Here is a 138293-nt window from a genome sequence, read left to right as displayed (position 1 = left end):
TGTGTAAGAGAGAGAGAGAGAGAGAGAGCACCTTTAGGTGGACCCCAAATACCAAAAAAGAAGGAAAAAAAATAAATAAAACATGAAAACCAACACAAAACGCAAGCATAGCAGGGTTACATTATTTATTTTTTAATTTTTTGCTTTTTTGGGTCACACCCAATGGCAATGCTCAAGGGTTCCTCCTGGCTCTGCACTCAGGAATTCCTCCTGGCGGTGCTCGGGGGACGGTATGGGATGCTGGGGATCGAACCCGGGTTGGCCGCGTGCAAGATAAACACCCTCCCAGTTGTACTATCACTCGGGCCCAGTAGGGCATTTTTATTATCCTACGGAGCAAAGAAAGACCTGAACACCCACAAAAGCCCCACCCACCCACCCCAAACCTCCAATTAGCCGCTTCTGAAGCAAATTACTATGGGGACTCTTACCCGGAGGCCGCAGAACCGTTGGATAATGATAATTATAACGATAATGCAGAGTTCCTCAGAGGGGAAGGGGTGGCTGGCGGTCAGCGCCCCCCCCCACATTCCCCCTCCCCCCTGCACCCCGCCACTCCGTCCGAAGATCAGATGCTGAGATAGCAGCGCCCCCACGCAACCCCGGGTCAGCCCTCCCTCCGCCTGTCCACCCGGCCCGGTCCAGCACCGCATCCCTCCCCGAGCTGGAGGCGAGAGGAGGGGTGGGACAGGGGCGTCCGCCGAGCGCGCGTGGGGTCGAGCGCAGGGGTGGGGTCGCGCCACGCGGCTCGGCCAATGGCAGCGCGCGCTGGGCGGCCCGGCTGTCCGCGCCCCGACGGCTGAAAAACCAGGCGCGCCCGAGGGAGGCGGCGAAGGCGGACGGACGCGCGCGGCGGATCCGCTGTCCGAGCCCGGCGCGCGCCACCCCGCGGGACTCCGAGCGCGTGCACACGCCTGGCTGCGCCTGGCCGGCCCCTCGCCAGCCGGCGTCTCCGAGGCCCCCCTCCCCCCCGGCCCCCCGATGGCTCCCGGATCCCCGGTCCAGGGGCCCGGCCCGCGCTACTTCACCTGGGACGAGGTGGCACAGCGCTCCGGGCGCGAGAAGGAGCGATGGCTGGTGATCGATCGCAAAGTGTACGACATCAGCGAGTTCGTCCGCCGCCACCCGGGGGGCTCCCGGGTCATCAGCCACTACGCGGGCCAGGACGCTTCGGTGAGCGCGCGCTGCCCGATCGGGGACCGGGGGGCCACGGGACCGCGGCCCGCCCGGCACCTCGGGCACCGAGGTTGGGGGGGTGACCCGAGCAGACCTGTTGCCTGATGTGCCCGGGCCAGGAGAGACGCGGGGCGTGCCAACGGAGCCCCGGGAACCGGGGGTGGGGTGCAGGCCTGCAGCGTGCACGCTCGAACAAAGGGCCGCGGCGCCCGGCCCAGCTCGGCGGTCTCTGGCGGGGACAGGCCCCGGAGCTGACCGGGAAGGAAGGGGACAGTCCCGGGCTGGCCCGCGCGCTGCTGGCGGGGAAGGGCGCGCAGCGGGTTCCGTATTGGCCGCGGTAGAAGTCTCCCTCGGGGACCAACTAGGCCGAGGCGGGACGCCACCTGCGCGCGCCGCTCCGGGGACTCCCTGCCCCGGGTGATGGCACGGGTTATGGGTTATGGGCTTTGGGGCACATGGGGGGGTGGAAGGCGGCGAGCTGCAAGTGAGGGTCTCCGGCCTCGGCCCAGCTACTTCTAGGGTCTTGGCACCCAGAGGTCAGAGCGTCCGCGCGCAGCCCCTCTGGACCCTCTCCAGTCCCATTAGGGGCCCGCGGTGTAACCATCCGGTGTCCCCACCCTCGGCTCTCCCAAAGTGTGCCTGGGGCCACCAGGCTTCCGGCCCGTCGCCACCGAGTTTAGACGCCCCCAGGCGGGCAATCGCGCACCCGCTTCATCCGCCGGGGGCCCGGGGCGGGGGTGGGGCCGCGGCCCGAGGCTGCACGCGCCTCGGGAGTCCCCCGGCAGAGTGGGACCGCGGCGAGGCGTGGCCCGGCGCCTGCGCACACGGAGCCGCCGCAGCCCCCCGGGCTTCCCGCTGCGCGCCCTTGGGGGCCGGGATGGCCGGGGCGGGGGCCGGCGATTGGTCTGGGACGCGTGGTGCCACCGGCTGCCGGCTCCGCCCCGGCGGCTCCCGCCGTTGTGCCGGGCCTGGGGCCCGACCTAGGAACGGAAGAAGGATGGGCCCCACCTCCCCTAATCCAGAGGCGCCACCCCGGGGCTGGGGGGGGGGGCGGGGAAGGACGAGTTTCCCGGGAAACCTGGAAGTTCCCGGATCCGCGCCAGGCGTGCAAACTTGCCCTGTTCACACACTGGACTCTTGTCGCCCTGCCTGCGGTTTATGGGGAAAGAGGGGTTTGCTTAAAGGACCCACAGCGGGCACGGTGCTTGCTTTGCACGCGAAAGGGCCGGGGTCCGAGTGATATATAGTACATTAGTGATATATAGTACGTGCCTTGCACGTGACTGACCTGGGTTGGATCTCGAGCACTGCTAGGTGTAATTTCTGAGTGCAGAGAGCCCTGAGCATCTCCGGGTGTGGTCCTACCCCCCACTCCCCAATATTAAAGGGCCACGGAGAAATTCCCAGAAGACTCTGTATCCCACCCAGTCCTCTGGCCGCTTCTCTGCTCCACCTTAAGTCCTGTGGTGCAGAACTGATCCATCGTTCTGTTCCGCCTCACGGGCGCCTCATAGCAGAACACAGATGCTGGCTGAACTGGGGCTTGGGCATCTCCGGAAGTGCCGGGACACCCCAGAAAGGCAGCCGGCTAGAGCACGGGGTGTCTGTGAAGCCAGCACACTCATCTGCCCCTCGGGAGCCCGCTAGCACCCCTCTGCCAGCCTGCCTGACGCCCACCTTGTCCTCCTCACCCCACAGGAACCTTTTGCAGCCTTCCACATCAACCAAGGCCTGGTGCGGAAGTACATGAATGCCCTCCTGATCGGGGAGCTGGCCCCGGATCAACCCACCTTTGAGCCCAGCAAGAATGTAAGACCCGGGGCTGGAGCACAATAGCACAGCGGGGAGAGCGTTTGCCTTGCACGCGGCCGACCCGGGTTCGATTCCCAGCATCCCATATGGTCCCATGAGCACCGCCAGGAGTAACTCCTGAGTGCAGACCCAGGAGTAACCCCTGTGCATCACCGGGTGTGACCCAAAAAGCAAAAAAAAAAAAAAATTCAGGGGGCTGGAGCAATAGCTCAGCTGGTAGGGCGTTTGCCTTGCACGCGGCCGACCCGGGTTCGATTCCCAGCATCCCAGAGGGTCCCCCAAGCACTGCCAGGAGTAACTCCTGAGCGCAAAGCCAGCAGTAACCCCTGTGCATCGCCGGGTGTGACCCAAAAAGGAAAAAAAAAGAATGTAAGACCCCCATGGAGTGGGAGGGAGGCCCAGACGGACCCCCAGGAGCCTCCCGTCTGGAGATCCTAAGGGAGCTGAGCTTAGAGCCCCTCGACTTCCACCACCCAGCACCGAGCCGTCCGCGCGCCTGCTCGGTGGACAGGCAGTCCCCACGTCGAGGCTCGGAGAGGTGACCTGCCCGCACAGAGACTGAGATGCACCCGCTGCAGCCGCCCTTGCTGGGGGCGGGGGTGGGAGGGACCTCACCTTTCCCGGTGGCCTCCCCCCAGCCATGCTGGCGAGGGGGGGGGGTAGTTGGGTGCAACTGGACAGAATGACAGGCCTGCCCTCCCCCGTCTGTTCCCTGCCCCTCCCAGAAAGCCCTGGTGGAGGAGTTTCGGGAGCTGCGGGCCAACGTGGAGCGGATGGGGCTCCTGAAGGCGGACCCCGTCTTCTTCCTGCTGCATCTGCTGCACATCCTGCTGCTGGACGTGGCGGCCTGGCTCACGCTGTGGCTCTTCGGCACGTCCCTCGTGCCCTTCGTGCTCTGCGCAGTGCTCCTGAGCGCGGTGCAGGTGAGGGAACCGGCCCCCGAGCGAACCCGGGGCCTGAATCACACGGAGTCTGCGCTTCCTCACGGCCGCTCCTGCTAGGGTGCCCCTGCTTCCTGCGCGGGGGGCTCAGGTGGGTTCACGTGTCAGCCCGGAACCCAGCAGACGGCGGCCGCCACCGGGCCCAAACAGTGACACGGGGGACGCCCCTGCCTTGCCCTCAGGAGCCCTACTGCCCAGCCTTGGCCTCCCGCCTGTGCTCTGGGATGTGGAGGAGTGGGGAGGGAGGGGAGGGAACAGCCATCTGCCCCAGCTCCCCCCACGTACACACTCGCACCCGCGCGCCCCACCCCCACCCGCCCCCGTGGGTGCCGGCGAGAAGCGGCAGCGCTGCCTTCTGCCCCCAGGCCCAGGCCGGCTGGCTGCAGCATGATTTCGGCCACTTGTCCGTCTTCCCCACGCCTGCATGGAACCACTTGGTGCAACACTTCATCATGGGCCACCTGAAGGTCCGTGGGATTGAGGACGGGCGCGGGGCGGGGGATTGTTTTTTTTTTTTTTGTGGGGGGGGGTCTGGGACACCACATTCGACTCTCAACGCCCACGTCCCTGCCGTGTCCTAGGGGGCGCCGGCCAGCTGGTGGAATCACTTGCATTTCCAGCACCACGCCAAGCCCAACTGCTTCCGCAAAGACCCGGATGTCAACATGCACCCTTTGTTCTTCGCCTTGGGGAAGGTCCTATCTGTGGAGGTGAGAGGCCAGCGGAACCCCGTCAGCTGCGGTGTGTGTGTGAGGGGGAGGGGGGGACCACTCACGGATGCTGGCGGCGTGGGTAGGACATGCGGGTGGGCACGTTGGAAGTGCAGAAGGCGGACTTCGAGGCTCACCATCGTGTCGCACAGACTAACACCCCCCCACCACCCGCAACTGGTGCCTGCAAAGGAATGGCAGGAGACCCCCTGCACGGGTCATCTTTGCTTTTGGGGTCACATCCAGCGATGCACAGGGGTCACTCCTGGCTCTGCACTCAGGAATGACTCCTGATGGTGCTGGGGGACCATATGGGTTGCTGGGGATTGAACCCTGGTCGACCACGTGCAAGGCAAACACCCTACCCTCTGTGCTATTGCTCCAGCCCCTGCATGGGCTATCCTTGGGGGTGCTTATGGACACGACAACCCTGTGTCAGTCACACCCCCCTCTCTAGAGCTTGAAGCCCCGCCTCGCAGTGTCGGTCTTCTCTATCAGGGCGGGCATGTTCGCTCTTAGATGCTCAGGGCCCAGAATATTCCAACACTTCCTGTTTGGCCCGACCACACGTGACCTCCTAGTTGCTGGGTGTGAGGCAGCCGTGTATTTCAAAGGAATGCTGGAGGGGGCTGGAACGATAGTAAAGCGGGTAGGGCATTTGCCTTGCACGCGGCCGACTCGGGTTCAATTCCCAGCATCCCATATGGTCTCTTGAACCCCGCCAGGAGTGATTCTTAAGTGTAAAGCCAGGAGTAACCCCTGTGCATTGCCAGGTGTGACCCCCCCCAAAAAAAAAGGAAAAGAAAAGAGAAAAATAAAGAATGCTGGAACCCTTTGTCCAAGAGGCCCCAGGGGACAGAATTCTGCCCGTTCCCCTCACCTGGGGTGCCCTGCCAGCAGTTCCCTGATGGCCCCAAGTCTCCTCTCCTTCCTGCCTATGAGGACGACTCTGCCAAGCCTTCAGTACCCTCCTGGGTGGCCCCAACCCCCACTCCCTAAGCATGACCTGTGTGGGTGGCACATGCAAGGCCAGGGACCTGCCCCTGTCCCCACCAGCCACTTTCGAGCAGTTACTTATTGGGCAGAGGGTTGAGGAGGCCACTGGAACTCAGCGTCTAGGGTCAAAAACTGGGACCTGAGTGATAGTACAGAGAGCAGGGCTCTCACCCTGCACGAGGCCGACCCAGGTTCGATCCCCAGTATCCCATAGTGTCATTCCGTGACAGACCCTCCTGCCCCACTGGCCTCTGTCTGAGAGGCAGAGCAAGAGCTGTGGCCACTCTGGCCGGTTTCGGCCCTTTGGGGAGGCTGGGTATCTGCAGCCAGCCGGCCTGGGTCATGAAATGCCGGGCAGGGGGTTTGGGGAGGAGCCGACTTTGATTCAGGTTGGCGGGGCCCCACCTGGCCGCCCGCGCATGCGCCTCAGCATCTCCCCAATATCCCGGAGGGCATGGGGTTCCGGGACACCATGGTTTGTGAGGCTCCGGACACCAGGTACGGGGCAGCTCACGACCCTGGCTGTCAGTCGAGGGAGGCAGTGTGGTGGGGGGGCCCTTCCCCACCACTGCATACGGGTTGGGGTGCGGGAAGCTTTGACCGGACGTTGCCCCAGACCAGACTCTCCTCTCCCAGGACTTCTCCCCCAACTTCCACTCGGCAAGGCTCCTGCTACTGTCCCCTGACACACCCCAAAATCCAGTTTCCTGGCTTTGCCAGCGCTTAGCAGGGCCCCGGTGTCCCCTCAGAAGCCCCCTCAGAATCCCTGGCAGGGTACCCAGCAGGTGGTCCCGCACCTACTGGAAGCCCCGCCCCCTTCCCCTCCGGCCCCTGCCCTCCCCTCCTGATGCTAGGGCTGCCCCTTTCAGAGCGGATTTTGGGTTTCATTTTGGTGGGTGGGGGTCCCACACCTGGCATTGCTCAGGGTGTATGTTCCTGGCTCTGCGTTCAGGATCACTGCTGGCGGGGTAATCAGAAGGGGTCTTGAGGATCGAACCCCTGTTGTCCATGTGTAGGGCAAGCACCCTACCCGCTGTACCCCTATCTCACAGGCCTCCCTGGAGCACACCCCAGGTCCCTCTGCGTGTCCTCCCAGAACTCACACGAGGCTGATTTCATGTCCACCTCTTGGCTCGGGGACACTACCTCTGACCCCACCCCCAACGCCCACCCCTGCACCCCTCCCCCTTCTATCCATGAGACAAGCTTCATTCATCCACGACTTTCTCGAAAACCCCTTCCGCCGCAGTCTCTCCGAGGGTCCGAGTTCTGTGCTGCCAACCACGGGCTGCATCCTCAGCACCCACATGTCTCCTGGCCTGGTATCGGGGCTTCATGGAGACGTGTCGGGCTGGATGGAGAGAGGGCTCAGGAGGCCGGACTCTTTCTTTTTTTCTTTCTTTTTTTTTTTTTTTTTGCGTTTTAGGTCACATCCGGCGATGCTCAGGGGTTACTCCTGGCTCATGCACTCAGGAATCACTCCTGGCGGTGCTCCAGGGACCATATGGGATGCTGGGAATCGAGCCCGGGTCGGCCGCATGCAAGGCAAATGCCCTACCCGCTGTGCTATTGCTCCAGCCCTTCTTTCTTTTTTCTTAAATTTTTATTAGTGAAACACCATGAGGTACAGTTGTAGACTTACACATTTTTGTGCTTGGGTTTCAGTTATACAATGATCGAGTACCCATCCCTCCACCAGTGGCCATTCTCCACCCCCAATGATCCCAGTATCACTCCCACCCCCCTATCCCCCACATCCCATCCCGCCTCTGTGGCAGGGCATTCCCTTTTGTTCTCTCTCTCCTTTTGGGTGCTGTGGTTTGCAAAAGAGGCATTGAGTGGCAATCATGTTCGGTCTATAATCTACTTTCTGCATGCATCTAACATCCTGGGAGGATCCTCCCAACACCCTTTACTTGGTGCTCCCTTCTCTATCTGAGCTGCCTTTTCCCCTAACATATGCGGCGGGCCTCCAAGCCATGGAGTGGACCTCCTGGTACTTATCTCGGCTATTCTTGGGTGTTAATCTCCTATTTTGTTACTTTATGTTCCCCAGATGAATGCTCAGATGACATCTTTCTATGTCTGTCCCTCTCTTTCTGACTCATTTCACTTGGCATGATACTTTTCCATGCAGTAAGGAGGCCGGACTCTTACTCCACCTGTGGCTGACCCCCTTGGACCCTCAGACTCTGAGCGCAGAGCCAGGAGTGGCCACTGGACAGTCACTGGGGCTGGCCCCCAAGTCCCAACTATAATACTTGTCGCCTAGACCAGCGCCCAGAGCGGGAAAGGGGATCGGGGCTTCAATTAGCAGAAGCGCCAGGCGCGGGAGGGGCTCACTGGAGAGGCTACCCCGGGCCGGCCCCGGTGGCCAGATCTAACTGGGACCAAGACAGAAAAGGCCACCAAAGGGCAGCAGGGTCTTCAGTGCCCCCCTCCCTCCCCGGCCTCCCCCTGAGTATCCTCCAAATCAGGCTTTCAAGCGGTTCTCTAAGGCTTCTGTCAAAACCTTGGATGGAGCCCGAAGGATTTAAGGGGGCAGGACCAGGAGCCAGGCGTCACGGGCGGGGGTGCGAGCCTGTGTAGGGGTGCGGGTGATGTCTCTGGAGAGGACTAAAGCACCAGCAGGGGAGAAGGCGGAGGAGTGGGTAAGGGGGGGTGCGAGGGAGTCAGGCTGGCCTTCCGGTGGCCCCAGGAAGCTGATCACGTGCCCCACCCCCACCCCCAGGGGGCTGGGCCCCGGGTGCTGGTGTTGGTGCTGACCCTGACTCTGTGCGCTTGTCTTCACAGCTTGGGAAACAGAAGAAGAAATACATGCCGTACAACCACCAGCACAAATACTTCTTCCTGAGTGAGTCGGGGAGGCAGGGGGCGGGGAAGGCGGGGGACAGGGCTCACCCAACTCCTGAGCACTTTGGGCCAAGGCCACTGCGGGTGGGGGCAGGAAGCTGTCCCCCCACACCACATCGCCACCCCTATCCCACTGTGTCCCTCTCCCCCACTCCCCGTTTCTCCTGAGAGCCAGTGCTCAGCTGGGCTCCGTCTGATTAGACCTCAGACCTCACTCCCAGCCTCTTCAAAGCAAGATCTGGGTCAAGGTCACCCCGTGGGACTCGGCGTGAGGGACAGGGGAGGCCCAGCCCTGGGGCTGGGAGTGGGGAGGAGCAGCAGGCCCCCACATCTGAGAGCTCCCGAGAATGCGGCATGGTGACACAGCTGGGGGGGTGGGCTTTGATGCAGGCGGGGCAAAGGCATCCGCCCTGTGCAGCAGAGAGGGGTCTAAAGCAAAGGAAACGGGGTCTGCTTCCATGCCCTCGTTTAACCCCTCTGCTCCCGTAGCCTGTCCCCGGGAGAGCTGGAGTGACATTGGCCCCGTCGAAGGAGTGAGCGTCTGGGGCCCTTAGGGGTCAACGGAGCCACACACACACACACACACACACACACACACACACACACACACATCTTAGACATACAGTGTCTTCCCTGCGCATGAACACACAAACACCCCCCACATACACGCACACATCTTAGACATACAGTGTGTTCCCTGCGCATGAACACACAAACACCCCCCACACACACACCACACACACACACACACACTCCCATACATTCACAAGCACATTGCCTTACTCAGCATCTTAAACACACACACGCGCGCACACACACACACACCTTACACATACAGTGTCTTCCCTGCATGTGTACACACAGACACACCACACAAACACACACACGTGCCCGTGTGCGCACACACACACCATACTCCCATACACACACAAGCACATTGTCTTACTGAGCATCTTAAACACACACATACACACATCTTTGACTTAGTGTCTTCCCTGCGTGTGAACGCACAAACCATACCACAGAAGCACGCACGTGCCCATGCATGCGTGCACACATACACAGATACATTGCTTTACTCAGTGTCCCCCCCACACACACACTCATCTTAGACACAGTGTCTTTCCCACGTGTGCACATGTGCACACTCTCTCTCTCTCTCTCTTTCTGTTTTACGGTCATACACACACAGCATCTCACAGTATCTTACAGTGTTTTATTCTCAGTGTCGGGGCAGGTGACAGCCAGGACAGGCAGAGGCGGGGGACAGCCCGGCTGGGTCAGGGAAAGCCGTGTGGTCTCCACCCCCTGGGAGGTCTTACCCCTGCTGGACGCTCTCCCCCGGCGCCCGGCAGCCTTCGGCGCCCCTCACGTCTCCCGTCTCCATCCACAGTTGGGCCCCCTGCCTTGTTGCCCTTCTACTTCCAGTGGTACGTCTTCTACTTCGCCGTGCAGCGGAAGAAGTGGGTGGTGAGTGCCCCTGGCCCGGTGCTCACGGCAGGCACTGTCCCCCAGACTGGGGTGCGGGGGGATGGTGCCGAGGCTGCCGCTGCCACATCAGAGCAGTCACAGAGCCAGGTCCAGACCCTCCTTCCGCCCGTCTCTGTAAAGCCGTTTGTGTCCTGCGGCTCAGGGCGGCGTGGCCCACAATCAGGAAACATCAGGAAACTTTTTTTTTGCTATTTTTTTTTTTTCCTTTTTGGGTCACACCCAGCGATATACAGGAGTTACTCCTGGCTCATGCACTCGGGAATCACTCTTGGCGGTGCTCGAGGGACCATGTGGGATGCCGGGGATTGAACCTGGATCAGCTGCGTGCAAGGCAAACAACCTACCCGCTGTACTCTTGCTCCAGCCCCTCGGGAAACTTCTCATCCCGGGATGCGGTTGGGACCGGAGAGGAACTCAGAGTGGAAGTTTCGGGGCCTCTGGAGGGGGCTGACTGCGTGTCATCAGGGAGAGGCACCAGAAAAGCTTTGTAAAGGCCATTTCCTAGCTGGCCTCTGGACAGAACCCTGGGGACTGGGCAGGGGAGGCTGCAGTGCCCGCATGTGACCTGGGCTCTAGCCAGCCTGAGCCTTGGCCTGGAACCCTCATCTGGCTGCATGATAAAGGGCTGGCTGAGGACTGGAGGGGTTGGGAGGAGCTGGGCACAGGGGGGGCCTCAGCCACTGCCGTGAAGAGAGGTAGGGGCGGGGGGGGGGAGTGAGGACTGGGGTGCATTGAGCATGGGAGGGGGAGTGTGACCCTCGAAACTGTGGGACTCTGGGCCAGAGCGATAGCACAGTTGGTAGGGCATTTGCCTTGCACGCGGCCGACCCGGGTTCGATTCCCAGCATCCCATATGGTCCCCTGAGCACCGCCAGGCATAGTTCCTGAGTGCAGAGCCAGGTGTGACCCAAAAGGGGAAAAAAAAAAAGAAACTGGGACTCGGCAGGGAGGAGCCGCTGGCAGTGACGTGGGTACCTGACCTAGGTCTGGGGAGGTTTATGCAGGGCGTGTGTGTTGGGGGGGGGGGTGGCTATGCCCCTGCACAAAAGGAGCATCGTGGGGGAGGGAGGGAGGGGCTCCCTGACCCCCCACATTCCCCACAGGACTTGGCCTGGATGCTCACCTTCTATGTCCGAGTTTTCCTCACCTATGTGCCACTGCTGGGCTTCTCCCGCTTCCTGGGCCTCTTCTTCCTGGTCAGGTAGGAGTCGATGGCAGCATGGGGTGGGGGTGGGGGGGTAGGGATGTGGGCAGAGACCTGCGGGGATGGGGAGCTCAGTGCCGGCTTGGCAGGTGGGCGTGAGATCAGGCCCATTCCTCGGGAGGCCCTTAAGAACTCTGGACACAGCCAGTAGGCCATTTGCCTTCACACGGCGGACCACCCGGGTTTTCGATCCCCGGCATCCCATAGGGTCTTCCGAGGAGCACCTCCAGGAGTAATTCCTGAGTGTAGAGCCAGGAGTAACCCCTGAGCATCACCGGGGGGTGTGCCCCAAAAAGCAAAAAAAAAAAAAAAGAACTGGGGGCTGGAGCAATAGCACAGCGGGTAGGGCGTTTGCCTTGCACACGGCCGACCCGGGTTCGATTCCCAGCATCCCGCTATATGGTCGCCTGAGCACCACCAGGGGTAATTCCTGAGTGCAGAGCCAGGAGTAACCCCTGTGCATTGCCAGGTGTCACCCAAAAAAAGCTAAAAGGAAAAAAAATAACTCCCACCTGACCTGGCGTTCTCTTCCCCCAGGGTCCTGGAGAGCAACTGGTTCGTGTGGGTGACACAGATGAACCACATCCCAATGCACATTGACCACGACCAGAACAAGGACTGGGTGTCCCTGCAGGTGAGGCCCCGCGGTGGGGGTGGGAGGGGCAGCTCCCACACCCTGTTCTCCCCCACCTCACCTGGTCGCCCTCCCCCCCCCTCCCGCACCCCCGTGCCCCCAGGTCCAGGCCACATGCAATGTCCACAAATCCGCCTTCAACGACTGGTTCAGCGGACACCTCAACTTCCAGATTGAGCACCAGTGAGTCGGGAGATTGGGGGTCCTGTGGCGGGGGGGGGGAGGGTCCTGCTGGGGGGGGGGGGGATGGTCACTGACTGTCCCCTGTTCCCCGGAAGCCTGTTCCCCACCATGCCCCGACACAATTACTACAAGGTGGCGCCGCTGATCCAGTCCCTGTGCGCCAAGCATGGCGTCAAGTACACCTCGAAGCCCCTGCTCGTGGCCTTTGGCGACATCGTCCAGTGAGTTCCCGAGCCTGGAGGGGGCGCAGGGGACACGCACGGGGTGGGGGGTGGGGGAGCCTGTCCGTGCTGTCAACGGTGAAGGGTGACCGGCTTAGCCGACCGGCCACAGGGGTGTGTGGATGGGTGGGGCCTCACTGCTCCACTGGGGGCTGGGGGCTGTGCTTGGGTTTGTGGGCTCAGCCCCACCCCCCACCCCAGCAACTGTTCCTGTCTCACCCTGCAGCTCTCTGAGGGAGTCCGGGCAGCTGTGGCTAGATGCCTATCTCCACCAGTGACACAGTGGCCCCACCTGGACGAGCGCGGGACGCGGCCTAGGGGTGTTTCAAAGACCACCAGCACCGTTCCCGGGGGGTACACGGGGGTGTGTGTGGGAGGCACAGATCCCCCCCCCCCCAACCGGACACCCGGCAGCCCCGCGCAGGGGGTGGGCCGGGAAGGGAGTTTCTAGGGTTTTCTTTCTAGTTTTCTTTCTTTCTTTCTAGAGGAGTTGGGCATCAGGAACAGGATGGGCTGAGGACTGGGAACAACCACTGAGCCCAAAAACCAGGAGATTCCTCTGTAAAATTTCCCCCCGCCCCCCAACACACACACAAACACACACACACACCCAGGTCTGCAAGTGCACCTGTCCTGTGGGCCCTTGTGGAGTAAGATCAGAAAGGAGGTGCCCGTGCTGGTATCCTGGTGCCTTGGGCTCCTGGGGAAGCATCCAGGCCAAGGTTTGTGCCGGGGCATCTGGAATATTCACCCCCGAAGGATCCTTGCGCTGAAACTCTGGCCTCTGGCCAAGAGCAAGCATGAGGCCAGAGGCTCTGCCAGAGCAGCTGGTACTCGCCATCCACTGGGGGTGAGGTGGGAAATCTTCAGGGCCCAAAGAGATAGTTCAGTGGGTAGGGTGTTTTGCTTGCATGCAGTTGACCTGGGTTTGATCCCTGGCACCACTTATGGTCGCTCAAACTCTGCCAGGAGTAAGCCCTGAGCACAGCCAAGTGTGGCCCCAATACAAAAAAAAAAATATATAACTCTTCAGGAGCTAGAGCTGGAGATATGGTACAAGGCACTGGCCTGCTGTCTACCTGAGTCCATCTGCCCCAGTTCTCTGCGCACTGTCCAGTGACACCGGAGTGTGCAGACAGGCAAGCCTCCAGCACAACCGAAGAACGGGACTAAACCGGAGTGTTTGGTGTGCTCCCGAGAAGGGAGTCCTCTCCTAGTCTGCTCCCCAGAAAGAAAGGGCCCCTCACTTCCTGCCTGCCATTCCGCCTTAAAAACAACAGACCAAGGGGCTGGAGAGATAGCACAGCGGGGAGGACGTTGGCCTTGCATGCGGCTGACCCAGGTTCGATTCCCAGCATCCCATATGGTCCCCCCCTACCCCCCCTGAGCATCACCGGGAGTAATTCCTGAGTGCAGAGCTAGGGGTAACCACTGAGCATTGCCGGGTGTGACCCAAAAAGAAAAAAAAAACAACAACCCAAGAGGCTGAGCTGGGAAATGCTGAATTAGGCGGGAGACTCAAGGCCGTGAGGCAGTTTCGAGAACTTGAATCATGTGACAGGACCATTTAGAGCAGTAGTGGAGGGTTAAACATACCCAGAGGTGTTGGGGGTTTGGGGGGTTTCGTAGTTTTGCTTTTGAGCCATGCCTGGTGGGGGCAGGGAGTGAACCCGGATCGGCCACATGCGAGCACCCGGTTCTCAGCCGGAAGCAGGAAGGAGAAAAGGCCAAGGCTGGGCTCCCCACAGCCTGGCGGGCACGGGAGATGCTGAGAGCAAGACGGGGGGGGGGGGGGGGGGGGGGGAGGTCACGTGGTGTGAGTAGCCAGGGTGTGTCTGAAGGTCCTATGGGCGTTGGTGTGTCTTAACGGCAACACCCAGAGGAAACGCTGTTGGGACTACAGGCTGGTCAAGACAAAAAGGGGCGCGTGGGAGGTAGAGGGAGATGAAAGATGGAAAATCGGTGGTTGAAGGAATGAAGCTCTTTGCCTCGTGCCCTGGAGAGCCTGGTTTGTAGCAGCTCGGGCAGGAGTGCTCCCTCTGGGGTGATCCCCTCCCCATCCGGTCAGCCTCCAGCATCCGTAACGGTCCCGTGCTGTGAGCCCAGGCTGGCCAATCGGAGCAAAGCCAGAGAGGCCGACAGGGCTAGGTGCCACCTTTGCGAATTTGCCTCCAAGTGGTTCAACCAGTCGCCTTATCAAGCGGGTCCTGCCCTGACCACAGAGGCATATACCTGTGGCAAGACAGCGCCACTGTTCCTGGCGGTGACACAGGGTCTCTGTTCCAACCGCGCCCGCCACAGAACCCGGCAGGACTCAACGCTTGTACCCGCTTCCTGAATGTTATGCTCTGTGTCTTGGTTAGTTCTGATCTGCCTACATCCCGGAGGTTCGTTTTCTTTGCCCTCGGTCCATGTCACTGCAACTCTGCCAGGTGCCGATTTTGTTGCAACTCAATGAAGCAAAATAGAAAAGCTGCTTTGGACCAAATCCAGGCTGTTCCATTTGTGGCGCGCGGGTGTGTGTTCCCAGAAGTCTGCCTCTCTGGGGAGTGCCTTTTCTGGGGGTGGTTGAGGGGCGGATGCTCGGGACCAAACATCATCAAACATGCAGTGCCGGGGATCGAACCTAAGTCAGGGGCTGGAGGGATAGCACAGCGGGGAGGGCGTTTGCCCTGCCTGCGGCTGACCCGGATTCAATCCCCAGCATCCCATATAGTCTCCCAAGCACTGCTAGGAGTAATTCCTGAGTGCAGAGCCAGGAGTCACCCCTGTGCATTGCCGGGTGTGACCCAAAAAGCAACAAAAAACAACCTAAGTTGGCCACATGTGAGACAAGTGCTGCCTTGTACTGCCTCCCCAGGTCTGAAGTAGCTGTTTGGGGATTTTTTTTTTGTTCTCATCTGGCAGTGCTCAGAGCTTACTCCTGACTCTGCTTTCAAGAGCCACTCCTCCGGATGGGCTTGGGGTTTGAGGGGTTGAACCCGGGTCAGTCACATTCCAGGCAAGAGCCTTACCCACTGTATTATTACTCTGGCCCCATGTCCTAGCTTCTTGAATTGGACCATATGAGGACCATCTAACAATGCAACCATAAAGAGTATAGCAGGAATTTTGCTTGTTTGTTTTGCTTTTTGGGTCACACCCGGCGATGCTCAGGGGTTACTCCTGGCTCATGCATTCAGGAATCACTCCTGGCGGGGCTCGTGGGATGATATAGGATATCAGGGTCAGTCGCATGCAAGGCAAACGCCCTAACTGCTCTGAACCATTAAAAAAAAAAAAAAACCTCATTTGTAATCTCCAAATTGGGTAGCCTTCATAGAATTTGGCTAATCTGCCTCAGAGTTGCAGAGCAAAGCAATCCATCAACTTCCATTCTACTAAAACCTTTTCTTCTAAGCAACCATGTTAGAACGTGCTCAATAGAAACTTGCAGAGGGGCTGGGGGCTGAAGAGATAGAACAGTGGATAGGACGTTTAGCTTGCATGAGACCAACGTGGGTCCAATTCCTGGCAGCCCATATAATCCCTATCGCCATCATGCACGGTTCCTAAACTGAGCCAGGAGTAACCCCTGAGCTCTGCGGGTGCAGCCCAAAACAAGCAAAAATTTGCAGGATAATACAGGGGTGAAGGCACTGAACTTGCACGTGAAGACCCAGGTTTGATCCTTGAGCACAGTCTGGTGTGTTTCCAAAACCCAAAATCAAACTTGTGAATCTGTTTTCCTGGCACTGTACCATGATCACGGTCACGGTCATGGTTCTCCCGTTGTTCATCAAGTTGCTCGAGCGGGCCCAGTAACGTCTCCATCATGAAACTTGTTGTTACTGTGTTTGACATATCGAATACGTTACGGGGCGCTTGCCAGGCTTTGCCGTGCAGGCGAGATACCCTCGGTAGCTTGCCGGGCTCTCCGAGAGGGGCGGAGGAATTGAACTCGGGTCGGCCATGTTGGCCGCTTGTAAGGCAAACGCCCTACCACTGTGCTATCGCTCCAGCCCGGGGTAGTACCATGTTCAATAAGCTTTTAAAGGCTGAGAAACTGAAAATGAAATGGCAGCCTATCACTGGCTCAGTAGCACAGTTACAGACGACTCTGGAAGGGGGAGTGCTGTGAGCACAGTGCACCCTTGCATTAGAAAGTGAAGTCCAAGTCAGTTTCCGAGCTTGGTTCAATCTGAAAAGATGAGTCTTGTTTGTTAGTCATCACTTGCAGAAGCAGTGACCAACCCTAAGCGCCTGACTCTGAGGATAAAATTTTCTGGCTTCAGGGGCTGGACAATAGCACAGTGGGTGGGGCATTTGCCTTGCACATGTGGCCGACCCGGGTTCGATTCCCAGCATCCCATAGGGTCCCCTGAGCACCGCCAGGAGTGTAATTCCTGAGTGCAGAGCCAAGAGTAACCCCTGAGCATCGCCGAGTGTGACCCAAAAAGCTTTAAAAAAAAAAAAGAAATTTTTTTTTGGCTGCACCAGTAAAAAAAGCCCACTAGTTATGGCGACATCCTGGAGGAAAGCCCCCCACTCCCACCTTCTTGCTTCCAAAGCTCTTAATCCGAGATTTCATGTACAGCTTCCTTTGAAAATCAAGTTACTGCAGGGGCCAGAGTGGTCGTACGTCAAGTAGAGCCCTTGCCTTGTACACAGTGGGCGGGGCTGATCTCCAACACCACAAACGGTTCCTCCAGCACAGCCAGGCAGGACACCTAAGCACAGAGCCAGAAATCAATCCTGAGCACCACCGGGTACGACCCAAAAGCCAAGAAAGTGGACAGTTCCAGGGTTTGGACATGTATCTTGCACGTACCTCACTGCGGTTCAATCCTCAGCACCACAAGTGCTGCTGAGTGATCCCCGACCAGAGGCAGAAATAAGCCTGGGGTGTGGACCACACCTGCCCACACAACTAAAAAAAAAACCATTGAACATGGGGACTGGGAGAAGGCCCCAAGAAACTGGGCTGTTGTCCTTGTTTTGCCCACAGGCATCTCTCATTCAACCACTGGAAAGGGCTTCTGACACCGCCTGGCTGTGTGCCAACCCTCTGCAAATAAAAACCAAGTCCTCAATCTTCCCACCTGCATTGTGTCAAAACGCCACGAACAATTGGGCTGGCAAGAAAGTGCAGCGGAGCTGAGATTAGTATCAGGAATTTTACTCTGTGGCTTGGAGGCCAGCCACACATGCTAGGGGAAAAGGGAGCTCAGATAGCGATCAATCACAATCACGATCACAACCATCCTGTTATTCGTCGATTGCCTCGAGCAGACCCCAGTAACGTCTCCTTCGTCTTAGCCCTGAGATTTTTTTAAAAAGTGCCATATTCAAGGCTCTTTCAGAGTTAGGAGAATGAGACCCTTCATTGTTACTGGTGTTTGGCATATTGGGTACGCCACGAGAATTTGCCAGACTCTGCCATGTGGGCAGGTTACATTCGGTAGCCTGCCAGTTTGTCCAAAGTAGGAATGAGATGAAAGATGTCGCATGGCCGCGAATGTGACCACGCACTTCCCAGAGTTGGGTTTTATAGTCTCTGAGTCTTGGCCGCTGATGGGATTACACGGCGCGAGGGGGCCAGTTGGTGGGTGTGACCCCCGCCTACTGGAATTTGGAGGATCTGGGTGGAGGATGCTCAGCCCCGATGCAAGTAGGCTTGGAGATCTCAGCCCCAGAACCCGCGTGCCTTTGTTCCTCTGCCGGCACCTTCATGTGTGCAGAGAGTGGTCTCAGCATGGTGGTGGCTGGTTCTGGAGGTCTTCAGCTGCCGGAGCCCTGGTCGGGGCAGGGAGGAAAACTCAACCCGCTCCCCTCCAAGGGGCCCCAGCGAGGACAGCCAGGCGCAGGGGCAGGAGACTCTGCCAGATAGAGAAGGGAGCACCAAATAAAGGGTGTTGGGAGGATCCTCCCAGGATGGGAGAAGCATGCTGAAAGTAGACTATAGACCAAACATGATTGCCATTCATTGCCTCTTTTGCAAACCACAGCACCCAAAAGGAGAGCGAGAACAAAGGGGAATGCCCTGCCACAGAGGCAGGGTGGAATGGGGGGGGATGGGAGTGGGAGGGATACTGGGATCTGTGGTGGTGGGAAATGGGCACTGGTGGAGGGATGGGTATTGGATCGTTGTATAATTGAAACCCAAGCACAAAAATTTGTAAGTCTACAACTGTACCTCATGGTGTCTAATAAAAATTAAAAAAAAAAAAAAAGCGCAGTGGATGACATGTTTGTCTTGCATGCGGCTGACTCTGGTTTGATCCCTGGCACTGCATATGGTCCTCTGAGCCCGCCAGGAGTGATTCCTGAGTGTGCGCCAAGAGGAAGCCCTGAGCATCACTGGGTGTGGCCCAAGGGGGGAAAAAATATTGGGCTAGTGGGGTTGGAGTGATAGCTCAGCGGGTAGGGCATTTGCCTTGCATATGGCCGACCCGGGTTCAATTCCCAGCATCCCATATGGTCCCCCGAGCACAGCCAGGAGTAATTCCTGAGCCCATGAGCCAGGAGTAACCCCTGGCCATCACTGGGTGTGACCCCCCAAAAAAATATTGGGCTAGAGCCATAGTAGAGTTGGTAAGGTGCCTGCCAGTCACGCAGCCTATGTGGGTTCGATCCCCCACACACCATCTGCTCCTCGGAGCCTCACCAGGAGTGACCCCTGGGCAGAGAGGCAGGCATAAGCCCTGAGCACTGCTGAGTGTGGCTGAAAAGCAAAACAATTTGACACTCGGGGCTGGAGCCATAGCACAGCAGGTAGGGCTTTTGCCTTCCATGCAGCAGACCCGGGTTCGATTCCCAGCATCCCATATGGTCCCCCAAGCACTTGATCACTTGACTTCTCATTAATCATCGATTTGCTTGAGAGAGCGCCGGTAACATCTCCCTTGGTCCCTGTTGCGTGATAGTGTAGCCCAATGGCGTCTGTTCATTCTAGGAACACAAAGAGCCTCAAACCCATCGTTCAGGGTCTTGATGAAGAAGTCTGACCATCTCATAGGTGGGCGGACAAATGATCTTTTGACGTCTGGTGGATTCCAGTCGGTAAAAGCTCTAGTCCAGTGGTCGTCGCCAAATCTCATTACGTGTCCAGCCCATCTGATTTTCAACGCCTTGGCAAACGAGACAGCATCCCTGATTCTTGACCTTCGATGGAGGTCGGAATTCCGGATTCTTTCTCTCTTTTGAGTGAAATGTGATATTCCAAGCATAGCTCTTTCGATTCCTCTTTGGGAGACCCGAATAGCGTTCTCACTCTGTTTTTGTAGGGCCCAGGTCTCTGAGGTATGTTAATGCAGGAAGAACAGTGGAATCAGAGATGTGCCCAGAGCCGGAGGTTCTTGGTCCTCTTAGCTATTTCTTTGACACTCTTGAAGGCGTTCCAAGCCGCTCTCTTCCTCCTGCGCAACTCAGGTGCCAGGTCATTCATCATGTTGGCTTCTCAACCTAGGTACACAAGCACTGCCAGGAGTAATTCCTGAGTGCAGAGCCAGGAGTAACCCGAGTGCAGAGCCAGGAGTAACCCCTTAGCATCACCGAGTGTGACCCAAAAAGCACTGTAGCACTGTCCTCCCATTATTCATCGATTTGCTCGAGTAGGCCCAGTAACGTCTCCATGGTGAGACTTGTTAACGTGTTTGGCGTATCGAATACGTCACGGGGAGCTTGCCAGGCTTTGCTGTGTGGGCGAGATACTCTCAGTAGCTTGCCAGGTTCTCCGAGAGGGGCGGAGGAATCAAACCCGGCTCGGCCGGGCTGGCTTCATGCAAGGCAAATGCCCTACCGCTCTGCTACTGCTCCAGCCCCCCTAAAAGTAAATAAATAAAAATCTGACACTCAGCTTGAGTGTCTTGTTCTTGTCATTTGTAACCAAACGACAGTGACAGAAATGCTACGAAACTACAAACTCCAACGGTAAACACTGATTTTTCTCAGGAATTTAAGACTTTCAAGCACAAAAAAATTCCATCTATATGAGAAAACGGCTCGAAGAACATCATGTCCTAGAACAAGCGCAGTGCCCAGGGGCCACTTCCCGCCGTTCTGAAGATCAAGTCTGGGACACCAACCCCTGCTCCCACAGCCCCTGTTCCTGAGAGGCAGCTTTCGCCGTTTACAGGATGGATGCTATTGTCTCGTGTCGACCTGTAGGGACCAGGCTACACAGGCTTGAGGGCCAGAAACAAATCCCGTTTACTAAAGATTTCTTTCCCAGTGCTAACAGCCTCAGCAGCCACTATGGCCATTCTACGGTGCACGGCGCCCCCTGGTGGCCACTCCCAAGGCCACCATCCTGCATGTGAAGTTTCCAGTCTCCAGAGAGAACAAAACACCACGTTCTGGTTACTTTTAGAACTTTATTGACTCTTCTCATTATCTCAAAACCAAGAAAAGCACGTGAACAAAACGTGTCCTCCCGATGTCTCCACTCGGCTGACCCAACTCCCAGAGAACACTTTCGTCACCTAACACCTTTCCAAAAATACACTTTTCGTTTTGTTTGGGGACGGCATGGGATGTTGGGGATCGAACCCAGGTCACATGTAAGCCCTACCCTCTGGACTATGGCTCCAGCCCTGATTTAAAAAAGAAAAAAAAACACTCTAAAGACTCAAATTCCAGTTTCTGCCCACTGCAGAGTGAGTCAACGAGCACCAGCAATGGTCGCTAGGCGTCCTGCCTTTTTCAGCAGCTCCCAACGGCTTCTCCTTGGCGAGAGCAGAGAGCAGCGTGCCCACCACCCTGGCCCTCCTGGGCAGCCAGGCAATCGATTCTGCAGTCTTCGAGCTCCTCTGCCCATCTCCTTCTCCCTACTAGAAAGCCTGGGGCTACCACGCTCATGTAACAATGTCCATGAAATGGTTGGGGAGGCCATTGTGGTCTGAAATTCAATCCTGAGCTAAAACAACAACAACAACAACAACAACGAAGGAGGAGGAGGAGGAGGAGGAAGAGAAGGAGGAGGAAGAGGAGGAGGAGGAAGAGGAAGAGGAAGAAGAGGAGGAGGAGGAGGAAGAGGAAGAGGAGGAAGAGAAAGAAGAGGAAGAGGAAGAAGAGGAGCAGGAAGAGAAGGAAGAGGAAGAAGAGGGAGAGGAAGAGGAAGAGGAGGAGGAAGAGGAGGAAGAGGAAGAAGAGGAAGAGGAGGAAGAAGAAAGAAAGAAAGAAAGAAAGAAAGAAAGAAAGAAAGAAAGAAAGAAAAAGACGACAAAGTACTTCTGTGGCCTTATGGTCACAAAACTAAATAAAAAGCAGGAAAGAGGTCAGAGTGATAGCATGCAACCAGCCCGGGTTCGATCCTCGGCATCCCATGTGGTCCCCCAAGCACTGCCAGGAGTAATTCCTGAATGCAGAGCCGGGAGTGAAATCCCTGAGCACCACCGGGTGTGACCCAAAGAGCCCCCCCACCCCCACCCCCAAAAAAAGTGGGACAAGCACCTGGGAGGCGCGTCTGACGCCCAGCCCGGCCGCTAGCTCTCGAGGGTACCAGAGGGAAAACCCCGTTTTATTTGCCCCGTTTGCCCTTGCCGGCCGCCCCCCCGGTCTTGGCCTTCTTCTTGGCGGCGCCCTTGGGCTCCGGCTCCTTGCGCTTGGCAGAGGACAGCGAGCCGGTCACCTTGAAGAAGTCGTCCAGGCGGCCCTGGGTGCTGCCCTGGCGGCACTTGCTCAGCCGCCGGACGCCGCTGCGGATGCGCTCCTCCGAGAACTGCTTCTCCCCGCACATGAAGCGCACCAGCTCCTCCTCGTTGGGCTCGCCCCACCTGAGCTCCACCGACGCGGGGTCGAGCACCTCGGGCTCCAGGAAGAGCTGCTGGGCCTCCTTGTGGAGCCAGTTCTCGGGCACGGGGTACTTGGCGGGGTCCAGCCGCCGCACGATCTCCTCGATGCTCTTGTGCTTCTGGATGAGGTCCACGGCCCGCTTGGGCCCGATGCCCCGGATGCTCTCGCAGTAGTCGCTGCCCAGCAGGATGCACAGGTCGACGAACTGCTCCTGGGTCAGGCCCAGCTCCTGCAGGATGCGGCCCAGGTGGAACTCCTGGATGGGCAGCTTCTTGGCCTCGCTGGCCGTCAGGTGGCGCATGAGCACGGGGCTGCCGAAGGTCAGGCAGTCCATGTCCTCCGTGGCGGCGGCGTAGACCTTGCCGGCCTTCACCAGGGCGGCGCAGCTGGCCTCGGCCTCGCTGGGGGCGTCCAGGTAGGGCACGCCCATGAGGCCCAGCAGGTGCTTACACTCGTCGCTGTGCTGCTTGGTGACCTTCACCAGGCGCTTGGTGAACTTCTCCACCTCGTCCTCGGCGCCGGCCGCCTGCGCCTCCTGCAGCTGCCTCTCGGCCTCGGCCCGCCGCTCGCTGCGCTTGGCCAGCTCGCCCGACTTGAGCTGCGGCGGCTTGCCGTCGAACACGTACACGGGCTTGATGCCGTTCTCCATCATGCGGATGGTGCGGTAGAACATGCCCACCAGGTGGCTGGTGGTCTCGCCCTCCTCGTTCTGCAGCACGTCCCCGCCCTGGCGCACGGCGATCAGGAACTGGTAGATGCTCATGGAGGCGTCGATGGCCACCTTGCGGCCAAAGTAGCTCTTGATGTCGTTCTCCCGGATGGCGCCAGGCGCCACGTCCGCGATCAGCTTGGCCAGGCCCTGGATTCCCATCGCGGCGGAGGAGCTACTAAAGAGACAGACAGACAGACAAAGGCACGTAAGATCAGGGAGGATCTGGAGGAGGCCAAAGGAGCACGGGTTCGAGTGGGCGCTCTCCCTGACTTCACGCTTCTGCTCCACACGTTTGCCGCCGCAGGACAGACACAAAGTTGTGCTCGGGGCTGACTCCTGGCTCTGGGCTTGGGGACCACTCCTGGTGGGCTCGCGGGGACCACATGGGAGGCCAGGGATCGAACCCCTGCCCGCTGTACTACTGAGCTCCAGACTGCAGCGCTTTTTTTTCTGGGAGGTGGTCACACCTGCGATGCACAGGGCTTACTCCTGGCTCATGCACTCAGGGAATTACTCCTGGCGGTGCTCAGGGGACCATATGGGATGCTGGGAATCGAACCTGGGTCGGTCGCGTGCAAGGCAAACCCGCTGTGCTATCTCTCCACCCCCTGCAGCGATTTTCTTTCCTTTTACCCTGGCACCCACCCCCCCCCCACCGCACCCTCTGCCCCCCACTCACCACCTCCAGCACCCTGCCGGGCCTTTTGCCTGTTTGACTTCTGTCTGTTTCTCTAGGTGCCAGATCCTCCAGATGAGGCTCGGGGGCTTTCGCTCTCCTTCCCATCCCGGAAGTGACGCTGCTGCTGCTTACCTGAAGGGATTCCAGCCACCAGCGGGGAGGTGTTAAGTGGCGAGGGGCGGCTTCAACTTTTCCCACTTGTTGCCCGAGTTCTCCTGGGACTCCAGGTATCCGAGACAGGTCTACGGGGCGGGAGCAAAAAGAGTGGACAGGTGAAAATGTGTGCAGGAGGTCATGTCCACTCCCCGCACGCACGGCATGGCCCCCAGAGCCCCGCCCAGAGCGACCCTCTCACACAGAGCCAGGAACAGCTCCCAGGCACCGCCAGGTGTGCCCGCCCCGAACCCAATAAATGAGGAATGAATCAGGCATGCAAGTAAAACCTTTACTCATCATCACCAAAGTGAAAAAAGAATTCCTTTTTGCTTTTTGGAGCCGCATCCAGCCACGCAGGGGGGTACTCCTGGCTCCGTGCTCAGCCAATACTCACTGCCAGGGGCTGGGCTGATTGGTCCACTGAGCTCGCTCTGGCCTGAAATGCTTTTATTCCCCCCCACCCCCGCCCTGCTTTTTGGATCACACCCGGCAATGCTCAGGGGCTACTCCTGGCTCTGCACTCAGGAATCACTCCTGGCGGTGCTTGGGGGACCATATGGGATGCCGGGGGATCGAACCCTGGTCATCCGCGTGCAAGGCAGACACCCTACCCGCTGTGCTATCGCTCCAACCCCTGAAATGCATTTTTTCATTTTTTTTCTATTTTTTTGGGTCACACCTGGCGATGCACAGGGGTTACTCCTGGCTCTGCACTCAGGAGTTACTCCTGGCGGTGCTCAGAGGACCATATGGGATGCTGGGAATCGAACCCGGGTGGGCCGCATGCAAGGCAAACGCCCTACCCACTGTGCTATCTCTCCAGCCCCTGAAATGTATTTTTAAAGTGTCTTAAAGCGGGGCTGGAGATAGCACAGCGGGTAGGGGTCTTGCCTTGCACACAGCCAACACGGTTCGATCTCCAGCATCCCATATGCGCCCCCCGACCCCAGCACTACCAGGAGTGATTCCTGAATGCAGAGCCAGTGTGATGCACTGCCTTCCCCGCCAAATAAAAGTGTCTTAAAAAAATGTGCAAACGGTTGGATAGTACAGCTGGGAAAGCCTTGGCTTGCATACGATAGACTGACCTAGGTTCGATCCCCAGCAACCCCAGAGCACTGCCAGGAGTCACTCGAATGCACAGCTGGGAATAAAACCTGAGCATTACCAGATGGAAAAACAAACACCCACAAGGCAAGCACTCCACCACTCAGCACAGCGCCAGGCCCTGTGATGGGAATTCAGCAGTGTTATATAGGTTCTATATCTTTTTTTTTTTTTAGGTTCTATATCTAAGTAACCAGTTTCTGTTGACTTTCATTCTGCGGTGCCGGAGAATTGAACCCAAGTACTGAGCGACACCCCCAGCCTATTACTCCATCCATAATCCGAACACAAATCCTGGGTTGCGGCAGGGGTGAGGGTGGGGTGGGCGGGTGTGAAACTGGGCAGGGAATCGGTGGAGGGAAGTTGGCAATGGTGAAGGGACGTTGGATGCTGACACTCAATCGTGGAAAAAAAGAAACTCTAGTTCATGGTGATTCAATTCAAAGAACATCCTGGTGTTGCCGCGAGGGTACTCTGCAGATTTGGGGACCCCACCGCAGCCCCCTGCGAGCCAAGAGGGCTGCGCTCAGTGCTACGGGTTAGGCTCCTACAACCAACTGGAAACCGCGGAGTCACAGGTTCCCCCAGGGAAAAAAAAAATCTGCCTCCAGGTGGCAGCACCCAGTCCTGCCCGTAGCAAGTCTCAAATCTGCCGGGTTGACAGTCTTCACATCCTCCAAAATATCTGAGACCAAACCCTTCTCGACATGCGACTGACTCAAACTGACCCTCCAAAGACAACCAAGCCCCCCCAGACCTACAGAGGGGGCTCTGCGCTCCGGCTCCATCCCGCGGCTCAGCGCCGACCCCTGATCTGTTTTCTCTGCAAAGTGCGGGTAGCAGGTCTGCCCCGCTACCTGCTGTGCTCCAGACCCCCAAGCAAAGTGCTTCCCGGGGTGGGGGTGGGGGACTGTTTCCCCCAACCTCAGGGCCAAAGCATCCACATGAATTTTTTTGCGCCTGCCAACAAAATCCTGTTTCCCTATAAAACAGGCACCGTTTTCTTTAAACAACAGCAACAAAGTTAATTAATTATTGGGTCCAGAGAGATAGTACACCGGGCACCAGGCAGGGCGCTTGTCTTACACGCAGCAGACCCGGGTACCATCCCCAGCATCCCATCTGGTCCCCCCATCGCCCCCCACCGAACCACTAGGAGTGATCCCTGAGCACAGAGTCAGGAGTCAGCCCCGAGCATCGCAGCGTGAGGCCCAAGGGCCCAAACATAAGTAAAACAAAATAAACGTTGCGCGTCCGGGTCCCCCAGCCCTCGGTCTGCGACTGGCCGCGGCCTCCCCGCGGGGACAGTGGCGGGACAGCGCGCGCGCGCCAACACGCACGCGCAAGGCCCCCGGCTTGGCCAAGGCAAGACGGACGTCGCCGTGGTCAGAGGCGCGTCCCCAGGGGTCTCACCTGGCCTTTGGGCACGAGAACTCGGCAACAAACCCTCGGTCCGGCGCTGCCCGGGACCCCGCACTCGAGAACTGTTGCCGCTCTCCTCCCGCTCCGCCGCCTTCAGAAGCCCGCGCTCGCGTCACGTGACCGCCCGCCGCGCAAAGCCCTCTGGGAAGTGTAGTTCAGGCCGGAGACCCTCGGCCCGCTTCCCTCACGGCCCACGGCCCCGTCCAGGGTGGGAGGACACTCTCGGAGACTTGACTCTAGGCGTCTCCCAGGATTTTCCTCAATTCCTCACCCCGGCCTCCACGGGGCCCCGTTCCCGCTAGAGCCCGGCCCCCGGCTTAGGACTACAAGTCCCACAATGCCCCTCTCCGCGGGTGCGCTTCCGCTTCCGGCGGCAGCGCGCCGGCTCCTGCCGACGTGTTCTTCCGGTGGTGCTGGAGAGAAGGTGTACTCTGTGCCAGGCAAAATGGTGAGAGGTTTGGGGAAAGAAAAGGACCGGGCAGGAGGGACCTACGGGACCCGACTCCTTCGCAGAGGCTTTAGACAGCCGAGACCCGGCGGGCAGGAGGCTTCCTTCCGGGTGCTGCGACCCGGGCCGAAAGCCTCAGGCTGGGATGCTCAGACCTCCGTGTACCCGGGGTGGGTGGGGGGCAGGGGCCGTGGGGGGCGTGCCCCCGGTACCTGCGACCATGCTGTGGTTTTCTCAGCGGAGCATGCTTCCCCCCAAGCCCCACGCTGCCGCCCGACTCGTCTGCAGCCTGCAGAGCCCCAGGAAAAGCCCCCTCCCCCACCTCCCGGCTCGCAGAAGCGCCGCCACCCGTCGCGGGGCCCGCAGCCTCGGGACCCCTTTGTTAGCGGTCATGTCCGCGGCCAGTGACCCCCCGTCTGACGTGCTGCAGCCCGGGCTGCTGGCTATTCATCTTTGTCTCTCTTCTCCGGGGGTCGGGGGGGCCCCCCATGAATGGTCCCTATTGTCCCCCATCGCTTTCAGCGGGTGGGGGGTGGGGGGGAGCATCCGTGTTCCCTGAGCTGAATTCCTGTGTCTCCGGGAACAATGGGGCCAGTTGACTCCCCCAGCGTTGTTATGTTCTGGGCCGCCGCAGGAGCAGCGGCTGCTGGAGGGTGACAATGGGGCGCTCACACGGGCCCAGAACTTTCCACGGGCCGCCCTCTTCTTCGCGGGCATGAGCTCATCCTCTTCTCCCATCACCTTGGGCAGGAAACAAGCCCCCGATTGAGCCGCTCCCGGCCCGCCCCCCCCTTAGAATCACGCAGCCCCCTGGCCCACAGCCCCACCCCCTGCCTGTCTTCCTGCATTGTCAACCCCGTTCCGGAGATGCAGAACCCTCAGGCAGGGCCGGGGTTTGACCTGGGTCTGGTCTCCTGCAGGTGGATCCTGAGATTCATCAAAATACCAAATCAGAGGTTTGAGCTCTTGAGAACCCCCAGTCCAGGCTCTGTGACTTGAGGCTGACTGTCTACAAACAGGGTTTTAGAAAACCTCTAAAACTAGGGGCTGAAAAAGAGTCAGGGGGCCAGGCGCTTGCCTTGCACACGGCCAGTCCCGGTTGAACCCCTGACTCCCCATCGGGATCCCCGAATCCTGCCAGGAGTGATCCCTGAGGGGTCAGAATGATAGTACAGCAGGGTAGGCCATTTGCCTTGCACGTGGCGGACCCGGGTTCGATTCCCAGCATCCCATATGGTCCCTCGAGCAATGCCAGGAGTGATTCCTGAGTGCAGAGCCAGGAGTAACCCCTGAGCATTGCTGGGTATGACCCAAAAAGAAAAAAAAAAGTGATCCCTGAGCACAGAGCCGGAGTAAGCCCCCAGGACTGCCAGAGTGGGGCCCAAAAAAGAAGAAAAAAAAGTAAAGACCAAGAGTGCACCCAAGTGGGAGAGATCGACAGGCTGGCCACTCCCGCACGGGCCCACCCCATGTCCCTTCCGGAGGATTTCCGTGTTTCCCTGGCCCAGATACACCTCTGGCAGCCCCGGTAGCTTCAGGCTCCCTGGTGAACCCCCCACCCTCCCAGGCTGTGTTCAGGGCAGCCCCCCATGGTTCTGATCACGTGTCTGTCTGCAGGAGCTCGAGGCCATGAGCAGATACACCAGCCCGGTGAACCCGGCCGTCTTCCCGCACCTGACCGTGGTGTTGCTGGCCATCGGCATGTTCTTCACCGCCTGGTTCTTTGTGTATCCTTTGCGGCTGGAGCGCGCGACCTGGGGGGCAGTGAGAGAAACGGGCCCTGGGACATTGCAGCTTCCTGGCCTGGGCCTTGCGGGGATGGGGAGAGGGATGGGGGGTGGTATCGAGGCCCAGAGACACCCCGCACGTTAAGTGGTGGCTTTATTTCCCTGTTTAGATTCCCAGGACTGGCCCGACTGGAGGGTGGGCTTGGGGGGAGGGCCTGACATGGAAAGCACCGCGGTAGGGGATGGTCCAGGGTCTGGAGAACGTTCTCTCCAACCACCCCGAGGCCCAGGGCAGGTGCCTTGCGCCCGCTGGGTCCCTTTCCCAGCAGAGCCCCAGGGCCCGGCGAATCTCTGTCCGCCTTTGCCTGGCCGGGCTCCATGGGCCTCCTTAGCCGCCTGCCAGTTACGAGGTCACCTCCACCAAGTACACGCGGGACATCTACAAAGAGCTCCTCATCTCCTTGGTGGCCTCACTCTTCATGGGCTTCGGTGTCCTCTTCTTGCTGCTCTGGGTCGGCATCTACGTCTGAGCTCCCGAGGGTAAGAGCCGTCCCCGGGGCGGGCGGGGGGTGGGGGGGGCAGTTGAAGAAGGCTCAGACGGCCACCCTGGGGTGTGTGTGTGTGGTGAGAACCTTTGTGATCATGGTATCTCCCCTGCAAGGTAAGTATGTGGCGAGAACCTTTGAGTACTGAGACAGACTCGAGGGGTGTGTGTGTGTGTTGGGGGCGGGAACTTTTGGGTACTGAGACAGACTAAGGGGTGTGTGTGTTTGTGTGTGTGTGTGTGTGTGTGTGTGTGTGTGTGTGTGTGTGTTGGGGGCGGGAACCTTTGGGTACTGAGACAGACACTGATGGGGACTCGGGCCTGGTGCCTGTGTGACTGTGGGAACAGGCTTCCCGGTGTGTGCATTGACATGTCCACGTGCATTCTTATAAGTCACACAACGGTGGGCTGCTGTGGGACTCACAACTTGGCGGTGCTCCCCCTGACCCGGGGTTTCCAAACAACAGGGCTGGGAGGACCCCGAGTTCAGTGCAGAGCGTGGCATGCCCTGCCCACACTGCAGGAGGCCTCGGTTCAAGACCAACCCCCCCCCCAACCCAGATCCACAAAGCCATGGCTGATCCACCCAGGAGGCTACAGAGAAGGGGTGCGCCCGAGGGAGGGGCCGGGCTGCGGGGGAATTGGGGGAGAAGGCAGTACTGCCGGCTTCACCCTGGCACCCTCTTCTCTTACAGGTCCCTTGCCTGGAGGCTGCACCAAATCCCTACTTTTGTAAATTAATTTTTATACCGTTGGAAACCGTCGGAAACCATTGTCCTATGTGTGCTGTTCACAATAAAGGCAGATGGAAGACAGTCCTGAGCGGTGTCCACTGGGGACGGGGCAGGGGGCAGGTGGGGACCCACCCAGGCCACGGACTCCTCAGTCCCCACTTCTGGTTTCTCTTAAGTCCTTCAGGTACTTCCCAGTGCTGGGAGCAGGGCCTGGGGGAAAGGGACCCGATGGTCTGCCCTTGGGGTGTCAGGCTCCCTTAGGAAGGAAGGGGCCGGGCCTCTGCGGGGCCCAAAGCAATCTTTTTTGGGGGGGGTCACACCCGGCAGTGCTCAGAGGTGACTCCTGGCTCTGCTCGGCGGACCATATGGGATGCTGGGAATCGAACCCGGGTCCGCTGCGTGCGAGGCAAACGCCCTCCCCGCTGTGCTATCGCTCCAGCCACCCCCAAGCAGTCTTGTCTACGAGCGAGCGCACACCAGGCCAGCACCTGCCCCCCATATCCGGCGACACCCTGCTTGGGGCGGGACCTTGAGGACCTCAGCACCCTGGAACAGCTTTTCCCTGAGGCGCTTCCCTGAGCCCAGGGAGCTAGTGAGGAGGGGGCTGGGGTCCAGGCCGGCGGCCATCGCGGGTGCCGGGGCAGAGGGACACAGGGGTCCTCCACTAGTCCTCGGCCCCCAGGTAGAAGCACCCCAAGGAGAGGCGGGGAGGCAGGCTCGGATACAAAGCAGTATCATACATTTATTTATATACGGAGAATTTCCTTCACACGACAGAACGGGGGAGGGAGGGGACGCGAGCCCTGCCCGCCACGGGCAGGCTCAGCACTCGATAAATATGAGCTGCTCCAGGACAGGAAGTGGGGGTTACCTGGGGGGAGGGGCACTCTAGGCACATGGGCTTCTGGGATGGGGGTGGGGGTAGGGGGGCTGTGCATTGAGGTCCTATATACAGCTTGAAGCTTGGGGGAAAGATTAGCCCAGTGGCTACAGGAACATATGCCAACGTGGGGGTGGGGGGAGTGGGCCACAGAGACCCCATTGGGGATGGAGCCAAAACACCCCACTGGTGCCAGGGCACCGTCCCTCGGTCCCTCACGCCCTTCTACCCTTAGGGGGCTACAGGGAACTTTTTGGTCCAAGGTTGACCCCCCCCCCCCCGAGCAGCTTGGAGCCCCAGCTCGGCCCCCCCCATCCCTTGCACTGTGGACCCCCTCCCTATGCAGGGGACAGCCAGCTGCCCGCTAGTTGCTGGGGTAAGGGGGGGGGTTGCCGTTACTTGGGCTCCAGGGGGCAGTGGAGGGTCATTTTCCAGTTGAAGGACGCCCGGACTGAGGGCTCCCCAGATTCCCGCCCTGCGGGGCAGGTCACTTTAAAGCGTCCCAGGTGGGGTCCCTATGTCCGGAGGAGGTGGTGGAGTCGCTCTGGGGTGGGCACAGGCGGGGGAGGGAGTTGGGGATGTCCCCCGCTAACCCCCAGGTACCCGCGGTGTTGGCCTCGCCTGCTGCAGGTAAGTGCTTTGAGATCCGAGGCTTCCAGCCCCTCGCCAGAGGCCCCCTCCGTGGACACGGGACCCCCATGCTTCCTTCCGGCAGCCTGCTCGTTCAGGCTGGGCACTTGAGAGATGTTGGTTCCCCTTCTCCGTGCCAGAGAGGAGTGGACAGATGGGCCTGCTGCTGAGCTGGGGTGGGGGGCGGGGGTCCCCCAGGGGCCAGCACAGGAGGGAGAGGCCAGCAGCTGGGCAGCTGAGTGTGGACGGAAGTCCCCAAGGCTTGCAAGCCGGGCAGCGTCCTTGTCAACCGGTCCTCCCGCACCTCCCCTCCACTCTGGGTTTAAGTGCATTTTAGTAATTATTTCATTAATAAGAGCCAAAGCTGTTTGCATCTACCCGCTGGCCAAGAACAGCCCTGCTGCCTCGCAGGGGTCCCAGCTCTGCTCAGAGTAAAGGGTGGGGGGGGGGGTGTTGGGGGGCGGGGGGCCGGCAACACTCTCCATTCACTTCCAGGACCCCCAGCCCTGGGGCCACCACCCTCAGGTGCTCCCAGGGTTCTTTCTCCGTGTCCTAGGCTTACCTGGCCCCCGCGACCTCGGCCGGGCACTAACGGTTCATAAGGCACTTGGGGTCTCCTGGACCCCGGGAGCTCCTGCGAGCCAAAGAGACCTCCTGGGCCTTGCTTAAAGCTTAGAAGTCCAAGTCCAGTGTAACAGTCAGCCGCGCCCCCCACGGCCACACGCTGCTCCCCGCTGGCCAGGTCAGGCCTCTGAGACTCTGTCTAGGGCCCCCCCACCCCGTCTCCCAAAGGCCCAGAAGAGGGGTGCTTCTTGCTGCTGGCCTCCAGGCATCCCGTGTGGACAGAGGGGAAGGGGCATCGCGGCTTCCTGGGGTCCCACGACCCCGGGCCGAGCCGGCTCCATCCCCGAGGGCGCGGGAGGACGGGCTCCAGTGTAACAAGTGGCATCCAGTGTGGACGGGGCGCCGTGGGCCCCGGGCCCGGCTGCAGCCGGCTCAGTCACACAGGCGGTAGAAGTGGAAGTAGTAGTCGGAGACCGGCCGGCCCGCGGCCTCTGCGCTGCAGTTGGCCTGCCCCTGGAGGGAGGGCCGAGGGGAACCGTCAGGTGGCTCTGGGGGTGGGGGCCAGCCACAGGCCCCGGTTCCACCCACCCCTGCCCCCCACTGTTTTTTTTTTCTTTTTGGGTCACACCCAGCGATGCACAGGGGTGACTCCTGGCTCATGCACTCAGGAATGACTCCTGACGGTGATCGGGGGACCATATGGGATGCTGGGAATCGAACCCGGGTCGGCCGCGTGCAAGGCAAACGCCCTCCCCGCTGTGCTATCGCTCCAGCCCCCGACCCCCTACTCTTGACAAGGGGGCCACAGGCAGGCGGGGGGCAGGGGTTGGGGGGGACAGGCTCACCGGCAGTGCCACCCGGAAGTGGTAGGTGAACTCCCGGAAGGACAGGATGGTGACCGTCCACTGGTGCGAGGTGCCCTGGAGCACGGGGAGAAGGTGAGGCTGGCGCCCCTAAGCCCCATCTGCCCTGACCCACGCAAGCACCCACTCTGCAGACTCCATGCCAGGTGCTCCCCCGATCCTGCCCAGTCCCCATCACCTGTGGGCCGAGTGGCAGGGCCAGGCTCTCCCTGGTATTCCCCGAGGGGACCCATTCTCCATGGAGACTTTGGTCCAGGCCAGGGATCTCTGCCTCCAGTGCTCCTCCTTCTCGGGCCCTCTTTGGGGCTCGCTCACCCCCCTCGCTCCAGGTCTCCTGTGGGTGTTATACTCTGCCCCTCCCCCACTAGACCCCACCGGGCCTGGCACTGAAGGGGCCCCAGGAACGATTTGCTCAAGGGCCAGGCCACATCCTTTGCATACGAGAACCCCCACCCTGCCAGTTGTGGCCCCCTCAAAAGCAAAAATGACCTGTTGGAAACAATTCCATGCATAGGTGAGGGGGGAAAAAAAAGACCCTGAAACTGTGCCGAGTGTCACCAGTTTCGGGGTGACGGGGCTGTGGGGGCTCTGGGTCACAGACCAGGTGCCTACCCCAGGCCAGGCGACTCCTGGGACCCCTCCTCCTTTCCTCCCCGAGTCACTCTGGATCCCAGGACCCCTCCTCTGGGGTGAGTCCCTATGTCTTCCCCAGCGACCCCCTCCCCCCCCAACGCTCCCCGTTGCCCATGCTTCAAAGCAGGGGCTCCAGCTCCCTCCCTACCTGGGTGTCCTGGTGGGGCTGGGGGCTCTGTGGCGCAACCCCCTCCTCGCACGGCTGTTCCTCAGACGCCAAACTGCACAGCACCACCGACACAGGCGCCGAGGAGCTGGCGGGGAAGCCCAGTGAGCAGCACCCGCGGGCCCAGGGCTCCCCGGCCTCCCCCACAGCCTCCCTCACCCCAAGGTGAGGCATGCCAGCAGGGAGACAAGGACGCCTCCTCGGGACCCCTCGTCCAGCGTCACCTGAGGAACCAGGGCCCCCTACACACACACCCCACACTCACTTCATCTGCAGGGTCAGGCTGAGATGCAGTGGGGTGCTGTTGCTCACAGGAATATGGTAGGTGACGTTTCCGGGCCTGGCAGGGGGAGACACAGTGGGCCCCTCAGCTCAGGGACCCCCACCCTCCATCCCGCCTACCCAGGAACTGCCACCGTAGCTGGTGGGAAGGGTCGGAGCTGGTCATCTGAGCCCACCTGCAGGCGTCTCCTGGGGCGCAGTATTGGGAGGTGATGGGCATCGAGTTCTCCAGCAACTGCACAGAGCTCAGGGAAGGGGCCGCACCTGTGGGAAAGGGGAGATGCGCCCGGGGTTCTCACGGCCAGACCTGGAGCAGCCGGGCACACCTCAGTGCCAGGAAGTCCTGGGAACTAGAGCCTGACAGCAGGGCAGGGCAGGAGGGCATTGGCCTTGCACGCAGCCAGCCCAGGTTTGATCCCGACACCATGCACGGTGCCCTGAGCCCAAATGGGAGTGAGCCCCAAGCACAGAGTCCGGAGTGAGTCCTGAGCACAGAGCCAGGAGTGAGCCCTGAGTGCAGAGCCAGGAGTCAGCCCTGAGCACAGAACCTGCAGTCAGAGGCTGGAGTGATAGCACATCGGGTAGGGCGTTTGCCTTGCACGTGGCCAACCCAGGTTCGATTCCCAGCATCCCATATGGTCCCCTGAGCACTACCAGGAGTAATTCCCAGGAGTAATTCCTGAGTTGCAAAGCCAGGAGTAACCCCTGCGCATTGCCGGGTGTGACCCAAAAAGCAAAACAAAAAAGGAACATGCAGTCAGCCCCGAGCAGTTCCAGGAGTGAGCCCTGAGCTCAGAGCCAGGAATAAGCCCCAAGCACAGAGCCAGGAGTGAGCCCCGAGCGTAGAGCCCGGAGTCAGCCCTGAGCACAGAGCCAGGAGTGAGCCCCCAGCGTAGAGCCCGGAGTCAGCCCCGAGCACAAAGCCAAGAGGAGACCCAAGCGCAGAGCCAGGAGTGAGCCATGAGCACCACCAGACGTGACCCAAAGAAAAGCCAAAAGAAGTAGCAGATAATTCTAGAAGAGGCCTGGGGTTCCGCCCTGCTCCTCCACCATCCCCACTGGCCCTGTTACAGGCCCAGCTGAGCTCTCCCTCCTGGACAGACCAGGAGGGCCCAGAGCCGGGACGGTCTTTCCGAGCTGTGTCTAGGATGACCAGGATCCCACATGGCCACCTCTGAGCCTGGGTCCAGTGGTCCGGGGTGGCAGTTTGTCATCTAACTCAGATCGGGGTGCTGACCCCTCTCAGTTACTTCTCGGCAGGCCCCCCTGCCCAGGGCCCTCTCTGTGGCCCCCAGAGGCTGGTCAGCGGGCAGGGTGGTGCTGAATGCGCCTGGACAGGCCTGCTCCCCTCACCCCAGCCCCCCACAGAAGGGGAGAGCAGGGACACTGCTTTTTTTTTTCTCTCTTTCCTTTTTCCTGGCGCCGGTACATTTTCAGCTCCATGTGATAGATGCAAACCAGGCACCCCAAAGACCCCAGGGGGACCTCAGACAGCTGTCAGACAAAGTGGCAAGTGGCCTCCCTGCTTCTCTCCTATTCCCTTCAGAGACTGGGCGCCAGCCTCACCTCCGGGGAGCCCTCCTTGATCACCCCCGCCCTCCGCAACATCACCCGGCTGCGATTTTTGCATATGAGCTGCAGGGTGCGTCTGGAATTTTGCATCTGGGGGAACAGGGCACGTCTGTCTTGGTGGCCCCCAGAGCCCCCGGCGTGAGCCAGCACAGATCCCTTCCCACAGGAACATGAGAGGGTCCAGGCATCTCCCTGGGCACACCACACACCCCGTCCTCACTCAGGGCCCAGCAAGGGTTGGACACCATTTTTGTTGTTGTTGTTGAATTTTGGTTTGAGGGACACACCAAGCAGTGCTCAGGGGTTACTCTGGGCTCTGTACTTGGGAATTAATCTTGCGGGTGCTCGGGGGACCATATGGGATGGCGGGGAATCGAACCCTGGGCACCTGCAAGGCAAACATCTCATCCGCTGCAGTACTGCTCCAGCCTCAGGGGGTGGAAAACTGGGACTTTTAAACGAAACAACATCGAACAGAGCCGGCCCTGGGATGATGTCACCCGGAATGACATCACCCAGCATCCCCGCAGCCGGGGTGGGGCTGTTCCTCACTGACCACATGATGACCGCATGAAATGAAGCCCGGGAAGAAGGCGTTACTCCGAGACTGGCATCTGGTTGGTGCTTAGCAGATGTTGTGGGCGCACCCTTCCTCGCCCAGGCCAGGCTGGGCGGTCGAGGGCGTGGGCCTCAGGGCGTACCTGGCTGGGCTCCGGCCTGAGTGGGCCGCGCAGGTCCTGCGCTGGGCTGGGGGGCCCCTCTGCGGGCGCGGCCGTGCAGACCGAGGCTGGGGCTGTTCTTGGCTTTGCTCTGCCCGCCGGGGAAGGGGAAGGCGGGGCTGGCCATGGGCTCCAGGCTCTTCGGGTGCTTGGCGTGGCCGATGCCATTGGCCGAGAGGCCCCAAGACTTGGCTCTGATGTTAGTGACGGGCAGCAGGGCCACCGGGCTCGGGGCTGTGGACAGAGTGAGCCAGGGACAGGCTGAGAAGGGGGAGACTGGCTGTGTGGCCCAGCCCAGTGAGCTCTGGGGGACCTTCAGTCTCCCAGCCACTCAGGGAGACGGTCCCCATTGTTTCCCCCGGGCCTCGTTCTGGGTTCCAGGGAACCCCCGCCCCCCGTCATGGGTCCCAGCACTTGGCTGCCATGCTCACCGCCACCTGACCCTCATACACACACACACACACACACACACACACACTCACACACACACACTCATACACACACTCATATACACACTGACATTCATACACTCACATACACTCATATACACACTCACACACACTCATACACACACATACACACACTCACATGCACACTCATACACATACACACTCATACACACACTCACACACTCACACACTCACACACTCATTCACACATGCACACACTCATGTATGCACTGATATACATACATTCACATGCACTCACATACACACACTCATACACACACTCACATGCACAAACTCATATATATACACTGACATACATACACTCACATACACACACTCTCACAGACACACACTTGCACACACTCACACACATACACATACACACATGCACACACACACATTCACATACACACACTCACACATACTCACATGCATACACATACACACTCACATACACTCACACACACACACACACACACACACTCTCCCACTGACTACCTGAGAGGTTGGTGGGGGGCCCGGGGCTGGGGCGCAGGCTGCGGCCAGGGGCTGTGGGGCTGGGAGGGGTCGAGGCACAGCAGATCACGGGGCACGGACGGCTGGAGCAGAGGTCCAAGGTGCGAAGGGCTGGCCCTGGGTCCGAGCCGCTCAGGCTGGTGGGAACTGCGGAAGCCAGAGGCGAGTGAGTGGGTGCAGGCGCTACTCCCAGCCCCATCCCCCCACACCCCTGAGAGACGTCGGGTGTGGGTGCTCACCGAGCAGCAGAGCGGGCTGTGTGCCTGGGGTCCCCGAGGTCACGGGGGCCTGCCGGAGCTGAGTGGTCCCGAAGTTCTGGTTAAACCTGCTGGGAAAGGGGGTGGGCTGAGCTCAGAGGGGCTGGGGGCGCCCGAGGGCGGGCCGTGGAGTCCCGGGGAGGCGGCAGCTGGGGCGGGGGCAGGAAGAAGGGGGCAGTGAGAGGTAGGAGGGGGCGAAGGGCCTGGCAGAGACACATACCACGGGCACGCGGCCTCACCGTCCCCAGGCTGCTGGGGCCGGAGCAGGGCCAGGAGACAGGAAGTGGAGACGGCAAGAGAGCTGAGAGACCGCGCAGGGGAAAGGGGGTGCAGGGAGAGAGAGAGAGAGAGAGAGAGACACAGTCAGAAATGGCGCAGGAGCCGGGGACAGCGGGTGGACGGACGGAGCCCCGGGTCCCACACCTGCCCCCCTCCCCGCCTTCTCGTCCCCGTGTTGCTGCCTCGGAGACCCTGAGAACAGCCTGAGCGAAAGCTCGGCGGCCCTGCCCGCAGGCGAGCCTCTCCCAGGACGGCCCCAGACCTACCCATCCATCTCCACCACGTCCTCCTCGGAGCGCAGGCTCAGCACGTACAGAGTGGACATGGACGCCACGCTGGAGCAGAGGGGCGGGGTGAGGGGCGCAGGGGCTGGGCCGGGCTAGACCTCCTCCTCCCCAGGCCCAGGGCGTCTCCCCCCCATCTCCCTTCCAGAGACTCAGCCTCCCGATTCCAGAAAGCTCCGCGCCTTCCCCACAGGCCCCAGCAGTCACCTAAAGGCCATGACCACCACCAGCGCGATGATGGTCCCCTGCAGGAAGCGCTGGCTGACGCACGCCTGGTCCGGGACCACGGATGGGGGCTGAGGACACGAGCCACGGGGAAAGAGGAGAAAGACAGGGTCTGACTTACTCCGTCCGTCTACCCGCCCCTCCGCGTGCACACGGGCTGACCGGAGGAGGACACGCCACCGAGCCTCCAGCCAACTGGAGCACAAACACTTGGCATAGCTGAGCCCGGGGAAATGCAGGCTGGGAAGGGAGGTGCGGGGGGTGGGGGGGGTGGGGAGGCTCCCTGGCGGCCACCCACCCACCCACACACTCTCACTCACACACACACACACACTCACACACACTCACACGCCATACACACAGTCACACACATGCACACACATACACTCACCCCACTTACTTACACACACACTCATACACATACATACCCCCCACACGCATACACTCACTCACACACACTCATACACACATACACTCTCCTTACGCACATATACACTCACCTCCACTCACATACACACACATTGTTACCCACATATACACACACTTTCACACATACACTCGCACTCATGCACACACGCAATCACATACACACACCACACACACTCATACACATACATACACACACTCAGTCACACACATGCATACTCAATCACATTCATCCCACACTCATACTTACACACTCACACACACACATACACACATTCCACACACACACTCACCCCCCACTCACAAACACACATACTGTCACCCGCACATACACTTACACACATACATATACATTCATACACACTCACACACACACATACACACACACCCTCCATACACTCACATACACACTTATACACACACACACACACTGATCTGCCCCCCTCCTGCCCACCCTCACCTTGCTGGCCACCTTGGGAGGCCTCTTTTTATGGGGGACGCTGCCTGCCCGGCTGAACTGGCTCCCAGCATGGCTGTAGCGAGAGAAGCAGGGTGAGGGGTGGCCCCGGGAAGGGCCTCCCTCGCTGCCCCCCGGCTGCCCCGCCCCCCACCTGAAGGCGCCGGAGCTGCCCGTGGACTTGAGGCTGTCCAGCCGCCGCAGCTTGGCCAGCTTGTGGCTCCAGCGCTCCAGCTCATCGATGCGCGTCTCCAGGTTGTCCGTGAGTTTGCACAGCTCCTTCACAGCCCCCACGTTCTCCATGAAGATCCGCTCCTGCCGGGGCCACGGGCACGGTCAGTCTCCAGGACCCCCCAGCCCCTCCCAGCCTCAGAGCCCCCAGGGCAACCTGGGCGGACCCCCAGACTGCCCCTTGGCTCAGGCGGCGGCAGCACCCTGGGCCCACACTGGCACTCTGCAGCTACCCCTCAGTGGCGTCTTAGTGGGCCCCCACTCTGCTCTGGAGAGGAATGACCCCCAGCCTCCCCTCCCCTCCCCAAGAGCCACAGGGGCGTGCCCCCTGCACCCCTGAGGATGCCCATGTGGAGGGGTACGGGACCCCTCTCCCACCCTCTTTCCCGTAGACCCCAGTGCCATTTGGGGCTCAAGGCGCTGATGCCCCCCACCCCCAGCCCCATGGGGCTCCACAGACCTTATTCACCACCAGGAAGTTCTCGATGGTCTTCCCGTTGGCAAACACCACATCTCCAGAGTCCTTCACGGCCTCGGGAAGAATCTCCTTCACCTCCTGGGCAATGACGCCTATGGGGAGGGGGAGCACGGAGTGTGTGGGAGAGACCTACCCGCAGCCCCTCAGGGAAGGCACCTGAGCTGCCCCAGGGCCCTGGAGGAGAACAAGTGTTCCCAGGGAGGTCAGAGCTGGGGTGGTGAGTGTCCAGGCACAGGGAGCCCTGGATGGAGAATCATGAATCCTGGCACCCCCATTCCTGAACTCTAGTGTCAAGGGAGGAAGGAGCCCAGATCATCTGGAAAAGACGATTTTCTGGGGCAGGAGAAGCTTCTAGAAGGGAGGCTTGGGGCGGGGAGTCAGTTCCAGGGCCAAAGGGAGGGTTCCTGGGTGTAGTGCTTCCGGACGGCAGACTTTTTCGGGGGCAGTGGGGAGTCATGGTGTTCCACCGTGAGGGGCTCCCTACCAGTCTCGGGGGAGGTGGCCTCAATGCCAGCGCTGGCTGCAAACTCAGGCTTGTACCGGTAATGCACCAGCCGCATGCGCGAGATCCGCTTCAGCTGCTCGGTCGTGTCCACCTGCGTGGGAGCAGGGCACACACTGAGCACGGAGGCTAGAGTGGAGGGGCGGATTCGCCATCCAGGCGTGGGATCCTGAGAACTCAGGGGCCCAGGCAGACCTACTTCCCTTACAGCCCCGCCTTCTGTCTGACTCCGCCCCCGTGGGCACCGCCCCATCTAGCCCCGCCCACCGTAGCCCCGCCTACCACTAGGCACTACCCCATCTAGAGCCTGCCCCATCTAGACACACCCACCAATAGCCCCGCCCACCACTAGGCACGCCCCCTAGAGCTCCACCCCATCTAGCCACACCCCTAGAGCTCCGCCCCATGTAGCCACACCCACCACAGCCCCGCCCCCTACCAGACACACCCCATCTAGAGCTCCGCCCCCTAGGCGGTAGAGCCACACCCACGTGCAGCCCCGCCTATAGAGCCCCGCCCCCATCTAGAGTTCCGCCCCCATCCAGCCACACCCACCTTAGCCCTGCCCCACCTAGCCACGCCCATAAGAGCCCCTTTGGCCACGCCCCGAAAACCCCACCCCACCAGTCCTGCCTCTGCTTGTGCCCCGCCCCGGCCCCGCCCCACCTCCTGCACATGCTCCTTGGCGCGCAGGTCCGAGGGGTGCATGAGCGAGCCCATAACCTTGACGTTGCCATGCACGACCAGCGCCTCGTCGGGCCGGTCCGTGTTGATGCCCACACGGCCATGGTGGAAGACAGTATCGGGCACCTGTGCCCGCTGCCACAGCACGTCGCTGTCACTCTCAAACTGGCCTGGGTTGGAGGCCTAGCAGGATTGGGGTTGGATCAGAACGGGGTGGTAGGTAGCAGGGGAGCGGGGGAACACCCACAGCTGCTAGCCCCGGCCCAGCAACCCAGAACGCCCCCAGCACGTGTCGGGGTGCCCTGAGGGTGCGAGCCTTGCCCAGCGCCACAGCGCCCGTGCCCCGCAGGGTCAGCACCCGGTAGATCACGGGGCCGATTCTCCCAGTTCGGGGACAGGACCCTTACCCGCACAATGATGCGCTCCGAGATCTGGGCGGCCAGCGTGTAGTTCTGGTTCTGCGCGTGCGCCTGCAGCGCCACCACCAGCATGAAATACCTGGGGCGCACAGAGGGGGGGTCTCAGAGCCACGGGGGTCCTGCCTTCTGCGCCCCTTCCCAGGTGCACAGCAAGGCTCTGCCCCAGGTCGCCCCAACACTGCCGGCACCCACTGCGTGTCCACTAGGGGGCAGAAGTGGCCCAGCACCCAGGAGAGAACGAAGACTCAGGCCAGACGCGAAGCCCTGCCTCGGCCCCTCATCCACCCATCTCTGGGTGGTGTCCCTGTCCCTCCTGCTTGGCATGGGCGGCTGGCACGGGTGAGCTGCTCACCTCTGGTCCGGGTTGGGCTTGCCCTTCTTGCGCATGTTGTTGGCAGTGGTCTCGCTGAAGTGCAGCCGCCCCACCGTCACCTTCGTGACCTGCTCAGGGGGCAGGTTGACCCTGCAGAGAAGGAAGGGGGTGTTCAGGCAAAGGGGTGCAAGGGGTAGAGAGCGAGGCCTCCGGGGCCACTGAGTCAGGGGTGTGTGGGAAGTGGGCATTGTGGGCACCGGCCTGGCCCCCCTCAGCGCCAGTGGTTAGGCCTCTGGTGTTACACACACACGCATGCACACACATACCTTATACATATGTGCACACACACCAGACACAACAGACATCACGCACACACACGCACACAAATCCATCACATAGACATTGCACGCGCAACACAGACACCACACACAAACACACGCACGCACACACATCACAAGCATGCACATATGCACGCGTGCGTACACTCATGCACAGGCATGTGCCCGTCTACAGTTACACATACACACATCCATGCACACGTGTATATGCAGACACGTGCACTCACGTGACAGGGTTGAAGGGCCTCTTGCTGCGGTCGGACTGGGACTGCTCGATGTTGATGGACTGGTTTAGGGCCTCCAGCTATGGGGTGAGCACACCAGTGGCACCTCAGGGACCCAGCTCCCCACCTGGCCGCTCTCCTCCAGCAACTCAGCCTGAGGAAACTGAGGCACGACCTCCCCTCCGCCACCCCTCCCCACCAGATCAGTTTGCTTCTCTGACAGCCCCCCTCCCCCCGCCCCGCATGTGCGCATGCCCACCCCCACCCCCCACACACACCCTCCTGGTCCTCACGCCTTCCTACACTGGCACCCCTAAATCTGCTCCACTCACACCCAAGCCCCCTCACCCCCCAGGTCTCCCCACACCCACAGTCCCCCGGATCCCTCCAGTTGTGCACCCCACTTGGGACGCGGAGACTCAGGTGGAGATGAGTCAGGCACCTAGTGGAAGATTCCATCAGCTTCCACTGGGCAGAAGGAAGCCCGAGCAGGGCACAGGAAGTGAGGACCAGGAGACTTGAAGGTATAGGGAGGGTGACCAGGGCCCCGGAGTCCCGGGATCCCCCACCAGGAGCGAGCAGGGGGACCACGTCTGCAGGGAACTGAGGTAGCTGAAATATCTGAGGTCGCACGTGTGAGGTCCCAGAGCCGAGAAGGCAGCTGGGAGCACACGTGGGAGCGCGGGAGGCCGTGGGCTTGACCCGGAAGCAGTCCCCTCCCCAAGGCTGGGCTGTCGCGCCCTGCGGAGCCCCAACCTGCCTTCACTCCGTGCAGCTTCAGGTAGAAACAGTCCAGGGGCTTGAGACCTTCGGGCGTCTTCACGTACTTGGGCTCGCCCAGCATACCGATGTACACCGTGACCTGGAAGTGATTCTTCTTCTGACACACGAACGCATCGTCGCCCACCGAGAAGTTGAAGCCCTTGTCTGCATCCACGCGGTAGGTGAGCATGGGCCTGGGGGGTAGGGGCGCAGGAGGACACTCATCCTGGGCCCCCCCCAGCAGGGTCCCCTCCCCCACAGGCCAGGTCCACCAGATGGTGGGGAGCAGGGTGGGAGGGGGGGCCTGGACAGCCCCTCGCCACACTTGGCTCTGGCCCAGGAGGCTGCCCCCACCCGCGCTCAGGAGCCAGGGTGAGAGGGGTGAGGTCTGGGGAGCCTCACTGGCCTGTCAGCTGGTTGCCATGGAAACGGTGGAACCAGGCGCCGCCGGCTCTGCACTCAGGCTGAAGCCCCCACATCCTCATCCTCATTCCAACCCCCTCCACTCTGGGGCCGGGGAGAAGAGCAAGTGGGGCTCCCTAGGTTCTCTCTGCCTCAGTTTACCGCTCTATTATCAGAGTTTTTTTTTCTTTTTTTTTATTTCCAAGCCAGGATCCTCGGTGGGAGATTCTAAGTGGCAGCAAAGGGAGGGCCCCATCCCCCATGCCTGTCCCTCCCTAGATGTCTGCTTGGAGGTCTGCCTGGAGGAAGCCGGGAGGCAGAATGTTCTCAGTGTTGTGTGTGTGTGGGGGGGGACAAGCTTTGGGCCAGGCTGATGTGTGCAGCAAGGCCTGGGCCAAACGGTGACTCCACGGCCAGGCATGGGGCTTGGCGTGTTGTGTCACCTGGGGGACCCCCCCCACCCCGATGGGGCCTCCAGGCACTGTCACTCTCCCCCCCAAGCACGCGCGCGCGCGCACGCACACACACACACACACACACACACACACACACACACACACACACCGAGACCTTCTGGCTAAGAATCCCACTGCACCCAGGGCACCCCTGCACCCGAGGCCATTCTCAGCGACATGTGTCCTCCAGAGTGAAATGAGGGGGCAGCCCCACTGGACACCCTCTCGCGCCCCATCGCCGGCCTTCAGGGGAGCAATCCCAGCATGCTCTGGGCCAGGCGGGGGCTGGACCCGATGGCAGGGTGGGGAGGGCGGCCTGGGACTGGCCGGGCAGTGGCCCCACCCCTGGTGGGCCCTCCCCCCACAGAGGACAGCTTCCTGCTACCTTCCAGGAATGCGGGGGGGGGGGGGGGGAGGAGGTGCAGGAAAGGGTGGGGGGGTTGATCAGAAAACACCCACTTCTCCCTGCGCCCGCCCTGGCCCGCCCTGAAACACCCACTTCTTAAGAAGCCAGGGCGGGCAGCGGGAGCCAGGCCTGGTCAGGGCAAGTCCCCACGCCCCGGGGTGGCCATGAGGACGGGCACTCACAACTCCTTGTAGTTAGCGTCACACAGTGTGGCCCACTTGCTCTGCTGGTGTGGCTGCCACTTGATAGACTGGTAGTTGGGGTCCAGGTAGGAGCCACTGAGGCTGTCGCTGTCCTGCAAGATCCCTGGGGAGGTGGGGGGGCGCACCGGCGTCATGTGGGTGCTGCCGCCGCCGGGGACCCCACCCCCCCAGCCCTGCAGCGAACAGTGCGCCTCCCACCCACCCGCCTGCTCTACCTGGGGAGGGTGCGCCTGGTGGGTGCCAAGGCGGCGTCTGCACGCGGGCAATGCTGAGGGGCAAGGAGCCAGGCCCTCCTGGGGACAGCGGGCCCTGGGGGGGCCAGGGCGGGGATGGGGCGCGGCTGGGGTGGGGGGGCGGCAAGGAAGTCACGGTCCCCGGCTCCTGTTTGATCATTCCGTTCAGCATCTGGGCGTTGAGGGTGCTGGGGGGTGATTCCGAATGCTTCCTCTTTTTGGAGGGGTGTGGGGGGACCCTGGGAGAGGGGCAGAGGTGGGCATCGTGGAGGGGCTCCGGCCACAGTCCACCCCACCTCATCACCCCTCTGTCACCCCACTTCTATCCTCCCTAACCCCCGGGGAAAGGCAGGCGTCACCTCAACTTGGCAGTGCCCCTCACAGGCCCAGCCAATGGCCTCCACGATGGGCCTAGGGCTGGCAGGGGAGTGATGAGACCCCCAGTCACCCCGGTCACCCCACGGTGGTCCCCTTCATCAAGGGGCCTCGACAGATGTCAGCCCCCATAGAGGAACCGCGAAGCCTCCTGGCATCAGACGTTTTGGGTGTGTGTGGGTTTTTTTGTTTTGTTTTGTTTGGCTTTTGGGTCACACCTGGCAATGCTCAGGGGTTACTCCTGACTCTGCACCCAGGAATCACACCTGGTGGCGCTCGGGGGACCATATGGGATGCTGGGAATCGAACCCGGGTCCACGTCGTGCAAGGCAAACACCCTCTCCGCTGTGCTATCGCTCCAGCCCCCTCATCAGGCTTTTTTTTTTTTTTTTTTGAGCCAGGGAGGAGGTAGAAGGTTTGGGGGCAAGCCCAGCCCCACTTCCACTTCTGGGTTGCAAAACATCCGGGCGCTGCTACAATCTTTCTTTGCTCTAAATCTTTCTCTTCTTTGTAATTCTTATTCTATTTGTTTAGTTTGTGGGCCACACCCAGCAGTTGAGCACTTACTCCAGGCGGGGCTGGGATCACGCCTGCCTGGCGGGGCTCAGGGGACCACGGGCCGGGTGCCGGGGATCGAACCTGGGTGGTGGGCTGCGTCTAAGACAAGTGCCCTCCCCGCTGTCCCATGGCTGGGCCCCTCCTTGTCCTAAACCTCTCAGGAAATCTCCAACAGCTCAGCGATGCCCAAGTGAGCTGGACTTGTGGGGGCCTTGGCCTGACCCTTGGCTGGGGCCACAGCACCCCGCCCAAGATGGCGGGGAAAGTTTCAGGGTCTGGGGGCAGTGGGGAGGCAGTCTGTGCTCCAGGGCCAAGTCCCAGCTGGCCGGCCCTGTCCAGCTCGGGACCTGGGCCGGCAGTTCGCCTTCTCAGAACCCCACATCACCAATGTGCCCACACGGCAGGCAGACGGGCAGGCAGGGACAGTCGTGGCACTGGGCACTTCCATGGGCAGGGGAGACCCTTCCCTCCCCGCGGCCAGGTCAGGGGTCCAGGTCGGGGGTCGGCTTACTCAGCTCCGTGCTGCAGCAGCTGGTGTAACATCTGCGACTGCGGGGTGTGGTGGAGGTCGGCGGGCACCAGCCCCTGCCCCATGGCCGCGTAGGGGGGTAGGGGGGGCTCCGCCTTCATGTACAGGTCCCGTTGCAGGACCGGGTAGTGGGGCGGGGGCGGCGGGGGTGGCGGCGGGGGTGGTGGTGGCGGCGGGGGGCCAGACAGGTGGGCAGGAGGGGGCGGCGGGTGCTCCAGGCGGGAGGCCACACCCACGTGGCACAGGGTGTCGGGGGTCAGGGTGCGCAGGAGATGGGGGTCTGCGGGAGACATGGGGGAGAGTGGGCGTCAGTGTCCAGCTCCCGCAGCTGGGCCCCCGGCTTGGGGCTGTCCACCCACACCCCCCCAACCCCTCACCCACCCCACGTGGTTGAGCCTTGGGGGAGCCCGACAGAGTGCGTGACCACGGCCGGGCCTGTCCACGCGACCTGGCCAGCGCCTTCCCCATCCCCCCCTCCCCCTCCAGCCGCCTCCAGGCCTCGGGAAGGATCTTCCGTGGGAGACCCCAGCCCAGCCGCGGGGGCCCCCCACCTCCCCAGCCGTAGCAGCCCCTCGAACAGGCCAGGGACCAGCCCCCCCAGCCCGAGGGTGGAGGCCCCTTTGTTCCCCAGGAGGCATTCCAGAGATGTTTTTGGTAAGATAAACAGAACTCTTGACCCCATTCTGGCTGTGCCGAGCGTCCTCTGGTTCCCTCACCCCTTTCTGGAGTACCCCCCAGCCACCCACCCAGGTGTGGGGGGACCCCCCGGCTGCCGCCGCCGCCGGCCACTTACCCCCGAAGGGCACGTCCATGATGGTGCAGCCGGCGCCAGGCGGGGGGGCATCCCGCGGGGACCCTGCTCCCCACCCACCCGCCCGGAACAAAAGCAGCACCCGGAGTATTTGAGCAGTGATAATGCGGCCCGCGGGGTGGCCGGGCCCGGCCTCCTCCCTCCCCGATAAGGCCGCCCCAACCACTCGCCAGGGCCCGGGAGGGTGGCACCCCTGGGACTCACCGTTCACCTGCGGGGGGGAGTAGGCCTCGGAGCCCGAGTCGGGGGGCGAGTCTGGCAGCGTGCTGTGGCAGGGGGAGGGGGCGAGGGAGGCCAGTGGGTGAGCAGCACCCTTGGGTGCTCCTCTGTCCCGACCTCAGGGTGCCTAGCAGGGCCTGGGGCCGAGCAGTGGGCCTCGGGGTCCTGCCATGCACCCCCTCTGATGGAGTGGGGACCGGGGCTCAGTGCCAGAGTCTTCAAGGAGGTCACAAGGATGCCAGGACACCCTGGGTCCCAAAGGGCCTCGTGCCCACCCAAGCCCCTTTCCTGGCTCCGTGGGCTCTGGGGGGGCAGTGCTGGGCCAGGACGGGGGTGTGGGTGGCAGGAGGCGGCCTCGGGCAGGTGTGAGCCGGGCAGAGAGCCAGTACCTCTGGCCGGCCAGCCTGCGTTTATTTTTTTCCTGCATTTATTTTTTTATCAGTGGTTCAGGGGAAAGAACAAATTCGACCCTGAGAGGTCAGCACGTCCTGGGTGAAGTTGAGCTCGCCCGGCAAGGAGGCCCCCTCCCCCCCACCAGGCCCGGCCCGTGGCCATCCTGCTGGCCACATCTGGAGGGCGGCCAGGGTCACACCCCACCTTGTCCTCTCTCTGAGCCTCTCTGGACACGGTGCACTGGACGGGCAGGGTCTGGGTAAGCCCAGGCAGCCCTGCGCCTGCTGTGGGCGCGTGAGAGGGCACGGGGGGGGGGGGGTGTCGGCTCCTAGGGGAGGGGCAGAGAAGCGGGGCGCCATCCCACCCCTGCCCTGCTCGGCCCCGTGGACAGACAGACAGACAGACGGACGCTCCAACCCTGACAGGCGCAGAGGGCCACTGCAGGGGCTGGATGTGGGGTGAGCTGGGCCCATGCTGACCGGAGTGTCAAGCTCCTTCCCACAGGCTGGGACCCAGAAAGCCGGTCCCCTCTGTGCCCCCCGCTATCGGTGGGGCTGTCCTGGGGGCCTGGCATGTGCCGGTGACTGCCACCCCCCCCTCAGGCCAGGGCCTTTTCAGCCTTCTGGGGGCATGGGCCCTGGCTGACATGGACTTCACAGGGAGGTGAGGGCCCTTAGGGGAGGCTTTTTTTTTTTCTTTTTTGGGTCACACCCGGCGACGCACAGGGGTCACTCCTGGCTCTGCACTCAGAAATTACTCCTGGCGGTGCTCAGGGGACCATATGGGATGCTGGGGATCGAACCTGGGTTGGCTGCATGCAAGGCAAACGCCCTACCCACAGTGCTATCACTCCAGGCCCTTATGGGAGGCTTTAGGGAGCCCCCTGGCCCCAGGGAGCAGTGCAGGAGGGAGGCGGCAGCCAGATGCATGTGTGTGTGTGTGCATGTGTGTGCCCTGCATACCCTGCCTGTGCATGTGTGTGTGCTGTGCCTGTGTATTTCCCCTGTGTGCCCTGTGCATGCATGTGTGTGCCCAGCATACATACCTGTGCCCTGCATGCCTTGTGCATGTATCGTGCATGTCCTACATGCCCCATGTATATGCATGCCAGTGCATATGTCCCCATGTACTGTTATGTGCATGTGTATATGCCGTGACCTGGACACACCTGTATGCCTGTCCATCCTAAATGTGTCGTATGGATTGCATGATATGTTCAGGTGTGCATATCAGGTGCTCTGTGTAGGTATGTCCTGGGTGGGTATACGCGCCTGTGTTCTTCTGTGTGCTCTGTACATGTGTATCCCATGCATAGGCACATATGTGTTCCTCTGGGTGTACACATGTGTCCTATGTGTGCACGTGTCCTTGTGCGGCGTGTTCATGTTTGTGCACTGTATGTGCACATGTATCTGCACGTATGTGCCCAGCATGTGTGCGTTCATGTATGTGCACATGCATGCCCTGTGTTTGCGTGTACTCGGTTGTGCCCTGTGTGCATGTGCATTCATGTGTGTGTCTGCATGTTCACTTGTGCACACATTCCCTGTGTGTGGTGTTTGTGCAGGTGTGTGCCCTGTGTGGACCATCTAGTACATACAGGCATATGTCAATGTGTGCCAGTATGTGTACAGGCATGTGCCAGGGTGTGCAGCCGTGTACTGGTATGTGCAGTTGTGTGCTGGTGTGGGCAGCCGTGTGCTGGTGTGGGCAGCTGTGTCCAAGAGTGTGCACGGTTGTGGCCTTCAGCCTCGCCCCTCTGTTCTCTGTCCACGCAGCTCTGGGATCCTTCTAGCACTGAGTGGCCGCCTCGCTCCTCTGCCCAGAACCGGGCCGGGCTGCCTCCTGCCTCCCAGCAACCCTGTGCCCCCAGCCAGGCCCTGAAGCTACCCCCACATCTCAGGGCGGCCCTGGGGCCCCTTCCCTGCCAACCACCACCCCACCTTAGGCACCCACTCTCCCTGGGACATAGTCCCCTCCCCCACCAGGCACCCCTGCCCTGCTCACCCTGGGGCGTAGGGAGCCTTGGGCTCTGCCTTGATGGGGGGCCCGGAGCCCCCCAGGAAGGGCTTGGGCGCGGCAGCCAGGCCGTTGTTGTTGTTGCAGTTGAGCGGGGCGCTGTAGCTGGGGGGCGCGAGGGGCCCATGGCGCCCTGGGGAGGGTCCGCCCGAGTGGACGCCGCTGGAGCCGGGGAGGGCGGGCTGCCCGTGCGGGAAGGAGGCCGCGCCGGCCGGAGTCGCGATGTCGGGGAAGCAGCTGCAGAGAAGGGAGGCTCAGGGGCGCCCCGGCCCTGCCCTTCCCCGAGGGGTGGCCGCCCCGGCGCGGGACTCACAGGTCCGAGGCGTCCTCCTTGCTGATGTACTCCTCCAGGATGCTCGTGTCGATGTTGGACGGCTCCAGGGCCCCGTTGATGTCGTGACCTGCACAGAGACGCCAGAGTCAGGGGGGACTCAGCCACCGCCCCCCAAGTAGTGTCCATGTGGGAAAGAGCCCCTCCACTTCCCCCTCTTGAACCCCCCTGCAGCAGCAGCGTGGACACCACTTCCAGCCCACCGGGCCCCAGCAGTGGGGGGGAGGTCCCCGCACGGCACTTCCTGTTCCTCTGTCCCCCACTTCCAACCCACTGGGCCCCAGCAGTACAGGGGTCCCGCACGTCACTTCCTGTCTCTCCATCCCCTACTTCCAGCCCACCAGGCCCCAGCAGTGGGGGGGGTCCTGCACGGCACTTCCTGTTCCTCTGTCCCCCACTTCCAACCCACTGGGCCCCAGCAGTAGGGGGGTCCCACACGGCACCTCCTGCCCCTCCATCTCCTATGAACTCATGCCGCCCCAGCTTCCCCCACCTCTGTAAAACGAGGTGACCACCCCCGCCCCATGGTGTGGGCGGCTCTGAGGAGGCTGAGGAGTGCAGGGGAAGGGGGCCGGGCTGGACCCTCCTATGCCCCATCCCCCAGAAGCAGGGCAGAGACGTGGGGGGGAGCCAGGGCTGTCTGGACAGGCCACCTTCTCTTTGGAGGTGCCGTTATCCCCATAACGGCCCACGGTTAGGGGGTGCTGAGCCTGGTTTTCCAGAGGGAAACGGGGAGGGGGCAGGCAGAGAGGGGCAGGAGGGCTGGTGGGGGCGCCGGAAGGCAGCTGGACAGAGGCCGGGCTGGCCTCTCCCCTCCCAGGGTCACCTTGCGGGGGGGTGCGAGGGGCAGCGAGCCAGAGGGCGGGGTGATAAGGGGGCTGACGTGGGAGATGCGTCAGCCTCGATAATGGGGGAGGGCCCCACCCACACGCTGACCCGCGGTGGCCCCACTGAGGCCGGCGTCTAGGCCCCGGGGACCGAGCTCCCACGGGTCCAGGCGCGAGCCCTGCCGTGCTGTGTGACCTTGGGAAGCTCGCCGACCCTCTCTGAGCCTCCGTCTCCTCACGAGTGAAACGGGACCGTGAACAGCTAACACCGGGTGTCGGGGTGGGTCTGTGGAGTGGATCAGTCCAGGGTGGTGGTGGGGAGGGCGGCTCTGTCCACGGGGTCCCCGGGAACTGCCCGCCCCGGCCCCTCCATGGCCCTGGATGGCATTTCAGGAATGCTGAGCCCCGCTTAGGTGATTAATGTGCGGCTGGCTAAGCCCTCCCCAGGGTCACGAGCTGCCTGAGACGGGCCTCCCGGGGTGGCCCCCCCCCACCCTTCTATACCCAGCGGGGGGCGTGGGCACCCACCGAGTGTCCCAGTGGCCGCATGGGCCCTAAGTGGTGGGGCAGAGATGACAGAGCCACCCTGGGCCACCCTGCAGGCTGGACTTCCGGGGGCTCCCCAGCCCGGGGCTCTAGGACCCCCATCCCCGGCTCCAGCCACCCCATGAACCAAAGGGGCCACGTGCTGTGTGACCAGGGCCCCTCAGACCTGCTGTGGTGGCTCAGGGAGTTGGGGCAGGGTACCCCAGGGCCTGACCCTCCCCTGCCGGCCTGCCGCTGCCCACACGTGCCAGCGGCAAGACCAGTGTTTGGGGGGGTTCACCTCCCACCCACCCCCCTCCGAAGACTCAGCGCTATAAGCATCAACTTCCCCCCTTGGGCCACAGACACCCTGCCTGCTTCCTGCCTCCAGCCTGGAGGGGGGTGGGGGAAGGGGATGTGAGGGGGGGTGCCGGGACCTCCTGGGCGGCCCCTCCTGGGGGGTTGGGGGACCCTGGAGGGAGCAGAAAGCCAGGAGCACCCCAGCACCCACGGCCCGGCTGAAGCTGTGGGTTTGGAGGCGGACTCGGACCCCAGGTGAGTGATGGGGTGGTGGAGTAGGGTGGAGCTATTTATAGCAGCTGCCTCCTCCTCCCTCCTCCCCTAATCGCCCCTAATCCTCCTGTCCACCTCCCTGGGCCAGGGGCCCTCCCAGAGGCATCCTGGAGACCCTAACGAGAACCAGATGTGGTCGGGGGGGGGGGGGGAGGCCCCCTCGTGCCAGGGCCCGGGGTGCACGGGAGCCTGGCGGAGGGAGGAGGGCCAGGCCTGGGGAGGGGTGCGGGGGGCGGGGCAGGGCGGCAGGCTGGGGTTTTGGGGGGTGTTGGAGGGTCTCGAGAAACTCGAGCCCGGAGCGACTGCACAGCCGGGTGAGGCACTTGCCTTGCACGCAGCTGACCCGGGTTCAATCCCCAGCACCCCATAAGGCCCCTGAGCGTAGAGCCAGGAGTGACCCCTGAGCATTGCCGGCTGGGCCCCCCCACACACACCAAAAGAAAGAAAGAAAACACTCGTTCTCCCCGGGAGCCCAAGGCTGCCTCCAGCACCCTGGCCAGGCCCCCGCCTGGCTGGAGACTTCCAGCACTTTCAGGAAGTCCAGCTGGGGGTGGGGGAATTGCAGATACCCAGATACCGCCCGCCTGGCAGGAAGCTGAGTGGCCTTGCCCCCACCCCGCGAATGGTACTGCGGGTTACGACCCTGTGCTTCCCACTGCCCGTCACCCGAGCCCCCAGCCCTCTCCTGCTCTCTGCCAACAGGCCCTGGGCCCCTCCCTGGTCTGGACTAAAAGCCTCCATCCCTCCCGGCCTCATTTCACTTCTCAGAGCCTCTCTCTGCACGTGCACGTCACTGGGGGGGGGGGGGGGGGTGGCGGCGCGTAATGCTGTTTCTTCTCCTGGGAAATGTTGTTCCAAAGGCTGGGGAAATGCTGCTCCCTCTGGAGGGATGCTGTTCCCTCTGGGGGCAATGTTGTTCCCTCTGGGAAGAATGCAGTTCCCTCTTGAGGGGAATGCGGTTCCCTGCAGTTCCCTCTGGGGGAAATGCTGTTCCCTCTGGGGAAATGCTATTCCCTCTGGGGGAAATGCTGTTCCCTCTGGGGGAAATGCTCTTCCCTCTGGGAAGAATGCTGTTCCCTCTGAGGGGAATGCTGTTCCCTCGGGGGGGGGGGGGGGGGGAAGCTGTTACCTCTGGGGAGGGAAACGCTGTTCCCTCTGGAGGAATGCCAACACCCATTCACTCTGTAGGTTACATCTTCAGTAAGTTCCCCCAGGAGGTCCTATCTGACCTGCCCTCCCCTCAGTGGGGGCCCCCTGCCCCATATGACCCTCTTGGGGGGACCTCCACCCCCTGGGGGGTGGTTCCAGGCCCCGCCCACACCACAAGAGGCTTCGTGGCTCCCCAGCCCCGGGGTGTGTGTGGGGGGGGTCTCCGTGACCGAGGAGGGACCGAGGCCCATCTTGAGCCGACCGTGCGAGCCGATCGTGCGGGGACCAGGAGCCCTCGCAGGCAGGAAGCGTCTGTGCATACAGCAGGCGGGTAATAAACGCACCCTGCGTGAGCAGCAGCGACCCTGCCCCCCCCCCTTGTCTGGGAATCCTCCAGCCGGTGGGGGTGGGGGCGGGGGTCCTGGGTGGGGCCGGGCCCTGCCAGGTACGAGGAGCCCTGATGAGCCCTGCAACCCCCTTCATCCGGCCCTTTATGAGCTGCCCGTAACAGGAGCCAGACGCAGCCCTTCCCGCAGGCCGGGGTCTGGGCAGTGGACCGTCCCTCCCAGCAAGGCCGTCCGGCTGCAGGTGCAGGGGGGCGCCCAGGTGGCCCCTCCACCCTGGACCCCTCCCGCCCCCTAGGGTGCCCGAGCCCTCCCACCCCACCAGCTGTGCCCACTGGCTTGAGTCTCGGCCATTGTCCCGGGGGACGGGGAGGGTGGGGACCAGGCACAGTGGGAGGCTTGTGCCCTGCCCCCCCGCCCCCCCGCCCGTCAATGGGGCACTTGTCAATTCATGCCCCAAACATGGCGGAAATCCCGTGGCCCACGTGGCTGTGGGCAGGCCAGGCCAGGCCCGAGGAGTGGGCCTCACCCGGTGGGACCTGAGGCTCTGGGGGGACCTGGGCCACCGCCATGCCCAGTGCTCACATGAGCACCTCGCTCCGGGCTCAGGCTCAGGCCGGGACAGGCTGTCCAGCTGGAAGGGGCGTCCCCACTCCATCACCTGAGCTGGGCGGTGGGGGGCTCAGGGGCGTGGGGAGGGGTCCTCACACTCGCTCGCTGCTTCCCTTCCTGCACTCAGGACCCTGCCCCTCCCCACCCCTCACCTAACATGGGATCGCTTCTCCAGGTTGCTCAGTTGCCCTCCCTCTTCCAAGTTTCTTCAAAGTCGGACCCCGCTGCCCTCTGGCCCAGGGGTGGCATCATCCTGTCTTCAGCACCCCCGAAGCAGGCAAAGCCGTCCTGCCTCAATCACCAGGACACAGGGGACCCCCAACGTGACCCTGCAAACCGACCTGGTGCCCATGAGTGCCTAGTGGGACCCCTAGCTGTGTCCGCTCTCTCTCAACTTCTCCTTTTTTTTTTTTTTTTTTTTTTTTTTTGCTTTCTGGGTCACACCCAGCGATGCTCAGGGCTGACTCCTGGCTCTGCACTCAGGAATCACTCCTGGCAGTGCTCAGGGGACCCTATGGGATGCCAGGAATCGAACCTGGGTCGGCAGCGTGCAAGGCAAACAAACGCCCTACCCGTTGTGCTATCGCTCCAGCCCCTCTCACCTCCTTTGATGTGGACTCTCTATCTTGATTAACTTGACCCATGACTGAGAGGGAACGGCTGGCGTCCGCTCACGTGGCTTGGGCCCCCAGCCTCGGGCTCTCCTGCATATGATGCTGCAAGTGTCGCTTTGTGTCGCCATGTCAACGTGCCACTTTGCGCGTGGGGCACACCCAACTGGGCACAGCGCTAGAGGCCTTGGTCCGCTGGACCCCAACCGTGGAAATGCCGCATCTTGGTTCCTACCCGGCTCCTTGTCAGAAACGGGCAGCCCAGGACCCTTCAGCCACACGTCGTGGCCTGTCCAGCTCCTCACCAGGCCAAGCATAGCCCCCAGCAGGGGGCTATGATTTGGGGGGGGTGGCAGGCGGTCCCCCACTACAGTCCCCCGGGCCCCTCTGCGTCCAGTTTCTGCCAGTCTCTCATCCCCTGGAGCACAGACGCCAGTGCTCCGGGATCCACATGTGCACACGTGAACACGGGCTCGTCCACTCAGTCCTGAGTCTCAGCTGACCGCCTGCCTCCCCTGGGAAGCATCCGGGACATGGCACGCTGGTGGAAGGCGGGGGTTGGGGGCAGGCGGACGCCCCCTTTCGCTTTCAAGCAGGTGCCAAATTCTGGGGAGAAATCGGGTGGGCGGCCAGGGACGCTGGAAGTCACCGCACTGCGTACTGCCCTCGGGGACCCAGCCCCCCCTCCCAGTCTCCCCACTTTCCTGGGTCGCTTCTCCAGGGAGATCAGCCCCCCTCTAAGTCCCTCTGAAGTTGGACCCAGCTGCCCTCGGTGGGGGGCAGGGGGGAGGACATGTCGAGGTGCAGAGTGGGACCCGGTCCGGGAAGCAGCAGGCCCGCCTCAGGGGGGTCCAGAGAAGCGCCCAGGGGACCCGGCCACCCCCCCGCCTGTCCCCACCAGATCCAACTACATAAATGGCATCTCCGACCGGGGTCCACCCCCCCCCCAAAAGCAGCCCCGTCTCCAGGCTAGCAGGACACGTCCCTAAGGTTCATTGCCAGGTCACGGGAGGGAGAAGCCAGGGAGGGTGGGGGTCCCCGGGGGTCCCCAACCCCACCAGGACATACAGTGCTGGCTTTAGTGTGCACTCGGTTTGGGGGGTGCGAGGAGGCTGAGGGGAGCCCTGCAGACGGTACTGGGGGCCTGGACACCCCCAGCCCCCACCACTGGTGGTAGAGGGGGGAGGGTATCATGGCATCCCCGAACTCCCTGCTCGTCATCCCCCAAACTTCCCCACTCGGGGACCCCAGGGCTCAGTGGGGATGAGCTGGGTGGGGGTCACGGCACCCCGAGGTGACCTGGGTCCCCCCATCCTCTCCCACCTCGCACACCTCAGGAAGGTGTGGGGATACCCCTGTGCTTCTGATGCACCCCAGGGCTCAGCGGTGAGTTGAGGTAGTGGACAAGGAGCCAGGACAGTCCCCTGCCCGCCTCCAGGCCAAACCCCCACCAGAACGTCTGGGCGCCCCGTTTTCCGTGTGAGGCCCAGAGAGGGTGAGGGGCTGTCCTGAACACACAGCACCAGATTGGGCGGGGGAAGGGGCAGGGCAGAAAATGATCCAAGTGTAGGACACGGGTGCCAGGCAGGTCCTATAGACTCAGGGTCATAGCGGCCACCCCAGCCGGCACTCGGGGCTCACGGCACCCTGGGCAGCTCCGCCCTGCAGGAACCTGGAGCAGAGCGGGGCGCCCTGGGGTACAACGGCGCCCCCATCACACAGAGCAGAACACAGGAACCCCCGGGGTGTGTTTGCAGGGGTCCCTCCTTATCCCACCCTGCCCCATCTGCAGCCGTGGACAGCAGCACCCCTGACCCCAGCCTCCGAGGCTGCGGTGGGGGGAAACTGAGGTGCTTTGGGTGAGAAGGAAGAACGTTTGGGAAAGGAAGGGCAGGGCGGGGCGGGGCGCCCCGTTAATGATTTGGTTAATGATTCCTGCCCGGCCTTATCAGGAGGGCAAAGTCCAAGAGCAGCAGCCAATCAGCAGCCCAGCAGGCCCTTCCCAGCAGCCTCTGCGGCGGCACCCCGCCCCCCAATACCGGTTGGTAAGCCTGGGGGAGCCGGCGAGTGGGGGCACAGCCTGGCTTGCGTGTTCTCCCCACACGCCCAGATCGCTTTGCCCCGTCCCCCCCCAATTCAGGAGGGTCCGAGTTAGAGACGACCTATCCCCCCCCTCATGCTGGCTGCGGTGCCCGAGAGCTAGTGTCAGGGGCACCCCCTCACCCCCTCACCCCTTCATAGACCCAGCGTTGCCTCCGTTGACCCTGAGAACGTTTCCTGCACCCCTCCAACACACACACACACACACACACACACAACCCCGTGTGACCCTGAGCTGGGTGTGGGGACACGGGGATGAGTCAGACCCCCCCAGCCTGAGCCCCGGGTGGGGACATGAGTCCAGGGAACCAACGGCGATCCTCAGGAACCAGGGGTCAGGGCCGTCCGTCCTCCCCACTGACCGGGTCCCTGGGAGTGCTTCAGGCCGGCAGGGTTGGGGCTGGAGTGATAGCACAGCGGGTAGGGCCTTTGCCTTGCACGCGGCCGACCCGGGATCGATTCCCAGCATCCCATATGGTCCCCTGAGCACCGCCAGAAGTGATTCCTGTGTGCAAAGTGATGCCTGTGTCCAAAGCCAGGAGTAAGTCCTGTGCATCACCGAGTGTGACCCAAAAAGCCAAAAGAAAAAAGAAAAAAAAACCAGGCCGGTGGGGTCACCCTACCCAACCCCGTCTCAGGCGGTCTACACAGCCCTGGGGAAAGGGGTTCATCTCTGCCTCCCGGGGGGCTTTCAAGCCAGGACCCTGGAGGCTGGGGCACTGCTGTGGGTGTCCACCTTGCGGAAAGCGGGACTGAGCCCCAGCTGTGGGTCCTAGGAGACGGGGGAGGGGGGGGGGCTTCCGTCAGGTCTGCAGGAGGGGAGAGAGGGTCCTGCATCTCAGGAGCCCCCCAGGGCCTGCTGGGGGCCCTGCACCCCTGGGTGTTCAAGGCTTCCGTGCTGGCTGTCCACACGCGCACCCCCCCCCCCCCCGAGCGCCACCCTCCTCTGGTCTGCCGGTACCTCCCGACCTCCTCGCAGCCCAGAGACAGCAAGAGTCTGCCCAGAGCCACACAGCTCCCGGGCGCCCACCAGGACAGGCTGGTCAAGGCAGTGCAGACAACTGTCCCCAAGACCTGGTATACCTGCCCAGGCGTCCCCTCTCTGTAGGCTTGTGCTGGCCTCTCCGGATAGCCCGGCTCTCCCTACCAGGGGATTAGCGGGCCAGTCACGGGGGCCAACCCCCCGCCCCCACCGGCAGTACCAGCCTCAAGGGGGCCACCAAGTCGAGGACAAGACACCTTATTCCCACCCAGCTCAGCACCGGGGACATGTGCCCAGGTGTGCCCGGGGCTGGGTCAGACGAGGGCACCCCCAGCCTTCAGTTCAGCCCCCCTGATCCCCAGAACACAAATCCCCGCCCCCACCCCTCTGTGCAAACTAGGCCAAGTGCAGGTGGCAACTGGGAGGTCCCAGCACTAAGGACAGACACCACGCAAGGAGCAGTACCCCCAAAAGCATGCGTCTCCTCGGTACTCACACTCAGGGGCACCCCCAAGCTCCTCACAGACCCCACACACACACCTGGGCCCACCTGCTCCCCGCCAGGCCTCGTCCAGGCCAGTGGCCCTGAAAACCCCACCCTAGTGCCACCCCGCGTGGCCCCTCCAGGCTCTGGCCCCCAGCCCGCCTGCTGACTCGCTCCTGGCCAGCCGCACCCGCTCCCCACAGACATTCCTGAGTCTCCTCTTATCTCCCTGCAGGGCTGAGCCATGGCGTCAGCCCCACCCCCACCCACCGCCAGGAGCACGCTGCCCACTCCCCTGCCAGACTCAGGGCAGACCCCCGCCGCCATCCCTCCAGCCACAACTCTCCCCCCCACGCCCCCATCACAGCCCCTCGGGAGCTCCTGCAGGCCGACGGGTGTCTGGGGCGTGATGGGGCGCCCACCCCGGGACCCACTTTACCTTCCCAAACCCTGTGGGGCTCCGGAGATGCTTGGGGGTCCCTGAGATGGGGCGAGGAGAGCTCATCTGAGTTGGCGTAGACAAAGGCCCCCCACCACCCGCATGACAGGCAAGGAGGAACAGGGGTACAGAGATGCTCTCTCGCCCACCCCCCCACCAGCCTCGGGCTGGGATCCCGGCCCTCACCCCCCACGGCTCCACATCCCAGCCGCCCTGGGCAGGCGCCCAAGAGCAAAGGCTCCGGGTCCTGGGCGCTGGGCGGCAGGAGAGGCTAACGGACTGGGGGACACAGAGGCAGAGGCTGGACTCCCCCGGTGGGTGGGGAGCGGCACAAAGGGGCCCCAGCCTGGCTAGAAGCTCCGGTGAGGGCCTGTGGGGTGGGGAGAAGTCAGCCTGCACCTTCCCCCCGACCCCAACACACACACACACACACACACACACACACACACTCCGTCCATTGGCTCCAGGATGGATGGATGGGGCAGAGACCACGCAGACAGCTCCTCCTGGGGCACGCCTCAGGACCGCATGGTCCCCAGAGCACTGCCAGGTGAGGACCCCAACACCGCTCCCGCCTCCCCACCCCCATAAGCAAATACGCTGTGTGAAGTCCAGCCCAGGCAGGAGGGGTGGGGTCACAGCCTGAGCAGACATACTCCAACACAGCTGGGGGGGGGGGCCTTCACAGCACAACCAGGAGGACCCCAAGTCCCTACACCCTCAGGAGCCACCCTTGGACTGCACCGGGTGGGGGCGTCTCCTTACCCCCTCCCCAAAAGAAGGCAGCTTCAGGACTGGAGTGGTCCAACTCAAGAGGAAAACCGGGGAGGGGTGGCACGTGCCCGTCCAAGACCCCCCTGAAGCCTAGCAGCAGCTGGGGGACAGTCCTGAGGGACCTCCGGCCCTGCACCCCTGGCCTCAGGGAAGGACGGTAGCGAGGTCCCAGCGCCTGGAGGTCAGACAGGAGGCAGGAGGTGACTTCTTGAAAGACTCACAGGCGGCGGGGTGTTGGGGGGGAAGGGAGTAAAGGGGGGGTCCCAGCCTCTGGGAGCACATGGTGGGAGATACCTCAAGACCGCGGGCCGGGAAGCAAGGGGGGGTCCCCATCTCCAGAGGAAGCGCTGGGCGGGATGGGTTTCCCGGGACTGTGGTGCAGGGGTGAGGTACCAAAAGGAAGGGGCGCTGCAGGAGTCAAGCGCCCAGAGGATCGCGCGCCCAGGAAGCCGTGTTAGGGGGAGTCGACCCAACTTCGGGGGGTGGGAGGCAACTTGGCCGGACTGAGTCCCCGAGCGCCCCGCGTGTCCCGCGCGTCCCGTGTCCCGCGACCCCCGCGCCCAGCGCCCCGCGGTCCCCCGCGCCCTGCATCCCCCCGCGTCCTGCATCCCCCGGCGCCCCGCCGGTGCCAGCCTGGAGGGGGGCTCCGAGCCTAGAGCCGGGGGGTGGGGGTCCCGGCGCCCCTCACCTTCGAAGAAGCGCTGCAGCGCCTCGGTCTCGTCCACCACCTCCATGGCCCGCCCGCCCGGCGCGTTCTCCGCCGCGGCCCCGCTACAGCCCGGCCCGGGGGCGCGGCATCGCCGGCGCGGCCCGCGCCACAGTCCCCGCTGCGCTCCGCCTGCCGCCCGGCCCGGCCCGCAGCCGCGCTCGCCCCCCGCGCCGCCCCGGCCCGGCCCCCGCCCGCCCCCCGCGCCCCGCCCGCCCCCCGCGCAGCGCCCCCTGCCGGGCATCCCACGCGGCGTGCGCGCCTCCTGCAGGCGGCCCCTGGGTGCAGGGCTGCGGGGGGTCCCGCCGCGTGGGGAGGCGGGGTGGGGGAGGCGGCGGGCCGGAGAGCACCAGCCGCCCCCAGCTTCGGAAGACCCCGTCCTCCGCTGGAGCAGCGAAAGAGTCCGAACCTCAGGGCGGGCGGAAACAGCCCAAGCTGTAACAAAAGCAGTAACTGTAGCAGGAGCAGTAACTGTAGCAACAATGTATCGCACCTAAGCGCGCCTATTCCCTCCCTACCCGGAAGGCGCGGGCCTGGGGCACGTTACTGGCTGGGAAACTGAGGCTGGTGACGGCCACAGTGTACCCCCTCCTTTCTTTTTCTTTTCTTTGGGGCAGGGGTGGCACACCCCTGCCATGCTCAGGGGTTCCTGGCATGGTTTGAGGGACTGACTATACGGGGTGCCGAGGATCGAACCCGGGTCAGCCGCGTGCAAGGCAAACGCCCTCCCCACTGTGCTATTGCTCCAGCTCCAGCCCCTCCCTCCCCTCGTGTAACTTCTCTCCACAGTCCCGCCCCAGGTCTGAACAGCTGACACCTCCAGGTGATGTCTCAGCGGTGACTTCAAACGTTAACAGGGAACAGGGGGTCTTGCACATGGCCAACCCAGGGCCCGTCCCTGGCAAAGCGTTAGGGGCCCCAGGACCCACCAGGAGTGACCTCTGAGCACAGAGTCAAAAGTAAGTCCTGGCCACAGCTGGGTGTTGTTCCCAAACAAAAATCAATCAAATAAAATGCAAATCAGATCAGAGAGAAAGAACGGGGTGTCAAAGCTGTTGCCTTGCTGGGAATACTTGGTGGTGGAGAATGTGCACTGGAGGAGGAATGGGAACTCGAACATTGATTGAAACGTAATCACGAAAGCTTGTAAGTCTGTAACTGTATCTCATGGTGATTTGTTAAAATTAAAAAAAAAAAGCTGTTGCCCTGCATGCTGCCAACCCAGGACCCATCCCTAGCTTCAAAAATGGTCCCCCAAGCCCCACCAAGAATGATCCTTGGGCTCTTGAGCCAGGAGTAGACCCCTGGCCACCGCTGTGGCCCCCAAAATCCAAAATTAAAAATATATAAGTAGGAAGATGTACATTAGATCATATCATCCCTTTGCTAAATCCAGTGGTTTCCCTTTGTGTTTAAAACAGTATTGAGGGGGCTGGAAACAGCTGAAGGGCATGGGGCACACCCTCAGCACACAGTAGGTGCTCAGCAGATATGTTCCACATGAGGTGACAACAGGTCTTGGATGGCAGAATCCTTCTGCTCTGCATGCAGGAGGCCAGGGTTTGATCCCTGGCACCATCTGGTTCCCTGAGTACCAAGAGTGAGTGCTGAGCCAGCAGTAGTCCCTAAACACCGCTGGGTGTGGCCCCCAAACAGTCAAACACACACAGAGTATCTAAACCTCTTGCCCCGTTTCCAACAGCCTTGCATGGACTGTCCCCATCTTCCACTCACCACTGACCCTGGTCTCTACCTGGTCTCTACCTCTACCTCCCTACTCACTAGTCACAGCCACCGTTGTCTCACTCCCAGCTGCTGGATGCATGCTGGCCACAGGGCCCTGGCACATGCTCTTCCACTTGTCTGTAACACCAGCCCCACCCCCCCAGCCTGTCGCTCCTCAGCTCCCACAGCACCTCTCTCCCCAATGCAGTGCCCTTGGCCAGGTCCTTCTTCTTTGCCAGGTCACAGATTTCTAGTTCCTGGTGTGAACAGTCCCCACCAACAGGGGCAGCCCATGGAGAGTAAGAGATTTTCTCTGCTCCATCACTGCTGTTGCTTCAGCCTCGAGCACACTGTGGGTGCTTGATGGATACGTTTGCGTTACTCTTTTTTTTCCCCAATACATTTGCAAAAATACTTCTGCATTTGTACTTATTTTTTTCAATGCAAATACCTTGACAGTTCTGCAAAACGTCGCCAGCAGAAAATTCTGGAATCCAGAGCCAAGCAAATCATCTCACTCCAAAGGTGTTCAACCCAGTTGGAGAGATAGGACAGGGGCTGGAATGGTAGTATAGTGGGGAGGAAGCTCACCTTGCACACGGGGGAGATAGGTTCGATCCCTGACATTCCATGGGGTCTCCTGAGCAGTGCCAGGAGGAATTTCTGCAGAGCCAGGAGGAACCCCTGAGCATCGCCGGTGTGACCCAAACCACTCCCCACCCAAAGAGAGAGAGAGAGAGAGAGAGAGAGAGAGAGAGAGAGAGAACAATGGGTAAGGTACTTGCACTTGACCAACTCAAATTTCAAGTTCAATCCCAGGCACCCCTCTTAGAGGGTCCCCTGATCCCTGAGTGCAGAGCCAGGAGTAAGCCCTGAGCATTGCTGAGCGTGGTCCCCCAAACAAAAAACGAACAAAGGGGCTGAACCCACAACTTGCAGAGATTCACAGACACAGAAGTCAGCGAGGAGCCCTCCCCCCTGACCCCCCACCACAACCTGGTGGCCAGATGACCAGCAGCAGGGCCTGGGCATCACCAGACTTATTCTCAGATCTAAGACCCCCTAACTCAGCTCTGTCTAGCTGTGACACCCAGCAGGAGAGCGAAGGGGGGCTGAGCTGGGATGCGTGACTCAGTGGGTTTGGGGGTCCCATCCTGTGAAGTTGCTTCCTCTGGGGCTGCCCTCCTCCTTGCTCAGTTGTATGTGTATGTGTGTGTGTGTGTGTGGGGGGGGCGGTGGCCTGTCCTGAACCCACATGTGCCCTAGTCAGCCGCCCGTTGCGGCCACCGCGGAGGGTCAATGCCACGACAGTTCTGGGGTTGGGGGAAGGGGCCGCCGGGCCGGCGGGTGCTTCACAATGAGGTTTTGTCCCCCGGGGGCCGTTCTGGAAGCTGCTGCTCTTAGATATATAGCCGGGAGCTTGCTGGGCATCCCAGCTGTGCGGGGCTGGCCGGAGGGGGCGCGCCTCACTGAGGCGGCTATTCTTCCCGGCCCACGCACCCCAAGCTCGCTCCCCCTCCGCAGCCTCCCTTAAGACAATTGTTATTCTCTGACCGGCCCCTCCCCAGCCAGGCCAGGCTGCCTAGGCCTGTGGACCAGTCTTTTTTTTTTTTTAATCGGATTTGGGGCCACACCCGGCGATGCTCAGGGCTGACTCCTGGCTCTGTACTCAGGGACCCCTCCTGGAGGGGCTCAGGGGAGCAGATGGGATGCTGGGGACTGAATCCAGATCAGCAGTGTGCAAGGCCAGTGCCCCTCCTGCTGGCTGTGCTCTCGCTCTGATTCCTGCCTGCCTGCCTGTGATTCTTGAACATGAATTTCTTTCTTGGCAGCTGTGTCCGGGATTGGGTGCAAATCCAGCCTCTGCCCACTCACCCAGGTCTGCCTGTCCAGATGGCCACCATCCTGGAGCTTTCCCTGGGCAGGTGTCGAGGGAGGGAATGTGTCATTTTTAATATCATTTTATTTTGGTTTGGAGCCCACACCTGGTGATGCTCAGGGGTTACTCCTGGCTCTGTCCTCAGGGATCACTCCTGGAAGGGCTCAGGGGACCAGATGAGATGCTGGGAATTGAATCCAGATCAGCCGTGTGCAAGGTCAGCGCCCTTCCTGCTGTGCTCTCGCTCTGGTTCCTGCCTGCCTGTGATTCTTTTTTGTTTGTTTGTTTGTTTTTGCCTTTTTTGAGTCACACCCAGCAATGCTCAGGGGTCACTCCTGGCTCTGCACTCAGGAATTACTCCTGGCGGTGCTTGGGGGACCCTATGGGATGCCGGGGATGGAACCTGGGTCGGCCGCGTGCAAGGCAAACGCTCCAGCCCCTGCCTGTGATTCTTGAACATGAATTTCTTGGCAGCTGTGCCCGGGACTGGGTGCAAATCCAGCCTCTGCCCACTCATCCAGGTCTGCCTGTCCAGATGTCCACCATCCTGGAGCCTTCCCTGGACAGGTGTCGAGGGAGGAAATGTGTCATTTTTAATATCATTTTATTTTGGTTTGGGGGCCACCACACCTGGCGATGCTCAGGGGTTACTCCTGGCTCTGCACTCAGGAATCACCCCTGGTGGTGCTCAGGGGACCCTGCAGGATGCCAGGGATTGAACCCGGATCGACTGCGTGCAAAACAAACGCCCTCACGGCAGTCCTATTGGTCCAGAACATGCGTTTTGTCTTCAGCATTCCCTACTGCTTAGAGGCTGGGTAGCCTGGAAAATTGGGGGTGGCGGGTGCGAGTCTTCTACTTAACAGGCAGTTGCAGAACTCGCTGTGCTTTGGGGGTTCCTTCCTGCTGTCCCTCCACATTCCTTTTTGGAGCCAAGAGGACTGTCCTCAGGGTCTTTCATCTCTAGACTCCGGGGAGGCTGAGACCAGTGTTCAGACCAGTCCATATAGAAGTCAGGGTCCAAACCCACCAAACCCAGCTGGGCTTGGGCTGGAGGCCCCGTTGAGTGCCAGGAGGGCAGGGGGACCGGCAAGGGAGAGGGGGTGCAAGGACTGGGAGGCGTGTTGAGTCCCGTGCAGAGCAGAGGATGCTACGGGCCCGGGGACTCAGGGGACGGCTGCACAGCAGTGCGGGGGTCTCTGCGAGAGACCCCTCCCCCTCCTCTGCTCAAGGCGCTGGGAGAGCCGGCGGCTCTGTGTTCCCTACTATTTTTACTTCTATATTACTGTATTTTATTATTACTATATTCTATTTGTTTTGAGGCCACGCCCAGCAGTGTTCAGGTCTTGTTCCTGGCTCTGCTCTCTGGGATCACTCCTGGCAGGGCTCAGGGGACCAGGGGTAGTGACCAATGTTGACCAATGCTGCCAATGGCCAGGGGCTGCACCCAGGCCTCGCTGTGGCTCCCACACATTTTGGGGTCTTTGTTTTGGTTTGGGGGCCACACCTAGTGGTGTTCAGGGATCACTCCGGGGGGGAATTTGGAACATCCCACGTGGTCCAGGGGGACATGAAAGGCAGCTTCCCTTTATGGTTGCCGGGGTTGCTGGTATATTATTTCTTTTCTTCTTTTTTTTTCTTTTTGGGACAGGGGTTACTCCTGGCTCTACACTTAGGAATTACTCCTGGCAGTGCTCAGGGGACCATATGGGATGCTGGGAATCGAACCTGGGTTGGCCACATGCAAGGCAAGCGCCCTCCCCGCTGTGCTGTCGCTCCAGCCCCATCTGGTATATTATTTCTTTGGCCCCAGCTGCCAGCAGAGTCTCAGCGGTGGTGCCGCCCAGCGGGGGTGAGAGACTGCTGCAACTCTTGCTCCTACCACTGTGCGCACACAAGCTTGCACACGAGTTCTCGGCGGTCACACTCAGAGCCAAGGCACAGACGTTATAGCCGGGGTGCCCATCAGGGCCCACTGCAGTGCTCACGGGGTGCTCGCCAGGCTAGGGTGCTCTCTGGGACTCATGAGCCGTTCCGGGGAGGGGCTCGCACACTCCCTGACGTGGCTCAGGGTGCCGGGGATCATAGCTGCCTGCTGGGCTCCCAGCGTAGAGCTGCTGGACTGTGCTGGGTGCAGGTGGGAGCCGGGGGACTTGAACTCAGGACCATCTGCTAGCAAGGCAGGTGCTCGAAAGCCCCCCCAACCTGGCCCTTGAATGGGGACGGGGAGGCAGAGCGTGGCCCCAGTACCAGCACCCAGTCTCTGCGTCATAACACACTCCTGTCATGCCCCCCTCGAAGACCCGCAGCTTTCCAGACCCCTCTACACTCACTGGTCGTGGTGAGACTGGGCTGCGGGGTGGGGAGCACCCGGCCACCCTGAGATGATTGGGAGGGCAGAGTCCTGAGCATGGAGACTCTCCGATGCCCTCCTCTGGCACCTGAGTGATTTGGAGCTAGTCTCGGCTTCTCTCCTGTCTGGAGGCCGTGGAGGAAGGCAGGTCCCCTTCTCCCACTTTTTTTTTCTTTTTGGGTCACACCCAGCAATGCTCAGGGGTTACTCCTGGCTCTGCACTCAGGAATTACTCCTGGCAGTGCTTGGGGTCAATATGGGATGCCAGGGATTGAACCCAGGTCAGCTGTGTGCAAGGCAAGTGCCCTACCCACTGTACTATCGTTCCAGTTCTGTTTTTTATTTTTGGGTCACACCCGGTATGCACAGGGGTCACTTCTGGCTCTGCACTCAGGAATTACTCCTGGCGGTGTGCAGGGGACCATATGGGATGCTGGGGACCAAACCCGGGTTGGCCGCGCGCAAGGTAAACGCCCTACCCGCTGTGCTATTGTTTCCCCCCTTCTCCCACTCTTGAACCTTGAACCATGTCCCACGGTGAGAACACTCAGGACTCGGGTTGGCCAGGGTCAGTCAGGGGCAGGTCAAGGCCAAAGTGAGGCCTGGGTGGTACCGGCTGGAGAAACAGCGCCACCTGCTGTGTGGAGGGGGCAGGGCGGGGTCCGAGGCTGGCCGGAGAAACAGCGCCACCTGCTGTGTGGCAGGGGCAGGGCAGGGTCCGGGATTGGATGGAGGCACCACCAGCTCAGGCCTCACTGCCCAGGGGCCAGTCTGAGGGCCTGATCAGGGCCACTGGGCCCTCCAGGGAAGACCCCCCGCCCCCCCGCCCCAGTGGCCCTGGGGTTTCAACGCTTGCCCGCTGACGGGCCAGGGCCGGCAGTGGGGGAAGGGAAAGGTTTAACAGAAACCAGCTCTCGGCAGGGGTGGGCACAATCGGCCCAACTTTGCACCCTGAATGCCCACTCTGTGTTTGGACAGCCATCGCGTCCTCTCTGTGACTCCAAGCGCGGCCCCCGCCCGGGATCCTGAGCAAAGCTCCCCCCACGCCCCCAGAGAGCAGACAAGCAGCTTCTGCATCCAGTTTATACACAGCTCTGTACAATATACAGAAACCTTATATACAGTCTATACAGGCGGCTACGTCCTCTCTGTACAGCATTAGTCCAGCTCTTTCATACAGTAAGTACAAAAAGGCGGAGGGACCAGCACGCAGGGTGCCGGGGGTGGGGGGGGAAGGACAGGGACCTGGCTGCGTGCGACCCAACTGCAGATGGGGGTCAGCCAGGGCCCTGGGGGGGGGGGTGGACAGGCCAGTGCACGGCTGGGGGAGGTGGAGGGTTTGTGCTGCAGGCCGGGATGGAGTGGGGACTGGTCTGAACCATATGGGGGGTGGCTCAGACCCCCAAATGTATGGGGGAGGGTCGAGATAGGGAGCAGGTGGGGGGAAGGGAGGGGAGCGGCTGTCCCTGATGGCCTGGCCCCGGGTGGGGGGGCCACCGCACCCAACGGGGAGGTCCCAGGGCCTGCCCTGGAGGCGGGGTTAGAAGGCCGGACCCCAAGTCTCCTGGCTACGTGCGGGGGTGCGTGGTGGGATTCTGATTTTTGTTTTTTGGGGGTCATACCTGGAGATACTTAGGGGTGACACCTGGCTCTGCACTCAGGAATTACTCCTGGCAGTGCTCGGGGGACCATATGGGATGCTGGGAATCGAACCTGGGTTGACCGTGTGCAAGGCAAACGCCCTACCTGCTGTGCTATCGCTCCAGCCCCACTTTTCTTCTTTTTTTTTAAAACTCTAGGAGGTCACTGATTTGATTTTGCTTCTGTGCTGGGCACAGACTCTGCCAAAGTGCGGGGTGGGGTCGTGCAGGGGGGGAGGGGAGTGTTTCCCCACAGTCTGGTGGTGGTGGGGGGGAGTCCGAGAGTTAGGGAGGCCCAGCTCCCTGCTCTGTCCCCTTTGTCCAGAAGGTGTCAAAGGGCAGAACCAGCAGTAACAAGAAGCGGGGAGAGGGGCCGGGGTGGGGGGTGCTGGGGCTGTGGGCTTGGTCAGGGGCTCACTGAGCTGACTCGGAGGAGGGGTGTGGGGGGAGGGGACAAAGGCACAGGCACCAAGTGGGCAGCATCCCCAAGAGCCAGCTCAGCAACCCCCCCATGCCCAGTGTCCCTCCCCCCATTTGCGGATTATTTGCGGGGGGGGGGAAGAGCAGGTAGGTCGTCAGTAGGAGGGTGCACATGCCCAGGAGACCACGCTAGCACGCACCCCTGCATTGCCTCCTGCCCTGGAGGGAAGGGAGCCCTCAAGGGGGGGGGAAGGGCATTGGGGTGTCCAGCAAGGTGACGGGATGGGGGGAGGGGAGAGGGGACGGGGACAGGACAGCGGAGGGGCTGACAGGCTGTCTGCGCGTGGGGGTGAGGGAGAGAGGGCTGGGTGGACCCCCCACTCCCACCCCCTGCCTGCTTCCCAGGGCTCTGGCACACCAGGGAGCAGCTGCGGGGTGTGTGTGTGTGTGTTTGGGGGTGAGGTGGGGCCGGCCTGGGGGCAGGGGTTGGGGGGGGATGATTCAGATCCCTCTGGCCCTGCTGGCTGCCTTGGGCCTGGGGGGGCTGCTCAGAGGGGCTGCAAGGTGGTGTGGGGGGGAGGGGCCACCCACAGCTTCTGTAAACATCTGCAGCACTGCGGGGAGGGGTGTGGGGGCGCCTTGTGGGTGGGGGGGGTCACCTCAGGGCGCTGCCCGCAGGCACATCTGGGGGTGACCAGGATGAAGCAGCCTGGACCACAAGCAGAGGGGGCTCTGCTCCGACCTGCGGCGGCGGGGGGGAGGGGCAGTGACCGGGACGCGAGGGACCGGGATGGGGGAGGGACGCAGGGAGGGGGGCAGTCAGGGCCCCTCCCGCCGGCTGCCACTCTGGGTGGCCCAGATCCTGGCCTTCTTCTTGGCTCTGGGGGTCCTAAGCTGAGGTAGGGAGGCGGACCCCCAGCTTAGCAGCAGTGCCCCAGGCCCAGCCGGGCCCCTGGGTACCCAGAGGAGCAGCGGGGAGGAGGGGGGGGGGAGAGTGAGGGGCGGGGTGGGGGCGGGGCGTCCCGCGGGCGGGCGGGCGGGCGGGCGTCGTCGTCGTGGTCCTGGTGGTGCTAGCGGGCCGAGATGGCCAGGTCGTCCTGCTTGACCGGGCTGGCCCCGTGGGCCGCGGGGGTCGAGGTCCGGATCTTGTCCACCGCCAGGCACTCCTGGCTGCTGAGGCCCGTGGGGGTGAGGTCCGTGAGCTCCCCGGACGAGCTGAGCGGGAAGGAGGGCGAGAGCGAGATGCCCGACGACGGGTCGGCCGAGCCCGCGAAGAGGCGCGGGGGCTTGGGCACCAGGTTGGGCTCGAACTGCGCGCGCAGCAGGAGGTCCCGCTGGCTGGGCGGCGAGCGCGGGCCCTCGGCGTAGTCGCTCGTGGGGCTCTCGGGCATCACCATGCAGTAGAGGTCCTGGAACGAGCCGCTCTTGCTGTCCAGGTTGAAGAGGCTGTCGATGAACTCGGCGAACTCCAGCACCTGCGGGCTGGGCGAGTCGCCCAGGCGCCCGTTGTGCAGCGCCAGGTCGGCCGCGCGCGGGGCGTCCCCGGCGTCCCCCGCCGCTGCCCCCCGCCGCCGCCGCCGCCGCCTCCTCCTCTTCCTCCTCCCGCGGCTGTGGCGGCGGCGGCGGCGGCCGCTCCGGGGTGCCCGCGTCCAGCGGCTGCGTGTCCTGCGAGTGCTTGGACAGGCTGTCGGCGGCCAGCAGCTCGGTGCGGGAGCTGAGCGACGGGTTCTCCTCGGGGATGGCGGGGTCGATGTAGAAGAGCGGCCCCTCCTCGCGCTCCAGCACCGCGTGCAGGCTGGGCGAGCCGCGGATGCTGCGGAAGCCCGACGAGCGCCGCGAGTCGAAGCTGTACAGCGACTCGGTGTCCGACAGGCTCTCCATGGTGGCCAGCGGCGCGCGCCGGGCCTGCAGCTCGGCCGCCAGCCGCTCCTGCGTGGACAGCAGCAGCAGCTCCACGGGGTCCGGCCGCGCCGTCGCCCCCGACGCCGCCGCCGCCGCGGGGGACAGCAGCCGCCCCTCCGAGAAGGCCTCCAGGCTCATCTCAGACTGGCACTTGGTCCTGCAGGGGGCGGGGCAGGGCGGGTGTGAGACTCAGGAGGGGCAGAGAGAAAGACCCCCAGGGCCGGGGATGGAGGGAACTTGGGGGGGAGGGAGGAGGGAGAGTCAGTTAGGCCGTGGTTGCACGCACCTGGAGGGAAAACCCTGGTTTCCTGATTCCTTTTTCCCCCTTTTTTTTCCCCCTGGGGCCACACCTTGCTGTGCTCAGGGGGTCACTCCTGGCTCTGTGCTCGGGGGCCTTACCGAGTGCAGAGGATTAAATCAGGATCTTTCACACAACCCCCCTCCCCCACCTGCACTATCTCTTGGGCCCAAAACTACAGTATTTTTATTTGGGGGATGGGGGGGATGGAGGCACACCCGGTGGTCCTCACGGCTCGGCTCAGGGCATATGGGGGCGCCTAGGCTGGAGCATAAGCCGGCCTGTGCTCAAGGCAGATGCCCTCCCGCTGACCTAGCGCTCTGTCCTCACACCTAGCAGATTCCTTTTCTTTTATTCCCCTTTGGGGAGGGGGCTGTCTACACCTGGCCATGCTCAGGCTGACTCCCGGCTCAGGGGATCGGACTCTTGGCAGTGCTGGGGATGGGACCTGGCTCCGTCACATGCAAAGCAAGCGCCTTAACCCCTGCGCTGTCTCTCCGGCTCCTTTCTCCTTGCTTTTGCAGCCTATTCGCAAGCACCCGAGAGAGGCACGGGGTCGCTGCTGGGCTGAGCCCAGAGGGTGAGGGCCCCGGGGGTCTGGTGGAGGGCCGGGAGCGGGGGGTGGGGGAGGTGGGGGGGGAGCATCAGCAGGGCTGCCCTGTTCACTCAATGCCCTCCAGAGCGTGCAGCCGCTGCTCGAGCCTGCAGGAAAGCAGCAGATGGGGGGGGGGGGGGGTGGAGGGACCAGGAACTGGCTGCAAAGAACTGGACAAGGCCCCCCCATCTGGCCATGCAGCCCCCCCAAGTGCACCGTAGGTCGGGAGCGAGGTCCTGGGTTCCCCACGCGCAGCTGGAAGCAGCCACCGGCCCTCTCAGCAGCCTCCAGGCCACATCGAAGAGTCCGGCTCAGGGTGTGGGTGCGAAGGGTCCCCGAGAGGCCGGGGCGGTGATCCCTCTCCCCGTACCCCAAGCGACCAGCGCGACCCGCCCCCCGCCCGGAGCGTGTCAGAAGCAGGCGTGACGGGTGTGTGTCCGTCTGTGAGAGGGGTCACCAGCCAGGCCTGGCAGCGGGCGCATCGGGTCCCCCTCCCTCGCACCCCCAACCCCAGAGCGCGCCCCTGGGTCGTGGCTATGCCCTTCACACGCATCTGGGACGCGGAGTGGCTCCAAGCGCACGTGCTGGGGGCGGGGATGCGCGTGACCGCGCGTGGGCGTGCACGTGCCGAGGGGCCGCCTGGCTATGGGGTTGAGGGAGGATAAAAAAAAAACAGCGTGGCCACAGGGGCGCAGGGGGCGGGGGCGGGTTTGACCACGCCCCCCGCATGCGCACAGGGCGGCCAGCGGGACCGGACAGTGGGGCGGGCCTCACCTGATGCTGCTGTTCCGGTGGTCCGTGGGGGGCAGCTCGACGGCGAGGCCGGTGGGCACCGGCGGACCGGTGGGCAGCGGCTGCTGCTGGAAGATGAGCTCCGGGGTGAGGTCCACCTCGGTGGGGCTGACCATGACCTTGGCGGCGGACAGCAGGGCCGTCTTCCCCTTGTTGTAGTTCTCCAGCACCTGGGGAGCAGCAGGAACGGGAGGCACAGCCTTGCTGGGGGGATTCTCGGCAGCGCGCCCACCCTCCACACCCCCAGCCTGGTGGGCCCTCCTGGCCAGGGCAGTGGCTGAGGCTGCCAGCGCGCGCCCACACACCCCCAGGCCCACTTTGGCTGTGTCCTCCCCAGGGTCCCTGTGGGAATGCAGACAGAGCAGCTCCGGAGGACTGGGGGTCTTCACCCCCAGCAATCAGAGGTCTTGGGGCACCTCTGAGGGTCTGTGCTGGCCAGGCAGGGGGAGGAGGGCCTCACCTTGTTGAGCCCCTCCATGACCACGTAGGGGAGATGTTCATGCAGCATGGCCGGCGAGATGACCACCTCGTTGAAGGCCTTGTTGTCCCCCCAGATGGCGAAGTAGGTGGGTTCCTCCTGCTCACAGCAGCTGAGGGGACATGGCCAGGGGAGGTGTGGGTGGCCCCCACAGCTGCAGCCCGCAGGTGGCGGCCCGCTCAGGGCAGGTCCAGGTTTGACACTCCCGAAAGGGCACAGAGGGAAGGGCGAAGCCGTTCCCCAAGGCAGTTCCCAGCTGGCACCTGCGTGGGCGGGGGGTGACGCTCCCCCCTTCGCCCGTGCCCTGCGCCCTTCCTGAGCCACTGGGCTGGCTTCCAGGCCTGGGGATCCCCAATAGCAGCGTTGTGGGGTCACCTAAGCTCCCGTAGGGAGGCATCAAGGCCTGATGCTACTGACGCAGCTTCCAGAGCCCTGCGTCCCCCTCCCAGTAACCCCGGTGCTGGGTGCTGGGAGGCCACTGGGGTGGGCCAGGGCCTCAGGGGACCCCTCCAGGGCGTTTGCTCTCCCATGCACCACAGTGGGGCGAGGTGCTCTGGGGAGCCAGGGGGAGCCCCCTCTGCGGGGGGCCCTGGGAATTGCAGGCGAAGGCTGGCCCCTGCCCGGGCCCTGGAGGACGCAGTGCCTGCCGCCTTGGGTCCCGGCGGCACCCACCAGCACTGCTCGGCCGGGTGGTTGTGGACCACGTGGATGATGCGGCCGGGCGGGTAGAGCGGGGTGCTGGCCGACAGCGCGATGGTCAGGTCGCTGGGGTGGGTCCAGAGGCGTGTGCTGGCCAGGGCAGTCACCTCCACCTCCTCGGGCAGCTCTGACTTGGGGATGCATTTGGTGGCCCCCACGATGATCCGCCACTGTGTTGGGGGTGGGGGAGAAGGGCAGTGAGCCGAGCAGGGACAGACGATGATGCTGGGATTTCAGGGTTGAAAACCAGCCAAGCCCCCCCCCCCCCCCCCGCCTCTGCAGTCCAGCTGCACCTCTCGCGCAGGGCCTGGCTGACCAACTTCGCCACCTGCCTCCAAGGGCCTGCTGGCGTGGGGGCGGGGCTGATGGGAGCCGGGGCAGGGCTGGCATGTTGTGGGGGGCTGTATTCAAAGTGGGGGGACTGATGGATGCAAGGGTGGAGCTTACAGGCGTGGGTGCAGGGCTGATGGGTGCAGGGTGGGGCTGGCATGCTCAGGGATGGAGTTTATGGGAGCTGGAGCGGGACTGATTGGTACAGGGGTGGGGCTTATGGGATCAGGGGCGGGGCTGGCCTGCTCAGGGGCGGGGTTTATGAGAGCAGGGGCAGGGCTGGCACGCTCAGTGGTGGGGCTTATGGGGGGGGGCTGAGGGATGCGGGGGGGGGGTGACAGGAACAGGGGTGGGGCTAGCATGTTCAGGGGGCAGGGCTTATGGGAGCAGGGGTGGGGCTGGCCTGCTCAGGGGCAGAGCTTATGGGTGCTGGGGCGGGGCTGATTGGTAAGGGGCGGGGCTTACAGGATCAGGGGCAGGGTTTTTGAGAGCAGGGACAGGGCTTATGGGAGCAGGGGCGGGGCTGGCCTGCTCAGGGGTGGAGCTTATGGGCACTGGGGGGGCTAATTGGTAAGGGGCGGGGCTTATAGAATCAGGGGCTGGCCTGGCCTGCTCGGGGGCGGGGTTTTTGAGAGAAGGGGCGGGACTGGCAGGCTCATTGATGGGGCTTATGGGCGGGGCTGACAAAAACAGGGGTGGGGCCAGCATGTTCAGGGGCAAGGCTTATGGATGCAGGGGCGGGGCTACATGTGTGGGGGCGGGGCTTATGGGAGCAAGGGTGGGGCTGATAGGTGAAGGGGCAGGGCTGACTAGTGCAGGGTGGAGGCTGACAGGACGGGGCGGGGCTGGCATGTTCAGGGGCGGGGCTTAAGGGAGCAGGAGTGGGGCTGATGGGAGCAGGGACGGGGCTGGCAGACATGGGAGCGGGCCTGATGGCAGCTGGGCAAAGCTGACAGGTGCAGAGGCATGGTCAGGGGCGGGGCTGACAAGGGCAGGGTTGAGGGGCGTCTGGGGGCGGGGCTCCTGGATGCAGGGGGCGGGGCTGGCAGGCGCAGGTCAACCTCCCAGAACTGGCTCCTGGGGCCAACTCAGCCCCCCCAGCTTCACTCCCACAACCACCTTGGCACCTGGTGCAAGGCCACAGGCGCCAAGTTTGGGCACGTGGGAAACCATGCAAATGGCAAGGAGATGAACGGTGTGGGAGTCACAGGTGCACTGTCCCTCCTGTCTGCCTCTCGGAGCTGGGGCTCTCCTGTGCTGTCCCCCCTACAGGCCCCTCAGTCCCGGAAGGGGGCCAGGTGGCTTCCCGGGTCCAGACAGGTCCGGTTGTCAGGAGCTTAAAGCCCTTACAAAATTTTTGGGGGGGTTCTGCCTTGCGGCCACCCCCAACAGAGCTCGGGCTGACTCCTGACCACTCAGGGATCACTCCTGGTGGGGCCCGGGACCCCACCCCTGGGGGTCGCTTTCGAAGGCATCCGTGAGCCCTGGGCTCTGTTTCCCGGTGAGCAAAGCGAGTCGCCCGCTCCGCGGGACCACCCCTCCTGGGTTCCCCATTTGTCCACCCGCTGGGGCCGGGGAGGGGCCGGGCAGGGGGTGGGCTCACTTTGGGCTTGGTGCTGCGCTGCAGGACGTCCAGGAGCTGTCTGCGGAAGCCTTCCAGCTGCGAGAGGCCGATTCTGGGGGCGCAGCGAGTGGGCAGTCAGCCTGGCTCAGGGGGCCTGGAGGGACTGGGGGGTGGGGGGCGCGGGGCGGCCAGAAGGGAAGAGTTCTGGGTGGGCGGGGGAGGCTGTGGGCCAGCAGGGTTAGGGGTGGGGTGGGGGGCAGGGAGGAGACTCCGGGGTGCTGCAGGGAGTCAGAGGGGCAGGGGAGGCCCCCCACTCGCCTGGGGACCAGGTCCTTGCCCAGAACCACGGCTGTCACGAATTCCTTGGAGTATTCCATGGCATCCTCGCTGCAAGGGAAGTGGGGTGCTCAGGCGGGGAGGGGCTGCCTGCTCATTCATCACCCCCCTGATCACCTCCCCACACCATTTCCTGCCAGTAAGGCTGTGTGTGTGTGTGTGTGTGTGTGTGTGTGTGATCCTGGGTCCGGTTCTTGCTCTGATTTTACTCTCGCTTTTTATTTTTGTTTTGGGGCCACATCCAGCAGTGCGCAGAGACCACCAGTGCGCCCGAGCAAGGCAGGGGTCTCTTCTCCCACCCCACCCCCACCCGGCTCTTTCTCCAGTTGTGGCTGCAGGGCAGGCTACAGGCTGAGAGCAGCATGGACGCTTCTGGGCGTGGAGGTACAGTCACTGCACCCCACCACCTCCAAAGTTCCGGGTGTCTGCACCAGTGTCCTGGGGTCACCTCTCCTGTCCCCTCCCTCTGGATTCTACCCGGACAGCTCCCGGAACGGGAGGTCCCTCTCTGAACCACACTCGGGGCGGGGATGTGTCCTCCTCCCTCTGACTTACTCCCCTCATCAGGAAGCCCCCTGCCCCCTGTTCACGACCCCCACCCTCCTTCACTCCCCACTGACCCCCATGTGGCCGGAAGCCAGCTGCTCACCTCAGCAGGCCCCCCGGCGGGGAGTAGGCGAAGCACTTGAGGGTCGGGTACTGGGGGCGCAGGAGGAAGGAGAGGATGGCGGCGGTGCCCGCGCCCAGGGAGTGGCCCACCACAATCAAGCCGTAATGCTTGGTGCCGCGGCCCTGGGGACCGAGACAACCCTGAGAGCCCCGTCTGGCCCCAGTGGACACCACGGAGGGGCCGAGGGGGCGTCTTCTCGGAGTCCGGGGGCCCTGTCTGTGCTGCTGGGCCAGGGGGAATGGCCAAGCATGGCCCCTATTGGGACTGGGCAGGAGGAGGAGAGAGAGAGAGACGAGTCCAGCAAACTCCTATTCACCCTTCAAAGCCCTTCTCGGAGTGACCTCCCTGGAGAAACCCTGACTTCCTCCCTCCCGGGCCTGTCTTCAACCCTCGGCACATCCTCTCTGGGACCCAGTGCTGGCCACTCGTCACCAGCCCTCGGCCCGTCCCTGACGCCATCTCTGGGGGCTCTAAGACCCGGATTATTCCCCCCCAAGACTGGCCCCCCCACTCCTCCCCTCTGAAACTAAAGCTGCTCTGTGTTTTGGAGGGGCCCCACCCTCCCTCTTGAGCAGGCGTGCGCAGAAGGCAGCAGATGGGCAAGGGGCTGGTTGAAAAGTGGTAGAGGCCGGGGTGGGAGCTGGGGAACGGAAATGTGGGGGCAGCACCCCTCCCCCCCACGCCGTGGTCCTGCGCGGGGCTCACCAGGTCGCGCCCGAAGGCCTGGGACAGAACCATCTCCTGCTCCAGCTTCTTCTTGATGTACTCGGCCGAGAGGACCATGCCCTGGGGACGCACGGCACGGTGGGTGTGGGGGGGCAGCCTGGCTGTGTCCCCCCCCCCCCGCAAGGAAGCATCGGGCTCCCTCCCCCCTGCAGTCACCGCGAGGGGGGCAGGGGGAGGGCTGCGGGGGTCCTGGCGGGGGCAGGTGGCGGGCAGGGTGGGTACCTTGTGTCCCAGCCAGGTGCCATGGTGCCCCTCCACGGGGAGACGCTCGGCGTCACCCGTCAGGTCGGTCAGGGCGTCCTGGGGAACAGGACATTGTGGGGGGGGTCAGGCGGCAGGAATTGGGTGGACGCTCTGGGGGAGCCGCGGGGGCGCACAGGGCGGCGGGGGCCTCGGGCATGTACCTTGGGGGACAGGGTTCCCCGGATGCTGATCACCACCTTCTTCTTGTCGTGGTCCACGGCCACGTAGAAGGGGGTTTCGTAGACCTGGAGGAGGCGGCCAGTCAGTGGCACCCGGACGGGCCAGAGCCACGGGTCTCGGTGCAGGTATGAACCCCGGCCCCCCAAACCCCCGGCCCTGGACACAGGTGTGACCCCCCACAACCACTCTAGCCCGAGACACAGGTGTGACCCCCAGGTCCCAGGCTGGCCCTGGGCTCACGTGGCCCTCCCCTCCCCTTTCTCATGAAGCCCTGCCCCTGCCCGCCCTGGGCTTACATGGCTCCACCCTGGGCTCACGTGACCCGCCATGCCCCCTCACGTGGCCCCGACCCCTGGGCTCACGTGGCTCCGCCCCTGGGATCACGTGACCCTCCGAGCCCCATCACGTGGCCCCGCCCCTAGACTCACGTGACCCTCCGCGCCCCCTCACGTGGCCCCGCCCCCGCCAGCCCTGGGCTTACATGGCTCCGCCCCTGGGCTCACGTGACCCTCCGCGCCCCCTCACGTGGCCCCGCCCCCGCCAGCCTTGGGCTTACACGGTTCCGCCCCTGGGCTCACGTGACCCCGCCCCCGCCAGCCCTGGGCTTACATGGCTCCGCCCCTGGGCTCACGTGGCCCCGCCCCCGCCAGCCCTGGGCTTACATGGCTCCACCCCTGGGCTCATGTGACCCTCCGAGTCCCCTCGCGTGGCCCCGCCCCCTGGGCTCACGTGGTCCCGCCCCCCCCCCCCCCCCCGCCAGCCCTGGGCCTACATGGCTCCGCCCCTGGGCTCACATGACCCTCCACGCCCCCTCACGTGACCCCGCCCCTCACGTGGCCCCGCCCCCGCCAGCCCTGGGCCTACATGGCTCCGCCCTGGGCTCACGTGACCCTGCCCCTGGGCTCACGTGGCCCCACCTGCGCCGGCCCTCACCGCGTCGTGGCAGGAGGTGTAGACGATGTCCACGGCCGTCATGTTCTCGTCCAGGAAGTGGCGCCGGATGGCGATGGCGTTGCAGCCGCAGCAGTTGTCTTCCTCGATGGTGACGCCGGGGGCAAAGCGAGGGCGCGCGGGGCACAGGCAGCACCTGGGTGAGGGGGGCAGGCTCAGGCTGTGCCCCTACAGGGCCGGTGCCCTCCCCCCCAAAGCGGCCGGGCAGCACCAGCCTCTGGCGGGGAACAATCTCCTTCCCAGTGTCCCGCCTTTGCTGCCACCAGCGTGCCAGGGGCCACTCCACACCTGCCCAGCTTCCGCCCCTCCCCTCCACACCCCCGCGCCTGCCCCCCGCCTTCCCTCTGCCCTGGAGACTCTCCGCTGCGCCCCTTCACTGGCACCCCGACGCCCACCGTGGGCCAGGAGGGGGCTCCGTGGCACAGCACCTGCCCACGTGGCAGAGGCCCTGGGCCAGCCCGGGCACCACGCACACTGTGGACACAGAGATCACACTGCCCGCGGCACACACACGACACACTCCAGAGACCAAACACTGACCCACACGACTTACACTCCCATGTTACACACAACCACCCATGCACACGCCCACACTACATACACCCGTCATACACATGCCCACACTACGTACATGCGTCATACACATGGCCACATTACATACACGCATCAAACACATGCCCACGACATACACGCATCACACACTACATACATGCATCATACACATGCCCACACTATGTACACGCGTCATACACATGCCCACTATGTACATACATCATAAACATGCCCACTACATACAAGCATCATACATTACATATATCCGTCATACACATGCCCACACTACATACAGGTGACACACTACATACAAGCGTCACACACCCGCCACAGTAGGGGAGCCCCTCCAGACCAGGGCACCTAGCAAGGGGGTGCAGGTGCGTCTCTAGCCAGCAGAGGGCGCCAGCGGTGCACCGATGGGCCTGGCCTCAGGGGTCGGGAGCCCGAGACTCCGTGGGCCCTTCCTGGCGGGAGGGGCCGAGGCCTGGGCAACTCGCTCTATGCCCACGGGAGCCCCCAGCCCCACTCACACTGCGGGCCAAGGTGGGGGTCAGCCCGCCCTTCTCCAGCTTGCCATCTCCCCACCCCCCCAACCGGGGCGGGAACATCGGGCGGGCGGCTGCCTGCAACCTAGTTCTGGGGGTCCCTTCCTGACTGGGGGCGGGGCTGAGGCCGCTCCCTGGGTTGGAGGGAGCAGAGCAGGGGGCAGGGAGGGTGGGGGAGCACAAGGCGGGGCTTGGGGAGTTCTGAGCTGGGGCCAGTGTCTTGCCCGTGGGGACTGACCACGGGTCGGTCCAGGGCGAGGCTGGGGCTTGTTGGGGTCCCCTGAGGTCCCCCCTTCCAGGCATGCTTCTCTCTGTACCCCTCTCCCAGGCACCCAGGGGCATGCCGGACCGTCTGCTGGTCTCCCCGGGGCACTGGCCAGCTGTTATCACCCAGGTCAAGGTCTTTTGTGTCCCACGCGCCAGCAGCAGCCTGCCTCACCCTGCCGGTGAGCCTAGCCGCACGCCTGTCGGGGCTCCTGGTCCAGTGCTCACTCGAGTGTGCGGGGCACTTCTCAGCCGTGGCAGGGGTGCCCCTGGCCACAGGGAGGAAGGGCAGCTGTGCACGGTGCGTGGGAGCGGAGTGGCCGGGTCCACCTGGTCTGGGGGGGGTGACCTGGGTCAAGGGGGGACGGGAGGGACAGTGCATGCACCCAGCTTCCTGCAAGAGAGGCCACAGGAGGGGCTGCACACACGCAGGCTCCCGGGGTCTCCATGGGCTGTACCAAGGGCACAACCCCCGGGGCAGGAGGCATCCCGTGGGCTGCACCCCAGTCGAGTCTACTTGGAAAAGCAGAACTGGGGCTGGCTGGAGCGATAGCACAGTGGGTAGGGCGTTTGCCTTGCATGCGGCGGACCTGGGTTCGATTCCCAGCATCCCAAAGGGTCCCCCGAGCACCGCCAGGAGTAACTCCTGAGTGCAGAGCCAGGAGTAACCCCTGAGCATCTCAAAAAGCCAAAAAAAAAAAAAAAGAAAAAAGAAAAAAACCCCAGAAATACAAAGAAAAGCAGAACCGCCCTCTGCCCACTTGTGAGGGCACAGCCACCTCGCTGGCACCCGACACAGCTGGATCCTAATGCCCAGGGCTGTCGAGATGCCCTTTCCCTGGACCCCCACGGATGGCCTTCTGGGAGGTGTGGGTGGGGTGTCGGGTGGGTGGGGGCGTGCACGGGGTGGGGGGGGCCGACGGCTGCGGGGCAGGGCGGGCACTCACGAGCAGGAGCGCGCCAGGCGGCAGAGGCCGCAGGCCGGCTTGCGCATCAGGTACATGGGCCAGCCGTAGGCGGCCAGCGCGAAGAGCATGTAGTAGCAGACCTCCTTGTAGCGCTGCATCTCCAGCTGGAAGAGACGAGGCGGGCAGGGCAGGCAGGGCGGTCAGGGTGGTCAGCCCCCGCGGGCGGGCGGGGGTCGGCTGCGCAGAACCTGGGCACCCCCCACCCCCGCCCCGGAAGTAGGGCGGCTCCCAGGGCCGATAATTGCGTTTCCCTAATTATCTCCCTGCAACTGGGCCACGGTCCTCGTGGGAACGGGGCTGCAGCTCGTCACAGAATCCCTGATTTGGGGACCAAGACACACGCAGCTCGTTCGCAATGCCGCTGGATCCATTTCCCAGCCTGCCGGAGGAGGGAATGGGGGGGGGCGGGCGGCACCCCAGGGGCGCACTGGGTGTGTGTGTGGGGGGGACGTTTGGCTGGTCTCTGACCCCCCCAGTATGTGACCACTGGGCGGCCTGACGGGGGTGGGCGCCTGTGGTTGGTCTGTGACTGGGGAGACTCCCCTGGGCACGCGTGTGGTGTGCCGGACAGGAGATGGGGGGACAGATGGTGAGAGGGAGGTGCCCACCTCGGGGAGGTGACTGAGGCCAGTGGCTGGAGGGGGGCACCCAGGTGTCCCAGTCCAGCAGTCTCCTGGCGACCCCAGGAGTTGGGCTCTCTCTGAGGGAATTAGTCACCTTGGCATGTTAAAGAGAGCAATTAGTCACCATGAGCGGTCAGAGACAGAGACAGAGAGAAGAGGAGAGAGGGAGAAAGAAGGGGAGAAAGGGAGAGAGAGATGGGGACTGGAGTGATAGTCAGTGGGTAAGGCGTTTGCCTTGCACGCAGCCTGACCCGGGTTCGATTCCCAGCATCCCATATGGTCCCCTGAGCACCGCCAGGGGTAATTCCTGAGTGCAAAGCCAGGAGTGACCCCTGTGCATGCCGGGTGTGACCCAAAAAGCCAAAAAAAATATATTTAAAAAAATATTTTTAAAAAAAGGGGAGAGAGAGGAGAGGGACAGAGGGAAAGGGAGAGAGAGGGAGAGTGGAAGAGAGAGGGAGAGAGGGAGGGGGGAGCACTGTGCATCCCAGGCCCAGGCATGGGGAATGTGTCTCTGTGTCAGGGCACAGCCCAGCTGAGATGAGGCCAAGGCTAACCCTTGGCACCCTCCTGGCGGGTGGGGGTGGGTGGGGGAGGCTGGGGCCTTTCGGGGGGGGCGTGCAGAGGCCCAGGAGGCCTCCTTCCCGTAGGCCCTCGGTTCCTGACACTGAGGCTTGGGGGATCCCCTGTGTTCCCGTGCACAGGAACAGCGTCAGGTCGCCGGACTATGCCGGGCGTGGTGGAGAAGGGGGTCTCGGAGAAGGGGTCCGGCAACGGACAGTGGGGCGGGGCCAAACGCCTTTCCAAGGAGCCCCATGGGCCCCACCCACACGCTGGGGTTCCTGGGGGAGGATGGGGTGTGGCGGCGGGGGGGCTCTCGGGGTCACTGGGCCGGGGTGGGGTTGGGGGTGGGGGCTCACCGAGTTCTTCAGGTCCAGGTACTTGGTGTTCCTGGTGACGGGCATCCCCGACAGGAAGGCCAGGATGTCATTGTTGGCCTGCAACAGCAAGCACCTGAGTGGGAGCCCCTCCCCGGAGGCCGGGCCCCCCCCCCGCCCCCGCGCCCCCAAACCCCAGCTCTTCCCATCTCCCACCTGCTCCCCACCCCGCCCAGCCCGGGGGGGCCGGGGCCAGGGCCGAGGGGGTCATGCACCCTGTGGGCCGGGGAGCCCCGAGGCAGGGGGCCGACCGGAGCCGACCCTGAGCTCAGCGCTTCAGGGACCCGGTGCCGGTCCGGGGCCTCCGACGGGGCGTCCGGGGCCCACCTCGTCCAGCACGGCACTGCGCTTGGCCCGCTGCCGCTGCCGGAGTAGTACCAGCCCGGCGATGATGTCGGACGGCACGATGTCCAGGTCGCGGAAGAACTCGGCGAACAGGTAGGCGATCTCCGAGTAGGCGTCCTGCACGGGGGCGGCGGAGGGCCGTGAACCCCGGGCGCTCCGGCCTGGCTGTGTCCTCCCCACACCACGGGGCCCAGAACACTCTCCCACCCACCCCCCACTCCCCGCAGCAGCCCCGGAGCCTCCCAGGACACTCTGTGCCTGGACACAGAGCAGCGGGCCTGGGAGCAGGGGCATGGCTGGCCACCATCCCCGGCTGGCCACCATCCCCAGCTGGCCCCGGCTCATGGGCCAGTGAATGAGAGAACCAAGGGCCAAACTCGCAGCTACTTCTTCTTTTCTTTGCTTTTTTGGGTCACACCCGGCCATGCACAGGGGTTCTTCCTGGCTCATGCACTCAGGAATTACTCCTGGCAGCGCTCAGGGGACCCTATGGGATGCCGGGGATCGAACCCGGGTTGGCCGCGTGCAAGGCAAACGCCCTCCCGGCTGTACTGTCACTGGGCCCAGATGCCTGATCTTTAACATTCCACTTAAGCGGGCGACACCCCGGCCCGGGAAAGGGCATGCGGGGCTGGAGTGCGGGTCCACCCAACGGCTGTGACCGGGTCTGGCCCGGCCCAGCACTGCGTGCCTGGCGGGGGCTTCTCCCCACCCAGGGTCCAGCAGGCGCAGCCCCCCTGCTGCAAAGAACTGCTCCCCACAGTGCCCATCAGCCTGAGGGGGGCCAGGGGGACTCTCTGCCGTGTGCTCACTCACAACACACCTGAGGGGTCCCGGGTGGGGAACCCGTGGGCTCAGGCACGTTCCCACCTGCTCCGGGGGCCAAAGGGAGCCTCGGCAGAGTAGGGGCAAGATCGGATGCCCACTACAGACCCTGAAGGCTCGGGGTCCTGCCTGAGGCCTCTGGGCCCCACCTAGCCCCCCAATTCTGAGTGGCTTCCGGGGGGGCCCTTCTCTGACTCGGGGCTCCTGGTTTATATCAGCTGGGGACCTCGGCCAACATCCCAGGGACGGAGGAAAGGCCCTCATCCTCCAGACCCCGGCCACAGACACACACACACTGACACATACTCACACAGACACACACACAGATACTCACACAGAGACACAGACATAGACACACACATAGATACACTCACACAGATACACATTCACAAACACACACAGGTACAGACACACACAGACACACAGTGAAACACAGACACATATGCAAACACACATAAACAGTCACACAGAGACACATGCAAAAACATACACAGACATGTTCACACAGATACACACTCATAAACTCACAGATACATGCAGAGACAGACAGACAGACACACACACACACACACTCTGGGGTTCTGATACTGACTGGGGCCCACGGTACTCACTGACTGGGGTCCTGGTACTCACTGACGGGGTCCTGGCACTCACTGACTGGGGCCCCAATACTCACTGACTGGGTCCTGGTACTCACTGACTGGTTCCCCAGTACTGACTGACTCGGCCCCCGGTACTGACTGACTGGGGCCCACGGTACTCACTGACTGGGGTCCCAGTACTCACTGACTGCGAGTCCTTGGTGCGGGTGCAGCAGAGGAAGACTTTGAGTCTGCGCGACCAGCTGGTGGCCTGGCCCTCCTCCAGACGGTGGCTGCAAAGGGGCAGGGGGCGTTGGTGTGAGACCAGGAGCTCATCGTGTGGACACAGGCGGCCTGTTCCCTGGGCCCATCCAGGGCACGGGGGCAGGTCAAAGGGACAACAGCCTGGGCTGGGCCACCGCCGGCCAGATGGGGACACGCAGGCTCTTGCAGGGTCTCTGTGGCCAAGGCCAGTGTCCAAATGCCAGGCTTTGGACAGGTGACAACAGTGTGTGTTTGAGTGTGTGTGTGTGGGGGGGTTGGGAGGATACAGAGCTGGGAGCCTGGCCGGAACGATAGCACAGCGAGGAGGGCATTTGCCTTGCACGCAGCTGACCCGGGTTCAATCCCCGGCATCCCACAGGGTCCCCCAAGCACCGCCAGGAGTAATTCCTGAGTGCAGAGCCAGGAGGAACCCCTGAGCATCGCTGGGTGTGACCCCCAAAAGCAAAAAAACCAAAAAGCTGGGAGCCAAAGTAGGGGCATCTCTGCAGCACCCGGGTCTGATGCCCCAACCCACGCCGCCCACATCGCTGAGCTCTGGGTGGGCGGGCCGAGGGGCTGAGACCCAGAGGCAAGACCGCAGTGCTGGAGGTTCTGCCGGGGGCGCCAGGAGACTACACGGAGCTGGGAGCCAGCCACGCCCTGCGGCCACTGCGGCCAGCCAGGCGGGGGCAGGCCTACTGGGAGAGAGAGCGCGAGGACCCCCGTGTCACGCTGGACGTTGGAGGCGGGGGACGCTGCTGTTCCCGGATTCAGACAGCTCAGGGCGACGCTCCCCGGCTGGGACCCCTGGGTGCAGAGGCCGAGGGCGCCTGGCCGCAGTACCGCCGCGGCCCACCAGGGGGCAGCAGGGCCCGGGGCGCCTCCGAAACCCGCCAAGCCCGGGCATGGACACCCAGACGCGCTCTCGCCCAGCGCCCCCGTCCTGCAGAAATCAATCCTGTCTCGGCTCGTGGGAGTGGCCGCGGTGGCTGCGGGGAGACAGAGGGGGGCGCGGGGCCCGCCTGGCTTCTCAACCCCGGCGCTCACGAGGGGCTGGAGCGGGCCTGATGGGGGTCCCGGGGTGGAAAACAGGTGGTCTCCGAGCAGCGGGCCAGTGCGGTCACTGGGGGGCGGGGAGGACACGCCAGCCGCACCTGCACCCCCCACTGCCACCTGCAGCCCCCCACGCGCACCCCCCTATTTGCACACGCACCCCATGTGCACCCCTCCCACGCAGCCTACTGACCCGACCCTGGTCATGGACAACTTTCCCAATTAAAATCACCCGTCCCCGCCCGTCACCCCGCGGGCCCTGGCCGGCCCTGGGCCCCAAAGGCAATTACAACCCGGAGTCAGGGTGGGGGAGGCATGTCCTGGGCCCCAGGAGCCCAAGAAACCAGGTCGGGTGTGGGCGACTGGCTCAGAGCGAGCAAAATGGGCCGCGCGGCGGGCGCCAGAGGGACTCACGCGCGGCTCCCGTTCCGGTGGGGGCGCTGGGTGGTGGGTGGGGGCAGGCAGTGCCCAGCTGAAGGGCGGGGAGAACCCTAGGGAGGCCAGGAGAACCCCTGCTCAGCTCCTGACCTGGGGGTGAGGCGAGATCATGAGCCTGACCGACGACCGCCTCTCTGGACACGGGTCCTCCTCCTGGGGGCCACATCTGCCCGCTCACCGGGATGGGCGCCCAGACACTGGGCCGCCCCCCCTCCTCCCAGCTCCCCTCCTGCCACTCTGCGGGATGCCAGGGCTCACTCCAGCGAGGGCACCGCCCAAGCCTGATCCAAGTCCCCGAGAACAGCCTTCTCCCCATCAACTGCCTCTGGCCACCTTACTCTGAGGTGACACTGGCCTCAGATGGCCGTGCTGGGCATGCCACCGCATTTCCCTTGTTCAGGGGAAGGTCGTGGGCCACCTCTGTCAGTGCTCCTGACTCTGCGCTCAGGGATCACTCCTGGTAGTGCTCGGGGGACCAAACGGGGTGCCGGGGGTTGAACCCAGGTCAGCCACGTGCAAGGTGAGCGCACCCCGGTATCCGATGGCTCCAGCCCTAAAGGCGTATTTTTGGAGGTGGTGGCGGGGGAGGGGCTTGAGGGGGTGCTGGGTGAATTAATTTCCCACGGTGGCAGCAGACCAGCTCGGCTGGGGAGCCTGGCCCAGCAAGGGTTCTAGGGGCCAGGGAAGATGAATTGGGGGGCTGGGCACGCTCTCTGTGCGCAGAAGCCCCAGGTTTTATTATTATTATTTATTTTTTTGCTCTTTGGGTCATACCTCGCGATGCACAGGGGTTACTCCTGGCTCATGCACTCAGGAATGACCCCTGGCAGTGCCTGGGGGACCCTATGGGATGCTGGGAATCGAACCTGGTTTGGCCAGGTGCAAGGCAAACGCCCTACTGTGCTATCTCTCCAGCCCCAAGCCCCGGATTTTAGTTTTGATACTGTACGCTCCCCGCAGACACAGAACACAGATCCGGGGGGAGTCCCTGAGCATGACTGGGACTCAGAGAAATGAAGAGAGCCGGGCCTGGGACAGGACCCGCCGGGGAAATCTCGGGGTCCCCCTTGCTTTGTGCCTGCCCTATCGGTGGGTGGTGATGGCAGGGACCTCCCGAAGTGCACAGTGTTCCTGGCTCTGTGCACAGTGCTCCTGGCTCTGACTAGGGCTGCTGACTTGTCCAGCATGTCTGACCCTTCAGGGGTGGAGGCAGGGGGCTGGGGACAGCCCTGGCCCCGCCCACTGCCCAGACCGGGAAGCCCGGTCAGAGAGTAACCTGAGTGGGGGAGGGGGGAGGAGGTGGGGGCGTCCCAGAAGGCCCCCCGCCCCTTCCACGTCACTCACCGTAGGTTGTAGGTCCGCAGGTTGCGCTGCCTCCTCTTGGTGGCTCTGAGCTTGACGAACGTGCGGCCCGTGGGGTCGAAGACACAGAGGACGGTGATGCAGACGCTAAGGATGACCACCCAGTTGCACACGACCATCCCTGGGGGGCAGCAGTGGGAGGCGCCGGTGCTGGGGCAGCTCCCAGGCGGTCCCAGCAGCCTCCTCCGCACGGGGGTGGTCCCTGCCGACCACAGCCCCTCCCACCCAGCCTGGGGCGTGCCCCCCCCCCCCCGCCCCCGTACCCAGGGTGACGTTCTTGGCGGTGAGGTCGTTGCAGGACGTGTAGTACTGGGTCAACCACACGATGCCCACGATGGCGTAGATGAACTCGATCACCAGGATGGCTGCGGGGAGAGCCGGCCGAGGTGGGCGCGCAGTCCTGGAGGGTCCCACAGGGGTCTTCGGGGGCAAGCTCCCGAATCCGTTGGGGCCTCAGTTTCCCCTCGACGGGGGGGGGGGGGATGACGTGTGGGGATCAGGGCAGAGGGAGGGGTTCAGGTCACCGTGGCTGTCTCAACACAAGGCACCAGGGGGTGGGAGGTGGCAGGTGGGAAGTAGTGTCCCAGGCAGGCGCAGGCGCGCGCGCGCACACACACACACAGTGCGCGGGGGGCACAAGCGGCCACCCTGGGGTCCCCATATTCCTCATCTGGAAAAGGAACCCATCAATGCTCCTCCCCACGTTCCTGCAGAGAAACGCTCACCAGGAACCAGTCAGAGCCCTCCAGGCCCAGGAAGGGGCACCAGGCTGGCACTGTGGGTGGATGGGGGGAGGGGGCAGCTCGTCCAAGCGCCCAAGCGCCGGGCCTTCCACTTTCCAGGGAGGGGGGACTGCGGGGAGCTGCCCCAGGGCCAGCAGACACACATTCGCCTGGCTCGGGCCCCACGGCTGACGTCCTCTGCCCACCAGTCTGCGGGAGCTGCCCTTGGTGCCAGGACTAGAGCTGCAGGCTGCAGGGGCCACACGGAGGCCTCCAGAATGAGCGTCACCCAGGGTCACTGGGTGCCAATAAAACTATATTTACAGGGGCTGGAGCGATAGCACCGCGGGAAGGGCGTTTGCCTTGCACGCGGCGGACCCGGGTTCGATTCCCAGCATCCCATAGGGTCCCCCAAGCACTGCCCGCGTAATTCCTGAGTGCATGAGCCAGGAGTAGCCCCAGTGCATCGTCGGGTGTGACCCAAAAAACAAAACAAAACAAAACTATATTTACAACCTCCCACCCCCACCCAGCAGTCGGGCTGTCCTCTACCCACCCCTGGTCTGGAATGGAAATGCCGCGCGCCTGGCTGGTGGGCGCCCCCTGCGTTTGGGCGGCGGAGGCGCGCGCGCGCAGGCGTGCATGGTTGCGCGCACGTGGGTGCGCGCGTGCGTGCGGGGCTTACCCAGGCGCACGTAGAGCACGTACTGCATGGACTCGCGTGGCTCGGTGTAGAGGATGCCCCCGCGCATGCTCAGCCAGATGATGGCCATCTCGGCGATCATGCAGCTCAGGAGGATGCCCAGGTAGCCGCGGCCGTGGTCCACCAGGTTCAGGGAGCAGGCCTCGTGGGGGTTGTACACCAGGCCGAAGAGCACCACGGACAGGATCACGAACCTGGGGGGTGGGCATGGGGGCCGCGTGAGGCGGGATGGCGGGGGGCAGCCGGGCGCGGTGTAGGGTAGGGGGGGGACGGGGCCACGCAGCCTCTCCCAGGTGGCATCGCTCCCGAGGGGCGCGCAGGCGTGCGCGGGGGTAGGGGGGGCTGGTCTCGGGGTCCCTGCTCCCCGGACTCACCACGTGGTGTGCAGGAGGAAGAGGAAGATGGCCGGCAGAACCAGGTCATCGCTGCCCACTGACCAGCGCCGCCGGAACACCACGATCCCGGGCATGGCTGGCGGCTCTGCGCAGGCTCAGCGGGCCTGGCACGCACCTCCTGCAAGAGAGCAGGGACCCCGTGGCACCCGGTGCCGCCCCCCCCAAAGCCAGCATATAGCCCACCCTGCCCCCAGCCCACGGTCCTTGAGGCCTGGACTCACCCCTGCCCCACAGTATCCCGCATTCAGGGCACACCCCCTCATCCCCCGCCCCCGGGGAGTCTGAGCCCGGTTGGGGTACCGGGAGGTGCATCGGGCACGGGGCGCTCGGGAAACTAGGGCTCCAGGGACTGGCGCTTAAAAGCTTTCTTTGGGCTTTGGAGCCACACGCAGCGGTGCTCAGGGAATCCCTCCTGGCGGGGCTCAGTCTCACACGGGGGGTTCTCCGGGTTCGACCCCGGTGGGCTGCATGCAAGGCAAGCGCCCTCTTCCATGGCTCTCGCCTTTCCTGCTGGGCCCAAACCGTGTGCCCTGCCCTGTGCCCGGCTGCGCCCTTGGGACAAGCCCACACCGCGACAGTGATGCAGCCGGGGAGTGTGTGTGTGTGTGTGTGTGTGTGTGTGTGTCTGTGTGATGGGGAGACACAGAGACCCCCACAGGGCCCCAGGAACCCCTGGCAGTGGCTTCCCTGGGGGTCGTGCCTCTTCCCACCACCCACCCGCCCCAGGAAGTGATATCATCGCCCTCTCTCTGAGGAGGGGCGCCCATTCTGGGAAGCGGGGAGACGCGCCCCAAGGTGGGGGTGCTGGGGCCAGGGGAGGCAGGGGCTGCCCGCAGGGGGCACTTGCGGGGGGGGGGCCCCACCCCCACGTGGGAACAGAGTGGGGGTTAGTCCCAGCATCTGCTCCCCTGGGGACAGACTCCACCGCCCCACCCCCACAGTCACAGCGGCTCCACCTGCCTGCGTGGGGGGCAGTTAGGCACAGGGCCCACCAGGGCCAGAGTGCAGGGCTGGGGGGTGCCATCCCCGCGGCCTGAGGGCCCTCCCACACTCCCCCCTCACTTACAGCTGCTGCTGTTCTCTGCACAGGGATGGTTTGGACCCCTAAAGTTCTTGGTGGGGACTCCCTGCGAGCCCTCCACCCCCTCCCCCACATACAGAGCAGGGAGGCATCTGGCAGCCAGAGGGGAGCCCAAGTGGACCCCTCAGCTGCAGGTCACTGTCTGGGCAGCGGGCAGGACCTCGGGGCTTCTGTTGGTGGGGTCTGAAAGGGCCTTTCTCTGAGCTGGCCCGCACAAAGGGGGGCTTGTCGCCCGCGGGGGGAATGTGATTTCATCTGGAGGAAATGTCCCAGGGGGCACTGTGCTCCCCCTACCGACCCCCGGGGGCGGGGACGGGGGAAGGAAGCAGGCACTGGGTGAACGCACCCCTCCCCTGCAGGTGGACGGCTGGCGGGGGCACCCCAGGGCTGCCCCCACCCCAGGGCCCATTTCTGAGACTGTCCCCAGGGTTCAGGCAGCCGCCACTTCCAGGAGGTCCTTTCAAGAACCGTCAGATTCCTCTTTGTGATGCCTGCAGGGCTGCCCCTTCGGAACCCTGCCCAGGTGCCGAGGTCGGGCAGGGTGAGACCTGGGGTCCTTAGCAGGTGCCCTCCCTACCCAACTCCATCCCCCCAACCTTCCGCTGCCTCAATACCACCCCCCACACACACCCCTGTGGGAAGGGCCCTGGTTTGGCTCCTGCCTCCCGCTTCCAGGAAAGGCCTCCTCACGCTGAGTCAGTCAAGGGTCAGCACCCCGAAACCCTCCCCCGCTCCCAGCCCCGCCTGCCCTCCTCAGGGCCCTCCTTTCTCCAGTTCCTTGTGGGGGCCGCACCCAGCGGTGCTCAGAGCTGGCTCTGGGTGGGGCTCAGAGCTCGAACCACCGCAGTTTTGCAGCCGGGGCTGACCAGCTCGGGGAGGTCCCGAGGGCTGGCGGCAGTGCCTCTCCTCTGTCCTGTGCCTGTGGTGAGGGGACCCCCGCCCCTCCTGCAGTTCGGCCTCTGCCTGTTCGTGCTCCTGACCTCTTAGCTCAGGGCCTCGCCTTTCTAGGCTGGACCCCCTCCCCCCAGCTCCCAAGGGTGAGGAGGGCAGGGGGAGGAGCCGCAGTCCCCTTGGGAATCTGCCCAGCTTCAGTGCATCTGCAAAGGGAAGATGCCCCCCCACCCTTGAAAGCTGCTGGGCTGGGGCTGGAGTGATAGCACAGCAGGGAGGGTGTCTACCTTGCACAAGGCCGAACCGGGTTCGGTTCCCAGCATCCCATAGGGTCCCCCAAGCACCACCAGGAGTCATTCCTGAGTGCATGAGCCATCGTCGGGTGTGACCCAAAAAGGAAAAAATATTAATAAAATAAAATAAAAATAATCACTGTATCACTGTCCTGTTGTTCATCGATTTGCTCGAGCAGGCACCAGTAATGTCTCCATTGTGACACTTGTTGTTACTGTTTTTGACATATCGAATACGTCACAGGGAGCTTGCCAGGCTCTGCCCCGTGGGTGGGGGTGGGATACTCTCGGTGGCTTGCCGGGCTCTCCGAGAGGGACAGAGGAATCGAACCCGGATCAGCCACGTACAGGGGAAAATACAAATACTTGCTTTTTGGGTCACACCTGGCGATGCACAGGGGTTATTCCTGGCTCATGCACTCAGGAATCACTCCTGGCAGTGCTCGGGGGACCCTATGGGATGCTGGGAATCGAACCCGGGTCGGCCGCGTGCAAGGCAAACACCCTACCCGCTGTGCTATTGCTCCAGCCCCAAAAATAAAATACTTTAATAAAAAAAAAGAAAGAAAGAAGGAAAGCTGCTGGGCTGAAGAGGTGCCTGGCCAGGCAGGAGGCTGGTCACAGAGCTCCACCGGGTCTGCGGGGGGCTTCTCAGCGTGGGGGGGGGCTTGTTAAGGGCCCCCAGGCCTGAGAGGTGCTGAGGCTGGTTCCAGCTGGTGGCTGAGGGCTGGCCTGACCCCCGGGCGCTGCAGCAGGTCTTGGCTGGCCATGGCAGGAGAAATAGGCTGCCCAATGGATAGACGGGAGCAAGCAACCAAGGCCCGCCTGATGCCGGCCAGGAGAGGCTCCCCCGGCCGCCGAGCACCAGGGCTGGAGGAGGGGACGAGCTCAGGTCCAGGCCAGGGTCTGCATGTGCTGTCCGAGCCTCACGCCCCTGCTGTGTGTCCCTGCACAAGTCACTCCACCCCTCTGGGCCTGGGGGTTCCTCCTCTCGAACTGGGGCTGAGCAGCGCTGCCTCCCGGGAACGGCCCTGGGGCTGGGGTACGGAGTCAGACCCCCCCCTCCATGGGCCGGTGGCTGCCCACAGCCCACACCCGGAGCATCTCATCCCAGGGCACCAGCCGGCATACCCCACCACCCGGTTAGCAGACAGCACCGGGCCTCGCTCTAAAACACACCCATGCCCAGACGGGGGGGTCACAGCGACTCCGCGGCTGCAAGTGGCAGGGAGCCACGGAGAGGTGACCCCTCCCCACGCTCCCCTGGCGGCTCACGGGGCTTATTATGCTCCAGCACTCCAGCTAGTATCTGTCTGGCCCTGGGACTGACAGCAGCCGTGCGGGGGGACCTTGTGGGCACCTCAGAAAGGAAGTGGAAGGAACTCGCAGACAGGCAGGCCCGAGAGATAGCACAGTGGGTAGCGCATTCACTCTGCAGGCGGCAGACCCGGGTTTGATCCCCAGCATCCCCTCTGGTCCTTCAAGCACCACCAGGAGTGATACCGGAGTGTAGAGTCAGGAGTTAAGCCCTGAGTACCACTGGATGTGCCCCTCCCCCCCCCAAAAAAAAACCCTTGAAAATAGGCCTGAGTTTGCTTCTCCAGGAGTTCCTGGGGGCCATGGGGATGAGAGAGGGGCCGCTGTCTTCTGTGAGTTCTTGGCGCTGCAGAGTTTGGGGGCCCGGTGTCCTCGGGAGGGCCTAGGACAGCCTTGTCCTAGGAGGATCAAGACGCCAGGATGAGGGTCGCTGACAATGAACAGTGCCCTCAGGAGAGGGACAGGGGGGTGGAGGAGGCCACACACTCCCACTGCTTCTGGGTCGGGCGCGGCGGGGGAGGGGCTGTGGACACGTGGAGTCCCCAGAGGGGCCTCTGCTGGAGGCTGGCAGAGGTTCCTACTCCCCGACAGTGGCCAGAGATCGAAAGTAAATTGAGAAATAAAATCTGGCGCGTGTGGGGAGGGTGCGCTTGCCTTGCGTGTGGCCGGCCCAGGTTCAATTCCCAGCACCCCATAGAGGCCTCCAAACAGGACCCCGAGTGACCCCTGAGCAAGAGCCAGGAGCAGGCCCTGAGCCCAGCCAGACCAGCCGACCCCAAACACAAAAACGAAACAGTGGCTCACCCCACTGGGTGGCTGGGCACGAGGAAGGAGAGGCGTGCATGGGCATCTGTGGGCGTGTGTGCACATGCATGTGCCTGTGGAGCGTGTGCATTTGTGCACGTGCGCATCTGGGAGTGTGGACTTGAGTGCATGTGTGTCCTTGTAAGCATGTGCGTGTGTGTGCATCTGTGAGTGTGTGCGTGTCCGTGTGTGTGCATCTGTGAGCGTGTATATGTCTGTGCATCTGTGTGTACAAGTCTGCATTTGTGAATGTGTGCCTATACATGTGTGTGCATTTGTGTGTGTACATGTGTGTGCATGAACATGTATATCTGCATGTGTGTACACGTGCGCATCTGTGTGTGCACGTAAACATGTGTGCATCTGTGAGCATGTGTGTATACATGTGTATGCATTTGTGAATGTGTGCATCTGTGAGCATGTGCATCTGTGAGCGTGCACTTGGGTGTACATGTCCATTTGTGAGCACGTACGTTTGTGTGAGCATGGGAGTGTACGTGGGTGTGCATCTGTGCTCATATGTGCTTACATATGAGCGTGTGCATGTGTGAACAAGCATGTGTGTGTGAATCTGTGCACATGCATGTGCATCTGTGTGTACACGTGTGTGAATCTGTGTATGTGCGTGTGCATCTGTGAGTGCTTGCTTGTACGTGCATGCACATCTGTGAGCATGTGCGTGTGCACGCACACGGAGGGGAGTGGGTGTTGGGCCCAGGAGTCCGGGCGAGGTTCCTCTGTTGAGGTGAGCACGAGGCGGAGACGCCTCCGGGCCTGCAGATGCCAGTGGGGTGAGGCCCCGGGCCCTGGCACCCGCCGCGGGGTTCCCACTCGGCCCCCGCCCCCGGGGATGGGCTCAGAGCAGCCTGGCCGGGAAGGCGGCGGGAGGTGGGCGCGCGGCGGCCGCAGGCAGCACCAGCCTGTGCTCAGGCATGCGCAGCTCCACACAGGATGGGGCGACGGGGGTCCCCGCACGCCCACCGCGGCTGAGGTGCAGGCCGGGCCAGGGCAGGAGGGGCGCAGGCACTGAGCACCAACACAGAGGAGCCGGGGCGGGGGCGGGGCCAGGAACAGCACCCCAATGCCTCACCCCCTCCTCGTAGGTGGGCACGTGACCAAGGCAAGGTGGGGAAACTGAGGCTCCAAGGCTTGGGCCTCCAGCAGAGGGAGGAAACAGCAGGCCGGGCCCTCTGTCCCGCTCCCTGCCTGTCCCAGGGATGCCTAACCCAGGGCCTGTCCTCACACACGCCGCCCGGCGCCCACTCCCCCCACCCTGCCCCTGCCCCCAGGCAAGCCTGTCTCACCCATCCCAGCCCCCTAAGGGCCCTTTGTCTTGGTCGGCATTTGCAGGGGCCACCAGGCCAGCAGTGAGTTCACTGGCCCGGCCTCCCGCCTGAGGAGCCTGTCAGGGCCTCCTTTATGCCCCAGGCCCGGCTTTTCTTTCTCACGCTCATTATTTCATTACTTCGTCTATAACCAGTGGAATTTGCCATCTGCCGCTGGCCTGCGGCTGACAGGGTCTCGCTGGACGGCCATCAATTGGGGCCTTTGGTCTCCTGGCGGGTTGGGGGTGGGGGCTCACCCGCTTCTCTCCGGGACTTGCCCAGGGCTCTCTGGATCCCAGCCCCCGCCTCCCCCCATGACCTGTTTTCCAGGGCTGGAAAGTTCTGGGGCTCATTTCTCCATGGAGACTGTCTGTTTTCCAGATACAAGGTGGGGGGGGGCGAGACTCACACGCGGGACTGGGTGCCTGGGAGAGGGCTTGCCTGCTGCCCCTCAGGGGGTGGACAGCTGCTCCTGCCTGGGCGCAGGGCTGGTGCCTGGGCCCCTCTGACCCCATCACACCGGACCCCGGTGCCTGGGCCCCCTCGGATCCCATCACGCCGGACCCCGGTGCCTGGGCCCCTCCGACCCCATCACGCCGGACCCCGGTGCCTGGGCCCCTCTGACCCCATCACGCCGGACCCCAGTGCCTGGGCCCCCTCGGATCCCATCATGCCGGACCCCGGTGCCTGGGCCCCTCCGACCCCATCACGCCGGACCCCGGTGCCTGGGCCCCTCCGACCCCATCATGCCGGACCCCGGTGCCTGGGCCCCTCCGACCCCATCACGCTGGACTCCAGTGCCTGGGCCCCTCTGGCCCCATCACGCCGGAACCCGGTGCCTGGCCCCCCTCCGACCCCATCATGCTGGACCCCATTATGCCCAGACTCTTGTAGTCGCCCTTCTCAGAACATCACCAGGTGTGGCCCAAAAACCAAACCAAAATAATATATATACCCCAACAACAAGGAGGCCTGGTGAGGGGTTGTCCTACCTGTGTCCCCCCCTCCCACTGCCTTCCCCGAGGGCCTGGCATGAGTGTTGGTGCCCACCTGCCCCACCCAGCCTCACCATCCAGACCTGTAGAATGGGCTCAGGAGCAGGCCTGCAGGAACCCTCCCCAGCCTCTCCCTGACTAGGTTCCCGAAGAAAGCCCTGCTCCCCGCCGGTGGGGGGGTACCCCCAACGCAGCCCTCTGGCCCAGGTCAGCGGTGACAACGTGGCAGGTAGGGGAGTTGGGAGGGGGTTGCTCCTGGCACCAGCCCGCCCCGTCACTCAGGCTCTGAACTCGGGGCCTCCCAAGCCCCTATTCCGGGGGTCTGCGTCTCCCGCACTGGGAGCAGCCCGCGTCCTCCTAGTGGACGCCCCGAGGTGGCAGGGGCCCAGGGGTACCCGCCCCCTGCTGCCCCCGTAGCCCGGCTAGGCCTGGTTCCCTCAGAGCCTCCCCGGAAGGCCCGGCCCCGGCTGCCCGCACGCGCGGGCACACACACACACACACACACACACACACACACACACACACTGGTGCTGGCAACACCTCGAAGGAATTAGCACCTTCCGCTCCATCACTCCACCGGGGGGCCCCCTAACGAGGCCGTTAATGAGGGTGCTAAACGGGGCACCTCCCTCCCCCGCCCCTGCCGTTCATGCCGAGTACGGAACCGGGAACCGCGTGTGCCTTGCCGGACGGCCGCATACAGGCTGGGCCCCAGGCCGCCCGCCCAGAGAGACGACAGGGCATCTAGGGCACAGGCCTGCCGCGGGGCTTGGGTTACAGGCTGCCCGGGTACCCGGGCGGGGATCAAGTGACCAGGAACAGAACCCGAGCTGCTGCTTCCCCGGGGAGGCGGCCGGCAGGGCCCGCGATTCCAGGAGCCTGGGCCTGCCGCCCTCTCCTCCGAGGCCCCGTCCCTGTCCACTGGGGCAGGACGTTGCTCTTCGGAGTAGGTGTCCAGAGCCCACAGGGCGAGGGAAGATGCTGGTCCTCAGGCGAGCACTGTGGGCTGAGCAGCTCCGGGGACGTGGTGTGTCTAAGCGCTGGGCCGGGGGCTGGGCTGGCCGTGGAGAAGCCGCAGGGGCCCTGGGCACAGGCGTCACCCGCTCCCTTTTGTCCTGGACTCCCCGAGCATCCCCTGATGATGGGCCACGGTTGGGGGTGGGGGGGGGGTCATCCTGTGCCTCATGGCTAAAGCGCCCACGGAAGCAAGACCACGGAGACCCACGGGGGGGGGGGCGGGGAGCAGGGTTCACTTGGCCTCAGCGATCCCAGCCTTCCCGGCGGGACCCCACACCTGCAGAGACCCGCCAAGAGGAGGGCCCGCGGGAGGGGCGGGCAGAGGAGCCGGGGACACAGGCCGGGGGACGGGGCACCGCAGCTCTGACCGGACCCGCCCTCCTGGGGAGAACAGTCCTGAGGGCCCCCTCCAACACGCTGAAACTCCCGCCAACCCCCAGCCCCCACCACCAGCGAGGTGCGCTCCCCTAGACCCCGGGGTGCCCACCCTGCCTTTACTCCCATCCTCCTCAACTCCACACCCCGGCTTCCCTTCACCAGGGGAGTCCCTGTGAGGAACAGCCTGGGGGTGGGGGGGGGTAACTGTGCACCCAAGGGTGCTGGGCCACCGGGTCACTGGCCACCGTCCGGCTTCTGGACTCTGGGGTGCAGGAGGGATGTGCGGCCTGGCTGGCCCATGGCCCTGAGAGTCCTCTGCTGTCCACCGCCCGGCCCAGCAGGAGAGGCCCGGCTGTCCACTCGCCCTCTGGCAAAGCTGCCCGGGCTCTCGGGGGAAAGACCTCGCCAAGGAGGGCCGTCGCCCCGCTCAGACGCGCCGTGGAGAACGACAGCGTCCTGCCCACATGCCGAGGTCAGGGCACGGAGGGGCCAGCAGCCAACAGCTGACCGTCCACGCCCTCCCACCAGCGCGACGGCGCCCAGGTGTATGTGTGTGTGTGGGGGGGGGCACAGTGAGAGCCGAGGGACCCGGAGCGGGGACATCCTGGCCGTGGCGCCTGTGACCTGGTAACGACACACCAGGAGCTCGCCTGGCCAGCTGGGGCCCCCAGAGCACCTCCCTCAGCCCCCGCAGGAAGCACAGGCGACCGGGACCCCGAGGGGGTGGGGGGTGGGGGGTCCCGGGAAGGGGGGGCGCTGGGCATGAAGGCCGAGCCCACGCAGGGGCAGGCACGTGGAGGCCACGGAGATCAGTCCTGCAGGGAGAGGGAGGAGGAGGAGGAGGAGGAGGAGGAGGAGGAAGAGGAGGGGGGGGGGGAGGAGGAGGAGGAGGCCCCCTGCCCCATGGCGGCCAACTGCAACCCGTCCCCCCACCCCCACGCCACGCCGAGTGTGTGTCCTGTCGTGTCCCCACACCCCCAAACCAAGAGAAGCCAAAGTGCCTGAAACCGACTGTCCCGCGCGTGCAGGGGTGAGGGGGTCGGGTCCTAGGACGAGGCGGCCGAGGGCGAGGGCAGTGGGGCTGGCAGAGGGGTGACCCATCCGGGGACAAGGAGGCCCGATGCGGAGATTTGGGGGCCTGTGGGCGTGGGGGGGGGCAGCATCGCCCACAGGGAGCCCCCAGACCCCAAGCCACCTCGGCCCTGAAGCCCACGGCGAAGTCTGGTTTCTGCATCCTGACCGAGGGAGCAGGGAGGGAGGGCGGAGCCCCCCACCCAGAAGGCGTGCGCCCCCCCCCACCCTCCTTCAGCTCAGGCCTGCCCTGGGGGGGAGAGGGAGGGGACCCCGGTACTGAGGGGTCCCTGCCAGGTTTGGGGGGAACCCCACGTGGCGGGGGAAACGGTGGGGCCGCGGTGGGGAGGGGGTCGCCAACCCCACCCAGGGACCCCCGCCCTCCGCTGCTGCTCCCCACAGCCCGGCCCCCACGGACTCCCCATCTGGACGTGACCCCCACCCAGTGCCCCCGCTGCAGGGTCCTCCCAGGTCCTGCCTGGTCCTCTCGGTGGTGGTGGGGGTGGGGGCTCCTACAGGCCCCTCTGCCTCCCTGCCGGGCTCCCTGCAGATGGCACAGCCCAGAACGACAGGGTCCCGCCTTTGGGGGGCAGAAGCCGGGGAAGGGACCCGGGGCCAGAGACCAGGCCCAGGGCCATAGCCCATGTCATGCCCCGCCCTGCTTACAGAGGTCAGGCCGTGTCCCCACGCCCTGTCGGGTCTCACCTTCAGCTTTTCTTGTCCCCCACTTCCGGGGGCTCCCAGCCTCTGGCTCCCAAACTCAGAAGTACGGGCCCCTTGAGTTGTCCCTGGAGGTCGGGGGGCCCCGATCCCTCCCCAGTCCCCTGCAGGCGCCCCTGGGAGCCAGTCAGGGCTGTGAGCTCCGGCCACGAGCAGGACCCTTGCCCGTGACCCACCCCACCTCACTCTCTGACTTGCCACCATCCAGTGAGTGGAGAACCGACAGGAAGTGCAGACGCTTTTGGAAAGTCGCCCCCAGCGGGCCGGACCCTGGGTCCCCTCCCTACCAGGCCAGGAGCGACTCTGGGGGTCTCACATCCTTCTTTCTGGGGAGCATTTGGGGTTCGCAGAGGGAAAAGGCCAGAGGAGCCCAGGTGGGCTTCCCTGGGGGCACCGGGGGGGGCAGCTGGGCGAGGGCCCGGATCCCAGCCCAGTGGTCACTTGACCCAAGCAGGATCCCAGGAAGAGAGGGACAAAGGACACAGCCCCGAGGGACAGGACGGCAGGGAAGGCGCTTGCCTCACCCACACCAACTCAGGGTGGCCCCGGGCACCACCCAGAGCAAGCCCTGAGCACAGAGCCAGGAGTCGGCCCCTGCCTCGGCCCCCCTACCAAAGAGCAAAGAGGTGCCCAGTAGAGTTTCACTGCTGGGAACGGGATTCAGGGACCGCCCCCCCCCCCCCCCCCACCGCCCCTGGGGCCTGTGCTGAGGTCTGGTGGCCAGCTGCTTTTTTTTTTTTTTTTTTTTTCCTTTTTGGATCACACCTGGCAATGCACAGGGGTTCCTCCTGGCTCTGCACTCAGGAGTTACTCCTGGCGGTGCTCAGGGGACTGTATGGGCTGCTGGGAATCGAACCCGGGTTGGCCACGTGCAAGGCAAACGCCCTACCCGCTGTGCTATTGCTCCAGCCTCGGCCAGCCGCATCTTGTGTGACCTGACCACTGCTGGTGGGGGCAGTCTGGTGGTCTGCAGGTACGCGGGACCCAGGCTCAGATCTCGGGAGACCAGCCCAGCCCTCCTCCCTGTCAGGAGCTGGGGGAGGAGGCTGGAGCCATAGGGCAGCGAGGAGGGCAACTGCCTTGTGTGCAGCCCGGCCCACTACTGGAGTTCGATCCCTGGCACCCCATAGGGTCCCCCGAGCACCGCCAGGGCGTAATTCCTGAGTGCAGAGCCAGGAGTAACCCCTGTGCACCACCGGGTATGACCCAAAAAGCTATCGAATATAGCCTGCCCACAGGGCAGAGTCTGGCAAACTCCCCGTGGCGTACCAAATATGCCAAATACCAGTAACAATGATGGGTCTCATTCTCCTAAAGAGCCTTGAATATAATCTCAGGGCTAGGATGAAAGAGACGTTACTGGGGCCTGCTCGAGGCAATCGACGAATAATAACAGGGAGAGGAGGGACAGGGCCCAGTGCTGGCCCGCCGGAGCCCTAGGGGACCTCAGTAGGGAGTGACCGCGGCTTATACACCAGGAGCCCGGGGATGGAGGGTCCCCAGGCCAGAGGGTAGCCGGTGGTGGATGCTGTAGCAGGTTGAAGGCAGGGGGGCCCCTCCCTCCCACCCAGCCTCTGTTCTCGTCTTTTCCCGGCCCCAGACGGACGGGCCAGCCTGAAAGTGGGCTCGCAGGGCAGGGTGGGCAGAGGGCAAAGAGCCCCCCACCCCCCGCCCCGGCTGATTCATCAGAAAGGCACGAGGGGCAGGGGTCTGGGGCTCGGAGGGAGGGTGTGGCGCTCGGGAAGTAAGGATGGGGCAGTTGGGGGGGAGTTCGAACAGCTCCTGACTGACTGCCCTCGCCCCCACGCCCACCCGGGGCCGGGGCCGGCACCCCAACACACACGGACGGGAGCCCCGGGGCCCTCTCTGCTCCCCGCCAGCCACCCCCTCGCAGGGCCCCTGGCCTGCCTCCAGCCCCTCCCCTGTACCTGCTGGGCAAATCCTTGGGCAAACAGAGGCAGGTGTGAGAGGGTAGGGCCAGGCAGGGCTGGGAAGAGCAAACAGGTGTGGGGAGGACCCGCTGCACCCCCTCCCCCCGCCATGGCCCCGTCCCAATCTCCCAGAGAGGCCTGCAGAGGGGGGCAGGGCCTTCAGGCGCACGGGTGACCCCCGGCACACCGACCCAGCAGGCCTCTGCCTGGCTGGCCGCACGGGGCCGGCGGGCGGCCGACTTGGACCGAGGAGTGGGCCCTGGGGGCCGGGACTGCTGCGCGCGCAGCCTGGGAAGGTGACACGGAGGACAGAGAACGGGCGGGAGGATGGGGCCCGGGGCCGCGGGGACATCTCGAGACTCTGGCTCCTGCGCTGCTGCCCAGAGCATGCGGCTGTCGTGCGTGCATGCGTGTGTGTGTGTGTGTGTGTGTGTGTGGCTCTGAGCCATGGAAGGGGGTAGGGGTGCGGTACCAGGACCTGTGTGGGGGCCCCTGGGCCCGTCCCAGCTAAACCCAACCCCAGCAGCCCCCTGCACTCCCACCCTGGCAGGGCTCTGCAGGGTCAGGCATGCCCCAGTGCCCTTGCTTTGTTTTTCAATTTTTTTTAAACTTTATTTTTTTTTAAATTTTGCTTTTGGGGTCACACCCACCCGGCGATGCTCAGGGGTGACTCCTGGCTCATGCACTCAGGAATGACTCCCGGCCGTGCTCAGGGGACCGTATGGGATGCTGGGAATCGAACCCAGGTCGGCCGCGTACAAGGCAGACGCCCTCCCCGCTGTGCTGTCGTCCAGCCCCCCAGTGCCCTGGCAAGGCCTCTCTTTACGCGAAAGGCGCCCAAGCGGGCGGTCAGCCTGCCCCGGGCCCTGGCACAACCCCCGGAGCTGGTGGCGGGCAGGGTGGTCCCCGGTGGCTGCTGGAAAAAGTCAGCCGGGCGCCCGCAGGCAGGGAGCACGCAAGGCCCCGGGGGTTCTCCACGTCCTGGGCTCTGGACTCCACTGCAGGCCTGGAGTGAATGGGGGAGGGGAAGGGAAGGGAAGGGAAGGGGAGGGGAGGGAAGGAAAAGGTTAAGGGAAGGGAGAGAAGGGGAGGGGGAAGGAAGGGGAGGGGAGGGGAGGGGGAAGGAAGGGGAGGGGAGGGAAGAGTAGGGAAGAGAAGAAAGAGGGAAGGGAAGAGAAAGAGAGGGGAGGGGAGCGAAAGGGAGAGGAGGGGAGGGGAGGGGAGGGAAGGAGAGGGTTAAGGGAAGGGAGAAAAGGGGAGGGGGAAGGAAGGGAAGGGGAGGGGAGGGAAGAGAAGAAAGAGGGAAGGGAAGAGGGAAGGGAAGGGGAGGGAAGGGAAGGGAAAGAGAGGGGAGGGAAGGGAAGGGGAGGGAAGGGGAGGGAAAGGGGGGGAGGGGAGGGGAGGGGAGGGAAGGGGGAAGGAAAGGGAGGGGAGGGGAGGGGAGGGGAGGGAAGGGGAGGGAAAGGGAGGGGAGGGGAGGGGAGGGAAAGGGAGGGGAGGGAAAGGGAGGGGAGGGGAGGGAAGAGGGAAGGAAAGGGAGGGGAGGGGAGGGGAGGGGAGGGAAGGGGAGGGAAAGGGAGGGGAGGGGAGGGGAGGGAAAGGGAGGGGAGGGAAAGGGAGGGGAGGGGAGGGAAGAGGGAAGGAAAGGGAGGGGAGGGGAGGGGAGGGGAGGGAAGGGGAGGGGAAGGAAGGGGGAAGGAAAGGGAGGGGAGGGGAGGGGAGGGGAGGGGAGGGAGCGCAGCCGGAACCGCGAGCTAGGAGTTGTGGCTGCCATCTGCTGCGGGCAAGATGTTTGCAGAACACGCGCTCCTCGCTCCAGGTCTCCCAGCCAACTCGCGGGGGGCAGATGGGAGCTGGCGGGTGCAGCCGAGGCAGGCGGGGCCAGGGACCCTCCACCCCCCACCCCCCACCCGCCTGCCCCCAGCCGACCCGGCGGGGGTCAGCCCAGGACACGCTCTGCCCCACGGGCAGGTGGCAGCGCCCAAGACCCCCGCTGGGCGGCTGACCCCGGGCGGGCAGAGGCACCCTCCGAGACACTGAGTCCCATAAGCACTGTCCAAGGAGGGAAGGGATGGTGGGGACAGCGGGGGGGTGGGCTGGGTCCCCCGGAGAGCCCTAAGCGCCCACTCCCCACGCCACTGCGCCCTGCTCTGGGCCACACGGCCTGACTCTGGGGGTCTCCCCTGGGGGGGCTCCGAATGGCCAACGGGCAGGAGGGTGGGAGAGACGGTGGGGACGCTTGGTGGCAGCCAGGCAGGGGGTTCTCAGACGGGCAGGGGGCTGCCGAGACTGGGGGTCCCTCAGGGCACAGGGGAGCCCTGAGACCCTCCCTGCTGCTCTCCATGGGGGGCTGGGGGCTCTGCTTTCACCTTCGGGCAGGGGTCCCTGACCAGCCCCTGCCACCCTGAGTCCCTCCCGGGTCCCCACGGAGTCCCCATTCTGCTTTCAAGGGTCCCTTGTCCCCAGGCAATGGGCCTCTCCCATGGGTGCCGGCACCCCGAGGCTGGCTCGGGGCCTGGCCCCCACCCCGGCCCCCAACCCCCGGGCCTGTCACAGCGCCACATCCCACAGGGCCGTGGGGGCATGCGGGGAGGCGGGCAGAGAAACCGGGGCCTCCTCCCGCTCCGACACCTTCCGAGGGCTCCTGACGCGTGAGTCACCGGGGAAGCCCTGCGGTTCCCCTGACACCTGGGGGCGGTGCGGCCTCTCCCGCAGAGGGTGAGAGGGGGCACCCCAGGGAGGACGGGGACGCCAGGACCCCACCCGCTCCCATCCTGACTCCGTCCTTGACGACACTGGCTGGCTGCTCCCGGGGTCTCCTGCCACAGACCCCCACGGCGGGCAGCCCGCACCCCACAGGGGCCGAGTGGGGGACAGCCTGAGCAGGGACAGACAGTGACAGACAGTGACAGGGAGAGTGATGGGGACGGTGACGGGGCAGTGACAGATCTGAGTGGTGACAGGTGGCACGAGAGGGCCTGGCCTGAGAGGGGCACAGGCCAGCCGGGAGGGCAGACAGGCCAGGCACCGAGTGCATCCCCGGCCCGTGCCCATCTGTCCCTCCAGACCCTGCCCAACCCCCACCAGCCCAAGAGGCACCAGCGGCTCCTCCCGTGCAGCCCAGCCCAGGCGGGTCCTTCCACAGAGCGACGCCCGCGGGCGCCAGCAGCTTCTCCGGGCGTGGGAGCGCCAGGAGCAGCCTCCTTGGGGCCTCGCTGAGTGGCACTGGCTGGAGGGAGGGGAGGGAAGGGTGGGGAGAGGGGGAGGAAGCAGAGGGGAGGAGAGAGCAAGGGGGGCAGAGAGGAGGGAAGAGGAGAGGGGAGCAGAAAGCTGGAGGGGAGGTTTGAGGAGAGGGAAGCAGAGGGGAGGGGAGAGAGCGGAGGGGAGGGGCAGGTCTCCCGTGTCTCCGCCCTGGGAGTGGCCACTGAGCAGCCGACTGGGGACACGGGACAGGGCTGCCGGCTCCCAGGGGCTGACCCAGACGGCGGGGACCCAGGAGCGTCCCAGAGTGGCACAGGGAGCCCGGGACCCAAGAGCACCCTGGGGGGGAACCCTTTGAGTGGAGAGCAGCACGCTGGGGGCGGGGCTGAGGGGCTTGGGGGGCCCCCGGGCCTCCCCAGAGACGGGAGCCAGGGCCCTGGGCCTGCGCCGGACAGGATGGAGAGAGGGTCAGCTTCAGCCCAGACAGTGCTGGGGCGTGCGGGGGGCCACAGCCCGGGGGTGGGGGGCTCAGCTCTACACCCTCCCCGCCCTTCCCTTCCCCTGGAATTCAGGGTCAGCTGCGAGGAGAAGGGTCTCCCCTCACTTCCTCCCCAGCTATGAGCCCAGAAAGGGGGGAGAGGGGCTGGAGGGAGGGAGCAGGAACGAGGAGCACTGTCCTGGGAGTCGGAGCGGGCTGCCCACCCTTCCTCCGGGTGCTCCGCGGGAACGGGGTCTCCGGGGGCAGAACCCAGGGACCACCGCGGGGTAGGGGGGCTCTGCTCCTAAGGGAACTGTTGGGGCCACCCTGCCCCCCCTCATCTTGCTCAGAGTTGGGGGCCGCAGACTCCTGAGCCCCCTCCCTGCCCAGTGGCTGGTGCTGTGGCTGCGTGCTCCGGGGCAGCCCAACGCCCACGTGAGTGCTGCACACGTGCCCGGCTGGTGCTCTGCCAGCTCCGGTCCCACTGACAGCACTTAACTGAGCACTTCCTCTGGGCCTGAGACCACCAGACCCCCCGGGGCCACCGCACCCACCCGCCCGGAGCAGATGTGGGGGGATGGGCTGGGGGGGCCCTGCCCTGGCCAGCCGGGTCTGCGCGTCCCCGTGGGGCCTGGAGGGAGGGGCACAGTGCAGCCCCGGCTCTGACCCCTGCACCTCCCACCCCAGGGTGCACGGCCCCCAACCCCCAGGAGGAGCGCAGGGAGGGGGGGCGGAGGTGAGGGAGGAAGCGGAAAGAGCTTCACAAGGCGCCCACCCAGGGGGCAGGACACAGCGGCAGGAAGAGGGTCCATGACTGCGGGAAGGGCAGGAAGCAGCTGGCCCAAGGCCAGAGCCTGAGCTCGCGGCTGGATCCCTGGATCCCCCGACCCCGGCCCCCACAGCTGACCTCTGCGCCCCCACAGGCCACCCCCGCGCACCGGGGCACAGGCCAGCTCCTCCCCGCCCACCTCCCGCTGGCCAGCAGGGCGGCCCAGGCGCAGGACACAGGCCTGGGGGTCCTGCCGGCCGGCCAGGTCCCAGAGGCGGCGGGGGGCCGGAAGTGGGAGGCCAGCAGGCGGGGACAGGGGCCGGCCGGAGGGGTCAGGCTTCCCTAGTGGCTGCAGGCCCGGGACAGGACCAGGCCCAGGACCGGGAGGCAGAGAGAGGCGCCGTCGGCCGCCCCTTTCCTGGCCCCTGCCCCGACATCTGTCCTGGGCTGCACTGACCCGGGCCACGCCCAGGGAGTCGGACCCTGGAGGGCCGGGGGCTTGGTTACCGCCAGGGAGGGAACCCCGGGGGAGGGGGGGCTGGGGGGGGACACCCAACTCTCAGGCCGCTTCCTCAGATCGGAACCTCTTCCTCCACAGCTCACGGGGTCCCCTGAGCAGACAGGCAGGTCGGGAGCAGAGGGACGCCCCAAAGCGACAGTCAGGTGGGGTCCGAGTGGGAGTCCACACGCTGCCATGGCCCGGCCTGGCCTCCCCCTTGATCTCCAGGGACCCCGGTGTTCCCACCCAGCCCCTGCTCCCCCTGCAGTGCTCCTACCCAGCCCCTACTGCCCCCTAGAGTGCTCCCACCCAGCTCCTGCCCCCCCCCCAGTGTTTCTGGCCCGGCCCCTGCTCCCGCGGTGCTCCTGCCCTGGTCCTACTCCAGTGCTCCAGGCCCAGCTACTGCTCCCACCCAGTCCCTACCCTGCAGTGCTCCTGGCCCAGTTCCTGCTCCCTGCGCAGTGCTCATGCCCAGCCCTGCCTGCCTCCCTCCCGGGCGGGCACTGGACACGGTCCCGGGGGACCCGGCACGCGGCCGCTGCAGTGCTCACCCTTCCCCGCTCTCTCCTCCACCGGCCAGCCGAGGCCGGACCCCCCCAGGGCAGGTGCGAGGGGGCCCTGTCAGGGTCTGAGCAGGAGGAGGGGGTGCAGCTGTGCACCTGGAGGGGGCCTGTGGCTGCCCCCGCCCAGTAGCTGGGACATCCTTCAGACACCAGGACCCACGGGCTTGCTTCCTGTAGTGGTGAGGGTGGGCGTGTCCGAGGGAGGGTCCAGAGGGCCCCCCCCCAGGATACTCGCTGGCTTCCCCCAAGGCCTCGGGGGAGGAAAAGGTGGACAAAAGGCGCAGTGGGTGGAAAAGGGGCCAGAGGGAAGGCGAGGGGCGGGGCGGGGGCAGCCCGCAGGGAGAGGAGATGCGTGGGACCCTCCACACAGGGATCCCGGCCATGGGGCGCCAGACCCCCCCCCCGCAGGGCCCTTTCGGCAGTGAGGACATGGGGGGGGGGTGCCGAGCCACCAGGGGGCCTCAAGCCCAAGGAGCGACCCGACCCAGTGACAGCTCCACCCGGCCCTGCACAGAGCAAGAGAAGGAGCTCGAGTGTGTGTGTGTGTGTGTGTGTGCGTGTGTGTGTGTGTGCGCATGCGCGTGTGTGTGTGTTTTGGGGGGATACACGGGGAGGGCAGGGGTGCATAAGGAGGGTGGGGCGTGTGGGGAGGGCGGGGAAGCGTGAGAGAGGGGTACGTGGTGGGGCGGGGTGCCCAAGGCGGGCAGGGGTGCGTGGGGAGGGGGGGCTAATATGGGTGGGTGAGGCGAGCCAGGAGGAGGGTGGGGGGTGAGGAGAGGGTGTGGGGGAGCAGAAGCCTACAGGGGTGCGTGGGACGGGATGGGGAGAAGGGGTGCGTGGGGAAGGTGTGGGGTGAGGGGAGGGCAGGGGTGCATAAGGAGGGTGGGGCGTGTGGGGAGGGCGGGGAAGCGTGAGAGAGGGGTACGTGGTGGGGCGGGGTGCCCAAGGCGGGCAGGGGTGCGTGGGGAGGGGGGGCTAATATGGGTGGGTGAGGCGAGCCAGGAGGAGGGTGGGGGGTGAGGAGAGGGTGTGGGGGAGCAGAAGCCTACAGGGGTGCGTGGGGCGGGATGGGGAGAAGGGGTGCGTGGGGAAGGTGTGGGGTGAGGGGAGGGATAGGGGTGCGTGAGGAGGGTGCAGGGCCGTGGTGGGCAGGGCCCTGGGCGATGGTCCTGGCCCTGGGGTTCCCCCCCCCAACCAGGCCGGTGCCTGCAGGACGTGGTGGGAGTCGCCCGAGCAGGGGCTGAGCGGGAGGAGGAAACTAGGGAAGTGAAAGCAGGACGTCAGCGTCAGCCCAGCCGGGCCAGGCCCGACGGATTCCAGGGAGCCGGGCCAGCGGCCGCGCCCCTCCCCGCCGCACGGCCCTGCCCTCTGCCGCACCGGGCGATGCAAACTGCCCAGCGAGCGGACAGTGGGACGGCGGGCGAGCACCCGGGGGCTGCTGGCAGGGGTGAGGAGGGGAGGCTGGGGCGGCCAAACCACCCTCCTCCCTCGCCGACTGACCGACCGACCGGGGCCCTCTTGACCCGCCCTTGGTCGCACGAGTGCTTTGGCGCGGCCCTGCCAGCTGGCACGCCGGGGCCGGCCCGCCACGTGGCAGCAGCGCCTGGGGTGGGTGCAGATGCTCAGGCCCGGGGGCGTGTTCCGGGCCGACCGGGGTTCTCACACTCACGTGTGCTCGCCCCAGGAGGGTCAGGACCTCAACACGCGCTGGGCAGACCGAGCCGAGCAGAAAGCCAGACGCCTGCACACCTCCAACAGGACGGGGGGTCCCGGGGGGTTCCGGGCAGCCACGGTCACGCAGGATGCACAGGTGTGGGGGGGGCGGGGCTGGCAGCGCCCTGGCACCTGTGCCCTGGCACTGCCAGTGGAGTCCCTCGGGTTTCCCGGAAGCCCTGGGTAGGTGGGGGGGTATGGGTTTATGTGGGGCGGGGGGCCCGGGCAGTGCCCAGGGAGGGACACGGAAATAACCCCAGACCGGGGCGCCCACCTGCTTGCTCCCGCCACCACTGCCGTGCGTTCCAGGGCACCTCTGTCGCGGAGAGAAATGCCATCTGGGATGGTCCTGGACGGGGAACCCCTGGGTGGGCACCGGGGCTCGGTGCCTGAGCTCTGCCTCCCGGAGGCCAGGGGGTCATGCTGCCTCCCCAGGGTCCCCCCTCCCCAAGCCCCAGAGGGCTCCAGCAGGCTGTCCTCCCGGCGAAGGGGCATCAATCAATAATGGATGAGCCGGTGCGCCCAGGGACATCCACCAGCAATTAATTAAGCAGCTCCGGCAGGGGCCAGGGCAGGGCGGCATCCGGCTCCCTCCGCCCTGGCGGCCAGGTGCGGCCCCCCCCACACATACATACACACACAGGTGAGCACAGCACCCCCCCTTCCTCCACCCGCCCCCCCACCCACCCAGCGCCGAGAGCTCGCCCAGGCTGAAAGGGGTTGATGGAACTTCCCAGAATAGTAACCTCCTGGGCTGAACTCAGGCAGGCGAGATTTCAAGGGGTAATTTGGTGAGAAACCGATCTAGATCCTGCGCCTGGGGTGTGCGGGGAGCGCCTGGGGTGTGCGGGGAGCGGTGGGGGTCCCCCAGGGGGCCCGGGGGTGTGAGTACAGGCTCACAGGGGCCCCAGAGGGCATTCTGCCAACCTCCAGGCCAGAAAGGTCCCAGGCCAGCTCCCCTCCCAGCCTAGCCCCTGTCCCCGGCCCACAGAACACCCTCCCACCCCAGACCTTGTGCTCCCCGGGCGGGCGGTCACTGCCCTGCTGGGCCCAGGCCGCCCCTGCTTGCGCCCCAGGAACCTCTCTCCTGTCGCCCTGCCACTGGGGCCCCCATTCACACGCGTGCCCCACTTCACGGTGGCCAGAGCCCGCCGGGGCACCCGCGTTCCCAGCCGGACCGTCCCTTCTGCCCGTACCTGGCTGGCGCCCCGACTCGCCAGGTCCCCCGAGATCTCCCTGGCTCAAGTCGCCTGCGTGACCCCGCCCCGGGGGTGCTCAGGAAATGCCTCTCAGGGCCAGGGAGGCAGCCCAGTGGTCAGGGCGCTTGTCCCCGCATGCCCCTGGAGCGGAGCTCAACGGCTGGCCCTGCCTGGCCCCTGCGAGCACTGTCAGGGGTAGCCCTGGGTCTCTGGACGGCCAAGCCCAGCACCAAGCTGTCCAGCCTGGCTGGCTGAGGGTCCCAGGAGCCCCCTCCCGGGTGCCCTCACGCATGTTGCACGGCAGGCTCCCCCTCCCAAAGGACCCCCCTCCCCGTCACTGAAGCCCACGGGATGAGTGCCAGGCCCGGCTGCGGCTGCGGGAGGGACCCACAGGCGCGCTGCAGATTCCAGCCGGGCCAGGCGCGGGGAGCCGGCTCTGTACCAACGGGCGGACTAGACCCAAGGACCAACCCAGCCCACAAACGAGCTAACAGAGGTGGAGGGCAGGTGGGCCCGGCTGCTGTGGGCCCCTCACCCGTCCACGTGGTCACCTGACCACAGCCGATGTCCAAGCGGCGCAGAGAGGGCTGGGGGTGGGCATGAGGGCCGGGGGGAGCCCCACCTTCAGCCCTGCTTCTGGGGAATACCGAGAAAGCACCCAAGTGCCTGGAGCCTCCAGTGGAAGGACGGAAGGAAGGAAGGAAGGAAGGAAGGAAGGAAGGAAGGAAGGAAGGGAAAGGAAGGGAAGGAAGAAAGGGAGCCACGCTGGAGGCCAGAGGCGCCCTGGCCACTCCCCGTGTCCCCCGTCCCTGGGGTGGCCTCCTCCCGGCTCCCCCTGTTCTCGGCTGCTCGGTGGAGCCCAGCGACGCCCGCGGCAGACACCCACCGACACCAGGGCCAGCCAGACACGGGAGCCCACCAGTTCCCACCCGCCAGGCGCTCCACGCCCCCTCAGCCCTCACTTCCCACGGAGACGCGGCGGGCACACGTGGCCGCACACGCGTGCGTGCAGTCCCCGGGCGCCCCACCGCCGGATGGGCCCGTGGGCGGGGGTCCGGGTGCCCGGCAGGCCGCGGCCCCCCAGGAGGGGGGAGGGAGGGGTGTGGGGCGGCGTGGGCAGGCTGCCCGGTCCCAGGGGGGGCATCGGGAGGGAAAAAGGGAAAATCAATAGCCAGTTTCCAGCCCTGCCCGCGGCGAAAGTAACCGCATCCTGCATCTGACACCGCCCGGGGCCTCGCGGTTCCCCCAGGTCCTTCCCGCCCTGACCACACGCTCCGCTCCCTGACATGTCCCTGGACGCCGCTTGCCCAGCCTTGCAGTGAGGGAGCCCTGAGCCAACAGGTGCCGAGGGCCCGGATCTGGGGGGGTGGACGAGCCACAGAGGGGTGGGGGTGGGGGAGGCAGCGGCCGCGCCCTCGGGCGACTCCGGCCCGCTGGCACCGCGCACGGCACCCTGCCCAGAGCCAGAGCCTCTGCCTGCCCAGAGATGCCAGGCGGCCCCGAGCGCCGGCAGCTGAGCTCAGCAGCTTCTGGGGAGGGCCGGCGCGCAGACTGGCCCCTGCCCCAGCTGGAACGGGCGCTCCGCCGGCATCGGTGCCAGACGTTGACACCGAGCGGCCGCCTGGCTGGGCGCCCCGGGACGGGAGACTCTCGGCTCTGCTGGGGGGTGGGGGTGGGGGGGAAACAGAGGCCAGCGCCTCCACCTCCTCCTCCACACCCCAAGCAGATGGCAAGGGGTGGCTGCAAAGGGCCCCCGGGGCCCCGAGCCATACGGCTGAGCCCCGCACCAGAACAGACAGGCCCTGGGGTGGGTGGGGGCCACAGCTGCGGGTGAGGGGGCATGAGGCGGGGGCCGGGGGTGCGGTGGGCTGCTTCTCGGTGCACCTGCCTGCAGGGGCCTGCTGGAGGGGTGAGAGGAGGCAGAGAAAAAGGCACTGCCGGGCGGGGTGGGGGTGGGGGGTCGCGTGGGGAACGACTGGCCACGGGGAGGGCTGGCCACACCCCAGCAGTATCCGGCATCCAGCCGGGCAGGGCGTCCCTCGGCATGGAAAAGTCAGCTCAGCAGCCGGGCCTGGTGGGGCTGGCCGCCGCGGCCTGGACACGGGAGGGCGGGGAGAAGCCCTTCCGACCCGACACGGGTGCAGGCTCCGGCCCGGACACTCCCCGCTGGAAGGTTCCAGAAAGGAGCCGGGCTGAGACACGGGCACTGGACTGAGACACGGGTCTGGGGGGGGGCTGCTTCAACCGTGCACCCCGGGCCCCCTGTGCAGGCCCGCGTGCCCCCGCACACCTTGACCCGAGCACTCCTTCACGGACCCCCTCACTGTCCTTCCTCTGCGCCTGTGTGTGAAGGGAAAGCCACCCCCTCCCCCCCGCCCCAGACCCCCTACCAGCCGGCCTCCACCTGCCTGGCAGGGAGCACCTGCCCACCCGACTCCCGCTCCGGCAGCTCTGACCCACTTTGCTTTTCCCGGGGCCCTGACGCCCCCTCCCTCCCCCCGCCACCCCATCCCACCCCACGCTGATGCACCCGCTCCCCACCCCCCAGCCTCAGAAGCCTGAGCCGGAGCCAGAGGAAATTCTCGAGAGAAACACACACACACACACACACACACACACACACACACACACTCTCCTGCAAGCCTCCCTCCCACACAGGTAGCCTAGATCTGCCCGCTCCAGACACCGGCAGTCCCGGGGGTCCCGCTCTGCTCCCTGCGCCTGCTGGAGGTCGGGGGGCCACGCTGCGGCCAGCCCAGGGAGACCGGAGGCCCGAGGCCCGGTGCCAGCCCTGCAGCTGACACAGTGTCCATACGTCCCCCCAACCCCCCCCACCGACACCCTCTGCCACCACCCGCCCCCTGGCCCCTGCCTCGGGGCCCTGGTGCTGCCCGCCTTGGGCTCCCTACCTGCTGAGCTGCCCAGACCTCTAGCCCAGCGCCGGTGACCACGGCTTCTCCACGCTCCCGTGGCCTCCGCGACCACCTCGGCCGGGGTGCCCAGTGGTCAGTCACCTGCTCAAGGTCACAGGGGCCCTCCCGGGAAGTCAAGATGTCAGGGGCACCCCCCACCCCGGACCACACACAGGCCTGGAAGCACCTGAAGTGGCCCACACCCTCCTGGCTGGCTCTCCGGACACCCAGGTGCCTCCCCCAGGCCCACCCCGGCTCCAGCCCAGCCCATCTGCTCTTCAATCCCGACTCCATCGCCCCCCGACCTCTTTCCCAGACCTAGGGATCTCCTCGGCGAATCCCCCCCCACCCCGACTACCCCAGGGGGCTCACCTCGCCCCTCTGCTACGTGGGGCGCCGGGGGACACGCGGGGTGGGATGCGAGACGTCCACAGCGTCCCCCAAAGGCAGATGTGACACCCTGGCCCCCTGCCTTCCAGGCTTTATCCTGCCCCCTCCCCGCCCAACCCGGCCCGACCCAGGCACCACCCCAAACCATCCTCGGGACCCGAAGGCTTCCAACCACCAACAGGAGATGGGGAGGCACCCAGACACCCCCGCCCTCCCCCCCCAAGGAGCCGAGCCCCCGAGAGGGGCTGGACTCAGTGTCCTCAAACAGCTTGGGAACAGCCACTTGGCCGAGACGGGTAGGAATTGCGTGCCCAGGACAATGCCAGTTTTGGGGGCATCCTCCCACCCCCCACCCCCGGGCGCTGTTCTGGTTACCGTCAGGGCTCCACAGAGGAGAACCGCTGGGGGCTCTGTGTGTGTGTGTGTGGGGGGGGGTGTCTCTTTCAAGTTCCTGAGCGAGGGTCCGGGCCTCCTGCAGTCCCATGGGGGGTGCCCCCCTCCCGGCCCACCCAGCAGGCATAGAAGCAGCTGGGCCAGGCGGTGTCCTCCGTCATCAGCAGAGAGGGAGGACGGCAGTACCCGCTCCCGTCCACCAGGGCCTCAGGGCCACTGATTGGGCCCCCCACTGGGCCGGGCAGGTCCCCCCCAGCTCCCTCCTCCAGGACCCCCCTGCACCCGCCCAGCCAGTCTCTCACAGTCACGGAGGGGGGAGCACTCACATCCTGCAAGCCCTGGTGGGTGGGTGGCCTGTCCACCACCTCTCCCCCCCTCCCCTCGCCCCCGCCCACCCCCCAGGCGGGTTCGGCCACTCCTGACCGCGTCAAGGCCAGCAAGCAGCGACCCGGCCCTGGGGCGGCCGGACAGCACTTCCCCACGCCCATGCCCCGGGCATGCACCGCGGGGCCACCCGGGTGGGTGGGGAAAGCGGCGGGAGCGCCCGGTGCCCACCAGCAAGCCGTGCCCGGGGTGGGGGGTGGGGTGGGGGGCTGCACCGCCTCCCCCCAGGCGGCCCCCATCCCCCGAGGCGAATGGGGGGGTGGAGGCGTGGGGGGGGGCGCGCGGGGGGCTGAGTCCTCCCCGCAAATCCACGCCGCCAGGGGCCGGACCCACGCGGCCCGCGGGCGTCGCCCTGCCCACGCCGCGGCGCCACGGACCTCACACCTGCCACGGGCGCGCGTGGCGGCCCCGTCGGGCCAGCAACGCCCCGGCCCGCGGGCGGCCCGCGCAAGCCCCCTTACCTCCCGCCTGCCGCAGGGCTCGGCCCGCCGCCGCCGCCGCCGCCGCCGCCGCGACCGCCACCTCCATCCTGGGCTCCCCAAGGCCCCGATTCACTAACGCCGCTTCCGCAGGGCGCCGGCGCCGGCGCGGAGGCCGCCTCCGCCCCCCCAGGGGACGCTGCGTCCTTTACGTAAACCCCACTCCGCTGCCAGCGGTGACCATGGCGACGGCCGTGGGGCGCCAGCGCCCCCTGGCGGCCGGGAGGCGGCGGCGGCGGCGGCGCCCGGCGGTGCCCTGCGTGCCGCGTCCGTGGCGGGCGCTGGGGGACCCCCGCGTGCGTGGGGGGGCAGGGGAGGGGGGCGACGGGCCCGGCGCGGGTGGGGGGCGCAGGGGGAGCGCGGGAGGGGCCGGCCGCGCCGCGCCGCCGGCCGGCCGGGGAGCCCCGCCTGGGTCCCCCCCCCCCATCCACACTCCATCCCCTCCCTCGGGTCCCGCGTGACCGGGTTTAGCGTGGGTGAGGCAAGACAGCCAGTCGGATCACTGGGAAACTGGTTCATTTGCGGGGAGGAAGGCGAGAAATGGTTTCCACCTCTGGTGGGGAGTGGGGGGCACTGCCTGCGAGCGCCTGGCGGGGGGAGAGGGCGGGGCGTCGGAGGAGCAGAGCATCCTCATCCCCGTCCTGGCCTTGCACCGACCACGGGGCTCCGCAGGGGGGGCTTGGCTTGGCCCAATTTTGGGTTCCAGGTACATGAAATCCGTCGTCCCTCGGGCGCCTGCTGCACGCATGCCCCGTTTTTAGTCGTTTCACGCACCTTCTTGGGGAGCCGCTCCTGAGCAGGAAGGGTACCACCCTCCAGGATGGGGCAGGGCAGACCCCTGCCCTGCATGCCCACGAGGCTCCATCCCCAGCCAGGATGCTCTGGGAGAGGGTGGCCGAGCTCTTCCTGGGGTTTCTGCATTGCAGGGGGCCCTGGAAGCTGCAGGCCAGGGCGTGAGGACCCAGCTGGGTCTCCCAGGGCTGGTGGGAATTCATCGGAGGCGACAGGGCCGTGGAGTCCTTACAGTTTCACAAGGCACCATGTCCCTAAAAGGCTCCCCACCTCCCCACCCCCACCCCCACCCCACCCCCCCACCCCTCCCGGGGCCCTGATTCCAAAGGAAACAGGATGATGGACAGACGTTCAGAGCAAGTGGGAGCCTGGGCGCGGCATATGGAGCTGTGTGTCACGGGGTTGACTGAGGTGGCGTCGCAGCCTGAAAATTACCAGGACATTTGGATTCAAAGTGCAGCGCCGGGCAGGTGGGAGCGACTTCCGGAGGGAGTTCTGTGTTACCTGCAAGCTACCTGGGTGGGAGGCGCATCCGAAGGAAACAGAACAAGGACAAAACTTGGGGAAAGGGAGAGCAAGGAGCGGGATTCCACGGAATTCCAGACCACGCCGAGCCCTCCCAGCCTCTGGAGGAGCGGGGAGTTTACAGAGATTCTAAGGGCTGCTACAGAAGCAGCAGTTGGGGGAACTTGCTAGGGGAATTGAGATTCAATCACGATCAGAACTATCCAGCTTCACGGTCTGTTCCTTCGAAGTTCTGATTCCCAGAAGAAAGCATCTGATTGGTCCAGCTTTTGCACGGAGAAAGCTGCCTGCTGGTCCAACGTTTGCACGAAGAAAGGACCTGGTTGGTCCAGCCTGGGCACCTTCGTCAGCCAGGACCACGCACACACACACACACACATACACACACACACACACACACACACACACACCAGTGGTAGATAGGCCCAGGTTTCAACTTCGGAGAAAGCAAGTAACCCCCAACAGCCACATCACAGACTCTGTGATACTGCATCCTTCATTGTCCCCCAAAACACACGTCCTGGTTTCCACTGACCCAGACCTGCCCTCACTAAAACCAAGTCCCAGCATTCCGAGTGTTGGGATGTGGACCCCAATATTTTTTGGGGGGGGTCACACTAGGCGAAGCACAGGGGGTTACTCCTGAGTCTGCACTCAAGAATTACTCCTGGTGGTGCTCAGGGGACCATATAGGATGGTGGGAATCGAACCCAGGTCGGCTGCATGCAAGGTAAACGCCCTACCCGCTGTGCTATTGCCCCAGCCCCCTGTCAATCCAAACTTGATCAAGATTTTTTTTTAGCCTCCAAACTTGATGAAGATTTTTTTGTTTGTGGCCACATGCAGTGGTGCTCAGGAGTGACTCCCTCGCTAGTGGGGGTGTGGGGAGCGTATGTGGAGAGGGAGAGATCTGGGGTGAGCCGTGTACAAGCCAGGCAAGCACCTTTGCTAACCCTTGTCCTCTTAGGACTGGAGTCTGAGATTTTCCAGGTGTTTCCATCACGGCCTTTTCCCAACAGAATTCAGCTAACGGGTGCATTGAACCACGCGTCTTCCGAACCCTCCCTCCTTCGAGCGTGCAGTAGATGCACTGTTGGAAAGGCTTTCTCAGGCCCGAGAACCCCAACATGCGGATAAGAGCCCCAGATGACTTGTGGGCACACCCAGCTGGAGAGGCACAGCCGACAGAAGCATCAGGGGGAACGAAAAACACACAGATAGGCCCTCACTGCGCTCATGCCTATTGAACAGGAGGGGGAGGGGGGTGGGGGGGGGAGGCTTGTTATTTCCTCTTCAGCCATTCCAAGAAGCCAGATCGAGTCTGAGATGCCCCTTTTTCTTTCTTTACTGGCAGTGTGGGTGACGAAACCCAGGACTTCAAGCCATATGCAAGGGCATCGCTCTACCACAGAGGCACAGTCCTGTCTGGCTATCTCGGTTTTTGCAGAATTTCGCAAGCTCCTAAGATGACTTCCTTCGGCGTCCTCAACTCCGCCTGTGTCCCCTTTGCTTGGATCTCTCTTTGCCCAGCGGACTGAGCTGAGTCCTGGTCTCTGAAGAGCGGAGCTCTGGGCGATCCTGGCTGCAGAACATCTCAGGCCGATTTCTTTTTTTTTTTTTTTCCCCTTTATTTTATTTTATTTTTTTTAAAGTTGTAGATTTACAATTTTTTGTGCTTTGGTTTCAATTATACAATGATCAGATACCCATCCCTCCACCAGTGCCCATTTTCCACCACCATGGGTAATATCCCTCCCACCCCCATCCCCCCATCCCCCCGTCTCTGTGGCAGGGCAATCCCCTGTGTTCTCTCTCTCCTTTTGGGTGTTGTGGTCTGCAAAAGAGGCATTGAGTGGCAAACATGTTCAGTCCATAGTCTACTTTCGACATGCATCTCCCCTCCTGGGAGGATCCTCCAAACATCCTTTATTTGGTGCTCCCTTCTCTATCTGAATAGCCCTTTCCTCTAGGATACCCGGCTGGCTCAGGCCGATTTCTACCTGCATCTTCACAGGCAGAATGATGTACAGTGGGGGCAAGGGAGTGAGGGTTGGGGGGTGTCTCCGCCTCCACCTGGATGTGGAAGAGGTGGGGGGGGTCCCCAAATGCCCAGGTGGCAGTCAGTCTCCATTTCCAACTGCAGGGAAGCAGGTGGTGCCTCCTGGTGGCCAAGTTCCTCCCTTCTCTTCTCCAGTCACCTGGAGACCGTCAAAACCCAGAGTTGTCGGAACCAGGAAGCCGACCGACCCGCAGACCTTTTGCTGCTGGTGAAAATCGTCTCTGACAGGCCATGCTGTGCTGAAAGGCTTTTCGAAGCCACTTACCACAGGGGGTGTCTGACTCGCTCCTGCTCCCAGGCTGCACCCCGCCCCTCTCCTGCCTCTAATACCTGCTCTCACCCCAGTTCTGTCAGGTGTCTCCAGGACTGTGAGTGACAGGAGCTGGGGAAGAGGGAGGGAGGGAGGGTGGAGGGAGGGCCTCCAGCGGGCAAACCGCCCTCCAGTGCCAGGTCCAGCGGCCAGGCTAGATTTCTCCTGCTCCCTGCCAAATTCCCACTCTGGCCTCAGTTTACCCCTGGGTCCCAGTGGGGATAATAACACGGCTCCTCCTCCCAGGGGGGCCGAGCAGATTAACTAATTAGTGAGTGTGACATCGTCGGCTTCCACACAGGGGCTGATTAAATGCTGAGTGTTGTTATTAGAACGATGGGAAAGTGTGGTGGTGGGGGGGGGGTTTAACCGGCAGAGTCGGCTGTAGATGGATCTGTTCCCCTCGCCTCCTCCCCACCCCCTCCCTCCGTCTGCCCCACACTCTCGCGAGCTGAACATCTTGCAAGACAAAACCAAGATGCTTTCTGGCACCCCGGAGACGGAGACGGCGGCGGAGACGGGGAACTTTGGTTGCGTTTTCCCCTGCGCCGCCGGCATGTGAGTCACGAGCGATCGTAGGGCGCGATGGAACCGCGTCTCCGACAGCTGGGCCCCCGAGGTGACGTGACACGGCTCCTCGCGGCTGCAGAACGGGCTGGACTGGCCAGCGATCGCATCGGGAGTCGAGTTACCTGCAGAATGACAACTGCAGACTTTCATCCCTTGGTCCCTCCGTCCCGGAAACGGAGTGGTCGGTCACCTTTCCACCTGGGGCAGCTGCCAACAGGGTCCGTGACCTGGGCCTGGAGGAATCTGAGGCGTGCAAGGGTTTCCTAGGATGAAGTTTCTGTCCCCAGCCTGGGGGGCTCCAATGGCGGTGTCCCGTTGGGTGATAGGAGCAGAGCCCAAGACGGACCAGAGGGATTCTGGCGGAGCTTGGAGCCAGATGCAGAAAGCCCGGGGAGGCAGCTGAGTTAATAATGGATGTGATTTTCCCCCAGGAGTCCGTGTGAGATCACCTCTGTCCCCAGAGGCTGGGGTCCCCCAGGCTTGAGTGTGGTAGGGTGCTGGCTTCCACACCCAACACCCAGTCCCCGTCATGGGGTGGACGGGGAAGGAGTTATGTCATTCCCCGCGCTCACACCCACACTGGGGCCGTGGGCCTCTGACACCGTGGGGAATGTTGTTTACCCAGAGAGCCTGGCTGGAGGGAGAGAGAGAGAGGGAGAGAGAGAGGAGTGAGAGGGAGGGAGAGAGGAGAGAGAGAGAAAGAGAGGAGAGAGAGAGAGGGAGAGAAAGAGGAGAGAGAGGAGAGAGAGAGAAAGAGAGGAGAGAGAGAGGGAGGAGAAAGAGAGAGGGAGAGAGTGAGGAGAGAGAGAGAGAGAGAGGGAGAGGGAGAGTTGAGAGGGAGAGGGAGGGAAAGGCTCTCGAGGCGGAGTGCTCAGACTCCCACAGGGAGAGAAATGAGTTCATCGCTGAGGTCTAGGACACGCAGGCGGGTGGGGACGGGGGCACCATTGTGCAATGCGCCTCCCGGCAGGATGGCAGCCCTGCGTCCCTCTGCAAACGGTCACTCTCCCTCTTCTTCCTGCGACGAGAGGCCCTCAGGGGTCGTGAGGACACAGAGCCCGTGAGTGGAGCTGGGCAGCCCAGCACGAAAAGATCAGCTGGCGCTGGCGGGCACGGCGGGCTTCTGTGGACGAGGCGCTGGCTCCCTCCCACCCGCGGGAGCCGACAGGCCCGGCTATTGTGCAGGTCGTGGCCAGAGTCCCAGCGGGTCTGAGTGTGACCCCGGGGAGGGTGATGGGGATGCTCGGGGCGGGGTGGGGGGTGGTGGTGGTGGCCTGATTTGGGCTGAGGGGGTGAGAGGGAGGAGGGACTACACTGGGGGGATGTGGGGACATTTTTCCATTCCGGCTTCACTCTCCACTCACTCGGGCATCACTGGCACTTCTGTTGTGATGCCCAGAGGACCGGGGGATCCTCACGTCTCATTAATCCAGCCTATTTGTAAGTGTCGACTCCCCGATGGGCTGCAGAGTAACTAGTTTTTCTCCTTGGGGCACTGGGGAGCTACTGGCGTGTAAACACAGATGTCTCCGAGGAAAGCTTGCGTGCTTCCCGACGAGGCCACTGCCTGTGCTTTCCGGCCACCAGGAGCAAGGGGAGCGAGTCTGTCTTCGTGCCTCCGTACCCACCTGTTTGTTATCTACCTACCTGTCCTCTGCTCATTCAGCTACCGATGCCCTCCTTGTCCACCCTCCTGCGTGGTCCTCTACATATCTATCCGGTCACTACACCGGTCACTGAGACATCATCCGCCATCTATCGACCCACACGGTGTTCTTCTTTTTCTGTTTTTTTTTTTTTTGTTTGTTTGTTTTTTTTGGGGTCACACCTGGCAATGCACAGGGGTTCCTCCTGGCTCTGCACTCAGGAATCACTCCTGGCGGTGCTCAGGGGACCATATGGGATGCTGGGATTTGAACCCGGGTCAGCCGTGTGCAAGGCAAACGCCCCACCCGCTGTGCTATAGCTCCAGCCCCGACCCACATGGTCCTCATCTAGTCATAAATGCATCTATCCATCCACCCATTCCCGCATCTGCCCACTCATATCACCATCCATCCACTCATAACACCATCCACTCATATCCATCATTGATCCACTCATTCCCGCATCCACTCATCTCGCCATCCGTCCTTTCCGACCTACCATTCATATCACCATTCATCCACACATCCAACCTCTCCCATCACTATCTATCCACTCATACCCACCATCCGTCCATTCAGACCACCATCCACTCATACGATTATCCATTCACTCATTCACGCATCCGTCCACTCAAACCCACCATCCATCCACTCGTACCAACCTCATCCATCATCTCCTCATCCACATAGTCTTCAGTCTACTCATCCACACACATATGTGGTCATGTGCTGATGACTGCGTCCATCCACCCACTCATGCATAGACCCATCCACCCAGACACCTGTTAACCCCCCCCCACATCTGTATGTCTGTTCACCCCCACATCTGTCCAGCCACACATCACCCATCCGTTCTCCATCCTGTTTGACCCCAAGTCGCTCTTCCACCCATGTGCCGTATCCTAAATCTTGTCCTGTTGAGTTTTCCTCCCAAACATACTTGAAATGCCCACTTCTGTCCAATTCCAACCACGCCAGTCAAATCAGGAGACCTGGGGCTGGAGCGATAGTACAGCGGGTAGGGCGTTTGCCTTGCACACGGCCAAGCCAGGTTCGATTCCCAGCATCCCATATGGCCCCCTGAGCACCGCCAGGAGTGATTCCTGAGTGCAGAACCAGGAATAACCCCTGAGCACTGCCGGGTGTGACCCAAAAAGAAAAAAAAATCAGGAAACCTCTGTTCCCCCTCAGGGCGCCAGCTGCCGCCTCTTCACTTTCACTTATCTATTTCCACCCCAGATAGAGTGACCTTTCACAAATGAGATTCAGATAATGTCATGGCACTGTTTAAAACCTTGCCATGATTTCTCATTCCTCTTAAAATTCAGACCCCAATTTCTTTAGCTATAACATACTCAGTAAAGTACATGGATTGATAAATTTGGATCACATTCAATGAAGATATAGGGAGTTTCCATTTATTTTTTTTTTCATTTTATTCCTTTTCTCCTCTTCCTCCTCCTCTTCCTCCCTCCTCCTCCTCCTTCATCATCATCTTCTTCCTCTTTTTTCTTTTTTTTTTTTTCTCTTAGGCCACACCCAGCTGTACGCAGGACTTACTCTTGCCTCTGGGCTCAGGGCTCATTCCTGATTAGGGGCCAATATGTGACTGTGATAGCCAGGAATTCGATCTAGGGTGAACCACGCAATCCCACTTCTATTCCTCTTAGCTCATGATACAAGGTCACCATGAACTTTCTCTTTTGGTTCGTGCTGGTGAGGAAGGGAGCGTGATGGTCCCCCAATGGGGTCCTGGTTTGAACCAGTGAAAGAGTTAGGTGACAGGACAAAGGGGAATGAAGGCTGCTTCTCTCTCTCTCTCTCTCTCTCTCTCTCTCTCTCTCTCTTCTCTCTCTCTCTGTCTCTCTTCTCTTTCTCTCTCTCTCTCTCTCTTTCTTTTTTGGGCCACACCCAGAGATGCTCAGGGGTTACTGTAGCTCTGCACTCAGGAATTACTCCTGGTGGTGCTCGTAGGACCACATGGGATATCGGGGGTTGAACCCGGGTTGGCCGCGTGCAAGGCAAACGCCCTCCCCACTGTACTTTGGCTCTGGCCCCCGACTGCTTCTCTCTTGACCTGAGGATGAGGAGCAGGTTCTGGATCAGCGTAATCACAGGGTTTTTCGAAGGAGTTCAGAAGACCCCAAGGGGAGAACCAGAGAGCCAGAGCGTGGGAGATGTAGCCGGTCCTGCCGGCCTTGAAGGTGGATAGGGGTCGTGGGCAGCTGTCACACACCGAAGACTCCAGAAGGAACAGCTCTGCCAATACCGTCTCTCTGTACTGTGGCCACACCCAGCAGTGCTCAGGGATTGCTCCTGACTCTGTGCTCAGGGATCACTCCTGGTGGACTCGGGGGCCATATGGGGTGCTGAGGATTGAACCGTGTGCAAAGCAATTGCCCTACTCGCTGTACTATTGCTCTGGCCCCTAATACTGCCTCTTGAGCTCAGTGATGCATTTGAAGGGCATCTGGCCTCCCAAACTGCAAGCCAGGGGCCGGGGAGGTGGCCCAGTGGTCAGGGCTCTGGGACTGGTTTGTGCAAGGACCTGAGTTCTACCCTGAGCACCATTGGGGTAAGCCTGGAGATCCCACAGGTTCAATAGTTGTGACCCCTTTCACCATCTGCACCCCTAAACCTGAATAGCACCTTATCACCAGACCCAGCATTAAATAATCAATAATCAGGCCCCATTTGACTGAATATCAATGGGAATAGTGCTCCTCTCTCTCTCTCTCTCTCTCTCTCTCTCTCTCTCTCTCTCACACACACACACACACACACACACACACACATCCTGGAAGAGGGTCAGAGAGATAGTATAACTGGTAAGGTACTTGTCTTGCGTGCACAGTTAACCTGGGTTCAAATCCCAGGTTCAAATCCCAAATTCTTGGTCCCCCAATCACCACTAAACAACATTCCCCCTGGGTGTCAGAGGCCCACTGACCCAATGTAGGTGTGGGTGAGGGAAATGTCATGACTCCTTCCCCATCCACCGCATGGTGGGGACCCTGGTTGGGTGTGGGTGTGAGCACAGCTGGATGTGGCCCAAAAAACAGGAGAAAAAAAAAAAACAAAAGAAAGAGAATAAATTCCTTTGAACCACCAAGTTCGTGGCAATTTGTTGCAGTGTCAGGAGGAGATGAACAGAGAGGAGCCTTGGGAATTGCGAGGTGAACGGGAAGCTAAAGGTGGGAATTCTCGGAGTTCCCACGACGGAGCAGAGGCTTAACCCTGCCAACGCCTCCCTCTCCTCAGGCCCTCGCTGCCCACTGCACCCTCCAGCCTCACGCCTCCTTAAAGGGGCCCTGCTATATACTGTTCCCCCCTGCAACCCAGGCCTCTCCCTCCCCAGGTATCATCACTTTTCTGCCAATAGCAGGGCACTTGCCTTGCACTCACGCCCCGGACTCAGATTTGATCCCTAGCATTCCATAGGCTCCGTATGGAGTCATTCCCGAGTGCAGAGCCAGGAGTATTCCCTGAGCACTGCTGGAAGTGGTCCAAAGAAATAAAACATGACGCTGGATTTCTTTTTATTTTTTTTAGGGGGGGGTCAGCCAGCGATGCTCAGGGGTTACTCCTGACTTTGCACTCAGGAATTACTCCTGGCGGTGCTCAGGGGACCCTATGGGATGCTGGGAATCGAACCTGGGTCAGCCGCGTGCAAGGCAAACACCCTACCCACTGTGCTATTGCTCCAGACCTGATGCTGGATTTATTTTTTTTTTTTTTGCTTTTTTGGGTCACACCCGGCGATGTTCTGGGGTTACTCCTGGTTCATGCACTCAGAAACTACTCCTGGCTGTGCTCAGGGGACCATATGGGATGCTGGGGATCGAACCAGAGTTGGGCCGCGTGCAAGGCAAACGCCCTACCCGCTGTGCTATCACTCCAGCCCCATGAAGCTGGATTTCTTAACTGGTGGGTTCTCTATTTGGGTAGGGGGATTGGGAATGCACCCTGACACCCCTTCCTTTCTCCCCTCCCCCTTCCCCCCTGCTCAGGGGTTATTCCTGGCTCTGTGCTCACTGTGCTAAGGATGGTTTTTTTTTTTTCTTTTCTTTTTGGGTCACACTCGGCGTTGCACAGGGGTTACTCCTGGCTCTGCGCTCAGAAATTACTCCTGGCGGTGCGCGGGGGACCTTATGAGATGCTGGGACTTAAACCCGGGTCGGTCGCGCGCAAGGCAAATGCCCTCCCCACTGTGCTATCGCTCCAGTCCCTCAGGACGGTGTTTGGGAGACGGTGTTTGGGGGACGATGCGGTGGCAGGAATCCAACCGAGCGGCCTCATACCCTCTGCTGTTCCTCTGGCTCAGGGGCAAAATCTTTGCAAAGCTCTGGAACGTGCTGAGGGCTGGCGAGAGCTCTGCATCCCGCACGGGCAACGCCCTGCTGGTCCAGGCCCTATGACTCACTCACTGCTGTGGAAACGGCCAGTCGGCCCTCAGGGACTGACCCGTACCCGGCACCCTGCACCCCAGGGGGAAGCCGGGACTCAGAGGGGGGCTCGAGCTGCTGGATTTAGCAAACAGAAACCCCCAAAGAAAACAGGGCACTCGACCACATGCTGAATTTCAGGAGAACCACGAATCCTCTTTTTCATCTAAGTGGACCCCCTAGATGACATGGCTGTTCTGAATTCAAACGCGGGGGTCTTCTGGCAGCTGTGGACGGGGTGGGGGAGGGGCTTGTCCCCCAGCAGGGCTCTGGGGACTGGAGCCCCGTGCTATTGGGACACAGCCTGCATGTCCCCTAAGCAGAGAAGCCCATCCTCCTTGAATCAGTCTGAGCAGAGTTCAGCCTCCCGCTCCTCAATCTAGAACCTTCTGCCCAGGCTACATCCTGGGGGGAGGGTGGGACTGGAGCTGGGGCTGAGAACTGTCCAGACCCCATCAGTCCTGGCTTCATTCCCTGAAAGGCCTCGTCCCCATGGCTGGACGCCCCACTCCTTGTCAGGCCCAGCTCCCCTGGGTCCCCCCACCCTCCTCCCTGCTTCCGGTAATTTCCGCCTGTCCCCCAGACTCGCCAGGGACGTGAGGCTGTGGAAGTCCTGAGCCTTGGAGCCCTGGAGTATCCTGCCGAGTGACTTGGGTTCGAAGTTGGGCTCTGAGCTGTTTTTCTGTACTGAGACCAGTTCTGCAGGCAGGGGGCGCTCTGCAGGCTGTGGGACCCCCCACCCCCACCCCCGGCCGCCTTGCTTTGCCCCCTCAGCATGCTCAACAGGGTCTCTGCTCCCCCACTCCGGACTCAGCCCCAGGAAAGCAGGAGGCAGCACCCCGCCCTGCTCTGGGTCCCCTGGGGGATTCAGCACGGACCTCAACCACAGCTGGTACAGTCAGGAGCCAGGCCCAGAGAGGGGAGGGAGACCCCAACCCCGCCCCTGCACAGCACGAAACCCACTCAGGTCAGACTAGGCTCTTGGGCCTTGGATCTCCAGGACTGACTCCACCTCTGTGATCCACCCCCTTCCTCGTGTTCAGGTTAGCTCCCTAACACATGCACACACAGATATGTACACACAGACACACATTCACAGAGACACACACGCACACACATGCATACAAAGACACACACATGCACACACATGCATACAGAGACACACATGCACAGACACACACATGCACACACAATGCACATACACACATGCATACAGAGAGACACACTTGCGCACACCCACACACATGCGTACACACATGCACACACACAGACATGCACACACCTGCAAAGAGACACACACACCTGCACACACACGCACACACATGTATACAAAGCCATACACATGCACAGAGACACACACATGCACACACATGCATACAGAGACACACATGACACACATGCATATAGACACACATGCGCATAGACACATGCACACAGAGGTACACAAATGCACATAGACACACACATGCACACACAGAGACACACATATGCATACACACATGCACACACAGACAGGCACACAGACATACACAGAGACACATACCTGCACAGACATGCATACAAAGACACATACATGCATATACACATGCATACACTTGCATAGAGACACACATGCACATAGACACATGCACACAGAGCCATGCACATGCACACACATGCACACATAGACATACATGCGTACACACATGCACACACACGTGCACAGAGACACACACTCCTGCACACACACAAAGAGACGCGTGCATGTGCACACACAGACACCACACGCTCCGACTTCCCTCTCTGGGGGCATCCCCAGCATCTCTCCCTGGGCCTGTCCCTGCCTTTCCACTGCGGCCCTCCTGCCTCTGCCTGGACTTCGTCCGTCCCGTGTACCCACAGGTGCACCAGCCATTAGCTTTTTCCTGTGACCCTGAGGGAAGCCCACCGGGAGGGCGGCCCAGAAACTGCAGCGTAGACCAGATGGGCGAGGGTGGGCGAGGGTGGGCGAGGGTGGGCAAGAGTCCAGTCCCCTGCGAGGGAGGGAGCGTGGGGCCACGTGTTCTCCTGTCTGGTGCAGGCAGACGTTGGGGTGTTGAGGTCCCACTGACGCTCCAGGCCCTTTGCCTAACCCGTCGGCATTCGGGTGACCCCCAGGCTTCCTCGGCCCTGCTCTGACTACCCCGCCTCTCCAAAGGGGCTTCACCCAGGCAGACCCCGCGGTCAAACAAGGAAGTGAGTTCTGTTGCTTCATTTTTTTCTTAGGTTCTAGACAGTTTTTCAGCCAGCTTCCAAGAGACGCAAATTCAACTGCGTCCCCATGACGGACTCTGCGTCCCCAGTCTCGGTGCCCAGCGTCGATTGTCCGGGGCTGGCCCCCAGCAGAAGGCACCTGTGTCATAGGGACAAGTGAGCGCCCCGCCCCCACGGGGCCTTGTCTAAGCCCCATCCCCAGGGAGTGGCGTCAGGATCACCCAATCAGAGTCTTTCTCAGGGCCTAGCGCTGCAGAGGGGGCGGGGCGGAGGGGGTCACAAGAGGCTCAAGGACAGGTGAAGTCACCCAGAGGCGGCCCGGTGGGGTGATGGGCGAGGGAGCGGGGTCCCCTTCTCTGCCCTTCCCCACGCCCCGCCACCTCTGCCCTTCATCAAGCATTGCCCGAGCTTCCTCGAACCTTGCGGCTGTCTGGTCACAGCCTAAGTAATGTTTTTCAAAGGGCTCCGGGTGCCATTGTGATTAATAACATTCAAATTCCCTGAAAGCTTTTCTGAATTCACAGCAGCCTTTTATGTTCTATTTTCTCAGCCAACGAATACATCAAAAATACAGCTATTAACTAATGGAGTGGGAACAGGTGAGACTTGAAATGCAAGAACTCAGAACACAAAAGAACGCAGGGGCGAGGGGCGGGGGTCCCTGGACACATTCCTCAGGGCATCTGGGGAAGGGTGGCCAGGCAGGGATGCACAAACCTTGACGGTCCTGGTCTCCCACCCCTCTCCCTAAAAAAATGCTGGGAATTGTGAACCCCTTCCTCCAGATTCCTGCAGCCTTGCCCCGAGACCCACTCACTGTTCTGTCTGTCTGTCTGTCTGTCTCCCCACCCCCACCCCCACCCTGCAGGAGGGTGCCTTGCTAAAGGCCAGCACTGTTTGAAACCAAGCCCATGTACCTGGAGAAATAGTCTAGTGGGTATGTGTGTGTGCGTGTGTGTGTGTGTGTGGGGCGGGAGGTACTTGCCTTGCATACAACCAGACCAGGTTTGATACCTGGCATCACACATGGTCTCCCGAACCCACCGGGAGTGATCCCCGAGTGCAGAGCCAGGAGTAAACCCTGAGCACTGCCAGATGTGGTACAATTCCCTGAAAAAATAAGGCTCATTTTTTTTTTTTTTGCTTTTTGGGTCACACCCGGCCGGCGATGCACAGGGGTTACTCTTGGCTTTGTACTCAGGAATTACCCCTGACGGTGCTCAGAGGACCATATGGGATGCTGGGAATCGAACCACGGTCGACTGCATGCAAGGCAAATGCCCCTATCCACGGTACTATTGCTCCAGCCCAAGGACCAGTTACTTTTGCAGACCATTTTATTTATTTATTTTTGCTTTTTGTTGTTGTTTTTGTTTTTTTGCTTTTTGGGTCATACCTGGCGATGCACAGAGGTTACTCCTGGCTCTGCACTCAGGAGTCACTCCTGGCGGTGCTCAGGGGACCATATGGGATGCTGGGAATCGAACCTGGGTCGGCCACGTGCAAGGCAAACCCCCTACCCGCTGTACTATCTTTCCAGCCCAAATAAGACTCTTTGAAGCCCCGAGCAGCTGCCTGGTCCTGGGTGAGCTCCCCAAGACTTGGGAACTCTTGTGCCCACCCTCTCCCCCTCTCTTCCGGCTGGCTGCAGGTTTCGTGAGGTGATTAGGATAAGCCACCTCACTGCCTGTGACCAGTGGACATGAATCTCTTCATTTATTCAGTTGCCCAACACTAGAACATGTAACCGACCTCTGGCGAGCGTTCGGAGACCGCGAACAGGAAGTGCAACACGTCAGAAGCCGACCAGAGAACCAGTCTACACCGGCCTCACCACCTATGGCCTCTCTCGCCCTTCCCTGTCGCTCTCCTGGGGTGCCCTCTCTCCCTTCTGCAGCCTGCACCCCTCTCAGCCACCAAAAGACAGCACAGGGGCTGGAGAGACCGCTGGGGGGGCTGGAGGGTACAGGATTTGCACGCAAGAGACCTGGGTCATGGGCTGGAGCAATAGCACAGCGGGGAGGGCGTTTGCCTTGCATGCGGCCGACCTGGGTTCGATTCCCAGCATCCCATAGGGTCTCCTGAGCACCGCCAGGGGTAATTCCTGAGCGCAGAGCCAGGAGTAACCCCTGTGCATTGGCGGGTGTAACCCAAAAAGCAAAAAAAAAAAAAAAAAAAAAAAGAAAGAGAGACCTGGGTCAGAGTCTGGAGCTATAGGACAGCAGGGAGGGGGTTTGCTTTGCATGTGGCCAACATGGGTTCGATCCTGACATCCCATAGCATCCCCTGAGCACCACGAGGAGTGATTTCTTTTTTTTGTTTGTTTGTTTTGCTTTTTTGGGTTACACCCAGCGATGCACAGGGGTTACTCCTGGCTCTGCACTCAGGAATTACTCCTGGCAGTGCTCAGGGGACCCTATGGGATGCTGGGAATCGAACCTGGGTCGGCCACGTGCAAGGCAAACGCCCTCCGTGCTGTGCTATTGCTCCAGCCCCAAGAGGAGTAATTTCTAAATACAGGGCGAGGAGTGACCCCTGAGTACTGCCAAGTGTGCCACAAACATGATGGGGGGGGGGTGGAGAGAGAGGGAGAGAGAGAGAGAGAGAGAGAGAGAGAGAGAGAGAGAAAGAGAGGGGGGTGAGGGGGAGGGAGAGAGAGGGAGAGAGAAAGAGTGAGAGGGAGAGAGAGAAAGAGCAAGAAGGAGAGGGGGAGAGAGAGAGAGAGAGAGAGAGAGAGAGAGAGAGAGAGCGCTGGGTTCTATCTCCGGTACTGCATGGTTCCCCGGGCACTGCCAGGAGTCGCAGCCCCCGTCTGCTGGCCCTGAGCCTAGCCCTGGGCACAGTATGACCCCGAAACAACCCAACAGAAACAAAACCACAGAAAGGAAAATGCCAAGTGGCAGGGAGGGTACAGCTGAGGACTCGCTCAATGGCTGTCCTTAAAGAAAAGGCACGAAGACAATGACTCCCAGGGAGGCCAAAATAACCCCTTTTCGGGTCCTGGAAAAGCATTTTCCTTCCTTTTCTTTGGAACTCTGTGTGTGTGTGTGTGTGTGTGTGTGTGTGTAGAGGGAGGTGGAGGCAGGAGGGAGGGGGAGGGGAAGAGCAGAGGAACCTCTTCCTTTTTGTTTTTTCCTTTTTTTTTTTTTGCTTTTTGGGGTCACAACCGGCAATGCACAGGGGTTACTCCTGGCTCATGTATTCAGGAATTACCTCTGGCGGTGCTCGGGGACCATAGGGGATACTGGGAATCGAACCCGGGTCAGCCGCATGCAAGGCAAACACCCTACCCACCCTACACCCTACCCACTATACTATTGCTCCAGCCCCAGGCGGCTTGTGTTTTGCTGCTGCTCAAACATCAGAACTCAGGGGTCAGTCCTGGCTCTGTGGGGACATGTGACCCCTGGCGGTGCTGGGAGGGGGGTGGTGGGGACCATATGGAATGCTGGGGATTGAACCCGGGTCAGCCGCGTGCAAGGCAAACGCCCTCCCTGCTGTGCTGTGGCTCTGGACCCCCTGAAACTAGGGTGTAAGCCACAAACCGGGGAAACGTGGCATCCGCTGGGGATGGGGGATCGGGGACCGGGGCCAGGGGTGGGGGGCTGAGGAAGCTCAGGCCACACACATAGTCTGAGTTAGGGACGGGGTGGAGAATTGCTCTTATGAATTGATTATGTGGTTTTCCTGCCTCCTGAGCAGAACCCCTGGCAGCTAGGCACCCGGATATGGCCCGGCTCAGTCCCTATTGTGTGAGACCCTCAGGGTCCCCCTTGGCCGTGCTCCATGAGGCTGGGCTGGGCTGGGCTGGGCTGGGGACAAATGCCCAGAGAGGCCCTGTGTGTAGGGACCAACCCTCAAACCCAGGTGGGCATGTGCCCAGACCCCCAGAACTATCTCCTGGTCATGGCCACTTCCTTCACTGGAAGGGAACTTTGTCACTTGTGTGCAAGGCTGACCACAAGATCAGTAGCCACGAGAGAGCCCGGCCTCTCCCAGGCCCCGGCCACGGACAGGGCAGCCGCCTCCACCACTGCCGCTACCAGTCCAGCCCGGCTGGCCACCCCTGCCAGCTCTCTCAGCCGTGCAGCGACATTTTCCTTTCTGTCCAAACGCGACCCAGCTGCCCTAGTTGCATTCTCGGTGCTGCCCTTTGCAGCTGACAAGCCTGGCCTCCACCTGACAGTGCATTTTTATCTCATCACCCCAAGAAGCGTTGTGCTTTGGAGGCCGGAGCGATGGGGGGTTTGCCTTGCACATAGCCGACACAGGTTCGATCCCCGGCATCCCCTAGGGCTTCCCCGAACACCGCCAAGAGGGATGCCCGGGTGCAGAGGCAGGCGTCGCCCCTGAGCATCGCCGAGTGTGACTGAGTGCACAGAGACGCTGGTCTCTGCCTTGGGACACTGTTGTCATCTATGGGGAGAATCTGGGCCCAGCCTCTTTCCTCTGGGCCCAGCCCGAGTCCCGTCGGGACACGCGGCCCCCAGGCCCTATCTTTCCATGAGACTGACCATTGCTCCGGGCTGCGGGTTGAGGGACACCACGCATGGCTGTCTGGACCCCAGAGATGCCGGCTCAGGGGTACAAGTTTCCGTCTGGGAGGAAGGGAAGCTTGGCCAGCTTTAGGACCAGTGTCGGGCTCGTGCTGGGACCCGAGCTGCTTGCCGGCAGGTTCTGCTGGGGCATAAAGTAAGTCTCAGAGTCCAGAAAGCGATTGGAAACCGAGCCAGGATTTCCCAGCCCAGGGGGGCCAGCATGCGTGATACCCCACTCCCCCCAAACCAGCCCCAGGGGGAATGACTTGGGGAAACTCCCCAGTCCAGGGGCTGGAGCAATGGTATAGTGGTTAGAGCGTTTTCCTTGCACGCACCTGACCCGAGTTCAATTCCCAGCATCCCATATGGTCCCCCGAGCACTGCCAGGAGTAATTCATGAGTGCAAAGTCAGGAGGAACCCCTGTGCATCGCCGGGTGTGACCCAGAAAGCAAAACAAACAAACAAACAAAAAAACTCTCCAAGGGCTGGAGGACAGGACTGGAGCGGTAGCACAGTGGGGAGGGCATTTGCCTTGCACACGGCCGACACCCAGTTTCAATCCCGGCATCCCATATGGTCCTCAAACACTTCCGGAAGTTATTCCTGAGTGCAGAGCCAGAAATCACCCCTGAACATCACCAGGTGCAGCCAAAAAGACACACACACACACACACACACACACACACACACCATCTGGAGGACAGGCTTTGCATGAGGAAGCCCAGGATTGGGTCCCCACACTGCCCGGTCCGCTGAACATCACCAGCCCTGACCCTGGAATAGCAGCTGGACATGGGGCGCAGGGCCAGCCCAGGACTCGTCCCTCATTCACCCACACGCCTTTGGCCAGGCAAGAGTTGAAGTAGGAACTGAGAGAAGGATCTGGGGTGGGAGGGAACTGTTTCCGTTCCTCTGCTCCATGGCTCACCACCTGGCCCTGGACTGACCTCTCAACCCTGTGTCTCTCGGGCTCCACGCGGGCTGCTGGTGCGACCAGGTGCTGGCCCGGGGCTGTGTGCTGGCCACTGGCCACCGCTCATACACTTAACCCAGAGGCATTTGTTCCCTTGGGCCCGGGGAGGCAGGTCTGGTCACTTGCAGAGAGCTGAAGTGACGCAGGGCCGAGTCACACAGCTGACCAGTGCCAGAGCTGCTGGTCACAGCCACAGAGCCGTAAGGCTGCCCAGAGCCTGCCAGAGGCCTGGCCATAGCCCGGCCCCCTCCCCCAATCCTGCCCCCACATGGTTTGCTGGGATTGGGGACCACACCGGGGTCTGCACCCAGGGATCACTCCTGGCAGGGCTCAGGGTGCTGGTGATCGAACCCAGGTCTGCCACGTGCAAGGCAAGTGCCCTGTCGGCTGTCCTTTGGCTCCGGCCCACCCTGTGGTGGCACCAGGGTGGCAAGCGCCTTCCTGCCCCGTGCCGGGCCCTCTGAAGCCAAATGCTCAGGGCGAATCGGAGAAACAGCAGGAGCACTGTAGAGAGGGTTCTCGCCCTGCGCACGGCTGATCCGGGTTCGAGCACTGACACTGACTCTGTCCCCCAGCACCTTCAGGAGGGACCCCTGAGCCAGGACCAAGCATCACCCTGAGCACCACCGCTGGGTGTGGTCACAGCATGCCCTTCCCAGGCGAGGAGCTCGGTGACCTGTGAGAAACGGGACACGGGCTAGGGGTCACCACCCCAAGTTCTCCTCTCCTGGGCTGGGGTTCGAGGCCCTTCTTCCGGGTCAGAAGCAGCCCAGCTCAGAGCTCTCTTCTTCTCCTGTTGTTGTTGTTGTTTGGTTGTTGGTTTGGGGGCCACACCGGTGATGCTTAGGGCTCAGTGCTGGCAGGGTCTGGGGGACCTTATGTGGTGCCAGGGATTGGACCCCGGTTAGCCAAGCCAAGCAGCTTCCCCGCTGTCCTGTCTCCCGGGCCCACTGTCTTTTCCTGTGTTTTGTTTGGTTTCTGGGCCTCACCCAGCAGTGCTCAGAGCTTACTCCTGGCTCTGTGCTCGCAGATCACTCCTGGATTTGGCAGATCGGGTTGGCTGTGTGCAAGGCAAGCGCCTAACCCCTGTACTTTGTTCAGGCTCCTCTGCTTTTTCCCGGAAACTCAGACCAAAGGGGTCACGCCCTCTGGGGACGTGTTAACTACCTCTCACAGATATGCCAGGGCAGTAGTGGGCGGGTGAAGTAAATGAGTTCACCCCCCAATAAAATACCTTTCAAGCTTCTGTCTGCCTCATAGTCCACTGGGCAAGCTTGCAGTCAAGAGTAGGGGGCAGGGGCTGGGGCCATAGCACAGCGGGGAGGGAGCTTACCTTGCATGCGACTGATCCGCGTTCGATCCCTGACATCCCATATGGTCCCCTGAGCACCACCAGGAGTGATTCTTGAGTGCAGAGCCAGGAGGAACCGCTGAGCATTGCCGGGTATAACCCAAAAAGCAAAAAAAAAAAAAAGGAATAGGGGACAGAGAGATAGCGGGGGGGGGGGGGGGGGGGGGGGAGGTGGAGGCGGTGGCCTTGCACACGGCTGGCCCTGATTCAGCCTCCTGAGACCCACCAAGACTCAGCCCTGAGCACCGCTGAGTACGACCCCAAAGCAAAGAATAAGGAACAAATACAAAGCAGAATTTGGAGAACCCAGGAGGCAAGGGAGGGGCACTCGGGGGGAGGGATGGGTCCAGGGCAGGCCTGGCGGGCCCGCGGCCAAGCGGCAGGTTGAGAAGCTCTCGAACGGGGCCGGAGTAGCGGCTGGCAGGGGGAGCCCCGGGCTCATTAAGGAAACCCAGCCATGCTAATGAGGCTGACAATAATTGCTGCATCTTTGAGATGTTTACATTGAACAAATTAATGCCTGGCCGCCACACACATTGCCAAGAAGTGCAATTATGCCATTCATGGGAAAATAACAGGATTGATGGCAAGAAGGGACTGCCGGGCCCCCTGGACAGCTCGGACCACAGGTAGAAATTTCCTGGTTTTCTGTTTCCTTTTTTTTTTTTTTCAATGGGGGCTGGAGCAATAGCACAGCAGGTAGGATGTTTGCCTTGCGCGCAGCCGACCCGGGTTCAATTCCCAGCTTCCCATATGGTCTCCCGAGTACCACCAGGAATAATTCCTGAGTGCAGAGCCAGGAGTAAGCCCTGAGCATCACCGGTGTGACCCAAAAAGCAAAAAAAAAAAAAAAAGAAAAAAGAAAAAAAAGTTGGTTGTGAGCCATCATTGGCAGTGCTGAGAGACTATTACTGGCTTCTTGCTCAGGAGCCATGACAGTACTTGGGGGGCCCTAAAAGGGGGGTTTGAACCAGGGCTGGCTGCGGCCAAGTGCCTTCACCCCTCTACTATCTCTTTAGCCCCTTCGTAAGTTTTGCTTGTGTTTTAATTTGGGGTCACACCCGGCGATGCTCAAGGGGTTACTCCCAGTTCTGCACTCAGGGATCACTACTGGTGGCACATGGGGGACCATATGGGAAGCCAGGGATCGAACCCGGATCCACCACGTGCAAGGCGCACACCACCCCCGCTGTCCTGTTGCTCTGTTACCTTTGTAAGTTTTCTTTTCTTTTTTTTTTTTTTTGCTTTTGGGGTCACACCTGACGTTGCTCAGGGGGTTACTCCTGGCTCTGCACTCAGGGATCACTCCTGGTGGTGCTCAGGGAACCCCATGGGAATTGAACCAGGGTCTGCCATGTGCAAGGCAAACGCCCTACCCGGTGTCCTACCACTCTAGCCTCTCTGTAAGTTTTCTTTTTTTTTTTTTTTGCTTTTTGGGTCACACCCAGCGATGCTCAGGGGTTACTCCTGGCTCTGCACTCAGGAATCATTCCTGGCGGTGCTCAGGGGACCATATGGGATGCTGGGATTCGAACCCGGGTCAGCCGCGTGCAAGGCAAACCCATTGTGCTATCGCTCCAGCCCCTCTGTAAGTTTTCTTGAAGGCTGGCCGGAATCTCGTTCTGGGGACAGGTGACTTCAGAGCGAGAAGGCATCAAAGAAGGCACAAAAGGAGCGATTCTCTCCCTCCGGGGCATCTCCAGGCCCGGCTCACATGCTCATAGCGTCAGCCAGAGAACAGAAAAGGGGGTTGTGTTCACAGCATGTCTGACTCCCACGAGCATGTGAGAGATGGAGAGAAGGGAGGGATCCGGGTGCGGAGTTTCAGACCTGCTCCAAAACCCTGGGGATTGAGGTCGGGGCGGTAGATCAGCAGGGCCTTTCACGCGCCTGACCTGGGTTCGAATCCCGGCATCCCATACACTCCCCAAGCCTGCCAGGAGCGATCCCTGAGCATAGAGCCAGGAGTAACCCCTGGGCACTGATGGTTGTCATACCCCCCAAGAAAATCACCCTTCAGATTGAGGGTAGGGGGGCTGGAGAGATAGCACAGCGGGTAGGGCATTTGCCTTGCACACAGCCAACCCGGGTTCGATTCCCAGCATCCCATATGGTCCCCTGAGCACCGCCAGGAGTAACTCCTGAGTGCAGAGCCAGGAGTAACCCCTGTGCATCGCCGGGTGTGACCCAAAAAAGTGAAAAAAAAAAAAGATTGAGGGTAGGGGGTGCAGTTAGGGTTGTTGCCAAAGATGGTGCTTTGAGATTCTCTCTGTAGATTTCAATGCCAGTTTCCAGGGAGAACTGTCTACTTTCAGCTCTTGTGTGTGTGTGTGTGTGTGTGTGTGTGTGTGTTGGAGGGGTCGCACTGGGTGGTGCTCAGGGCTTACTCCTGGCTTTGTGTCTCATCACTTTTTTTTTTTTTTTGGCTTTTTGGGTCACACCCGGCGATGCTCAGGGATTACTCTGCACTCTGGAATCACGCCTGGTGGTGCTCAGGGAACCATATGGGATACTGGGATTCCAACCCGGGTCAGCCGTGTGCAAGGCAAACGCCCTACCCGCTGTGCTATTGCTCCAGTCCTATCTTTGTTGGCTTTTGATTTGGGGCCAAACCTGGCTTTGGACTTGGGAGGTTGCTCTGGGGGTGCTCAGGGTGGTGGGAATCAAACCTGGGCTCTGGCAGGCAAAGTATGAGGTCAACCCATTGGGCTACACGTCCGCCCCACCCCCCATCACACCCACTCTAAGCTTGTGGTGGTTTTCCTTTGTCTGTTGGTTTGGTTTGGTTTTGGGCCGTACCTTGCAGTGCTCAGGGCTTACTCCTGTTAGTGCTCAGAGGACTGGGGATAGAACCTGGGTGGGCCACATGCAAGGCGAACACTTTACCTGCTGTTCTGTCACTCCAGCCCCCAAATGTCAATAAACCCAAACACAGAAGGCTGATATGTAGAATGAAGCATCCTGGATTTATCATTAATTTTATGGTCTTTAACTTTTTGTTTCGTTTTGGGGTGTCACACCTGAGGATGCTCAGGGCTTACTCCTGACTCTGAACTCAGGAATCACTCCTGGTGGTACTCAGGGCACTCTGTGAGATGCCAGGATCGAACCTGGGTCGACTGCGTGCAAGGCAAGCTCCCTGCCCCCTGTGTTATCATTCTAGAGGTCTGTTATTTTTTTTTTCTTTTTGGGTCACACCTGGCGATGCTCAGGGGTTACTCCTGGCTCATGCACTCAGGAATTACTCCTGGCGGTGCTCAGGGGACCATATGGGATGCTGGGAATCGAACCCAGGTTGGCTGTGTGCAAGGCAAACGCCCTACCTGCTGTACTATCGCTCCAGCTCTAGATCTGTGCTTTTCAAACTCTGTGTGATTCTGACGTGCCCTGCCAGGGTGAAGGGCTGCTGGGTGAGGGACGCAGCTCTGGGCCAACTGGAGTTAAGGGGCAGTGTGACGAGATTCACTTCCGCTTGGCCGGCAGAAGCTTCATGCCAGGGCCTGGACATGAAGAAAGAAACGTTCTGTTCCTGGGGCTACTGGTAATCAGCTCTGGGCCCCGAGGGAAGCCAGCATTGTGGCAAAGGGGAGGCAGAAGAAAGCAGAGCAATAACCTGTCACCTTGATCACACCCTACCTGCAGCCCATCACCCACCCTAGTCGGAGCCAATAGCGTCTTCTTCCACGGAAGTCACTTTGCATCTGTTGTTAGTCCTGCAAGGCAGTGCAAACACCTCCTGGGGAAAACGCACAGAGGAATTCCACTGCCAGCGCCCACCCCACATGTGCCTCCCCGCATGATCTGGTCCGGAGCGCACCCACTAGGTCAAGTCATCCCTGGTGGAGGAAGTCAGGCCCTGAAGTCCCACAGTGGCTTCTCGGTGGCGGGTAAGTGTTGGCCTGGTGGTCTGGCTGCTTTCATTTCCGTTTTCGCAAGGCCTCGCTCCCGCCAGATGCCAGGAAGGGCAGGGAGTGATCTGATTATCTGATTAAAGTAACACGCCCCCCTCCCTCCACTGCAGAAAGGACGGGCTCAGCTGCGGGCAAGGCTGAGTGGGTAAGAGGCTTATCGCCCTCTGTGGGATTAGCGGCACGCGGGGAGCGACTGATCCCCGAAAGGTTTACCAAGTGCCCACGACCAAGTGCGCTGGGCTGGGCCTCCGCACCGGGGCAAGGCAGGGAGGAGGGACCAAAGGAAGTGGGAGCACTCTGCTCCTTCCCTGGACCCCTTCTGGAGTCCTGAGCCGGCTGGAGGGCGAGGGGTGGTGATGTTCCAGGGAGGCTCGAGGGCTGCATTCTCTCCCAGACCTCTCTTGTTTCCCAGTCGCATGCAATGGCGAGTGGGGGAACAGGTGGTCCTGAGGCTCAAACCTAGAACCCCAAACTCCTGCATGGCCCTTGGGTCACCTCCCTGTCTTTCCACCCTCCCTCCACGGGTAGCAGGCACCAGAATTTTGTTCCTTGGTTTCGTGCTATTAATAGTCTGGGGCCTGGATGGGCCATTTTGCTTTTGTTTTAAAACTTTTATTTAGGGAGATAAGGCAGAGGGGAAGGTGTGTGCCTTGCATGAGCTGTCTGGGGTTCGATCCCCAGCACCCCAGAGGGTCCCCTGAGCCCCTCCAGGTATGAGCACAGAGCCAGGACTAAGTCCTGAACACCACTAGGTAGGTATGGCCCAACATCCTCCCTCCAAAAAAAATAAAAATAAGGAAGGGAGTAGTTTGAGTTGGCTGTGCTTTATGGGCTGCTAGTGGGGGGTGCTGAGGTGATCAGAGCATGCAGTCCCAGGACAGGCCTTCGCTGTCCCACACCGCTGCAGAAGGCAGACCCCAGACTCCAAAGAAGGGGCTCCCTGCAGGTAGGGGAGAAGGGGGAAGGCCAAGCATGGGGACTCATGAGAACTTCAGGCCCTGCCTTTTGATACTGTTGGGGGTTTGGAATCAAAGCTAGAAGTCATCATTTCCAAGCTCCCTCACATACACACACACACACACACACACACAATGCAAAATGAGAGGCTGGAGTGATAGCATAGCGGCTAGGGTGTTTGCCTTGCACGCGGCCGACCCGGGTTCGATTCCCAGCATCCCAAATGGTCCTGCGAGCACCTCCAGGAGTAATTCCTGAGTGAAGAGCCAGGAGTAACCCCTGTGCATCGCCAGGTGTAACCCAAAAAAGAAAAAAAAAGATCACTTCTCTTGACCCTGTCTGCCCAACACTGGGGCGCGAGGGGTTGAAGGGAAACACTCAGGAGACTACAAAGAGTTCTGTGGGGGGGGGGCACCCCTGGGGCCATGCAGAAAAAAATCACTCAGCGCCCCGTCCCTGAAATCGACCTGCTTTAAATGACAAGCAGAAAGCAACCCCGCCCCAATTGCACCAAGGTGCCTATGATCCACCCATCACTCCAACCCAGGCTCCACCCCAGCCCCACATGTGATCCCTGAGCCCAGCTGAGTGTAGCCCCCAAACTGAAGCAAACCAACACATGAAAACGGGAGGGGGGAAAGGGAGAAAAATATATAAATAGGGAGAATAATAAAAATAATAAATAATGGTAAAGGTAAGGTAAAGGCCCTCCCGTTGATCGTCGATTTGCTCAAGCGGGCCCACTAACGTCTCCATTGGAGACTTTGTTGTTACTGTGTCTGGCATATCGAATACTAAATTTTTAAAAAAGCCTGTGCTCAGAGCTGTGAAGGGAAGGCTCAGAGGCCGGAAACAGTCATGTGGAAGGGTCACACCTGGTGTGTCCAGCTCATACTGATATCGTTGACCTAGGGCATAACTCGGGGCCTGAGGATACCACCTGGCCAGTGTAAGGTACTGGGTTCACCAGTGGCTTTTGGCAGAAATCCCTCCAGATTTAAGTGTTAAAATTTCGGAATTTCAAAATCACATGGCCCTACTGCAGCCACGCGACATCATATTTTATTCATAACCAGCAATAGAA

At 62.7% G+C, this 138293-nt stretch overlaps 5 protein-coding genes across 6 annotated transcripts; 2 read left to right on the top strand and 3 right to left on the bottom strand.

The window, feature by feature from the left end:
• Positions 1-834: 834 nt before the first annotated feature.
• Positions 835-15325, top strand: FADS1 (fatty acid desaturase 1). The gene is made up of 12 exons (XM_056132064.1): positions 835-1173; positions 2875-2985; positions 3714-3911; positions 4295-4396; positions 4511-4639; positions 8429-8489; positions 9882-9958; positions 11083-11180; positions 11721-11817; positions 11921-12000; positions 12096-12221; positions 12448-15325. Exons 1-12 carry the CDS (start codon positions 982-984, stop codon positions 12497-12499), a joined length of 1323 nt encoding a protein of 440 aa, XP_055988039.1. The 5' UTR covers positions 835-981; the 3' UTR covers positions 12500-15325.
• A 6387-nt stretch (positions 15326-21712) lies between these two features.
• Positions 21713-26161, bottom strand: FEN1 (flap structure-specific endonuclease 1). Of its 2 annotated transcripts, none has more exons than XM_056132066.1 (3): positions 26063-26161; positions 23519-23628; positions 21713-22882 (listed from the first exon to the last, which is right to left on the bottom strand). In XM_056132066.1, the coding sequence occupies exon 3, from the start codon at positions 22864-22866 to the stop codon at positions 21721-21723; it is 1146 nt and encodes a 381-aa protein (XP_055988041.1). In that variant the 5' UTR covers positions 22867-22882; positions 23519-23628; positions 26063-26161; the 3' UTR covers positions 21713-21720. The 2 variants fall into 2 exon arrangements, with proteins under 2 accessions (XP_055988041.1, XP_055988042.1); XM_056132067.1 differs by having other exon boundaries at positions 21713-22879.
• Positions 26162-26448: 287 nt separating this feature from the next.
• Positions 26449-29605, top strand: TMEM258 (transmembrane protein 258). The gene is made up of 4 exons (XM_056132074.1): positions 26449-26519; positions 28137-28246; positions 28650-28786; positions 29486-29605. The coding sequence occupies exons 1-3, from the start codon at positions 26517-26519 to the stop codon at positions 28774-28776; spliced, it is 240 nt and encodes a 79-aa protein (XP_055988049.1). The 5' UTR covers positions 26449-26516; the 3' UTR covers positions 28777-28786; positions 29486-29605.
• A 2335-nt stretch (positions 29606-31940) lies between these two features.
• Positions 31941-59873, bottom strand: MYRF (myelin regulatory factor). Its single transcript, XM_056132076.1, has 27 exons — positions 59720-59873; positions 49594-49681; positions 49269-49517; positions 46854-46915; positions 45821-46118; positions 44359-44615; positions 44123-44246; positions 42676-42871; positions 41919-41995; positions 41393-41503; positions 41029-41119; positions 40604-40804; positions 39920-40031; positions 39418-39527; positions 38881-39041; positions 38730-38802; positions 37826-37914; positions 37601-37669; positions 37276-37356; positions 37038-37123; positions 36781-36945; positions 35816-36067; positions 33719-33806; positions 33526-33600; positions 33243-33348; positions 32444-32518; positions 31941-32111 (listed from the first exon to the last, which is right to left on the bottom strand). The coding sequence occupies exons 1-27, from the start codon at positions 59763-59765 to the stop codon at positions 32031-32033; spliced, it is 3423 nt and encodes a 1140-aa protein (XP_055988051.1). The 5' UTR covers positions 59766-59873; the 3' UTR covers positions 31941-32030.
• An 8926-nt stretch (positions 59874-68799) lies between these two features.
• Positions 68800-113032, bottom strand: DAGLA (diacylglycerol lipase alpha). The gene is given in 21 exon segments (XM_056132077.1): positions 68800-69289; positions 69291-69813; positions 71324-71511; positions 71802-71931; positions 72492-72688; positions 74452-74524; positions 74731-74799; positions 75398-75540; positions 76124-76204; positions 76367-76444; positions 76549-76632; positions 77501-77654; positions 79827-79951; positions 81391-81468; positions 81736-81870; positions 83365-83452; positions 86259-86397; positions 86540-86641; positions 87684-87895; positions 88076-88214; positions 112882-113032. Coding segments are annotated over 20 exon segments (3159 nt in total). The 5' UTR covers positions 88171-88214; positions 112882-113032; the 3' UTR covers positions 68800-68824.
• Positions 113033-138293: the final 25261 nt, after the last annotated feature.

Source organism: Sorex fumeus, unplaced genomic scaffold, assembly GCF_029834395.1.
Source record: "Sorex fumeus unplaced genomic scaffold, SorFum_2.1 ptg000093l, whole genome shotgun sequence".
NCBI lineage: Eukaryota > Metazoa > Chordata > Mammalia > Eulipotyphla > Soricidae > Sorex > Sorex fumeus.
Note: the sequence above shows the minus strand (reverse complement) of the source record. Positions and strands in the feature narration are given on the sequence as shown.

Coding starts and splice junctions, on each gene's coding strand:
- FADS1 (XM_056132064.1), top strand. CDS start 982: ATGGCTCCCGGATCCCCGGTCCAGGGGCCCGGCCCGCGCTACTTCACC. Junction 2,986..3,713: donor CCTTTGAGCCCAGCAAGAAT/GTAAGACCCGGG, acceptor TGCCCCTCCCAG/AAAGCCCTGGTGGAGGAGTT. Junction 8,490..9,881: donor GCACAAATACTTCTTCCTGA/GTGAGTCGGGGA, acceptor CTCCATCCACAG/TTGGGCCCCCTGCCTTGTTG.
- TMEM258 (XM_056132074.1), top strand. Junction 28,247..28,649: donor TTCACCGCCTGGTTCTTTGT/GTATCCTTTGCG, acceptor GCCGCCTGCCAG/TTACGAGGTCACCTCCACCA.
- FEN1 (XM_056132066.1), bottom strand. CDS start 22,866: ATGGGAATCCAGGGCCTGGCCAAGCTGATCGCGGACGTGGCGCCTGGC.
- MYRF (XM_056132076.1), bottom strand. CDS start 59,765: ATGGAGGTGGTGGACGAGACCGAGGCGCTGCAGCGCTTCTTCGAAG. Junction 49,518..49,593: donor AAGGAGGACGCCTCGGACCT/GTGAGTCCCGCG, acceptor CCTTCTCTGCAG/CTGCTTCCCCGACATCGCGA. Junction 39,528..39,919: donor GGCCACCTCCCCCGAGACTG/GTAGGGAGCCCC, acceptor CCCTCCCCATAG/GCGTCATTGCCCAGGAGGTG.